The sequence below is a fragment of the Moschus berezovskii genome, chromosome 11 (genome assembly GCF_049115385.1).
Source record: "Moschus berezovskii isolate FMDL1 chromosome 11, NW_MosBer_1.0, whole genome shotgun sequence".
Taxonomy (NCBI): Eukaryota; Metazoa; Chordata; class Mammalia; order Artiodactyla; family Moschidae; genus Moschus; species Moschus berezovskii.
This window is the reverse complement of record NC_142470.1, coordinates 38,462,161-38,606,339: the sequence shown is the minus strand read 5'-3', so window position 1 is coordinate 38,606,339 and position 144,179 is coordinate 38,462,161. Positions and strand designations below refer to the sequence as shown.

The window sequence follows — 144,179 nt, the reverse complement described above, 5'->3', positions numbered from 1 at the left end:
GCAACCCACTCCAATATTCTTGCCTGGAAAATCCCATGGACAGAGGAGCCTGGCGGGCTACAGTTCATGGGGTCACAGAGTCGGACACGACAGACCACACACACACAAATATACTATTTTTTTTAAAGCACTGTTTATTTATTTATGGCTGCACTGGGTCTTCATTGCTGCATATGGGCTTTCTCTAGAGCGTGGGCTTAATATTTGTGACACACAAGCTTACCTGAACCTGTGTCCCCTGCATTGGTAGGTGGATTCTTAACCACTGGATCAACAAGGAGGTCCCTGACTTTTCCTCTTTTTTAATGCAGAGCTCCCAGCAGTTCTTTTTCTTGTCTGCAAAGTCTTCAAGGATTCACGCAAAAAAAAAAAAAAAAAAAGGATTCACGCTATCACCAGAATAAAATACAGAATCCCAACGTTGACATCTAAGGATTCATCAAAACAGGCCTGTCCTTTGCCACATATTCTATTTTTCATCAACACAGGCCATTTCCTTCTCCAGGGAATGAAGCATAAGATTGAGGCAAAAAGAGTTGATTTCCCATGGCTACATCTTCCAGGGCCTAGGACACAGCCTTGTATCGAATCGCAACAAAATGAAATAGAAAAAATAACAACTTAGAATGAGAAGCCCTGGTTACTAACTGTTAAACTTAGGTCACCTAATCTTTCTCAGCCTGTTTCCTTATCTGCTGTTTCCTTCCTCATGGCGTTTACTGTATATCAAGTATATATATATGTGAAAGTTTTGACAGATAGCAAAAATAACCTATATGAATTTATTTAGTCAATAATATTTATTCATTGAAAGGGAAACGGTTGAGGAGAATCACAGAGGGAACATGGGAAGCTTCAGGAATAAGAAAGCACAGTGGTAAGCACCGCTATAGAAGGCTTCTTCTAAGTTGCCTAAAGATTCTCCCCTTGAGTTGTACCTGGTCACATGGTGGAGACGTTATCTGGCCCAGTCCAAGCACGAGTGGGGCTAGGGACAGGAGTGTAAATGGAGGCCCCTTTACCAAATGCCACATACTTTCATAAAAACAAAACCACAAAATATGAACTATGGTTTTATACAACTGAAAGTTTCACCAAAGTCGACTGAATTTAATTAATTTTACATAAATTGGGGTATACCTTGATAAGACTAGCAATATAAAGTAATAAACAGAAACATAATTCTTCTTTTTAATAATTAAAAAAAATTTCTTTTTGACAGTTCTGAGTTTTCGTTGTTGCGTGGGCTTTTACCTAGTTACGGTGTGTGGGCACTGCAGCGGCTTTTCTTGTTGTGGAGCATGGGCTCTAGGGCACACCGGCTACAGTAAGTAGTTGTGGTATGTAAGCTCAATGGTTGTGGCTCATGGGCTTAGCTGCTTCTCAGCATACAGGATCTTCCTGGACCAGAGATAGAACCCATGAAGTCTCCTGAATTGGCAGGTGGATGTTTTACCACTAAGCCACCAGGGAAGTCCTCAGAAACATAATTCTTAAATTATCATACATTACATGAAATTATTTCTCTTGTTGCTCATTTTGGCAAAACCTCTAAAGATGTGTGTGTGAAAGTGGCTCAGCTGTGCTGAGCGACTCTTTGGAACCCCATGGACTACACAGCCCATGGAATTCTCCAGGCCAGAATACTGGAGTAGGCAGCCTTTCCCTTCTCCAGCTAATGATGTGTGGTAAGTGTAAAATACACATGGATTTTGAAGACTTGTTGTGAAAAAAAAAAAAAAAGCACATTTCTCATTGAAATATATATTATATACTGAAATGATAATATTTTGGATACATTGATAAATAAAATATATTATTAAAATTAATTTCACCAGACTTCCCTGGTGGTAGGGAACATGGGTCTGATCCAGGAAGATTCCACAAGCCACAGGGCAGCTAAGCCTGTGTGCCAAAACTACTGAAGCCTGAGCACTGCCAGTCAGTGCTTCCCAACGAGAGAAGCCACCGCAGTGAGAAGCCTCTGCTTGCGACAATTAGAAAAAGCCTACAAGCAACAGCCAAGACCCAGCAGAGCCACACATAAATACTTAAACAAATTAATCTCATCTATAGCTTTTACTTTTCAAGATACATGACAAAAAGTTTATTTATATTTTTAGCTTGCATTATATTTCTGTAGCATAGTGCTGACCTAAGGATTAAAAATTAAAATGAATTTGAAGTGTATGAAATCTGAATAACTCAAAAATTTCAACGAATGTAAAATATAAAAAATTTAAATTATTTTTCAAGTTTTCACAAATAATATTTCTTCTAAGACACTGAAAAATATTAAAGTTAAGGGCCTTCCTTGGCACCCTAGTGATTAGAACTCTGAGCCTCCACTGCAGGGGGTGAGGGTTCAGTCCTAGGTCGGGGAACTAAGATCCCACATCCTGTGTGGTGTGGCCAAAAAAATTAAAGTTTTTTTAAAATGGAAAAATATAAATCATAGAATTATGCACATCACAGATACATTTATGAAAATTTAAGAGTAATATGAGTCTTTTAATATTGAAAAAGTTCATTTCCTAAACTGTCATGTGCAATACTGTGAATATTTAAGAAAGAAAATTGATGATCTGCACTACTGGGAAACCATACTTGATTTTTCAGGAATCTGTTGTATCTCTACTATGGTATATTGATGGTAGAGAAAGCCTTGCCTTATCCTAATCACCAGAACTTGTGAACATGTTACTTTTTATGGCAAGAGAGAGTTTATAGGTATAATTATGGTAAGGATCATGAAATGGGGGGGATTATCTTTGTGGGCCCAGTGTAATCACAAAGGTTCATATGAGAAGAAGGCAGGAAGGTCAAGAGAGAAAAATAGATTGGAAGATGCTACATCACTGGCTTTACAGATGGAGAATAGGGCCATAGCCAAGAAATATACTTGGCCTCTAGAAATTAGAAAAAGGGGAGGAACCAGATTCTCTTCTAGAGCTTCTACAAGAAACAGAGACCTACTGACACCTCAATTTTAGGACTTCTGACATCCAGAACTGTAAGATAATAAACTTGTGTCGTTTTAAGCCATCAAGTTTGTGGTAATTTGTTATAGCTGCAATAGGAAACTAATACCTCTGCCATCTGAGAAGAAGGCTCCAACAATTATTATTTTTTAAATAGTTTCAATATGTTTATTTATGTATCTGGCCGCACTCTGTGGCATGTAGTATCTTAGTTTCCTGACTAGGGATTGAATCCCTGCCCCCTGCAGTGGAAGCGCAAAGTCCTAATCACTGGACTGCCAGGGAAGTCCTTAATTTGTTTTTTCTCTTAATAATAAAGTGGTCTGTTCCTCATATCCTCCCTGAATGCCAAAGCAGTCTTCCAACATAGAGGCATACAACCCACAACCTTCATTGCATTTGGTCGCAGTCCCCTTTTGTTTTGAGAACATAGGTTAACAGATGGAGAAGAGGGTTTCTAAAGGCTTGAATACAGTTAGTAATAAGAGTAGATATTTAGGGTTATGAGTGGGACTGGACTGGCACTAAATACAAGATACACAGTGACAAATATTCCTGTGAGTTCTTTAAATAATTTATTATTTTATGTGTTTGTGATATATGAGGCCCTGTGGCTCAGTGGTAAAGAATCTGCCTGCCAATGCAGGAGACATTGGCTCAACCTCTTGGTCGGGAAGATTCCCTGGCAACTCACTCCAGTATTCTTGCCTGGGAGCCTGGAGGGCTACAGTCATTGGGTTGCAAAAGAGTCAGACAGGACTTAATGACTAAAACAATAACAAAGTATAGGTTACAGACCAGGCACTTCTTGCTTGAAAGCAGGGTAAAACAAAGCAGGAAACAGTGAATCAGTTGTGTGTTTGTGTGCGTGCTGAGTCGCTTCAGTCATGTCCAACTCTTTGTGACCCTATGGACTATAGCCCACCAGGCTCCTCTGTCCATAGGATTCTCCAGGCCAGAATACTGGATTGGATTGCCATGCCCTTCTGCAGGCGATCTTCCCAACCCAGGGATCAAACCTGCACTGGCAGGAGGGTTCTTTACAACTAGTGTCACCTGTTTGCTCATTTAGTACTGATCTAATTAATTTCAAATCTAGAAGCAAAGGCATTGATAGAAGACTTCTTACTGATTAGATCACAGAATCTTGTAAAAGTTTTCAAACCAATAGTTTGATTATACTTTTTAAAAAACTTTCAATTTATTATTATTATTTTTGGCTGCACTGGGTCTTCATGGTGTCACTCAGGCTTCTAGTTGGGGTGGGTAGGCTTTGTTGCCCCGAAGCATGTGGGATCTTAGTTCCCCAATCGGGGATCAAACCCTCATTCCCTGACTTTCAAGGCAGATTCTTAACCACTGGATCACCAGGGAAGTCCCTTGATCATACTTAATGGAATAATTCTAGAGTTACTCCTTTAAAGTCTAAAACAAGGAAAGAATGCTCATTATTTTAAAAAATTTTTCTATAAATTCTAGCGACTGCAGTTAAGACAAGAAATAAGAGCTCTAGATATTTGAAAGAAGACAGAAGTATCAGTATTTGCAGATGACATGCTACATTACCTGAAAATACCAGAAAATTTTCTGAAAAATCACCTAGCATTAATAGATAAATTGTTAACTATGTATATCCCAGTTATAAAATAGCTACAAAATAAATGTACAAAAAATGACAGATTTTTCTATATAACATACAGTTAGAAAATATAATGGTTTTTAAAAAAACCCTCAAAAACATCCAGAGCCTATGTGAATAAAACCCTCAAACATTACCCAAAGACTTAAAAGAATATTTAGAGGAACATTCTGATTTGCATGGAAAAATGATTATTCCAATGTCTGTTTCCAATACCACCAAACAATTCTCAGTGGACACCACCAACAAATAATTCTGACACTATCTTCTAGGAGGTGGTGTTAGATTCCATAGTTTAAGGGCTCAGTTCCACAAGACTGCTCCCACTTCAGACACCAATTTCAAGTCCAGATTCTTCCTATGCTTCTGAGTGACCAGCTATAAATTGGAGGTTCTCATCACCTGCTCCTTTGATTCAATTACTTTACTACAGTGGGTCACAGAACTCAGGAGAACAATTTACTTATTAGATTACTAATTTATCACGAAAGATTTTAAAGGATAGGAATGAACAACCAGATGAAGAGATGGGAGGGACTTCCCTGTTTGCCCAGTGGTTATGACTACACCTTCCAGTGCAGGCGCATGGGTTCAATTCCTGGGTGGGGAGCTCAGATCTTACCTGCCTTGTGGCCAAAAAACCAAAACATAAAACAGAATTAATATGAACTTCCCTGTTCTACGGTAAATAAGAATCTGCCCGCCAATGCAAGGGACACAGATTTGATTTCTAGTCCAGGAAGATTCCACTTGCCTTGGAGCAACTAGGCCTTGTGCCGTAACTACAGAACTGCAGACACCTAGAGCCCACGCTCCACAATAAAAGAAGCTGCTACGAGAAGCCGAAGGACCACAACAGAGAAGAGCCAGAGCCCAGTGCAACTGGAGAAACCCTGAGCACGGCAGTGAAGACCCAGTGTGGCCAAAAGTAAACAGATAAAAATATATAATAACAATAAAACAAAAGTGCCCTACTACCAACAACAACAAAAAAGAGAGAGAGATGCATGGGACAATGTTTAGAAGGGTCCAGAACACCGTAATTTTTGTCCCCATGGAATATGGCATATGCTACCCTCCTGGCAAGGAGAAAATTCTGATTAACCAAACTGAAAGCTTTCCAAATCTCATCTTTTTGGACTTTTTTTTTTTTTAATTTTGATATTTATTTATCTATTTGACGTGAACTCTTAGCATGTGGGATCTATTTCCCTGACCAGGGATCAAACCCAGGACCCCAGCTTTGGGAGTCTGTAGTCTTAGCCACTGGACCACCAGGGAAGTCCCCCTTTTGGACTTTTTATGGAGGCTTCATTACATAGGTATGATTGACTAAATCATTGGTCTTTGGTGACTGATTTAACCTCCAGCCCCTCCTCTCCCCTTCTGGGTGACTGGGACTGAAAGTTCCAACCCTCTCATCACATGGTTTGTTCCTCTGGCAACCAGCCCTCATCTTTACCTTTCCAGAAGTCACCTCATTAACATAAACTCCAGTGTGGTTCAAAGGGGATTGTTATGCATATCAAGACACCTTTTTTGCTCTTATTACTTGAAAGTGTTTCTTCTTTTTAATAATTTTTTTTTTAAATTTAGTTTTGTTTGTGCTGGGTCTTCATTGCTGCACAGACTTTGGCTAGTTGCGCTGACCAGGGGGCATTCTCTTCTTGTGGTGTACAGGCTTCTCATTGTAGCCGCTTCTCTTGTTGCGGAGCATGGGCTCCACAGCTCACAGGCTTCATTGCTGCACAGGCAGCAAAGTAGTTGTGGCACATGGGCTCAGCAGTTGTGGCTCCCGGGCTCTAGAGCACAGGCTCAATAGTTGTGGCACACAGGCTTAGCTGTTCTGTGGTATGTGGGACCTTCCCGGAACAGGGATCAAACCCACGTCTCCTGCATTGGCAGGTGGATTCTTTACCACTGAGCCACCAGAGAAGCCCTGCTCTTATCATTTAGAAATTCCAACGGTTTTAGAAATGGGATGAAGACAAAATATACTTTTTTATTATAATAAATCACAATATCCCAATTATAAAGATGTCAATTTTTCCCCGTGGGAAACTGAAAAATGGTCCCCTCAGGTGGTAAAGCATCTGCTCACAATGCAGGAGCCCTGGGTTCAATCCCTGGATGCAAATAGTTGGACAAGTAATTAGGAGCAATCAAAGTATCCTCAAAGTCAAGGAAGGCCAGTAGCCACCAGAAACTAGAAGAGGCAATGAATGGATTCTCCCCTCCAGCCTCCAGATGGAGTGTGGCATTGCTGACACCTTGAGTTCAACTCAGTGACACAGATTTCAGACTTCTGGCCTTCAGAACTACAATAATTCATTTCTGTTGTTAAGTCATAAAGTCTGGTCATTTGTTATAGCAGCCATAGGAAACAAAAACATCCCCAAAAGGATGTTTAAATTAAATACAATTCATTTTTTCATCCAATTCTACTTTTCTAGAATCTGTAAAAATTATTCTAACATTTTGAGAAAAATAAGAAAATTAAAATGGCCAAAACATTCTTGGAAAAAAAAAAGTAATGAAGAAGGACTTATACCAGTAGATATTTAAGTGTGCTTTAATGAAATTGTGATTACTACACAAGAACAGTCAATCTACAGAATAGAATAAAATCTAAAATCAATTCTATCTATGCTTATGTAAAGATTTAGAATATGATTAAGATAGCATTTCAAACAGGTGGGGTAAGTGTGGCTTATTCAATAAAGGATGTCAGGCAAGTTGCTAATTAACCATTTGTAAAAAAATAATAATAATTTATATTACTTACCTCATATCATTAATCACCATTAATTCTAGAGAGATTAAATATTTATGTATAAGTAAATTCTCTACCCAGAGAGAATTTTAATTTTTTTTGAGAATTTTTAATAAATTATAAATTATTGTAAATCCAAAGGATGACATACTAGGCAGTCATTAAAAACAATGAGAAAAATATTTTATGACGTGGAGAGATGATTGCAAGCACCGTTAATTGAAGAAGGCAGGTTATAAAAAAGTATGCACTGCACTATTCCATTCAGAATTTTATACTATATGCACGTTTGGTTAGAGATATAACTCAAAAGACAGATCAAAACATATCAGTAATTTTTTTCAGTGGTACAATTATGTGCTGAGTCACTTCAGTCATGTCCAACTCTTTGTGACCCTATGAACTTGTAGCCTGCCAGGCTCCTCTGCCCAAAGGATTCTGCAGGCAAGAATACTGGAGTGGGTTGCCACATCCTCTTCCAGTGGATCTTCTTCCTTCCAACCCAGGGTTCAAACCCACATCGCTTATGTCTCCTGAATTGGCAGGCAGGTTCTTTACCGCTAGCGCCACTAAAGGCTATCTATATTTTCCTCTTTTTACTTATCTGGATTTTAAAAAATAATAAATATACACTGGTTCTGAAAAAAAATATTTAAATTTCTGTGATTAACTATGAGTAATCAAAGTATCTTCTTTTTCAAGATAAAATTCTAACATGCTTGGTTGCCAGGTATAATATATTGGTTTCACTGGGTACCTACTATTTCTCAAGTTCTTTATATGTTACTTAATCTTTCACAATAATGTTATGAGACAGATAATAAAAGTATAAAATAATCCCCACTTTACAAATGAGGCAATGAAGGCCTAAAGTCAAGCATCAGACTAGGATTTGAAGTCACATCTGTTTTTAAGGTCCATGCCCTTATTCATAATACCAAAACACTGGAAATAACCTAAACCTCCTTCAGGGGAACCAGATAAATTACATTACACTCATATAGTATAAAACTCTGCAGCCGCAAAAATAAAACTGAGAATGCTCTCTGTACATGTAGAAGGAAATGTTTCCAAGATATAGTGTTAAGTGGGGGTGGAGGATGGGGAACCCAACAAGGTGCAAAAGGTTTGTATAGCATGGCACCATTTGTTAGAACGGAGTAAAGAAGAATATATATTTTAGCTTGTATATGCATATAAGGCTTCTCAGGTGGCTCAGTGGTAAAGAATCTGCCTGCCAATGCAGGAGACACAGGTTCAATCTCTGGGTTGGGAATATCTCCTGGAGTAGGAAATGGTAAGTCACTCCAGTCAGTATCCAGTATTCTTGCCTGGAAAATTCCATGGACCAAGGATCCTGGCAGGCCATGGTCCATGGGGTTGCAAAGAGTCAGACATGGCTGAGGGACTGAGTATGCACACACATGCACAGAAACATCACGAGTGGGATAAACAAAACCTAGTAACAGAGTTTTCTATTTAGGATGGGGGAAATGGGCAGATGGGGTCAGGAACAGGAGAGAGACTTTTCGTTCAGTCAGCTCAGTTGCTCAGTCCTGCCAACTTTTCGTTACATACCTTTTTATACTATTTTAGTTTTGAGCAATGTATATGAATTATCAATTCAAAAAAGTAAATACACATAAACATTTTAAAAGCAAAATAAAATAAAACAAAACTTTCTCCTTTCTACTCTTTCACATGCTTTAGATGTCTTTGGAAGGCAGTCTGCATCCGCTTTTTAATGAGACACACGGGGTAGAAGGCCTCAGGATTCCTCCAGTGGCTGGAACAACAGCGTCAGCACAGAGATCAGGAAGACGGCCCAGCCTGCAAGCAGTGCCAGGCCAAGCACGCCCTCTTTCCTTACTCCTAACTTAGAAAAACAAAACCAACACAAAGCCACTCATCAGCATTTCTGTAACCAGCTGTTAACCAACCCTCATCCTGCCCTTTCCTCTTTCTTTTCTTCCTTTTTCCAGAAAAACCTGGAAAGCTCTGCAAAGCTTTACAAAATGACTTACTTGCTCTGGCTGCCTTGTTTTCCTTCTCTCCTTTGGCCTGTGTCATCCTCTGAGGCAACGACCGCAGTCTGACTTCCTGCCAGCTGGCCTGCTGGGTTCATTTCAGTGTCTTAAAAAACAAAAACAAAAACACAACTGTATTTTCCTAAACCTACAAACCTCAAGTTAGGGGTCATTTTGTCCAGCTTCATCCAAAGTAGAACATCTCAGTTATAAAAATTTAGCTGAGTAAATGTTATTTGGTTTTAAACACAATCCCTTGGTTTCACTTTGTCTATCCAATCAACTTGGAGTGACAACTCTCATAAAATATCTGCTCGTGCTAAGAATCCCATGGGGCAGGGCTAATTGTGTGTTGAGTTTAGCAGAGCAGACAGCCCCAGTAAATTTCCATTTAGTAATTCAGTGACTGTCAATTGACACCTAATATGTATCCATGGCTGTCTGAGGCCCTGTGCTGGGGACAAAAACAAATGTGAGACCCAGCTCTGGCCCTCAATCTCTAATCCCTCGTTAGGACATCTTCGGCTCATAAATGTGTCTGGACTCATTCGTTTTGTTCTTTTAAATCCATTTGCAAGGTATCAGCTATATCACTAAGTTGTGAACATTTTCATGGTTAGCCATGTTCAGAAATATGATTTACAGGGATGGCTTTCTCTAGCTTCTCCCTTTTTAAAGACTTTTGAGAAATAGCTTTTACGTTATAAAGATCATAGCAAGAGTTCAAACTCTGGGTAATGTAATCCACACAAGACTCACTAACCTTTTAGGGTGTTAATCAGTTATAACAGTGTCATAGTGTTCAGCTTTCAGTAGCGAGAATTCCTTGGCTAATATGCAGGAAATTTGAGATTTATGCCAGGCGCGTTCAATGAAAGGTTCTGCTCAAATCAAATGTGAGTCAAAAAGCAAGTCATTCTCAGCAACGTTGAGCTTGGCAGGGAATCAGGCGTCTAGAACCACATAACCCGCCCCGGCCCCGCAGAGTACTGGGCTGGAACACTGTCATTTAGCGAGTGCTGCTAAGGAACACAGAGCAGAAGGCACCACAGAGACTGTAGGCCCACATGTATTACATATGTACAGCATCCCCAGGAATGACACCATGAGATTCATCTGCTCTGGCTTATTCGCAGGGGAAACCCCCACCAGTTTGAGGATAATGAACACCACAGACCGAAAGAAGTAGCCAGAAGCTACTGCACCATTGTGCCTTTCACAGATCCATACAAAACACAGCGGCAGGAAGGAGTGTTGCCTTTCTCAGGTTTCCTGTCAGGACATCCTGGCTTGAAACACGGTTTTGTCACTGAAAAATCTGAGCTAGTCTACAGATGGGAGACTGCCAGATTGTGTCCTTGAGAATCTCAGAAAATCGGTCGGTTTGCAAGAGTTCACAAGTAGGTATGAAAATCACCTATCTCCATTAATAACTGGTAGATTATCTTCCAGGCAAAGAGAGGGCATGAACCAATTCAAGGAATAGGGTCTGGGGAAGACTCCACGTACACAATCGAAGCAGACAAGGTCTTTTTATTTTTCGGCAAGGCTGTGCGGCTTCCAGGATCTTAGTTCCCCAGTTCAGTTCAGTTGCTCAGTTGTGTCCGACTCTTTGAGACCCCATGAACTACAGCACGCCAGGCCTCCCTGTCCATCACCAACTCCCAGAGCCTACCCAAACTCATGTCCACTGAGTCGGTGATGCCATCCAACCATCTCATCTCATCATCTGTCGTCCCCTTCTCCTCCTGCCCTCAACCTTTCCCAGCATCAGGGTCTTTTCCAATGAGTCAGCTCTTTGCATGAGGTGGAAAAAGTATTGGAGTTTCAGCTTCAACATCAGTCCTTCCAATGAACATCCAGGACTGATCTCCTTTAGGATGGACTGGTTGGATCTCCTTGCAGTCCAAGGGACTCTCAAGAGTCTTCTCCAACACCACAGTTCAAAAGCATCAATTCTTCGGCGCTCAGCTTTCTTTATAGTCCAACTCTTACATCCATACATGACTACTTGAAAAACCACAGCCTTGACTAGACAGACCTTTGTTGGCAAAGTAATGTCTCTGCTTTTTAATATGCTGTCTAGGTTGGTCATAACTTTCCTTCCAAGGAGTAAGCATCTTTTAATTTCATGGCTCCAGTCACCATCTGCAGTGATTCTGGACCCCAAAAAAGTAAAGTCAGCCACTGTTTCTCCATCTATTTGCCATGAACCAGGGATCAAACCTGTGCCTCCTGCAGTGGAAGTGCGGAGTCCTAACCACTGAACCATCATGGAATTCCCAGAGCCCTGTCTTACAACAGCCTTGGACCAAATTTACAACAAGATTTAACAAACTTCAGGTATAAGCATTATCATATAAGATGGTAGGCACTGCTTCACTTGTGACTCTGAAGATCACCTGTGAATTCCCCATTGCCCCATGGGTTTGCTACCCTCATTAAACAGTTCAGTTCAGCAAAACAGTATAAGGCTATATCTTGAACACGATAAGCCATCTCTCTGGGAGAACCACAAGATAAAAGTTGTCTAGTCGGTAAGTGATGTCCAACTCTTTCGCAACCCATGGACTGTAACCCGCCAGGCTCGTCTGTCATGGGATTTCCCATGCAATGATACAGGAATGGGTTGCCATTTTCTTTTCCAGGGGATCTTCCTGACCCAGGGATAGAAGCTGCATCTCACGCACTGGCCAGCAGATTCTTTACCACTGACCCACCAGGGAAGCCTGCAAGATAAAAAGAGGATCCATTAAAAGAAGAGGAGACTGTAAGCCAAGGTCCTGTTCTCCAGGTTTGTCATGGCAAACTCTATATCAGAGCACTCATCTGTTAATCCATCTATTCATTTACTCATTCAACAAACATTTATAGAATACCTCTGAGGTTTTAAGCACTATGCTAGGGGGTCTGAGAACACAAAGGCAAATAAGACCCAGTTCTCTGCCTTTCAGAAGTTCACCACTGGAGATGGAGAACCAAGAAGATCAAGTACAGTAAAGCACTGTGTGGATGTTGAGTGTGACTGCCCTTCTTGTTGTGTGCCTGCCTTGTCTCAAACATGGTGGCACACAGAGAGTTAGGGAAGAGTGGCCAGGGAAGAGTGATGCCTGAGCCACACACCTGAAGAGTAAATAGAACCAGGTCAGGGGAAGTGGGGAAGGAAAGAATGTTCAGGCAGTGATAGCATCATGGGCAAAGATACAGAGGAGAGAGAGAAGCCATGGTCATGTGGATTGAGAATAGAGGGCGGGAAAAGTGGGGTGGAAGAGATGAGGATGGATGGGGAAATTAGAATCAGGTGACTGAGGCCCTCAATGTCATGCTAAGGCAGGAGCTGGTCTCCCTTTGTGTCCCCCAGGGGTTGGAGACACTGGCACATATTCAGTTCAGTTCAGTCATTCAGTCGTGTCCGACTCTTTGTGACCCCATGAATCACAGCACGCCAGGCCTCCCTGTCCATCACCAACTCCTGGAGTTCACTCAAACTCATGTCCATTGAGTTGGTGATGCCATCCAGCCATCTCATTCTCTGTCGTCCCCTTCTCCTCCAGCCCCCAATCCTTCCCAGCATCACAGTCTTTTCCAGTGAATCAACTTGTCACATGAGGTGGCCAAAGTACTGGAGTTTCAGCTTTAGCATCAGTCCTTCCAATGAACACCCAGGATTGATCTCCTTTAGAATGGACTGGTTGGATCTCCTTGCAGTCCAAGGGACTCTCAAGAGTTTTCTCCAACACCACAGTTCAAAAGCATCAATTCTTCAGCAATCAGCTTTATTCACAGTCCAACTCTCACATACATACATGACCATGGGAAAAATCACAGCCTTGACTAGACGGACCTTTGTTGGCAAAGTAATGTCTCTGCTTTTTAATATACTATCTAGGTTGGTCATAACTTTCCTTCCAAGGAGTAAGCGTCTTTTAATTCCATGGCGGCAATCAGTATCCGCAGTGATTTTGGAGCCCAAAAAAATAAAGTCTGACACTGTTTCCGCGGTTTTCCCATCTATTTGCCATGAAGTGATGGGACCAGATGCCATAATCTTTGTTTTCTGAATGTTGAGCTTCAAGCCAACCTTTTCACTCTCCTCTTTCACTTTCCTCAAGAGGCTTTTGAGTTCCTCTTCACTTTCTGCCACAAGGGTGGTGTCATCTGCATATCTGAGGTTATTGATATTTCTCCCGGCAATCTTGATTCCAGCTTGTGCTTCTTCCAGCCCAGCGTTCCTCATGATGTACTCTGCATACAAGTTAAATAAGCAAGGTGACAACATACAACCTTGACGTAATCCTTTTACTATTTGGAACCAGTCTGTTGTTCCAGGTACAGTTCTGACTGTTCTGACCTGCATACAGGTTCCTCAAGAGGTCGTTCAGGTGGTCTGGTATTCCCATCTCTTTCAGAATTTTCCACAGTTTACTGTGATCGACACAGTCAAAGGCTTTGGCATAGTCAATGAAGCAGAAATAGATGTTTTTCTGGAATTCTCTTGCTTTCTCCATGATCCAGCAGATGTTGGCAATTTGATCTCTGGTGCCTCTGCCTTTTCTAAAACCTGCTTGAACATCTGGGAGTTCACGGTTCACATATTGCTGAAGCCTGGCTTGGAGAATTTTGAGCATGACTTTACTAGCGTGTGAGATGAGTGCAATTGTGCGGTCATTTGAGCATTCTTTGGCATTGCCTTTCTTTGGGATTGGAATGAAGACTGACCTTTTGCATTCCTGTGGCCACTGCTGAGTTTTCCAAATTTGCTGGCATATTGAGTGCAGCACTTTCACAGCATCATCTTTCAAGATTTGAAATAGCTCAACTGGAATTCCATCACCTCCACTAGCTTTGTTCATAGTGATGCTTTTCTAAGGCCCACTTGACTTCACATTCCAAGATGTCTGGCTCTAGGTGAGTGATCACATTATCGTGATTATCTTGGTTGTGAAGATCTTTTTTGTACAGTTCTTCTGTGTATTCTTGCCACCTCTTCTTAATATCTTCTGCTTCTGTTAGGTCCATACCATTTCTGTCCTTTATCGAGCCCATCTTTGCATGAAATGTTTCCTTAGAATCTCTAATTTTCTTGAAGAGATCTCTTGTTTTTCCTATTCTGTTGTTTTCCTCTATTTCTTTGCATTTCTGGTACATATTAGTTGCCAATAAATATCTGAAGAAAATGAGGTGCCACTGATGGGTTTTAAGCAGGGGAGTAACATGACCAGGGCTGCACAGGAGATAGGCATATTTGGGGAAGACTTGAAAAGGCTTAAAGCGCATGCAGGAAGACAAGATGACCTTAATGACTTGCAGTCATTGAGGTAAGAGATGAAGATGGGCTGAACTAAGGTAGTGCCAGTGGGAGTGGAAAGAAGTGAGTGCACATAGGATCAGTACCTCAGACAGGAGAGGGGGCTGCCATTTTTAGGTCAAACAGTATGCTTGATGTTTATCATGTCTCATGGGCAAAGCCTGACCACATGCAGAAATTATTGGCCAACCTGAAGATTCTTCAAAACCACAGACTGAGACTATAAAGCTGGTGGTCTCCACTGCCCATTACTGTCTGGGCAAGATGCCACTTTCAGGTCCCCACAGAATTTCTCTTGTGCTTATTCCCATTGCCTCTTCTGTGGCAGAGGAAGCAAAATAGGAAAACACTGTTCAGAAAAGGATGACACTCAACTATCTCTAAGTGACCAATCTCTGTCCAAATGAACAGGTTGGGTTAAGATGAAGGGGCCCCAACCTCTTCACAGAATGTCAGAGGGAACAACAGAGATCAATTCAAGTCCTTTGTGCACAGAAAGGAAGCCAGAACTCCAAGAGGGAGAGAGACTTGCCCAAGGACAGACCTAGAGAGAAATAGGAGAACAGGGAGGGACAGCCAAGAACACAAGTGTGATCTCTACTCCCCACCCCCACCCCTCAATTAGGAAGTCCTTTAAAGTTCCTGGAACCTTATCCTTCGGAGAAGGCACTGGTGACCCACTCCATTACTCTTGCCTGGAAACTCCCATGGACGGAGGAGCCTGGGGGGCTGCCGTCTATGGGGTCGCAGAGAGTCGGACATGACTGAGCGACTTCACTTCACTTCACCCCACATTAGAGGCGGGAGCAGCAGCTGCGCTTTGCGGAAGCAGCTGTGAAGAGAGACCCCACGTCCAAGGTAAGAGAAACACAAGTAAGACGGTAGGCACTTAGAGAGGGCATCAGAGGGCAGACACACTGAAACCATAATCACAGACAACTAGCCAATCTGATCACATGGACCACAGCCTTGTCTAACTCAGTGAAACTAAGCCATGCCGTGTGGGGCCACCCAAGATGGCGGGGTCATGGTGGAGAGGTCTGACAGAATGTGGTCCACTGGAGAAGGGAATGGCAAACCACTTCAGTATTCTTGCCTTGAGAACCCCATGAACGGTATGAAAAGGCAAAAAGATAGGATACTGAAAGAGGAACTCCCCAGGTCGGTAGGTGTCCAAGATGCTACTGGAGATCAGTGGAGAAATAACTCCAGAAAGAATGAAGAGATGAAGCCAAAGCAAAAACAACACCCAGTTGTGAATGGGACTGGTGATGGAAGCAGGGTTTGATGCTGTAAAGAGCAATATTGCATAGGAACCTGGAATGTTAGGTCCATGAATCAGGGCAAATTGGAAGTGGTCAAACAGATGACAAGAGTGAACATCAACATTCTAGGAATCAGTGAACTAAGATGGACTGGAATGGGTGAATTTAACTCAGATGACCATTATATCTATAACTGTGGGCAGGAATCCCTTAGAAGAAATGGAGTAGCCATTATGGTCAACAAAAGAGTCCGAAATGCAGTACTTGGATGCAGTCTCAAAAACGACAGAATGATCTCTGTTCGTTTCCAAGGCAAACCATTCAATAAGTCTATGCCCCGACCAGCAATGCTGAAGAAGCTGAAGACCTACAAGACCTTCTAGAACTAACACCGAAAAAAGATGTCTGTTTCATTATAGGGGACTGGAATGCAAAAGTAGGAAGTCAAGAAACACCTGGAGTAACAGGCAAATTTGGCCTTGGAGTACAGAATGAAGCAGGGCAAAGGCTAATAGAATTCTGCCAAGAGAACGCACTGGTCATAGCAAACACCCTCTTCCAACAACACAAGAGAAGACTCTACATATAGACATCACCAGATGGTCAACACCGAAATCATACTAATTATATTCTTTGCAGCCAAAGATGGAGAAGCTCTATACAAGACCAGGAGCTGACTGTGGCTAGGATCATGAACTCCTTATTGCCAAATTCAGACTGAAATTGAAGAAAGTGAAGAAAACCACTAGACCATTCAGGTATGACCTAAATCAAATCCCTTATGATTATACAGTGGAAGTGAGAAATAGATTTAAGGGACTAGATCTGATAGACAAGAGTGCCTGATGAACTATGGACGGAGGTTTGTGACATTGAACAGGAAACAGGAATCAAGACCATCCCCAAGAAAAAGAAATGCAAAAAAGCAAAATGGCTGTCTGAGGAGGCCTTACAAATAGCTGTGAAAAGAAGGGAAGCGAAAAGCAAAGGAGAAAAGGAAAGATATACCCATTTGAATGCAGAGTTCCAAAGAATAGCAAGGAGAGATGAGAAAGCCTTCCTCAGTGATCAATGGATCATGCAAAGAAATAGAGGAAAACAATAGAATGAGAAAGACTAAAGATCTCGTCAAGAAAATTAGAGATACCAAGGAAACATTTCATGCAAAGATGGGTACAATGGAATATTACTCGGCCATAAAAGGGAACAAAACTGAATCATTTGCAGAGACATGGATGGACATAGAATCTATCATACAGAGTGAAGTAAATCAGAAAGAGAAAAACAAGTATCATCTATTAATGCATATATATGGAATCAGAAACATGGTAAAGATGAGCCTATCTGCAAGGCAAGAGTAGAGACACACATGTAGAGAGTGGACATGTGGACAAGAGGCAGGGAGATGGGAAAGGAGACTTGGAATACTGGGACTGACATATATACACTGTGCTCAGTTGTTCAGTCATGCCTGATTCTTTGTGACCCCATGGAGTGCAGCCCACCAGGCTCCTCTGTCCATGCAATTTTCTAGGCAAGAGTCCTGGCATGGGTTGCCATTTCTTACTCCAGGGTTGGTCAGGACCAGACTTTTCGGTTGAGATAACTGCCATCAAATATACACTACCATGTGTAAAACAGACAGCTAGTGGGAACCTGCTGCGTATAGCACAGGGAGCTCATCTCGTGCTGTGGTGACCTAGAAGAGGTAGAAGGGGAGGGAGGTCCAAACAGGAGAGGATATATGTACACACATAGACATACATATACAACAAACCGTACTGTGTTGTACAGCAGAAATCAACACATTATAAAGTAACTATACTCCAATTTTTTTTTATTTTTCCCCCAATTTTTAATAAAAAAGAAAAAGTAAAAACAGTGCTGTGACACACAAGGTGAGCAGGTTGAGATCCCTCCAGAACTTCGTATCTCCAGCTTCACAGACACATCTGTGAACAGTGAACCTCTCGCGGAAACACGTGTGGTCTCTGCAGATTCCACAGCCACCTTGTCTCAAGGCCTGACTTCCTCCCCTCCCCCTCCCAGACCCACCCCGCCTGAGCAGGAAAAGGAGCGGAGAAGGTGTTTCTTTAGCTCTTTCCTCTTCCCCGCTTAGGTCTATCACAGCTCACAAGGTCAACACCTATTTTCTTAGAACCATACTATTCATATTTAGAGGTTTAGGGTACAATTCTGTTTTCCTCTATCATTGCACCTGGTTTTTCTTGCTTTCAGAAGTGCTCCATTCATACATCATGGCTTACTTTTCCCCAGGCAGTGAGGCATAGTCACAGACAAATTTTATATTCTGGGTCACAACCTGGTCAGCTCCCCCTTCTCACAGAAAATGATCAAAGGCCCAGATCTGGGTCTTTAGCTTGCACATATATTTTACCTTTGTATTAGCTTGTACATAATTCATTAAACATTTAAAAGAAGAAAATAAAAGAATAAAAAATTTTAAAGAAAAAAAAAAGCTCAGTACATCCTCCAACCTCCCTACCCCTTGTTTTAATTTTCTCCACAGCACATCTGATATACTATATGGCCCTTCATCCAACCCTTCTTCTTCCCCACCCTCCTTCCATAGTCTGTCTTTCTCCTCACTAGAAAGAAAGGTAGGGCTTTTGTTTGTTTTGTTCATTTCTATATCCCCCGGACACAGCTCAGCGCCTGGCACATACTAAAATCTCAAGACATGTTAAATAAACAAGCTGCTGACTAAACAGTTCATTTTCTTTCCTTTTCTCTGGGGCCTACCACTCCCTGTCCTGCCACAACAGTGTTTTTTTCTTTGGCTTAACAGCTAAGAGATCAGATGACCATACATTTTACATCAGCTCTAGAGGGACTTCACTGAAATGGCAGAGGATATTTCTTCTCCATCTCCAACATCTCCATCTGTTGAAATCCTATCCATTTGGCAAATCCTACCCACCTCTTCTGTGACATCATCTTTTCTTTAACCTTTCACAACAATCTCCCCCCACCTTGGAATCCATAGCACTTGATGCCTGTATCCCTCATCTAGAATTTAACACTTTCTGCCTTGTGCTGATAATTTTCCTGAACGTGATTGCAACAGGAAGGTCAACAATAAGACAAGGGTAGTATTTCCTTGGCAAAGCTGGCTTCCTGCCCCTCCTCCCCAACTTAATTTCTTGCTGACTTAACAAGACCCTGATCTGGGCCTTACACTTTTAAGCCATCCCACGTGAAGGGATCCACCTCTAAAACACCTATTAAGCAAGTTCACACAGAGGTTGCAGGGCATACAAACCAAATGCCACTGTAATGATTCATACCAAGGAACTGTGGACGTTCTAATGGACTAGAATGCTTGAATTGGCCTGACTGGCTGATCCTTTCCTCAAGGGCTAAAGAGTGCTTGGTTAACAGAAACTGAGAACAAAAGCAAGCAACCTAAAGTGACATCTCTCTTTATGGCAGGGCCCCCTTCCCTGCTACAGGAGCAGTTTGATCAAGGCCATCACAGTGCTCAAGTTCCCTCAGTTAAGGCATGCCCTTCCTTAGGTAGTACCAGGATCAAAGCTCTACTTCCAAGGATGGCCAAACCCCTTCTGCTCAGTTTAGACTCTAAACTGCTTTATCACTTAACCTAAATTACAACTACCTTCCAGCCTTTTCTTCTTGAGACTGCTCCCAGACATCTGATTAGTGCTTGGAGTGTCCTCAACCATTTGGGCAACAAATTTACAGATACTTTCTAAGTTTACTCTTACGGAGAGCTCATCATCCTTTACATGTGGATTTTACTGGTATGAAGACAAACTTATTTCCTGTCACTGTGGTGTGTAAACTGCACTGACAGATTAGAAGACATTTCTCCAAATAAGCACCTGGGGGACCATGCCTTGTAGGTTTCAAACTAAGGTCCTAAGACAGGTCAGAAAGAATTGCTCTGGCAGCAAAGAGGAAGGAAAAAACCACCTTCCATTTAAAGTGGCCCAGGGTCAATGAACAAGGCTCATCTGCTCTCAATCTGAAACACAACAGCTACCTACCTTGTTCAAAACCAGGGAATATTTACCTACAAAGTCCTGGGCTTTGAGCAACGACTCCAAAATACCTGGGCCCTTACTAATTTGCCTTATCTGGGGAATGTGTCTATCTTCTGTTCTAGCCAAGTTCAAGATTTTACAAAAAGAAAGGAAACAAAAGAAAATGGAGAGTGATTTATGCCTTTGTTGCCTTACTTGGGTCTCTTGCAGTTCCACAAACAACTAGCAGTGGGTACGGGTTGTCATTCTCAGGATGAAGTTCAGAGAACACCTCTCTGAGATAGCAGTAAACCTAACTTACACTCACCACATTTTTGCCTTTCACACTGCTGACTGGCAAATGAGCAAAGGTTTGTACATGGAGCAGGTGCAGGAGAGGTGGCTTCTGCCAGATGGTGCTAAAAAAAGGCCCCAGTCTGATACACAAGTCTTTCCATTAACCCATCCATGACCAAAGCAAAGTGTGTATTGGGAAAGTTGATCCTTCTTTGTCTTTGGGGACTTCCAGGGTCTCAAAGGCTGCCCTTCAGCGCTCCATCACTTAACCTGCTTTTCTGCCTTATATACATAGCAGGTGTAGCCAAGAGACTGGGATATGGAGAGGGTTTTAGTGTAATATGCCTTCACTCTTACCCTCTGGGTAGTCCTGAGCACCTCAAACTCTAGAAAAGGGCTGACTCTTTCTTGCCCGAGTCCTGCAATGGAACTTTAGTAGGGCCTCAGATCACTTGCTCTATCATATTCTTGCTATAAGAAGTGATGCACACCATCTACCCTGTTGAACCAGAGTTTCCTCCTCTCTAAAAAAGGATAATTCAAACCTAGCTCACAGGACCAGCCGTGGGAATCTAATGAACTAACTTGTGTGAAAAGGCAAATACAGTCCCTGCTGCATGCTACATAAGCACTCCAGGATACATTCGTTTTCTTCCTTCCAGGAGAGAGTCCTGCATTGTTTACTCTGTTAGACCAGCTTCCTATAAGCTACTGGAGAGTGGCCTGTCCCCATGGCTCGCTCATTCCATTCCAGGAAATGGCCATAGCACTGTAACATGAGATGAAAAATTCTAGGAAGGAGCAGCTAGAACAGAAAGACAACTGCACGGTGCCACAAGGCAGTGTGCCCTAGACAAGGCTCCCAGTAGGAAATCCTGTGGCCTCGAAGTATCACAGGTGCTGGGGCCCGGAGAAAATTCCGCTAACCACCCTTCCGTAAATTCTCCTCAAGCCTCACATACAACTCATCAGATAATGGATGAGCCCTCTGCCACCTTTTCTTCTAAAGCCATTCACTAGGCAGGCTGTGGAGCTCATGCTAGGAAAAGGGAAGTTTCTCTCCATTAGAACTCAGTACTGGGAACCACACAAAGCCATTTTAAGAACTACCCAGGGATTAACAGCCCTGCAACGTGGCTCTAAGGGTTAGGGTGACTCTAAACCGGTGGGAAAATGTGGAAAAGCAACTTTTTACATTTTGACTGGCCGACTACTACTAGGCTGCTAGGCACAGACTAGTCAGTCTGTGAAGTGGACCGTGTTTTGAACAAGAGATCTGAACGACTCGCTCAGGGCAGACAGGCCAGCCAGCGGCCACGCTCCCTTCTCCTTCCACACCAGGCAGGACAGCCTGGGCGAGGCTTGGGCGGGGAGGGGCCCGGGGTCTGGCGCGGCGGCTCTGGGTGCAGTCAGGCCCCATGTGCCCCGCCGCCCCGGCGGACCAGAAGGCCAGAGTCCAGGACCGGCCCCAACTGCGCGAGGGTGACAGGAAGTCGGTGCCCGGCCTGACAGAGGATGTGAAGATACCCGGGGCACGCCTGGGCGGCCAGGCCGGCTCAAGACCTCAGGAGAGATTCGCGCCGGGCCGCCAGCACCCCTCCCCGCCGAGCCCGCCTCCTCGGCACCTCTGCCGCAACTCGGGCAGCCGGCCCGGCCCCACAGTGGGTCACGAGGCGACGTCGGCGGCGGGCGCGGCCCGGTCAGTCCCGGCAGGACCTGAGCCCGGCGCCACCCACGGCCCCCGCCCGGCGCGCGCCACGTCCCCGGCTCCGCCCCTGCCCCCGAGAGCCACGCGGGGAACCCCGGTGACGTCACCGTCCTCCAGCTCTCGCCTTCCCGCGTTCTCCAGAAAAGACGCGAAGGTGGTGACGTGTCCGGGGCTTCGACGCGGCTGCGCAAGAGACGTCGGCAACAGAACGTCCTGCGGCGCCGCCTGGTGGAAGAAAAGCCCCAAGATGGCCGGAAGCGGCGGAGCCGGCGAGCGGAGAACGTGACTGACGTCAGCTTGCGAGGCCGAGCGGGCGGCGGCCGCGTGACCAGCCTCCGCCCTCGGCTCCGGCGCGTCTTTCTTTTGCTCCTTTTTATCAGTACAGTGTGGTAGCTTATTCCCCTTTCTTTAAGGTTATAACCTTGCTTTTTCTCGAGCTTAACAATGTAACACATTGTTGGTTATAGAAAATTTGGGGGGATAAAAAGCAAAGGAAAATATATGAAGGAAAGGAATCGCAATATCCCTTATGGTGTTTACTTCTGGCCTTTCTTTTGCTTTAATCGGGTTGTGAACTGGCTGAATGGCAATGGTTTTAAGTATTAAAGCTCTTGAGGGACGAAAAGCACCAAAACTAAGTTAGAAAAACACGATAGGGGAGAAACAGAACAATAGATTAAGGGTAATAGTATTTAATGAGCGTTTAACAGACTATCTCATTTACAATGCACATCATCCACAGGAGGAAACGGGCTCAGAGATTTTAAAAACTTGAGTAAGGTTACACGGCTCAAAAGCGGGTAACGGAGTAAGGGGTTTAAATCCAGCGGTTAAACTCTGAACCTTAAGATGGTAGTCTGGGGAGAGGGTGAAAAATTGCAGGGAAAATAGATGGTGGCAGACCGGCTTTGTATTTCTGTAACCGTCAGATGGTGACTAGTTCCCAGGAGCAAGGCTTCATCCGTAGGATCAGCTTTGCAGTAGTGCAAAGTAGCGCCATAAGACAGCTCCCACTAACATGTGCGTTGAACTACCTAGCTATGTGCTTGTTACCGATCAGAAGCACTGCCCTCTTCCATTAGCAGTGAAAGGTGAGGGTCTGCACCAGCGCTGGTATTAGATCCTGCAATTCGAAGTGCAACCTGCACTCTGGCAGCATTGCTTCAGCCCAGCAACTTGCTTCATCCAGCTGGATGATAAAATGGCAGGCTCTTGGACCCCACCCTGGAGTTTCTGAATATATGGTCTGACTATATCCGTGGGTGAGTTCTGTGCACATTAGAGCACTAGTGTAAACATGTTCTCCCGCCCTTTCTTGAGATAGGTGGGATGGTAGAAAGATGTGAAGGGAGCCTGGTTGTGGGAGGGCAGGCAGATAGGAAGTTTTGTTTTTTTGTTTACCTGGGCTACATGTCTTGTGGGACCTCAGTTTCCTGACCAGGGATTCAACTCGGGCCACAGCAGTGAAAGCCGGGGATCCTAACCATGAGACTGCCAGAGAACTCCCTGTAAGAAGGTTTAAAAAGAGGATCAAATTAGGAATGTCAGGAAATATCAGGGCCAGAAGAAAAGTAGGTAATCAGAATTTATAAGATTAAAAAGGGGAGGTTCATCTTGGGAAATTCACTGACAAAATAGACACAGGGCTGTTCTCTGTGACTGACTTTTCTGTGTTGTCTGTGACTTTTGGCTGAGAGAGTCCATTCATTCAAAGGGCTGGAGGAGGGCAGCCCCTGCCCACTCATTCCCTCACCTTCAGTGGATAAAGCAGGAGTTATCTGAATTCTGGTGGAGGGCAAATCTTGGCCTGTTTCTGACATAGGAGACCAGGCAGTGATAGAGGAGTTCCTCTTGGATAACATAATACAGGTTGCACTCTGTAAGTGGCCGGGCATGGGGGCTGGTGTGGGTGCCTGTGTATGCACACGTGGGCTGGAGGGAAAGGGAAGTGATTGGCTGACCAGACAGAACAGGAATCAGTGAGAGAAGAGGGGGACCTTCCCCAGAAAGTCACAGAGCTGATGACCTCTGGTACCTTGAGAGATCCAGGTGGCAGGCCTACAGAACTTGCCTTAGGTGGGTGGTTCTTAGAGTCAGATTTTTTGAAGGTCTCTGAGTGGCCTCTCATGCCTCTGAATAGTAGCAAGCTGTAAAGATGCTAGCAGTTTTGGTAGAGGCACATGTGAACGAAAGTGTCCTGGGTGTAGGATATCAAGTAGTTCTCACCATGCCCACTGTGTTGGGGCCTGGCCGTGTTGCCTGAAGGAGGAGTTAGGATGCCCATCAGTATACACTCAAGTCTGAGAATGGTCAGTCTTTGCCGTAGGCAGGAGGCTGTGTGGACATGGGAAGGTTTTGCACTGCCCACTCCAGAATACAAACAGTGGCTGCAGTATGGAAAGGCAGCAGATGGGCAGCCTTCAGAGTTGGGAGAGTCCAATAATTAATGGAGGAGGTGTGCAGCAGATGGTACAGGTGGGAGTGTGTATGGGTGGGTGCAGGGTTTGAAGAGCACTGGACTGATGGGAGTATCTAGGTCCACTCTAGTAGTGAGGGGCAATTTTGAAATGAGGTCACTGCTGATGGTGTCCCAAAGGTATTTGGATGCTGGGAATGGGTCAGCAACCCTACTGGTACTCTTAGGACTGTGCTCAACCTGGTAGAGAGGGTGTCAGTGTAACTCTGAACCCATGCCAGATTTTGATGGACTGTGTTGATGGGCCGGGGGGGGTCCTGGGTGAACACCCCAGCACTGGAGGGGGGGCCTCTTTGGGTAAATTATTTGCCCCAGCTATGTATTTTATGGCCCATGTGGTTCTAATGGCCCCCAGGGTTGGAGTCAAGTACTGCTAGATTGAGCCAGGATTTGCCTGTCACTCACAGGTTTAGCTTGATCAAAAAACTGGGACTGATGTCCTCAAAGACAGAAGGACTTAGAATAGGCCAGCCACTGTGTTTCCTTGGGTATTTTTACTTTTCAGGCAGGCACTCTGCCTCACCTAGTTTTAATGTCTCCTCTTCTCTGTTTATCCAAGCCTTTCCTATCCTTTTTTATTTTGTCCCCGTGGCAGGGTTTGTAGGATCTTAGTTCCCTGACCAGGAATCAAGCCAGTTGTCCCCTGCAATGGAAGCATGGAACACCAGGGAATTCCCCTTTTCCTCTCCTTTGAAGCCCAGCACAAAGTCTAATTCTCCCTGGACCTCTGGGTTCTCCTCAAGGATCTTCCCCATTGTCTGAAGCACTTGAGAACTCTCCACACAAGCAGCCCCTCAATTGTAGAGGACAAACAACCCTTAATTTGCCTACCCATCTCTTTCATGTAGGGGCACAGGTCCTTATTTTACCAAAAATGCTCACAGACCCATCTCCTACCTCAATAAGGTCCAACAGGCCTTTCTTTGGGGACTTTGGACTTTGTACTTTCGAGTTGAGCAGAGCAGTCAGTTCTGTTCTAGAGCAGAAGTGAAAGCCATAGTTTCAGGTGCGTTTATTGTTGTTGTTCAGTCACTAAATCTTTTCCAACCCTTTGTGACCCCATGGGCTGCGGCATGCGAGGCTCCCCTGTCCTTCACCATCTCCTGGAGTTTGCGCAAATTCATGTCCATTGAGTCTGTGATGCTGTCTTAGCATCTAATCCTCTGCCACCCCCTTCTCCTTTTGCCTTCAGTCTTTCCTAGCATCAAGGTCTTTTCCAGTGAGTCGGCTCTTCACGTCAGGTGGCCAAAGTATTGGAGCTCCAGCTTCAGCATCAGTACTTCCAATGAATATTAAGGATTGATTTCCTTTAGGACTGATTGATTTGATCTCTTTGCTGTCCAGGATGTGTTAGGAGCCAGATATCCTACCAGAAGGAGCTGCTCTGTGTTGATAGTAATGAAGCCTCAGGAGAGGTAGAGGTGGGTCAGATGGGCCCTGGCAGCAGGGGTTCTGAGGCCTAACCACACCCCTGCTCCACCCGAGGATAGTTGTCTAGCCCTATTTTAGTGTCCATGAACCAGTCATTTGTTCCTATTTTTGCCTGAGCTGGTTAGAGTTGGCTTTTTGTTATGTGGAATCAAAAATGCCTACCTACACACTTTTCTTGTCTTCCAAAGATAATGAATTATGAAGAGTTTATAAAGCGATAAAGTGGAAACAACATGCACTTTGGAATAAAGTGAAACATTTTTAATGCTATTTCCAGTAAGATACTTAATCTCAGAGAGACTGTTTATAAAAGGAGTGGTGGCTAAATTCAAATAATGATGAGGACTAAATGAGAAAAATGATCATGTGAGATTGTAAATGAAAATGCCTGGGATGTAACAGGCAAATAGGAAATGTTCCATTCTCTTCTTTTCTCCTTAAAGGCAGGCTTCTATTCTGTGACTTGCAGTATCTCCATTCTGTGATCAATAAATTAGAAAACAGAAACTGAATTTTACCACCTGTTAAGCTTTTTGGAGAGTAAAAAAGGAAACAAAAATCAAGTGAACAAGCAATTACAAGCATTAGTTTGAAACGTCAATCAATATTGCCTTGACACCTGAATCTCTTTTTCCTAGTTCACTATCACCTTAATCTCCCAAAAGGTTTATAATTTTATAATTAGGCCAACACAAGATATAATTTATAAAAACTAGTGACACTGTATTTTATTTGAGAAGAGAATAAAAGGATATGATTGAAACTCTGTCAGGATGATCGTAAACATTTTGCCCTAAGCAAGGTGTTATTAATTTTCCAACATGTTAGTATAAGGTGGAGTGCTGCTGACTTCTTAGAGAATTAGGAAAAGGTTGAAACCAACTCTAAAGGTGAGTCCTTCAGGAAGGTAAGTGAGCTGGTTTTGTTTCTTTAAAAACTCTACCCAGGAATATCATCCAAGTTAAATGAAGACTATACACAGCAGCACCAAAAGGGCTATTTACAAGAAGAGTTTTTCAGAAGAATTCACTTGAATGCACTGAGAAACTGCATCTTAGCTAAGAGTAGTTCACTAAGGAACAGAGCCATCTAAGTGTCTAACTACTATTTAAAGTTGTCAAAGGGTGGGGATGTGCAAATTTAGCAGCAAAAGACTCTTGTTTTGTTTCAAGGGAAAGTGATGGTGGTCAGAGGGGCCAGTTCCAAGGGCTGATCCAAGGGGGGCCGCTGGTCTTGGTACTCTGCCACATGCCCGTTGCGGTGGTGCCCATACTCAAACTTGATTCGAAGCTCACCAATCTTGGATTGGGGGAGAATATCTGGGATCCACTCGATGATGAAAGGTGTTGGCTCCTTTTGATCTGGGGAAGTGTTGCCTGAAGATAAAAAAGAAAAGAAAAAATAATTGATTAGTACAATTCCAAAATAAATTTTCACAAATTTTAAAAGGAAAAAGAGGTTAAAAAAAAAAAAACCTATATGAGAAGGAAAAAAGGGCGGGGGCAACAAGAAAAATCAAGAAAAGTGATTACTGCTCTATCTATCCAAAACAAAATTTCAGGGAACTGTCTGGCCGTCTCAAATAAAATAAGACCCAGCCTTTATGAAAATAGGGCCAAAAGAATCCTAAGAAGAGGCCAGGCTGAGAGGAAAAGATAGCTGGATGAGATGAAAAGGGAGACTAGCAAGAAAAGGTCAAATTTCAAGGAAACCAGAAAGAAACAATTAAAATCCAAATGGTTCTAAAATATATTACAAATCCGTAATAACCACAAGAGTGTTGTACTGGCATATATCTAGTCAGACGAAAAGAACAAAACAGAAAGATCCAAAATGGATACAAAAAGAAGAGGAATTTAAGGTAAGGCCAAAATGGTATTTTCAATTAGCATAAGAAATACAAGTAAGTGTTTCTTATAACACATGGGGTGCATCAACTACATAGTTATCTGGAAGAAGCTAAAAGATGACAGAATCTTACTTCATAACTTACATCAAGATAAAGTCCAGAATATTAAAGATTTAAATGTGAAAAACTCAGGTTAAAGAATGCTGTTGAATAAATATATAAAGTACTAGCAGAATTAACGGAGAAGGCAATGGCAAGCCACTCCAGTACTATTGCCTAGAAAATCCCATGGATGGAGGAGCCTGGTAGGCTGCAGTCCGTGGGGTCGCTAAGGGTCGGACACGACTGAGCGACTTCACTTTCACTTTTCACTTTCCACTTTCACACATTGGAGAAGGAAATGGCAACCCACTCCAGTGTTCTTGCCTGGAGAATCCCAGGGACGGGGGAGCCTGGTGGGCTTCCATCTATGGGGTCACACAGAGTCGGACACGACTGAAGTGACTTAGCAGCAGCAGCAGCAGCAGAATTAAAAATAAGTATATGGTATCACCTCTAAAACATGGAGACAATAAACATAGAAAACATAGTCCATTTAGCAAAAAACAGAAAAAGAGACAGGGGGCTTGCCTGGTGGCTCAGTGGTAAAGATTCTGCCTGTCAATGCTGGAAATGGGTTCAGTCCCTGATCTGGGAAGATCCCACGTGCTGAGGACCAACAAAACCCATGAGCCATAACTACTGAGCCTGTGCTCTGAGCCAGGGAGCTGCAACTACTGAAGCCTGTGCACCCTAGTGCCCATGTTCCGCAACAAGAGAAGCCACTGCAACGAGAAGTCTGCACAGGGCAACTGGAGAGTAGCCCGTGCTTGTCGCGACTAGAGAAAAGCCTGCACCGCAAAGACCCAGCACAGCCAAAAATAATAAATAATAAACCAAGAAGGCAGAAGACCAACTATATTAATTATAATAAAGGGGATATGTTAAAATCAGAGAAAAATAATATAATACTGATAAGAGATTCAACAAGAACAAAGTGTCACAAAAAAGTTAAAAGGGTAGCAATCATCAGAAAAATGTAAAACAAAGCTGGTGTCACTGTTGTAATATTGAATAAAGACAAAGGCAAATATTATTTTTAAATTGAATTGTTGCTATAGGCTGAATCTATATTCTCTAAAATTTCTCCCTAATATTATTGCATCCTCCCAAAATTCATAAATTGAAAACCAAATCCCCAATGTGACAGTACTTGGAGGCGGGGGGCCTTTGGGAGTTGATTAGGTCATGAGGGAAGAGCCCTGATGAGTGAGATTGAATGCCCTTATTTAAGACCCCAGAGACATCTATGTCCTTTCTGAAATGTGAGGACACAGAGAGAAGGCTGCTGATGGCTATCTTTGAACCAGGATGCAGGCCCTCATCAGACATCGAATCTGTAGGAATCTTGGACTTCCCACCCTGCAGAACTGTGAGAACTAAATATCTGTTGTTTGTAAGTCACCCAGTTTACAGTATTCAGTTGCTGCTGCTGCTGCTGTCGCTTCAGTTGTGTCCGACTCTGTGCAACCCCATAGACGGCAACCCACCAGGCTCCTCCGTCCCTGGGATTCTCCAGGCAAGAACACTGGAGTGGGTTGCCATTTCCTTCTCCAATGCATGAAAGTGAAAAGTGAAAGTGAACTTGCTCAGTCGTGTCCAACTCTTAGCGACCCCACGGACCCCAGCCTACCAGGCTCCTCCGTCCATGAGATTTTCCAGGCAAGAGTACTGGAGTGGGGTGCCATTGCCTTCTCCGAGTATTCTGTTACAACAGTCCAAATGGACTAAGATAATATATTGACATCTGTCAGTAACTCTAATGTGCCAAAAAACATTGCATTACAATACTTAAAGGCTTTTGCAATATCAGAAAGCATTTCGACAAACAAAACTGTAGTAGGAAATTGTATTAAAACTCTGCTATATAAGTTTTGTAAATCTGAAAGCTATACAAGATTTTATATTGGATAAATAACAACATGTTTGCTGGCACAAATTCATATCATACATTAGGTTAGTGAGAAAATATTTTTAAATTCCTTAAAAAAAATTGAAAAGGCACATCCTCTGAACTCAAAATAATTAATGTAGGAATGGATACTTAAGAAGATAAAAATCGAAAGCCTCAACCAAATAGTAATGTTAAATACAAAGTATTGGTAACACAGAAACTAAACTATGATTATAGGCTATTTAGATATTAATAATAAGAACCTTAAATGTTCCTATTATCAAACATGAATTTTAAAAATTAACTGATAATTCTAAAAGGTATAAAAATTTAAAAGTTCCAAGAAAATGTTAGAAAAAGTTTTTAAAGAGTTCAGAAAGTTTAACAGACAAAAGTGGAAAATAGTTCAAAACATACAAATCATTTTCTATAGAACTATCACCAAGACCCAAAAAAGATAGCCTCCAAAAAGGAAATTGTAGGCAACTAATAACCCTCTTGATGAAAGTGAAAGAGGAGAGTGAACAAGTTGGCTTAAAGCTCAACATTCAGAAAACTAAGATCGTGGCATCCGGTCCCATCACTTCATGGCAAATAGATAGGGAAACAGTGGCTGACTTTATTTTTCTGGGCTCCAAAATCACTGAAGATGGTGATTGCAGCCATGAAATTAAAAGATGCTTACTCCTTAGAAGGAAAGTTATGACCAACCTAGACAGCATATTAAAAAGCAGAGACATTACTTTGCCAACAAGGGTCCGTCTAGTCAAGTTTTTCCGGCGGTCATGTACGGATGTGAGAGTTGGACTATAAAGATGGCTGAGTGTGGAAGAATTGATGCTTTTGAACTGTGGTGTTGGAGAAGACTCTTGAGAGTCCCTTGGACTGCAAGGAGATCCAAACAGTCCATCTTAAAGGAGATCAGTCCTGGGTGTTCATTGGAAGGACTGATGTTGAAGCTGAAACTCCAATACTTTGGCCACCTGATGCGAAGACCTGACTCACTGGAAAAGACCCTGATGCTGGGAAAGATTGAGGGCAGGAGGAAAAGGGGACGACAGAGGATGAGATGGTTGGATGGCATCACTGACTCAATGGACATGGGTTTGGGTGGACTCCGGGAGTTGGTGATGGACAGGGAGGCCTGGCGTGCTGCAGTTCATGGGGTTGGAAAGAGTCTGACAACTGAGCGACTGAACTGAACTGAATACTTATGAATAGATAATAAAAAATCCTAAAGTATTAGCAAATAGAATCTATGTATATATTAAAAGAAAAAAGACCACATAGAATTTATTCCAGAAATGTAAGATTATTTCAATATTAGAAATTGATTCCTAAAATTCATATTGTACATCAACTATACTAAATTTCATTGCACTTGTGTCAGGAGAGTTTATCTTTAGAGGTTTCTCAAAAGATGGTAAAAAGGTATTTAAAAAAATTCAATTCTAGGGAGCTGCCTGGTGGTCTAGTGGTTAGGATTCAGCACTTTCACTGCTGTGGCCCAGGTTCAATTCCTGGTTGGTGAACTACTCCAAGCTGTGTGGCAAGGCCAAAAAATAAATGAATATATATTTTTAAAAAAACTATATTAAAAATCAATTATAGCTCCTAACAAAAATAACTTAATAAACTAAGAATATGATATGCTATTAAACTAATTTTATCTGAAATTAATAATCATATTTTTCCAGAAATGTATTCTATATGAAATACTAATGGCATTCCCCTGAAAAGAGTTCACTGGTCAAATAAATTGGGGGAAATTTAAGTTACATAAAGTTTAATACAAATCTTTATTTCAGGATCTTTTTCATATGCAAATTTATAGGATGAGTTACTAATAAAGATACATTATATTGTAAGACACTACTCACTGCTGCCTCCCTACTCCAATTGTAACATTTTCTGAGATCTGAGTGTATCTTGCAACTAGGGAAGTTTTCATGTGGCAAAATTTCTTTTGCCACCAAAAAAGTTATTACAAAGTTGACTGAACATCTTATATTCAAGGGTCTTCAAATCAAAGAAATACAGTATTAGCATTTTTCAAACTTATCAGATCATGGAACACTTTTCAGAGAATATTTATCACTATCTCTTCTTCAAGACAGTTGGAAAATGCTATGCTGGGGGAGTTTTACTATAGTAAAAACAATAATTTTACTATAATAAAATGAAAATCACAGCTGCTAGTTTTACTATTGTTCATTGTTACTCTTGAAGTTGTAGGTAATTTAACAAGAAAAAGACAATGGTATAAACATTTGATAGGAAACAAATTTGTCATCATTTTTCAAGTGATATAATTAATTTCCCAGAAACCAACAGGTAAACAACTATCATCACTAATAGGAACTCATTAAGGACAGCAATTTGATAGTAATTATACCAAAATCTGGAGAAGGGCATGGCAACCCACTCCAGTATTCTTGCCTGGAAAATCCCATGGACAGAGTAGCCTGGCAGGTTACACAGTCTCTGGGGTTGCAAAGAGTCAGACAGGACTGAAGTGACTTAGCATGCATGCATACCAAAATCAAGAGCTTCCCATACACTGGCAGTAACAAGTTAGACACACATCTTACTCACAATAGTAGCCAAAAATATACTTCAGAGGAGTTTGGCAAAATAATTACAAAATTCTAAATTTCTCCATGACATAGTTCACTGCCCTGAAAGTGCTTATAGCCTAGTTAGTGGAAAGACAGGTGAGTGAGTACTGGATGGCTAGGAGTGAAGGCTCTGACTGCCTGGGGTTGAAGATCAGCCCTACCACTTCACTAGCTGTGTAACTCTGGGCAGGTTACTGTACCTATCTTCACCTCGGTTTATTCATCTGTATATGGGGATCACAGTATCTACCCCTGAGTAGGCTGATAAGCATTAAATGTATTAATCTATGTAAAGCACTTAAAATAACAGCCAGCACAGAGCTCATTAAGTGCATTTTATTGCAGGTGTCATTATTATTAAAATACCTCAGTTAAAAATAGACAAAGCAAAAGCAATTCATCAAATACAAATGACTAACTGAAAATTTTACTTTCATTAATATTTGAGGGTAATGTAAATTAAAAGAATGATAGGATTTTTTTGCCTATCAGATCAACAGAGATTAAAAAAGAGAAACTCTTTCATGCATGGTTATCAAGAGCAAACTGTAGAATTAGTACCATCTTTCTGGAGAGCAGTGTGACAAAAAAAATCAAAAGTCCTAAAAATGTAAATAAACTATGACTCTCCAATTTCACTTTTCTTTTTTTAAATAATTTTATTCATTTCTGGTTGCACTGGATCTTCGTTGCTGTGCAAGGGCTTTCTCTAGTTGTGGTGCTCGGGCTTCTCATTGTTGCGGCTTCTCTTGTTGCAGAGCTCAGGCTCTGGAGTGCGGGCTCAGTAGTTGTGGCACCCAATCTTAGTTGCTTCAAGGCATGTGGAATCTTCCCAGACCAGGAATCAAACCTGTGTCCCCTGCATTGGCAGGCGGGTTCTTTTCCACTGTGTCACCAGGGAAGTCCTCCAATTTAACTTTCAAGAATTTATCCCCCAAAATGTCCTAAATAAGTTAGGAAATAATTAAGGCCATAAAAGGTTTTGCTAAAAGGAAGTTAATTCAAAAAGGAAGCTTTGTTTATAATAGCAAAAAGTTTGATATAACTTAAACTCAGGGTTGATCAGAGGGAGATAATGAATGACTTTTATGTAGCTGTTTAAAAATATATTCACAACAGCCAAAAGATCGAGCAATCCAAGTATCCAGACAGATGAATGGATACACAGTGTAGTCAGTAAATATAATAAAACATTTCTCAGCCTTAGATAGAAAATTTGACATATGCTACAACGTGGATGAACATTGAAGCCATTATGGTACATGAAATAAACCAGTAACAAAAGGACAAAAATTGTATGATTCTAATTCAAGTAGTCAAATTCATACAGACAGAAAGTGGAATGGTAACGGGTTGGGGGAGGCAGGAATGCGGATTAGTATTTAATGGGTACAGTTTCAGTTGAGGAAGATGAAAAACTTTTGGAGAAGAATGGTAGTGATGGTTGCATAACAATGCCAAAGCAATTAATGACAGAAAAATTTTATGGTTAAAAATGGTTAAAATGTTAAGTTTTATTTATATATGTTTTATAATAATAAAAAAGTCTACTAAAATAATGTGAAGACAGACATGGAAAGTTTTTCATGATATATTTTTAAGTGGAAAAAGCTATTTAGATATGATACCATGTTTCAGAAACTTTCTATGCACAGAAGAAAAAAAGAGTGTACACCAAAATCTTAATGGTGATGTCATCTATGGTGGGCGGGATTGTGCTGTGTGCTATCACTTCAGTCATGTCCAACTCTTTGTGACCCCATGGACAGAGGACCCTGGTGGGCTTTTCGCGCAGTCTGCCAGGCTCCTCTGTCCACGGGGTTTTCCAGAGAAGAATACTGGAGTGGGTTGCCATTTCCTCCTCCAGGAGATCTTCCCGTCTTCTCTCTTAACGTCTCCTGCATTGGCAGGCGGGTTCTTTACCACTAGTGCCACTTGGGAAGCATGGTGGGTGGGATTATCAGTCGTTTTTATTTTTCTCTATGCTCTATAGTGAAATCTATGACTTCTGTATAATGAACAGGTATTACTTCTCTAATTTTATTTTAAAAGCAGTGGCTCAAATAAAACAACACATCTTATCCCATGACTGCCTTTACAAAATGTACGAATGTGTCTTCTTTGCCTACGGTCAAGACCCAAAGTCCAGGACAGCATAATACACACAGGTGACCTTCAAAGAAAGGTGTGCTACTGAAACCACCAATTTACTTACCAACTTTGAGAAAAGTTTTTAGTTCCAAGGGTCGCAGCACTGGCTGCTTTTCTATGCGCCCGTAGGTTTCTGCTATGCTCTCTACTTCTACTTTAGGACATTTAAACAGCTCATAAGTCCCATCTCGGTTCTGGATAAAACTCCGGGTGATTTCCAAAGGCATCTGGATATGGAGACAATACCAAGAAAAGTGAGAAAGGAAAACCTTTACAAGTAGACAAACAGTGGATGACAGTAGGCTTTTTTTTTTTTTTAAATAAATGGTACAAAGCACAATGCCATAAACATTAACAGTTAAAATTTCACCAAATGAAAAAAATACTATAGAATACACAGTTGCAAAAAGCTACATTAAGTTATTTTACAACTGCCTCAAGTTGCAAGAAGAAAAAAAACCCAATGTCATACCTAAGTTATCCCTCTCTCAAAATAATGCCATTTATATTATAAACCACAAGCTCCCCATCAAAAGACGGGAACTGCTTTTGTTAATTCATATATATATATATATATATGACTATATCACTTTGCTATACACCTGAAACGAGCATAACACTGTAAATAAAATATAGTACAATATAAAATAAAAATTAGTAACAGATCTTTGGGGCTTTACACTGAGTTAGAGTTCCTATCAGAGGGATAACAGCACCACAGCCGCACTGGATCCTCCTAAAGGAGGCACACGAATGACTGGGTTACAAGAGTTACAGGAATGAGAGCTGCTCACTTCCCAGAAACTACAGCTCACAGAAAGCCAACAAAGGCACGAGATACACACCATTTACTTATGAATGTGTAAAACTCAAGAAAGTCCACATCACTCCTACATGTCGAAAGTGCCTCAGAATTCACACAATACCAACTTTCTCATGGTTCTGGTTAAATGACATATACCAGTTTATCACAAATGGCAAAATCTGTAACTCTGGTCAAAGTTTTAAAAGATTACTTAAGAATAGTTTCCTGTATTTCTATGCCACCTTTATAGTTCTGGTTTCTCATTTCTTAATTAGTAATTTCAGTATGCATGTTCTATCCCAGGCTAATTTATACACTTCTGGAAGGAAAGGCCTCTTAAATCCATAGGGTGTTGAGGTAGGGAGCCCCCAACCATGTCAGATTCATTTCACATATGATAATATACATGTTTCAATCCATTCTCCCAAATTATCCCTTAACAAAATTCTAGCAATCAGAATTATCCCTTAACAAAAATCCTTAACAAAATTCTAGCAATCAGAATCCAACAACATATTAAAAAGATCATACATCATGACCAAGTGGGCTTTATCCCAGGAATGCAAGGATTCTTCAATATCTGCAAATCAATCAATGTAATACACCCACATTAACAAATTGAAAAATAAAAACCGTATGATTATTTCAATAGATGCAGAGAAAGCCTTTGACAAAATTCAACATCCATTTATGATCAAAACCCTCCAGAAGGCGGGAATAGAAGGGACATTCCTCAATGTAATAAAAGCTATATATGACAAACCCACAGCAAACATTATCCTCAATGGTGAAAAATTGAAAGTGTTTCCCCTAAAGTCAGGAACAAGACAAGGGTGCCCACTCTCACCATTACTATTCAACATAGTTTTGGAAGTTTTGGCCACAGCAATCAGAGCAGAAAAAGACATAAAAGGAATTCAAATAGGAAAAGAAGAAGTAAAACGCTCACTGTTTGCAGATGACATGATCCTCTACACAGAAAACCCTAAAGACTCTACCAGAAAATTACTAGAGCTAATCAATGAATATAGAAAAGTTGCAGGATATAAAATCAACACACAGAAATCCCTTGCATTCCTATACACTAATAATGAGAAAATAGAAAGAGAAATTAAGGAAACAATTCCATCCACCGTTGCAATGAAAAGAATAAAATACTTAGGAATATATCTACCTAAAGAAACAAAAGACCTATATATAGAAAACTATAAAACATTGGTGAAAGAAATCAGAGAGGACACTAATAGATGGAGAAACATACCATGTTCATGGATTGGAAGAATAAATATTGTGAAAATGAATATATTACCTAAAGTAATTTATAAGTTCAGTGCAATCCCTATCAAGCTACCAATGGTGTTTTTCACAGAGCTAGAACAAATAATTTCACAATTTGTATGGAAATACAAAAATCCTCGCATAGCCAAAGCAATCTTGAGAAAGAAGAATGGAACTGGGGAAATCAACCTGCCAGACTTCAGGCTCTACTACAAAGCCACAGTCATCAAGACAGTATGGTACTGGCATAAAGACAGAAATATAGATCAATGGAACAAAATAGAAAGCCCAGAGATAAATCCACACACCTATGGACACCTTATCTTTGACAAGGGAGGCAAGAATATTCAATGGAGAAAAGACAATCTCTTTAACAAGTGGTGCTGGGAAAACTGGTCAACCACTTGTAAAAGAATGAAACTAGAACACTCCCTAACACCATACACAAAAATAAAAAACTCAAAATGGATTAAAGATCTAAATGTAAGACCAGAGACAGTAGGTTTTATGCATTCTTTCAAGTGCACTCAAAACTTTTCCTTGTATTTTCAAGTAATTTTTTTCAACAATTCTGCCTTTTCTCCTATATATTGTTCATGGCTTTCCCTTTTTTTCTATAACTTTAATTTGAACTCCTGCCAAACCCTAGTAAACTGAACCCCTAATACTTTCATGGCTACATAACTGCTGCTGGCACAGATCTGCTCTAAAGTCATTTTATTCCTTCCTCACTGCTCTGCTGGTAGCAGTCTTCTCCTAAAAACTCTACCGACAACACCTATAGCTCATGTCTTGTGTTCTTCCACCATCCTTGGCACTGAGTCAGACAAAACCTGAACTGAATTTTATCTTTGCCACTAAACAGCAGGCTGAGCTTCCCACAGCCTGTTTCTCATCTGCAAAACACAGTCCATACCAAGTCACGGCTGTGAGCTGGAATGGGGTGATATAGGTAAGTGACGTACAACAGACAGAAGCTCAGCGACTTGACTTTACTCTGGGTTGTTTCGGTGCCTCCCTGCACATCATGTGTTTCTTTCTGTGACATCCTGCATTTAAAGAAGTTCCTCCATTGTCTGCAGGGCTAACATAACTCTTTCCTAGTGTTCACATGTAAGTTCTACAGATACCAATTTATTATTTTTCTGAACATAACAATGCCGTGCAATCAAGCTAATCTTAATGTATTAAATCACATGATGTTGAGTTTTCCACAATATTTCATTAGGGAAAATCCTCAAGTTTTTAGGATCTGCTTGAAAAAAATGTTTAAAAATGTCTAATACTATCCCTGTAGAAAGGAACGCAAACTAAGAATCATTTCTCTAATGAGAACTCAACTGCAGTTTGGAGAGGGACACTAAATTGTGCTGGACCTACTGACTTCACAAGTAGCATATCATCTCAAATTATACATATACTTCCCAGGTGCCTGCCAGTTAATCTAGGGCTCACCACAGATAGTAGAGGAGCATTATTTAATTCACAAGAAAAAGCATCCTTGTTTTCTCATCCCAAAGAAAAAAGGATGCTCCAATTTAAAAAAGAATAGAACCTCAGGTTCCAGTGAATACCTATTAAAATCAGTTGGAACCATAAAGTCACGAATCTTCCTGAATAATCTCTTAGGATGAATAAAAGGAATTCTCTGTAGTGTCCGTAACTCAACAAGCTGGTGCTTCCTGCACTTGCTTTTCTCTCTTCCCCACTCTGCCCTCCCAGTGTTGTAGAAATCAGCTCTTACCTCTGGGGTATCTAAGATTTGTTTAACCTGCAGGATATTCGTGATATGCCAGGTATACTTGGAAAAGGTTCCCAGTGGCAAGGCATCTTTGCGAACAAAAGCTTTAAGGTAAAAAAAGGGGACAAAATTAGACTACTGAAAAATAATAGCATTACCTGTGCTAATTTGTCATTTTAGTTTCTAGCGAGTTCAGTGAAGTGATATATGTGCCTTATAGAATCTTGCCCTCTAAAAAAGAAATCCTGGGCTTTCCTGGTGGCTCAGTGGTAAAGAATCCTCCTGCCAATGCAGAAGACATGGGTTCAATCCCTGGTTCCAGAAGATCCCACATGCTCTGGAGCAACTAAGACCATGTGCTACAACTACTGAGCCTATGCTCTAGAGCCTCGGAGCTGCAAAAGCCCAAGCACTCTACAGCCCATGGTCAGCAACAAGGGAAGCCACTGCTATGAGACACCTGTACAATGTAACTAGAGAGTAGACCCTGTTCTCTACAACTAGAGAAAAGCCCACAAGCAGCAAGGAAGATCCAGCACAGCCAAAAAAAAAAAAAAAGAAATCCTATTTTTTCTTTTTTGGCTGTGCTGCATGGCTTGCAGGCTCTTAGTTACCTGACCAGGGATCAAACTCAGGCCCTGGCACTGAAAGCACTGAGTCCTAATCACTGGACCACCAGGGAAATTTCTAAAAAAGGAATTCTAGAAGCAAATCTATAAACAGGGTTTTGGCAAAATGTGGTGAACCAAATTATATGGATTTTTGCTACATGAAGTATCTGATGCTTCCTTGAGATACTAATTTTGGGCATCTTAGAAATTTCTTTCTTTGTTTCATAAAACTACAGACACAAGACTCCATTATAAAACAGCTTCTTACAACTTTAGATACATCAGAGGTCAAATCAGAGTCCTTAAAATAATTACATGAAGTTTAAACCTTGCTCACTCAGTTGCCAATCTATTAACCTGCCTCTGGATTATAAAGGAGTTCCACTGAAGGGCCTAAAAATATCTAAGGGATGGGTTAAAATTAATATATTAGACCTAAAATGTAAATGGGAAGAATCAACATTGTCTCAAACGTTAGAGAGAGAAGATGTAAAGTTGGGAGATTTTTATGGCCCTAAACAGAGTGATTCACAGTATGTACCATTTAAAGTGAAAGTGAAAGTGTTAGTTGCTCTGCTGCTGCTAAGTCACTTCAGTCGTGTCCAACTTTGTGTGACCCCATAGATGGAAGCCCACCAGGCTCCCCTGTCCTTGGGATTCTCCAGGCAAGAACACTGGAGTGGGTTGCCATTTCCTTCTCCAATGTGTGAAAGTGAAAAGTGAAAGTAAAGTCGCTCAGTCGTGTCCGACCCTTAGCGACCCCATGGACTGCAGCCTACCAGGCTCCTCCATCCATAGGATTTTCTAGGCAATAGTACTGGAGTGGCTTGCCATTGCCTTCTAAGTTGCTCAGTTGTGTCCAATTCTGTGATCCCATGGACTGTAGCCTGCCAGGCCACTCAGAATTCTCCAGAATTAAACTTCAGTCCCTATTATATCATCAAATAACAATTTACTGAAGAAACAGCTCTGATTTCCAGCTATAGACACTCTTGGGCTATTTGCCCCTGGGCAATCTTTTCTTCCTCCTTTTTTCTCCCTCATTTTCCTATACTACCTAATAAGTATCTTGAGATCTCTAGTAGAAATATATTATATAAAATCAAGAAATAAGTACCAGAATACTGTAATGGTAAAATGTACCAAGCCTGAGAATCACTCCAAAAAGAAAATCTCCCTTCATCCAAAATCAGGAATCGTGAAAAACAAGTTTTAGTAGTTTGACACATAATGTAATATGCTTCCAAGAAGCCAGCCCAAATAACAACTGGAGCTTGCAATGCTTTTGGTGAAACTGGCTCATATCTAGAAAATACCCAGCTTCTTGGTGGGCACCATCATTGCCCTTCATTGGTGGTTCTTTTATCAAGTTGCTTTCTGAATCTTTCCATCAACTCTTACTAGAATAAGCATGAGGCCTTTGAAGTGATCATTATTCTAAGAGCTGATGGGCTAAGGCTTCATGCTCTGAGCATGTAACTAGAAGACCTAATCCTGCAAATCATGCAGTTTTTCCCAAACATAATTCTGTAAGGTCCAGACATCTACGGCTATTTCTAAAGAAACATCTCGTACCTGTGGTAGAGTTGGGAAGCCGTTTCTTTGCGCTGCCGATGGATATTCTCTGTTGTAGGGCATCAAAAAAGGACTGAGGAATGTGGAAAACCAGTGGCTCTGGTTTGCCTACAGGAAATAAGAAGAACTCATTTAAAGAAACACAAGTGGGCTTTCTGGTGTGGAGTGAAAAGTGGAGGACATGGAACTGATAAACAGTAATAACTCAAAATACCACTGAGATTTCTTTATACAGAGGCAAAAACGAGGTTTGATGGACCTTTATGAGTCTAGCACTGTCACTTGCCCTACTCCTGATCCCTTGCAATTATAACCGATTCTTGTCATCTACCAAAAATAACTTTTCTAGTCCTCAGTTTTGTAAACACCACCACAGCACAGGCTTCTTCCTTTAAAGAGGACATGAAATGAGATGAGAACATTGAGGCTGAGTTGAGAAGGTAAACTTGATTCACTCCTGCTCACTCTCCCAGGCACTTGCTGCTTGCATTCATGCTCTCAGATGGCCAGAACAGTGAATGCCAGAGACTGAAAAGTTAGGACATTTTATTTAATAAGTATCAGTCTTCTCTCTGATCTGAAGGTAGGAAAACTGTTTGAAAATACTTAACAAACTTCTTTAAAAAAAACTTGCAAAACACTAGGTCAACAAAACGTCAACAGAAAGAGTGTTCAGGGGAGAGGTTGAAAAAATTCAGAGTTTTTCTTACTAACTCTGCCCAAGGGTCAAGCTCCAACAGAGCAAAAACATCCAGAACCAAGTGGATTAACAGGTAACTTCCACCTCCCTGGATGCAACTTAAAGAGCAGTTCTTAAAGACAGTTCAGATACCTTTTTAAAATAAAGATCAAACCAAGAAAAAGAAAACGTTTTCTGGAATATTATATTTTACATCCTTTCAATTGATTTTACCTGCTTAATTGAATGTTAGAATGTCAATAACAAAACTGTCATTGCTTTTGAGCCACTATAATATTAATATAGGGGCTTCCCTGGTGGCTCAGATGGTAAAGAATCTGCCTGCAACTTGGAAGACCTGGGTTTAATCCCTGGGTTGGGAAGATCCCCTGGAGGAGGGAATGGCTGTCACTTCAGTATTCTTACCTGGAGAAGTCCATGGACAGAGGAGCCTGGTGGGCTACAGTCCACAGGGTCACAAAACGTCGGACACGACTGAGCGACTAACACACTTTTGAATATTAATATATATGTGGTTGATTTTATTTTTATCCATGTGGCATGACTTGCAGGATCTTACTTCCCCAACCAGGGATTGAACTTTCACCCTCAGCCGTGAAAGTGCGATGTCCTAACCACTGGACCACCAAGGAATTCCCATATAGGCAATTTAGAGAAGTCACTGAAGAAAGGAATTTTAAAGTCTTTCATCTTGAAATTAGATTATAGGCTACATGCAAAGATCATTATGACTCTAAAAGTGCTAACTCACCAGAACTCAGCTGATGGGATGCTAGGGTTTAGGTTTATAAATTAATCTTGAAAAACCCTTGTAAAAGACACAGAATCACAGTGCTAGAGGGAGCTGATGGTGACTTTGACAAAGGTGGTGGTAATAGAGATGGTGAGAGGGTGGTATAAGGAATGGGATGAAAAAGGGCCATAGTTTACAGCTTACATTATTGTCAATGTTCTATTTTATGTTTTGGGAGGTGGGTTAGTAGGTATTTATTGTATTATTTCAAACACTATATAAATAAATGAAATTTTAAAAGAAAAGAAAAACAGACTCTCTTTTTAACCTTCCCTAGTTTTTTTTTAATGATCTTTTATCTTTGCAGCATGCAAAATCTTTAGTTGCAGCATGTGGGATCTAGTTCCCTGACCAGGGATCAAACCCAGGCCTCCTGCACTGGGATGGTGTAGTCTTAGCCAATAGACTACCAGGGAAATCCCTAAACTTCCCTAGTTTATTTTGTTTTTCTAAAAGTAACTTCTAAAATTTTATTTCTGAATAAATTTTATTTATTCTGAACCAAGGTAAATAAAACTAAGCATGTATTTCAACACCTCCATTCTTGTTCCTTTCTTCACCATGAAGCTACAACTGCTTCAACCCTTCAACTCATCTCCTCCTCCTGAGTGTCTGCTGTTGGGCTACTATTCCCTTTGGGGTGCTTTGTATTTAAAATGATATTCATAAACTTCAACATATTCAGCAAAGAAGATCAAAATGTTATGAGGTTTGTAAATAATGCCATGAGGAGTGTTTGAAGACCTGAGATGTATCACCTGGAAAAGAGAAGACCTGTCATGCAAACCAATGGGTGTGTGCAGCAGCAGGGACTGTTACTTGAAAACAGGAACAGACTTACTCCATGTGGCTGGAGTGCAGACCAAAACCAACAGGAGTATTATTAGCAAACATTTTCATTTAGTACGAGGAAGACCTTCCTCACAGTTCTCACTGTCCAACAATGTTATGAGCTGCCTCAGAAAGGAGTGAGCTGCTCACCACTGCACAAAACCTGAAAACCATCCATCAAGGATGCTTTTCAGGCAATGGGCAAGGCCTGGTGGATAGTCCACTTCTGAAATTGCTGAGGTTCTATGAGGCTATCATGATCAACCGGAATCCAGCTTGTGTTCTCCAATCTTCCTTAGCATATCTGTGCTACGTGCTGCACTTAGTCGCTCAGTTATGTCTGATTCTTTTTGACCCCATGGACTGTAGCCCACCAGGCTCCTCGGACCATGAGGATTCTCCAGGCAAGAATGCTGGAGTGTGTTGCCACGCCCTCCTCCAGAGGATCTTCCCAATCCAGGGATCAAACCCAGGTCTCCTACATTGCAGGCAGATTCTTTACCATCTGAGCCACTAGGGAAGCCCTTAGCATATCCATGTAATTTTATATAACTATCTTAGTCTCACGTTTAGATTTTTTTCCATACTTTTTTCCTCCCATGCTTTAAGTTTGAGGGTTTAGAATGACCTTCTAAGGCTTGTTATCTCCCTCGTCAAATACACACCCACGAACACCCTAAGACCAAAGCTGTCTACTTTTACTCATTATTTGCTGTGGTTTTTCTTTTCCATCACCAAATTCAATTTTGTTCGTTCTGCATTTTAATTATGTGATTATTCCTTTATTTCATTTAGATTTCTACCCTCTTGTGGTCCAGTGCCCTCTACTCTGAAGCCCAATTACTTTTTTTTTTCAAAACAGAGTAGAGCTATACACAATCACTTTAATTTCTCTGACTTTCAGCAACAGCGCTGTTAGATGACCAATACTTACCATCAAACTGATAGTGCATCGTCTGATGGATGCGTTCTGTGACACTGGCCAGCCAGTCTTGGAAGGATAAGGTCACTTGTGCCTCGTCTAACAGCTGACCACAGGCTAGGAAAAAAAAAAAAACAACTCTTCATTAATTTTTATCTTTTCTTACAGAATTTAACAGTTAATGAACTCTGAAAAGGCTAAGGAGTTTATACTATATAAAAGAGCTGCTGCTGCTGCTGCTAAGTTGCTTCAGTTGTGTCCAACTCTGTGCAACCCCATAGACAGCAGCCCACCAGGCTCCCCCCTGTCCCTGGGATCCTCCAGGTAAGAACACTGGAGTGGGTTGCCATTTCCTTCTCCAATGCATGAAAGTAAAAAGTGAAAGTGAAGTCGCTCAGTCATGTCCAACTTAGTGACCCCATGGACTGCAGCCCACCAGGCTCCTCCGTCCATGGGATTTTCCAGGCAAGAGTACTGGAGTGGGGTGCCATTGCCTTCTCCAATATAAAAGAGCAACAAGCTGAAATTCAATGACAGTAGGTAAATTAAGTGAAATGGAATACTGCAGGGATTTTCTTTTTAAAAATCCATCTTAAAAAAAAAATCCGTCTAGAGAAAGAAAAAAAAAAAAGAAATAGAAAGCTCTGAGAGACTAATGGGTTTAAGATTATTAACCACAGAAAGTCTGCAGTCTTTCAACATCAAACTGCAAACTGAAGAATGGTTGGTTTAGAGCCATTAATTGACCAGATTCCTGATGAGTATGTCTATATACTGACCTACCGTTCCATTTCTTCTCCTGAAATGTCTTCACGTGTCTGAAGTATATATCCCCTTTTATAAAGATGTAAAGATGCCAAAACTACTATTTATTTAAAATTAAAATTCTCATAGGTAAAAGCTCTAATGATAAGCTGGATTAAAAGCTATTTTCTTTCTTCTTTGTATCAAAGTGACACTTTTGTTTACTTCCTGACCTTCTACAAACATTTGTTCTTGGAATGTGTAAGTTCTTAATCAGTTAGTTAATTGAGATTTGGTCTTGTACTATTTGCTGACATGACTGAAGTGATTTAGCATGCACACATACATGCACCATCTGCTATTGATGTATTTATTGGTGTTGTCTTCAAAACCAGAGTGTGAGTGTAGGGATGACGTCTAATTTTTAATCACCCAGCCAAATTATATGAGAGTTAAGAAGACATTGATCCCCAAACATACAGGCTTAACTCTTCCACACAGAAAAATGATACATATATATATATATATATATATATGTGTGTGTGTGTGTGTAAATTTATAAGTTATGTTCAAATCAAGTCATTCTTTCTCAAAAATTCAGAATGATAGTCCTGCTACTGCCTTTCAGTGTTTTCAAATTTCACTAATTTTGTATTTCTTAACAAATATTTATCATTGTATAACTGTAAAATATGTTTCTTCTTCAGTTTTGAACCACCCATACCAACTGCATGTGGGTACAAAAAAATATTCTACAAAATCCATGATGCTAAAGCATGTCAGTAATTTTTGTTGCATTTGTTATTTAAAAGACAATTTGGTTGTGAGCCTGTTTTGAGGCAGTGGGAGGGATAGCACAGATCTTAGCCTCGGTGCCTGCTATTGTTTATCTAGGGGGACAACATGCAACGTTTCATGTGATTATATTGCTCTGGGTGTATTTAGGATAATTTTCTATCTCTTTACCCTATTCGGGGAAGGGACACTTACCCTGCCTTTTTAATGAAGAAGCAACCACAGGCTTTTTCAGGCCACTTTTCCTTAGATTACTGCTCACTGCATCTGGAGGTAGCAGGGAACTGTTCGTCTGTGTACCTAAGCCACAATCATCACAGTGTTTAATAAGATGTTTGCAGAGTATAAATCAATTCAACATTAATTTCTGAAGTCTAAAATGTATAAAAAGTCTATGCTAATTTCTATATTAGCTTAGCTTCAGTTTCTAAAAGGAATTAGCATTAGCTTTTATATATAACATTTAAAGTGTCTTACACTCTTTACAGGAAGTTGGTGGGGGGACTAGGAGTGAAAGGAAGAAAAGAAATTAGCCCTTTGTTCCACCTCTCAGACAATCGCTATCAATTTTCTGGTGAAGTAGCATCCATTTTCTTTTTTATAAATAGTTTATTTTGCTGGTTTTGTGATTTTAAGGGCCTGTAATTACATCCGCCTTCATGGATCACTGCCTTGCTGTGGCAAAGGGGCTTGCATAACTCAATGAAGCTATGAGCCATGCTGTGCAGGGCCACCAAAGACCAATGGGTCAAAGTGGAGAGTTCTGACAAAATGTGTTCCACTGGAGGAGGGAACGGCAAACCATTCCAGTATTCTTTCTGTGAGAACCCCACAACTGCACAAAAAGGCAAAAAGATAAGACAACGAAATATGAGCTCCACCCATCTCGCTCCCCACCACCCCTGAGGTCCGAAAGTGTCCCCTATGCTACTGGGGAAAAGTGGAGGGCAATCACTAATAGCTCCAGAAAGAATGAAACAGCTGGGCCAAAGCAGAAATGATGCTCAGTTGTGGATGTGACTGGTGATGGAAGTAAGTCTGATGCTGTAAAGAACAGTAATGCATAGGAACCTGAAATTTTAGGTCCATGAATCAAGGTAAGTTGGACGTGGTCAAGCAGAAGACGGCAAGAGTGTTGAACATCAACATTTTAGGAATCAGTGAATTAAAATGGACGGGAATGGGCAAATTTAATTCGGATGACCATTATATCTACTACTGTGGGCAAGAATCCCATAGAAGAAATGCAGTAGCCCTCATAATCATTGAAACTGTCTGAAATGCAGTACTTGGGTGCAGTCTCACAAATGACAGAATAATCTTGGTTTGTTTCCAAGGCAAATCATTTAATATCACAGTAATCCAAGTCTATACCACTACCACTGACACTGAAGAAGCTAAAGTTGACCAGTTCTATGAAGACTTATCAGACCTTCTAGGACTAACACCAAAAAAAAAGATGTCCTATTCATTATAGGGGATTGGAATGCAAAAATAGGAGGTTAAGAGATACCTGAAGTAACAAGCCAGTTTGGTCTTCAGAGTACAAAATGAAGCAAGGCAAAGGCTAACAGAATTCTGCCAAGAGAATGCACTGGTCACAGCAAACACCCTTTTCCTACAACAAAGAGATGACTTTACACATGGACATCACCAGGCGGTCAATACTGAAATCAGATTGATCACATTCTTTGCAGCTGAAGATGGAGAAGCTCTATACAGTCAGCAAAAACAAGACCTGGAGCTGAATGTGGCTCAAATAGCAAAATTTGCTCCTTATAGCAAAATTCAAGCATAAACTAAAGAGAGCAGAGAAAACCACTAGGCCATTCAGTGAAGTCGCTTAGTCGTGTCTGACTCTTTGCGACCCCATGGACTGTAGCCTACCAGGCTCCTTGGTCCATGGGGTTCTCCAGGCAAGAATACTGGAGTGGGTTGCCATTTCCTTCTCCAGAGGATCTTTCTGAACCAGGGATCAAACCCAGGTCTCCCGCATTGTAGGCAGATGCTTTTACTGTCAAATTTCCTGTAATTATACAGTAGAGGTGATGAATAGATTCAAGAAATTGGTTCTGGTAAACAGAGTGCCTGAAGAACTATGGACGGAAGTTTGTAATACTGTACAGGAGGCATGGACCGAAACCATCTGCAAGAAAAAGAAATGCAAAAAGGCAAAGTGGTTGTCTGAGGAGGCCTTACATATAGCTGAGGAAAGAGAACCGAAAAGCAAGGGAGAAAGGGAAAGGTATACTCAACTGAACGCAAAGTTCCAGAGAATAGCAAGGAGAAACAAGAAGTGAAAGTGAAATCACTCAGTCATGTCTGACTCTTTGTGACCCCATGGACTATACAGTCCACGGAATTCTCCAGGCCAGAATACTAGAGTGGGTAGCCTTTCCCTTCTCCAGGGGATCTTCCTAACCCAGGGATCAAACCCAGGTCTCCCACATTGTAGGCGGATTCTTCAGCAACTGAGCCACAAGGGAAGCCCAAGAAGCCTTTCCCTTCTCCAGCGGATCTTCCCGACCCAGGAATCGAACCAGAGTTTCCTGCACTGCAGATTATTCTTTACCAGCTGAGCTATTAGGGAAGCACACAGAGAAACAAGAAGGCCTTCTTCAATGAACAATGCAAAGAAACAGAGGAAAACAACAGAATGGGAAAAGATTTGAGATCTCTTCAAGAAAACTGGAGATATCAAAGGCACATTTCCTGCAAAGATGGGCACAACAAAGGACAAAAATGGTCTGGAACTAATAGAAGCAGAAGAGATCAATAAAAGATGGCAAGAATACACAGAACAACTGTAAAAAAAAGATTTTATTGACCCAGATAACCATGATGGTGTGGTCACTCACCTAGAGCCATACATCCCAGAGTGTGCAGTCAAGTGGGCCTTAGGAAGCACTGCTGCCAATAAAACTAGTGGAGGTCATGGAATTTTAGCACAGCTACTTAAAATCCTGAAAGATGATGCTATTAAAGTGCTGCACTCAATATGTCAGCAAATTTAGAAAACTTAGCAGTGGCCACAGGACTAGAAAAGGTCAATTTTCATCCCAGTGCCAAATAAGGGCAGTACTAAAGAATGTTCAAGCTACCAGACAATTGCACTTACATGCTAGTAAGGTTATGCTCAAAATCCTTCAAGCTAGGCTTTAGCAGTACTTGAATCAAGAACTTCTAGATGTACAAGCTGGGTTTAGACAAGGCAGAGGAACCAGAGATCAAATTGCCAACATTTGCTGGATCACAGAGAAAGTAAGGGAATTCTAGAAAAACATCTTCTTCTGCTTCATTGACTACACTAAAGCCTTTGATTGTGTAGATCATAACAAACTATGGAAAGCCCTTAAAGAGATGGGTATACCAGACCATCTTACCTGCCTCCTGAAAAACCTATATGCCAGTCAAGAGCAACAGTTAGAACCTTACATGGAACAACTGAATGGTTCAAAATTGAGAAAGGAGTACAACAAGGCTGTATATTGTCACTGTGTTTATTTAACTTATATGCAGAGTACATCATGTGAAATGCAGGGCTGGATGAGTTGCAAGCTGGAATCAAGACTGCTAGGAGATAGAGAAGGAAATGGCAATCCACTCCAAAATTCTTGCCTGGAGAATCCCAGGGACAGGGGAGCCTGGTGAGCTGCCGTCTATGGGGTCACACAGAGTTGGACAAGACTGAAGCGACTTAGCAGCAACAGCAGCAGCAGGGCCCCATTATCCCCCTAGGTTGTCAGCTCGGTGCTGTTCCCAACTGTCCTTCACGGAGTCACTGAGGTGGTTAGAAAAAGACAGACACATGGTTCTAGAGATTCTGGGTGGGATGGACTGGGCCTAGGGTCTGGGTCACCCTAGCCTGGAGCTAGGGCTGAAAACCACTAGAGTAAATGCTGCCTTTATCTGCTGCTGTGTAACTCCAAAAGTGAAACCCACAGATCCTCCACAGACTTATTCTGGGACTGTAAACTAACACTTTCTAGATGAGTTTGACTTGAATGCTTCTCATAGGCATTTATAAAGAGGAATCAGACTTAAAAAGATGACCCCCCCCCAAAAAAAAAGACTGCTAGGAGAAATATCAACAACCTCAGATATACAGATGATACCACCCTAATGGCAGAAAGTGAAGAGGAATTAAAGAGCCTCTTGATGAGGGTGAAAGAGGAGAGTGAAAAAGCCGGCTTAAAACTCAGTATTGAAAAAATGAAGATCAGGGCATCTGGTTCCATCACTTCATGGCAAATAGAAGGGGAAACAGTGGAAACAGTGACAGATTTCCTCTTCTTGGGCTCCAAAATCACTGTGGATGGTGACTGTGGATGGTGACTGCAGCCATGAAATTAGAAGATGACTGCTTCTTGGAAGGAAAGTTATGACAAACCTGGACACTGTACTAAAAAGCAAAGACATCACTTTGCTGACAAAGGTCCTTATAGTCAAAGCTATGGTCTTTCCAGTAATAGTCAAAGCTATGGTCTTTCCAGTAGTCATGTAGAGATGTGAAAGTTTTACCAGAAAGAAGGATGGGTGCTGAAGAATTTATGCTTTTGAAACTGTGATGCTGGAGAAGACTCTTGAGAGTCCCTTGGACAGCAAGGAGATCAAACCAGTCCATCCTAAAGGAAATCAACCCTGAATACTCATTGGAAGGACAGATGCTGAATCTGAGGCTCTAATACTTTGGCTACCTGACATGAACAGTGGACTCATTGGAAAAGACCCTAATGCTGAGGAAGATTGAAGGCAGAAGTAGAAGAGGGCGACAGATGATGAGAAGGCTGGATGGCATCACCAATTCAATGGACATGAACTTGGGGAAACTCCAAGAGAAGGTGATGGACAAGGAGGCCTGGCAAACTGCAGTCCATGGGGTCGCAAAGAGTCCAACAACAACAATTACACCAGGATTACCAGATTTAGCAAAAAAAAATTTTTTTAATTTCAAACAATTTATTATTGTAAATGCGTTCCAAAGATTACATGGGAAATACTTACACCAAAAAAATTATTCACTGTTTGTATGAAATTCAAATTGAATTGAGTATTCTGTACTTTATCTGGCTACCTGAGTGATCTAACATTTCTACAAACTCCTTACAGTCATTTTTAAAGGCTGCCTGGAATTCTATCAAGTGGTTTGTTTAACTATCCCCAGTGGTTGGCCCTTAGTTGCTTCTAACTTTTCATTACTATAAACAAATATCCAATGATCATCTCTGGACAAAATGTTTTTCCTATAGCAAGGATTATGTCCTTTAAAAAAGGTTATTTAAAAGTAGAATTACTGAGTTACAGGGTATAATTTTTTTTTTTTAATTTCAAGTTTTCTGGGGAAAAACTCATAAGTAAACATTTAACCACAATCTCTGCTCTATATTGCTGCCAGAATTCTCTCTCAAAAACACAGAAATAACCAATACGCTGTCTCTCCATCTTTCTCCAACTTCCCAGCACCTAAACTATGCACAACTACTTGACCCACCTCCAGCAACACGCCCTCTATGGATAGAAACATTTTTCAAGGTTCTTAACAAATACTGCAAACTACTTTTACAAATGACTAAAACAACTTACACCACATTAGCCACGATGAAGAGGCCAATTTGCCTGTGGCCTCATCACGTAAAAAAACCTTTGCTTATCACATAAAAAAAAATTAAAAACTTGTTTTAATTTTGTATTTATAAAACATTTGCATTTCTCTTTTCACTAGTGAATCTGGAGTTTGGTCCACATGTGCAGACCAGGTAATGTTTTCCTTTCATTCAGAGTCTAGGTCTTTTAACACTTATCAACTATGATACTTTAGCATTTTCACATTGATTTATATGAGTCCTTAACTGACACTGATATATTTGAATTAAAAAAGAAAAAAATACACATATAATGTCACCTGCTGAAAATGCAGGAAACAAACTATATTTCTAAATTATCATGGAAAATATAATTAAACACTCTCACAAATTTTTAAACAAACATCTATCAATGAAAACTTCATAAGTCTACCCTAAGGCAGATTAAGGTGTAAAACTAGTCTGAAAGTGATTCAGGGATGAACAAACATATCAATAATACAAGCAGAGTTTGAGTGGATCTTATACTTGGCCAATAGAACCAACTCTTAGCTTGACAAAGAATTATCAATAAGCGTAAAAGTTTTTTCAGAAAACAACAACTACATTACCTCTTGTGTTTGCTGAGATTCAGTGAAACATATAAAACACAGTATCTAAAGGTCATACCACCACCAAACAAATGAAACAGCTTCTCACCAGATACTTCCTCCTTTTTCCTCTTCTTTGGCTTAGAGGCAGTAGACTCACAAGCTGACACTGGTGATTCTGAATGGCAACCTAACTGGGGCACAATAACCTCCTTTAGACCTAAAATATAACAAATTTCTGAATTATTAATACTATCTATGAATAACTATGGATCCCAACCTAGAGAAAAATTAATTTCTAAAAAATCTAAATCCCCAAAACAAATTATAGCATGACTTCCTGTTTTAAAATCAGTTCCTTTAAAGAACTCCCCAAACATATGTTCTTGTTCATGGGCCATTAATATGATAAAAGACTCTACAGAGAAACGTAAAAAATTTGGGAGTTGCTGCAGCTAAAGATCATTCAGAAATGAAAATAAAAGCACAAGATGAAAATGTTAAAAATAACCTAAGTCTTGCTGTAGAAACTTTAAAAGATTTTTTGAGCAAGGTATTAGTTTTCCCCATCTTCAGATAAGAAACAAGCAAGCGAGACAAAATAGAAGGTACTTTTTGTTTGTTCTTTGTTTTTACTAACATAGGGCATCTGTAGAAAAGTAAAAAATCAAAGCAAAGCTAACTTTGCTTGATTCGTTGTCTCAGTGAAAATGCCCAAGTTTCTTGATCATTAATTTCAACCAAACAACCAACCTTCATGCAAGTGTGCTGACTGGAATTAAAAGAAGGAATGCTTTTCTTTGGATTTACCTAGCAACTGCTTCTGAAGGTTGCTAGGACAATCTCCAAATGCCATCAGTGGGACTCTTTCATTGCCATTTTAGAAAAACAGAATAAATGTGTCAACCACACCACCTACCGCTGGAATCAAAGTTTAGGAAATCTGAGAATTCCTGAGCCAATGTCTCGTCACTGGCAAAGGCACAGATGCAAGCAAAGAAATGAATGCATCTCTGGACCGCCTCATCCTTGGAAGCATTTGACTTGTGTGACTTTAGAGTCTGGCAGGAGCAGAAGAAACGGCGTTCAGGCAAGCTTTTGGCACCGATTTTCTGCACAAAGGATGTATGTAAATACCCCAAACTATGCTTCTGGCTTGCTTTGCATTTCACCACCAAAATGTTTTTAGTAATCCTCTGTACAAGGGGACCTGTGGGTTCCGTGGCCAACTGCCAGATGGTTTGCTTGGTTTCTTGGGAGGCCTGCATGGCATTCAGGACCGAGCTCTTTAGAGTCAGAGGGGTGGCCTCTGCCTGGCAGTTCACTGCCAGCTTGATGTGCTGGCACTGGTTCTCCACAACGCCCTGGGTGGCAGCTTTCAGGCATGAGGGGACATAACACCGGCCAGAGCTCAGCTGAGTGATGATGGTCCCGTCCACTGTCTGGATGGTCGTCTCTGAAACACCTAGCTCCACAAAGCATCGGTAATCGGGGCCCCGGTCTCTTTGCCGCACTGAGTAGACTTGCAGATCGGAGCCTGTGATGATTTTGACAGCTTCAACACTAGGCTGCTTCCGGGCACCGTACCGGAAAATGGTTCCACATGTCTTATTCTTACAGCTCAGTCCCCGGGTTCCATTGTATGTGCCACATCGGGGACACTTTCTGATCCCCCTCAATGTGGCCTTCCCCAAATCAGATAAGAAAGCTGGAACTTTGGTCCTTAGAGAGTTTGGTTCCATTTTTCACAGGTTCTAGGAAAGACAATAAGCTCATCAGCCTGAGTATACATGCACACACACACACACACATGGTTAAAATCACTTACAATATCTAGTACAGAAAGTAAAATGAAAAGAAGCTATCCACTATTTTCAAACTGTACCTTCAAAGAAAACATCCATTTAAACCCTCAAATAAAATAAAAGTGTAGGAAACTCTGCCTTTTGCATCTCTCTATTTCTTAAGGCCTAATGTAATAACTGAAATATTTCTCAAGATTCAGTCTTCTTTTATACAACAAAATCACTGTGGATGCTGATTGCAGTCATGAAATTAAAAGATGCTTACTCCTTGGAAGGAAAGTTATGACCAACCTAGATAGCATATTAAAAAGCAGAGACATTATTTTGCCAACAAAGGTCCGTCTAGTCAAGGCTATGGTTTTTCCAGTGGTTATGTATGGATGTGAGAGTTGGACTGTGAAGAAAGCTGATCACTGAAGAATTGATGCTTTTGAAGTGTGGTGTTGGAGAAGACTCTTGAGAGTCCCTTGGACTGCAAGGAGATCCAACCAGTCCATTCTAGAGGAGAGCAGTCCTGGGTGTTCATTGGAAGGACTGATGCTAAAGCTGAAGCTCCAATACTTTGGCCACCTCATGCAAAGAGTTGACTCACTGGAAAAGACTCTGTTGCTGGGAGGGATGGGGGCAGGAGGAGAAGGGGACGGCAGAGAATGAAATGGCTGGATGGCATCACCGACTCGATGGACATGAGTTTGAGTGAACTCCGGGAGTTGGTGATAGACAGGGAGGCCTGGCATGCTGCGACTCATGGGGTCGCAAAGAGTCGGACACGACTAGGCAACTGAACTGAACTGAACTGAATCTTTTATTGACCACACCAAGGGATCAATGGCAGTGAAAGCACAGAGTCCTAACCACTGGACTGCCAAGGAATTCCCTAGTTAACCTGATTTCAACATGCTCAGATGTTTGACTTGAGCAACTGGAGAATGGGAAAGATGAGTCCTTTCTCTTCCACCATTCCCCACAAAACCCAGACCAATCTTACCTGTATCAATTGCCAGAGTATCGAGAAAACAGTATAACCTGAATTCATAAGACCTAAAAGGTGTTTCATTAGTTTGTGATGATCACAGAGGACAAGTGAAGACGCAACAATTTGCAGAGTAAAAAACACTGTTTAACTCAAGTCTTCTGAAGTTTGAACTCTGTGGTGTAACAATGGAGACATTCTGCCTCCTCCTTCTCAGCCAGCCAATGGCAAAGCTCATGCCCAGTGTTCCACAGTCAAAGATTCCCACTGCCCTAAGTGGAGACCATGGCAGCCTGTAAGTAAAACAGGAAAAAACTATTAAAGTTATACAAAGAGTGATTCTTTCCTTTTAGAAAAGGAAAATCTTTCACAAATATTTGAGAAATATTTGATAGAAATTACCATGGTTGTTTTATACTTCCAATCACAAGAAGGTAAAACAGCCCTAATGTCATTACAGAGGGAACTTTCAAAAACACCTAGAGCCAAGTAAATAAACAGTCGAACACTCAGCCTTCCTAATAGTCATGCACTGCATTTTTAGAGCACTTTATGCTTGTCAACCTGCTTTGACGTTCATGATTTCATTTGAACCTTACCATATTAGTCTCCTTTGAGCCAAACAACAATGGCTTTTCAGAGGAAAATCAAAACGTTAAGGAACTTGCCTGAGGCCACCTATCAAAATCAGCAGTGTGGTTGCCACTAATCCAGTGTCTGCTAAAAAGAATGTGAATCTGTTTCTGATTTCCCCCCAACATTATGAAAAATTTCAAACATATGAAAAAATAGAATTATACAGTCAATCTTCACATACCCACCCACTAGATTCTAAAATTAACCTTTTACTATATTAGTTTATTACATATCCCTTTCTTCATATTTTGATGCATTTCCAAGGAAGCTGCAGGTATCAGTAGCATGCATATTATTAACTAAAGTTTAATATTTTAATGCTTTTTAAAAAGGTAAATCTGCTTATGATTTTGAAGTAAGGTGTGAGCTTTGCTTTTGCTCTCTAACCCCAAAGAACAGTCTTTTTTTTTTTTTTTCTAGGTGTGCTGAGTGTTGCTGTCCGAGGGCTTTCTTGAGTTGCAGTGCATGGGCTTACTTGCTTACTTGCCCTGCAGCATGTGAAATCTTCCCAGACCAGGGATTGAACCCATATCCCTTGCATCAGCAGGTGGATTCTTAACTACTGGACCACCAGGGAAGTTCCCAAAGAATGGTCTTGATAAAAGACTCTTCCTTCACATCTTCTCTAGTCCACTGATTAACAAATTGAAAAGTACAAATAAGAAAAGTCTAGGAATGCCTACATTTTGGTGCTAAGAACTAATCCCCCATGTAATATCTGCTGAGTGAATGAAGTTTTGTGAAATATGATTGATAGCAGGGTTTCTCCACCTTGGCACCACAGACATTTAGGGCTGGATACCACAGGGAGGGAACACGGCCCCACCCATCAGCAGAAAATTAGATTAAAGACTTACTGAGCATGGCTTTACCCACCAGAGCAAGTCCTTCCCATCAGGAAGCTTGCACAAACTTCTTATCCTCATCCATCAGAAGGCAGACAGAATGAAAACCATAATCACAGAAAACTAACCAAACTGATCACATGGATCACAGCTTTGTGTAACTTAATGAAACCACGAGCCATGCTGTGTAGGGCCACTCAAGACAGATGGGTCATGGTGGAGAGTTCTGACAAAACATGGTCCACTGGAGAAGAGAATGCCAAACCACTTCAGCATTCTTGCCTTGAGAACCCCAAGAGCAGTATGAAAAGGCAAAAAGATGTAAAGATGAAGCTGAAAGATGAAGCCCCCAGGTTGGTAGGTGTTCAATGTGCTACTGGAGAAGAGCAGATAAATAGCTCCAGAAGGAATGAAGAGGTTGAGCTGACGTGGAACCGACACCCAGATGTAGATATATTTGGTAGTGGAAGTAAAGTCCGATGCTGTAAAGAACAACATGGCATAGGAACCTGGAATGTTAGGCCCATGAATCAAGGTAAATTGGATGCAGTCAAACAGGAGATGGCAAGAGGGAACGTCGACATTTTAGGAATCTGAACTAAAATGGGTGGGAATGGGCGAATTTAATTCAGGTGACCATTATATCTACTATTGTGGGCAAGAATCTCTTAGAAGAAATGGAGTAGCCCTCAGAGTCAACAAAGAGTTTGAAATGCAATACTTGGGTGCAATCTCAAAAATGACAGAATGATCTTGGTTTGCAATATCATTCAATATCACAGTAATCCAACTCTATGCCCCAACCACTAATGCCAAAGAAGCTGGAGTTGACCAGTTCTATGAAGACCTACAAGACCTTTTAGAGCTAACACCAAAAAAAGATGTCCTTTTCATAATAGGGGAGCGTAATGCAAAAGTAGGAAGTCAAGAGATACCTGGAGTAACAGGCAAGTTTGGCCTTGGAGCACACATGAAGCAGGGCAAAGGCTAACAGAGTTTTCCTGAGAGAATGCACTGGTCATAGCAAACACCCTCTTCCAACAACACAAAAGAAGGCTCTACACATGGACATCACCAGATGGTCAACACCGAAATCAGACTGATTATATTCTTTGTGGCCAAAGTTGGAGAAGCTTTACACAGTCAGCAAAAACAAGACCCAGAGCTGACTGTGGCTCATATCATGAACTCCTTATTGCAAAATTCAGACTTAAATTGAAGAAAGTAGGGAAAACCACTAGGCCATTCAGGTATGACCTAAATCAAATCCCTTATGATTATATAGTTGAAGTGACAAATAGATTCAAGGGATTAGATCTGATAGAGTGCCTGAAGAATTATGGATGGAGGTTCGGTAACACTGCACAAGAAGTGGTAACCAAAACCATCCCCAAGAAAAAGAAATGCAAAAATGCAAAGTGGTTGTCTGAAGAGGCCTTTCAAATAGCTGAGAAAAGAAGACAAGCTAAAGGCAAAGAAGAAAAGGAAAGATATATCCATCTGAATGCAGAGTTCCAAAGAATACCAAAGAGAGATAAGAAAGCCATCTTAAGTGAACAATGCAAAGAAATAGAGGAAAACAATAGAATGGGAAAGACTAGAGATCTCTTCAAGTAAAAGGGAACATTTCATGCAAAGATGGGCACAATAAAGGACAGAAACAGTATGGACCTAACAGAAGCAGTAGATATTAAGAAGAGGTAGCAAGAATACACAGAACTATACAAAAAAAGGTCTTAATGACCTGGCCAACCACAATGGTGTGATTACTCACCTAGAGCCAGACATCCTAGAGTGTGAAGTCAAGTGGGCCTTAGGAAGAATTGCTAAGAACAAAGCTAGTGAAGGTGAGGGAATTCCAGTTGAGGTATTTCAAAACCTAAAAAATGACGCTGTTAGAGTGCTGCACTCGATATGCCAGCAAATTTGGAAAACTCAGCAGTGGCCACAAGACTGGAAAAGGTCAGTTTTCATTATAGTCCCAAAGAAGGGCAAAGCCAAAGAATGTTCAAACTACTGCACAATTGCATTCATTTCACATCCTAGCAAGGTAATACTCAAAATCCTTCAAGCTAGGCTTCAACAGTACGTGAATGGAGAACTTCCAGACGTAAAAGCTGGGTTTAGAAAAAGCAGAGGAACCAGAGATCAAATTGCCAACATCTGCTGAATCATAGAAAAAGCATGGGAATTCCAGAAAAACATCTACTTTTGCTTCATTGACCACCCTAAAGTCTTGGACTGTCTGGATCACAACAAACTGTGGAAAATTCCCAAAGAGATGGGAATGCCAGACCACTTTATCTGCATCTGAGAAACCTGTGTGCAGGTCAAGAAGCAACAGTTAGAACTGGACATGGAACTACAGACTGGTTCAAAATTGGGAAAGGTGTACGTCAAGCTTGTCCCCTTCTTATTTAACTTATATGGAGAGTACATTATGCGAAATGCCAGGCTGTATGAAGCACAGGCTGGAATCAAGATTGCCGGGAGAAATATCAGTTGCCTCAGATATGCAGATGACACCACCATTATGGCAGAAAGCAAAGAGGAACTAAAGAGCCTCTTGATGAAAGTAATAGAGGAGAGTGAAAAAGCTGGTGTAAAACTCAACATTCAAAAAATGAAGATCATGGCATCCGGTCCCATCACTTCATGGCAAGTAGATGGGGAAACAATGGAAACAGTGACAGAATTTTATTTTCTTGGGCTCCAAATCACTGCAGATGGTGCGTGAAGTCATGAAATTAAAAGACGCTTGCTCCTCAGAAGAAAAGTTATGACCAACCTAGACAGCATATTGAAAAGTAGAGACATTATTTTGCCAACAAAGGTCCATATAGCCAAAACTATAATCTTTCCATCATGTACAGATGTGTGAATTGGACCAGAAAGAAGGCTGAGTGCCTAAGAATTGATGCTTTCAAACTGTGATGCTGGAGAACACTCTAGAGAGTCCCTTGGACAGCAAGGAGATAAAATCAGTCAATCCTAAAGGAAATCAACCCTGAATACTCATTGGAAGGACTGATGTTGAAGCTGAAGCTCTAATACTTTGGCCACCTGATGTGAAGAGCTGATTCATTGGAAAAGACCCTGATGCTGGGAAAGACTGAGAGCAGGAGGAGAAGGGGATGACAGAGGATGAGATGGTTAGGTGGCATCACTGACTCGACGGACATGAGTCTGAGCAAATTCCAGGAGATAATGAAGTACAGGGAAGTCTGGCATGCTGCAGTTCATGGGGGTCACAAAGAGTCAGACACAACTGAGCAACTGAACAACACCAACTATTATGGGGGGCCATCCTATGTGTCATAGGAGGTTTAGTAGCATCCCGGGTCTCCACCACTAGATGCCAGTAGCAGTCAACGTGCCCTCCCCAAGTTATAAAAAAACAAAAATGTCTCTAGATATTGCTAAATTTCCTCTTGGGGGGCAAAATCACCCCTTTAAAAACACCTAGAGACATTAGCCTGTTTACACAGCATTTCCTTCTGAGGTCAATACACTTTTTTAGTAGGTATTCTCAATCAGTCAAACATGAGTTCTTAGGAAAGAATGTTGTTCCAAAGCTGATTATCTCTATGACCAAATCTTTTAAATTCTGAGTTTCAGATTGCTTTATATATAAATCAATTTTAAAATTACACTGATGATGATGATTTCATATTATTATTACAGTGAAAAAACAGAACAACTTTGCTCATTAAGGGAGGAACTATTTGCCAGTTATAGTTTATTTTGTAAATAAATCATTTAAGTCTATGATCTTGCAAAAGCAGACTAAAGGACTAATGACCCTTTAATGCCCTACTTTCACTACCATTACCCCCACTTGCCCTTCCACCCCACAAATCCTCACTTTTCAAGAGTACATACAATTAACAGGCTGGCATATATCAATCAGACTATCTTCCGTGTTTATGAATAAATAAATATATATATATGTACACATGTGGGATTTTGGTTTTAGAAAAATTGAGTTACATTATACTCAGTGTCCTCAAATTTGTATTCTTAATATTTTACCACAGTTGAACCATCTCTACCAATGGGTTTTAGTTCTAGACAATGTTGCCATTAACATCTTAAACACTGACTTTAGTATATAGGTGCAAGTATTTCAGTAGAAAAGATTCAGAACATTGTTTCTAGTTTTCTTAATTTATTGGGTACAGAATAAAATTTTACTGGGAGAAAGACGTTTGACTTCTAAAAATGTTATTATTGTCTTATTCATCCTATCTCACTTTCTGTACTCAAATACATTCCAAGCAGATAAAACATTCAAACACACAAAAAATGGAACCGTCAATACCCTAGAACAAAAAGAAGAGGGAATTTTTTCTTAAAATATTTTTTAAGGATATCAGATTGAGGATGGCCTGCTGCTAAGTCGCTTCAGTCATGTCCGACTCTGTGCGACCCCATAGATGGCAGCCGACCAGGCTCCGCCATCCCTGGGATTCTCCAGGCAAGAACACTAGAGTGGGTTGCCATTTCCTTCTCCGAGGATGGCCTACATGACACAAAACCCAGAATCCAGAAAATAGTAAACATTAAATCTAGAAATGATTAATTTTTCCTATTTATCAGTGTTTTTTTAAACTTCTTTATTGAGGTATATTTTACATACCGTAACATTCACCCATTTTAAGTGTAAAATTCAATAATATTTATTGTTTATAGAGTTGGGTATCCATCACGACAATTAAGTTTTAGAACACTTCTATCACCCCATAAAAGAGCCCTCTTGCCTTCTGGAGTCAATCACCATGCCCACCCTTAGGTAATCACTAACCAACTTTACGTCGCTATAGATTTACCTTTCCTGGACACCTCATATAGATGGAATCATACAATATGTGGTCTTTTATGTCTGGCTTCTTTCACTGCACACAAGGTTCTCAAGGTTCTACCACTTCGTAGCATGGATCAGTACTTCATTCCTTTACATGGCTGAATGGCATTCCACTGTACAGCTATGTCATTCTGTTTATCCATTGATCACCTTATACATACTTGGATCGTTTCCACTTCAGGGTTATCATGAACAATACTGTCGAGCACATTAACAGGCAAGTCTTTGTGTAGACAACTGTCTTCACTTCTCTTGAGCAGAAACCGAGAATTAGAATTACTGAGTGGTAGTACTCTCGCCTGGAAAATCCCATGGATGGAGGAGCCTGGTAGGCTGCAGTCCATGGGGTCGCTAAGAGTCGGACACGACTGAGTGACTTCCCTTTCACTTTTCACTTTCATGCATTGGAGAAGGAAATGGCAACCCACTCCAGTGTTCTTGCCTGGAGAATCCCAGGGACGGGGGAGCCTGGTGGGCTGCCGTCTATGGGGTCACACAGAGTCGGACATGACTGAAGCGACTTAGCAGCAGCAGCAGGGTAATTTTACATTTACCTCAATAAAGAAGTTAAAAAGAAAAAACCCACTGATAAATAGGAGTAGTCAGACTTCCCTATAGCTTAAATGGTAAAGAATCTGCCTGCAGTGCAGAAGAACAGGGTTTGATCTTTGGGTCTGGAAGTTCCTCTGGAGAAGGGAATGGCAATCCACTCCAGTACTCTTGCCTGGAGAATCCCATGGACAGAGAAGCCTGGCAGGCTACAGTTCGTGGGGTCACAAAGAGACGGACACGACTGAGCAACTAACACTTTCAGGGTAAGTTTAAGTGTAACGTTTTAAGAAACTGCCAAAATGTTTTCCAAAGTGACTGTGCCATTTTACATTGCACCAGTACCATTATACATTCTCACAAACTTTCTCCATTTCCTGGCCAACGTGTGTTATTGTCTCCTTGATTATGGCCATTAGATTATAATGGGTGTGAAGTGGTACCTCATTTTGGTTTTACTGCATTTCCCTAGTGAATAATGATGTTGGAAACATTTCACATGCTTATTTAGTCATATGTCTAAATCTCTGGGGAAATAACTATTCAAATATTTGACCCAGTTTAAAATTATGACTCATTTGATTACATGAAAATGGTATTTTTCTTTATGTAAAAAAGTCCCTTAGACTAAGTTCAAAGATGAAAACAATCTAAGCAACCAAAGCAGTGGAAGACTTGTACAGTGAAAACTACAAAACATAACTGAAAGAAATTAAAGACCTAGAAAATGGAAAGGCATCTTTTCATGTTCATGAACCAGAAGAGTTGATCTTATTAAGATGGCACTACTCTTCAAACAGATCTACAGATCCAATGTAATGTATTCCTATCAAAATCCTAGATACTTTTTTTTGAAGAAATTGACAAGATGATCCTAAAACTCATATGGAAATGCAAGGGACCTGGAAGAGCCAGAAAATCTTGAGAAGGAACAAAGTAGAAGGGCTCTCACTTCCTGATTTCAAAATTTAATACACAGCAAGTTAAGACAATGAGGATAGAGAAAGAACAAATACTGTATTACATCACTCACATGCAGAACCTAAAAAAACTAAACTCACAGAAGTAGAATGGGATGGTAGCTGCCTAGGGCATTGGAGAAACCAGGAGATGTTAGTGAAAGGGTACAAACTTTCAGTTGTAAGACGAATAAGTTCTGGGAATCTAATGTACAGCACAGTTACAGTGGTTAAGAATCCACCTTGCAATGCAGGGGACATAGGTTCAATCCCTAGTCCAGAAGATTTCACATACTGTGGGGCAACTAAGCCAGTGTGCCACAACTACTGAGCCCATATTCTAGAGCCTGTGAGCCACAGGCTGTGCACCCTAAAGCCCTTGCTTTGCAAGAAGAAAAGCCACCAGAATGAGTAGCCCACACAGTGCAGCTAGAGAGTAGCCCCTGCTCATTGCAACTAGAGAAAGCCTGGGCGCAGCAATGAAGATACAATGCTTTGAAATCTTTATTCCAAAAAGAATAAATGATTTTAAAAAAAGAAATGGTAATTATGTGAAGTGATGGAAGCATTAGGTAATGCTACAGTGGTAAACATTTTGCAATATAAGTGTTACACTCTAAACTTACACAATTTTATATGTCAATTACATCTCAATAAAATTGGGGGGGAAATGACAATGTGACATACAGATAGGTATATAAACATACAGATAGATATAGAAACCAATGATATAGTACTGAGAATTAAAAAGTAAACCCTCTCATTTATAGTCAGCTGATGTTCAACAAGGGTGCCAAGATCCATTAATGGATAAAGAACAGTCCCACCAACAAATGGTGCTGGAACAATACATAGTCACCTGCAAAGGAATGAAGTTGGATCCCTGTTTCACACTGTATATAAAAATTAACCCAAAGTGGATCATAGACATAAATGTAAGAGCTAAAACTATAAAACTCTTAGGAAGAAATACAGGCATATATCTTTGTGACCTTGGAATAGGAAATGGTATCTTAGATATGACACCAAAAGCCTGAGTGACAAAAGAAAAAAATAGAAAAATTGATCTTAATCAAAATTAAAAACAACTGTGCTTCAAAGGATGCATCAAGAAAGTAGAAAGATAACCCACAGAATGGGAGATCATGTTTGCAAGTCATATATATGATAAAGGACTTGTATCCTGAATATATAAAAACATAAGTTAACAGTAAAAAGACAAAACCCAATTTTAAAATGAGCCAATGAAATGAATGGATATTGCTCCCAAGAAGATATACAAAGAGCCAATAAACACATGAAAAGATGTTCAAAATCATGCCATTAAGGAAATGCAAATCAAAATGAGATGCCATTCACCAAGATGACTAAAAAAATACAGACAATAATAATGATAAAGAAAAATTGGAACCTTCATACATTGTTGATAGTATTATAAAATGCTGCAACCACATTTAGAAAATTGGTGGTTTTGTACATAATGCTCATTGTAGTATTCATAAAAGCCAGAAAGTAGAATCAATCCAAATGTCCATCAACTGATGAATGGGTAAACAAAATGTGATATATCCATACAATGGAATGAATATAAAAGGGAATAAAGTTCTGCTACATGCTATGGCAAGGATGAATGAACCTTGATATACTATGCTACCTGAAAGAAACCAGACATAAGAAGCCATACATTGTATGATTCCATTTAAATGAAATATCCAGAATCAAATGCATAGAGACAGATGGGTGGTTGCTAAGGTCTGAGGGGAATGGGGGGGATTACGAGTGTTTGCTAATAAGTGTGACGTTTCTTTATGGGGTGATGGAAGGTTGCATTACTCTATGAATATACTAAAATCACCAAATTTAACATTTTAAAAGGGTGAATTTTATGTTATATAATTTATATTTCAATAAATCTGCCACTAAAAACAAAAGGATAAAATTGAAAATCAACAAGAACCTACTGTATAGCACAGGGAACTCTACTCAATATTCTGTAATTACCTGGATGGGACAAGAATCTGAAAAAGGGTGGATATACGTATGTATATATGTGTGTGTACAGAATCAACTTTGCTGTGCACCTGAAACTAACACAGTGCTGTAAATCAACTATATTCCAAAATAAAGTAAAAATTATATTTAATGGGGAAAAAGAAATATTTGAAATGCAAATAACAAAAGGTTAATTTCCTAAAATAAGAGTTTTTACCAATCAATAAAAAAGAAGCAATCCCACTAGAAAAATAAGTAAAGGGCATGGAAAGACAGCTTACTAAAAAAAAAGAAAGAAAAAATTTTTTTCCTGGTGGTGTGGCTTGTGAGATCTTAGACCCCCAACCTCCAGGAGGAGGAGGAGGAGGAGGAGGAGGAGGAGGAGGATTGAATCCAGGTCCTCAGAAGTGACAGAACAGTGTTCTAACCACCAGACCACCAGGGGATTCCAAAAAAAAAGTTTTAAATGTCCAAAACTCAACCTTGCAATAAGCAAGAAGCAAATTAAAACAGGACTTAAGCAAAGTGACAAAATGATGTTATCACAGGAGGCTGTGGAGAAAAACACTCTGCATTGTTGGTAGGAGTGTAAACTGCAATGTCATCTTCAAAGGGATGTAAATAAAATAAAACTTGAAACACACTTTGACTTAACAATTCCACTTTTAAGATTCCATGAGTTCAAGTCTCACATGAACACAAAACATGGACAGGGGTACTCCATGCAAGATTGTCCATAACTGCATGAGAACAGAAACAGTCTAAGAGGTAACTAAATAAATCATGGTGTAACTACAAAATATGCTACTGCAGAGCCATTAAAAAGTATCAGATCTATATGTATTGATAAGGAAAAAATATCAAGATACACTGTGGAGTAAAGAAAAAAGGTATAAAACTTCCTGTTTAATGTGATACTCTTGGTTTAAAAGAGAAAAAAGGAAACAGGGAAGACACACCTATATAACATATTGCCTCAGAAGAAGTGACTGGGGACTTGGGAAATGGAAAGAGGGAGGGATATGCACATTTCACTGTTTTGTAAGATTTGAATTTTAAACTTGTACTAGTATCACTTAGGATTCCCAGATGGCTCAGTGGTAAAGAATCTGCCTGCCAGAGACGCGAGAGACGCCCGGCTCCCGGCGCAACCGACCACGTGCAGAATCGTGGCTGAGAGGAGCTGCCCCGCACCCAGGGTTAGGGCGGTGGCCGAGAGGAGCTGTACCACGTCCAGGAGGCGGTGGCTGCTTGGGCACCGGAGGGCCGAGAGGAGCTGATCCACATTCAAAGCAGGAGGGGCGACCTTGAGGAGATACCCCTCGTCCAAGGTAAGGTACAGCGGCTGCGCCTTGCTGGAGCAGCTGGGAAGAGGTACTCCACGATCAAGTGGAATATAAGAATCCAGTGTTCTGGGGAGGAAGGAACAAGATGGCGGAGGGATAAGACGGCGAGACCACTTTCTTCCCCACAAATTCATCAAAAGAACATTTGAATGCGGAGTAAAGTCCACAAAACAACTTCTGAATACTGGCAGAGGACATCAGGCTCCCAGAAAAGCAGCCATTGTCTTCTAAAGGAAAGAGAAGAAATCAAGCTCCACCCACCAGAACACTGACACATGCCTCCCTAACCAGGGAACCCGGACAAGTCACCCGTCCAACCCCACACACAGCGAAGAAACTACATAATAAAGAGAACTCCACAAACTGCAAGAAGAGGGAAAGGCCACCCCAAGCAAAGCATTATAAGCAAGATGAAGAGGCAGAGAAATACCCAGCAAGTAAAGGAACAAGATAATTGCCCACCAACACAAACAAAAGAAGAAGATATAGAGACTCTACCTGATAAAGAATTTCAAATTTTGATGGTGAAAATGATTCAAAATCTTGAAAGCAAAATGGAGTTACAGATAAATAACCTGGAGAAAAGGATTGAGAAGTTGCAAGAAAGATTTAATAAGGACTTAGAAGAAATAAAAAAAGAGTCAATATACAATGAATAATGCAATAGATGAGATCAGAAACACTCTGGAGGGAACAAACAGTAGAATAACAGAGGCAGAAGACAGGATTAGCGAACTAGAAGATAAAATTGTAGAAATAAATGAAACAGAGAGGAAAAAAGAAAAACGAATTAAAAGAAATGAGGACAATATTAGAGCCCTCTGGGACAATGTTAAACGCTCCAACATTCGAATCATAGGAGTCCCAGAAGAAGAAGACAAAAAGAAAGACCATGAGAGAATACTTGAGGAGATAATAGTTGAAAACTTCCCTAAAATAGGGAAAGAAATAATCACCCAAGTCCAAGAAACCCAGAGAGTCCCCAACAGGATAAACCCAAGGCGAAATACTCCAAGACACATATTAATCAAATTAACAAAGATCAAACACAAAGAACAAATATTAAAAGCAGCAAGGGAAAAGCAGCAAATAACACATAAGGGGATTCCCATAAGGATAACAGCTGATCTTTCAACAGAAACTCTTCAGGCCAGAAGGGAGTGGCAAGACATACTTAAAGTGATGAAAGAAAATACCCTACAGCCCAGATTACTATACCCAGCAAGGATCTCATTCAAATATGAAGGAGAAATCAAAAGCTTTACAGACAAGCAAAAGCTGAGGGAATTCAGCATCACCAAACCAGCTCTCCAACAAATGCTAAAGGATCTTCTCTAGACAGGAAACACAGAAAGAGTGTATAAACTTGAACCCAAAGTAATAAAGAAAATGGCTACGGGATCGTACTTATCAATAATTACCTTAAACGTAAATGGGTTGAAATTTTCAAAAAGGCTAGGAAACAATTCTCATAGCCATCAATAGTTCAGTGTTGAGTTCATGAATAGTTTTTAAAGTTTGGGACAAACTGTAGTATTTGCTATTTGAAGTGCTATTTGTAATTGGCATATTATGATGTAACATTGGTCTTCATTTCCAACTTAAAACGCCTAAAAATGCCTAACAGGTTTTTAGATTTGTGAATTTTAGTTGAAATGTATTTTACGATGTTACTAAACCTGCAGAAATATTGAAATATTTCAGAGAACTTATTCACTGTACATTTAATTTATTTTATTTATAAAAGTTATGAACTGTAGAAAGTTTTACTTGTTGGGTCAAATGCTTGTTGCTTCAAATGCTTGTTGCATTTGAAGTGCTAGTTACAAGAAAATCAAATACCTTCAATGTATAAATGCTATTAAGTTTTTAAAGGACTCTGGAGTATAAGTAAGTTTGTTTAAAGAAATTTAGTCTATTCAACCTGAATCAGCTCTGTCAAACATTAGTTAAAAGCCTCATTTAAAATAAATAAATAAATAAATAATGGTGGTGGGAGGGAGGGTTGGGAAGCTGGCTGGAGGTGGAGGTGGTGAAGTTTATAAATCTAATTAAAAATGAAGTTGCATTTCCATTTTCCAAATCCACCCATCCACCAGCGTACTGTGTCACTAGACATTATGTACGATTTTACTTTGCGACAGGAACCATTACATTTAAAAATTCATTACAGCAAGGTGAGTTAGACTCATGATGGATGCAGCTTTAATTCTGCCATATATTATTACAGTTAAAATGTAAATGATGAAAAATATTTTGTGCTTATCAGCATTTATGTGGAAATGTGTTTTACAGTGATATATGATGTTATATTTCTATTATTGTGATGAAAAAAAAAAAGCAATACAAAAAGACGAAGTGTTTATTAAAACATGAAAAAAAAAAAAGAAATAAATGGTTTTGCAGCACTGAAGAGATTATAGAAAGTAAATAAGCTAGATCAGACCTGTTTTATGTAGTAATTTTATAGTTTATTTTAATTATTTCAGTTGTAAAATATTGTTATACTGTTAATTAGTTCTGATTGTTCATATTAAACTATTGTAATGCAAATAAATAAATAAATAAAATTAAAACAAGAAAAAAAAATAAAAAATAAAAAATCTCTCTGAAAATATTAAACAGAAAAAAAAAAAAAGAATCTGCCTGCCAATATAAGAGATGCAGGAGATGAGGGCTTGATCCCTGAGTCAGGAAGATCCCCTGGAGGAGGAAATGGCAACTCACTCAGTATTCTTGCCTGGAAAACCCATAAACAGAGGAGCCTGGCAGGCTACAGTCCAAGGGGTCACAGGGTAAGACACGACTTAGCAACTGAGCACGAATATTACTTCTTATAGAAAGCAAACATGAACAAGTAACACAGTTTGTAAATGACACGGATAGAGTAGGATAATTAGTTAAGTTCAGAAATCCCACTATATTTTAGTATAATTTACCAGCCTTTTGCTAATATACAAATGACTAATATACAAATGCTAATATACAAATTAGTGCCAGGACAGTCCCAATTAGGCCAGAGAGGGTAAAGGAGGAAGTAATGATGTAAGCCCTGATGCAGGTCCAAGAATGGGGAAGGTGGTTTTCTCTCCTCCCCACTTCTCCTTTGATTATCAAAATGCAGCCCTATTGGATAGTTCTCAGGGTTGTGCTCCCTCGCTGGCCTGCTGGTATCTCTCACAAGCCTCCTATGCTAATAAACTCATTCTTTACCCGCCACTTTGCCTCACACTTAACTCTCTGAGCTTCACTAAGTCCTGACACTAGTTGAACGTTTTCAATTAAAAGATCAACATAGTGAGTTCTCGTTTCCTCCTAAGTCAGGGATCTTGGGTTCAAGTCTGAATTTGAGTTTTGGCCGAGTCCCACCTGAGAAGGAATGCAGATTCAAAAAGAATCTGTATTTGAGCTCTGCCTTAAGGGTCTCCTTTTCTGGGCAAGTTTTCTGAACAGCCTCCTCGGATGGTGTACAGGGACTGGGGCTGGAAGAGCTACCCCACGAACACTCCCTGTGGTGGTGGGCTTTCAGCCATGTGCCATTTGGCTGTAGAGCTATATTCAGTTCGCTGAACGCCGTTTAATTCTTGTGAAGCACAGTAAGTGAACGAGCACCATGAATAAAACACTAAACTTGCTAACATTTATTGAGTACAAGTAAGCCCTTCCCATACATTTACTCATGTAATGCTCACCACGATCCTTTGAAACAGGTATTATTTTACCAGTGGCTCAGAGAAAGCAGGGATTTGATTCCTGTTCCTCGGCCAGCCTCTAGATAATCTAAGGTGAGCTTGGAATCTGCTGGACTCTTTGTCAAACCAGAAAAGAGGAAGGGGCAAGACTAGAGCCAGAACTCTCAACTTCAGGTCCAGGCTGCTTCCGTTTGCTCTGCGCTACCTCGGAACTCCGGAGAAAGGCCAAGATTGCCTGTCACCCGGCTGGCGGGTCCCGCACCTTCCACCTGGCTTCCAGGACGCAGCCCGCCCCCAGACGCATCACCCGGAAGCCTACTTCCCGGCATCCTCCCCTTGCGACCGCTCACTTCCGGTCCTAAGTAGGCCCGAGTAGAAGCATCACTCGGCCAGCACCCTGCTCTTGGGAAACGCTATCCGCCGGGATTCCCGGCTGTACGCCCTTGTCCCACTGTCGCCCACGCCTTCGGTCAACACAGTCCTCTTACCTGCCCTGCGCCCCCCACCCTGCGGCCCCGGGCTCTCACGCTGATGACCGCCCTCACCTCCTCTCTCTTCGCCTGCCGCGGCCTTTTACAAACGCGGCCAAACTGTTCGCTGTAACGACAGTCGTTATTGGTCAGAGCCGCCCCGCCTCAGTTCGCGTTGTCTGACGGGAGTTGTAGTTTCCTCCTCCTAGAGGCAGCGGACAATTGCTGCGGAATCAGGTAGTGGAATTTGCTCCTACCTGGTGGTTGTACCGCTTCTTTTTTGCTATGGCAAGAGTGCTCTGCTGGTACTGCAAGGCACAGACAATTCTAGGGCTGGTCATGGCTAGTTCAGGCCTGAGTGAGTCCTGTTTCTGAGTAGAATTCCATCCGTCATTGATGCAAAAGTCTTAGATTTTCTATATTTTTAGCAACGTCGGCTGCGATTTAGCGTTGTCAAGGAAGTGTTGTCCACCAAAGTATTCGCTGTTTCTATCACTTGTGTGTTTGTATCAAGTTATCTTTTCTCCCTTAATTATACTCTGACGTATTACTTGAACGTTTTCCCTTAAAGGGGTTGGAATTGAGTTGAGTTCCGGCATGACCTAGTTTTGGTCCATGGAATTGCAGAATAAATCTACATACTCTTTGTTGACAATAGCTGCTGAGTACAAATGTGTTAAGGGTGAGGCTTGTATGTACTGGAAAACCCCGAAATGAGATTTCCTGCACATTTAGCCTTCACTCTGCTCCTTATTAATCGTTGCACTGTGGACTGGTCATTTAACTGTCAAATGAAATAATATGAATAAATAAAAAGGTGAGAGCTGTGTTTGTTATACTCAGGGACTTCCTGAGGACTGCAGTCAATGAGACAGTCTCTCAGCTCTGAGGAAGTGATGTGAAGAGGTTAGCACATCTATGGTTTTGGAGAAGGGGTATGTGCAAACAAGCACACGTTAGTAGAGGGGTGCTTCTGGTGACAAAGCACAGGTATCTTAGTTAATGATTTTAGTGTTTTTCTAAGTATGGAAAGATGCAGGAAACTAGGTTCATAAAATCTCCTGAAAATATCCATATGAAGTCCTATTCTCCCAATTTTTCCAGAGCAGAGTGCCTTGTTTCTGATCTCCACCCTGAACTCCCTTCAAGGTGTGTTTAAGGTCAGTGACTGCAGTGGCTAATGACTTAATCCTTACAGAGCCAGATGGTAAGTGACATTCTTTACCTGGCAGAACCTTAGTCTTCTTAACTATTAATAAGAGAAGGGGTCCCTTCTGTGATTAAGATTTGCTATGTTGTTTCCTAATCTGGAGCTATGTAGGGGGAGAAGGACCCATTTTTTATTTTCCATGAAATTTTTCCAATTTTGTCTATTTCAAGTTTTAAAATGATCATCAGAATATCCTGGATCAGGAAACCAACATCAAACATGTCATGGAGGGACTAAGCCCCCACACTGCAACTACTGAACCCGCCCATGCACCACAACTAGAGAAAGTCCACACTACACAATGAAGAGCCTGTGCAGCCAAAAAAAATTTTTTTTTAGAAGTATATCCTGGATCATCTAAATGGTCACCTAATAATACAGTGGGGTTTCAATGTCTGGTTGTGTTTATGATTATATTAGTGCCAAGTGATTACATAAAACAGTTGTTCTCAGTTGGGAGCACTGCTTACACATCTAGTAGATGCCATAGGTGTTGAAGAGCCTCCAACGCACAGGACAGTCCTTACAACAAAGAATTATCTGGGCCAAAATGTTAAGTGTCACAATAAGAGACTGTTGTAAAGAGAGTGTGTTTAAATTTTTCCAATGGAATTGCCCAAATGCATCCTAAGAGACCTGTGGATTTTCAGCTGATACACATTATATGTTCCAAACAACCTCATTCTAAAAGAGGTTTCTTTCTTCCAAGCCAGGTATGCTGGGTTCTTCAATTCCTTCTTCAAATAAGGGCTTTATACAAATAAGGGCCTTCTTTATTTCAGTATGCTAATATTTTTTTAACCAACTTAATTCTCTCATTGTTTTTATAATATTTTTCTAACTGTCATAGGCTTGGGATTTTTATTTTTCTTTCTTCTTTGGCTCTCCTGGGTCTTTGTTGCAGAATGTGGGCTTCTCTTGGGGAGCACAGGCTCTAGAGTGGACAGACTCAGCAGTTGCAGCGTGTGGGTTTAGTTGCCCCTAGGCATGTGGGATATTACTTCCCTGACCAGCGATCAAACCTGTGTCTCCTCCATTAGAAGGTGGATACTTAACCACTGGACAACCAGGTAAGTCCTGGAAATAATTAATAAGGTAATAGTAGATAACCTTGTCTTCCTGACCTTAAGAATATTTCTAGTTTCTCCATTTGCATTAGCCTAGCTTTCACTCTGATTATACTAGTTCTTTAAGAAAGATGTCTAGGAATATAGCACGAGGATAACGATAACCCTGTATACGAGACAACAACAGAGACCTGGATGTGTGGAGCAGTCTTTTGGACTCTGTGGGAGAGGGCAAAGGTGGGATAATTTGGGAGAATGGATTGAAACATGTATATTATCATATGTGAAATGAATCTGACGTGGTTGGGGGCTCCCCACCTCAACACTCTGGATTTAAGAGGCCATTTCTTCCGGAAGTGTATAAATTAGCCTGGGATAGAACCTGCACGCTGAATTTACTAATTAAGAAATGAGAAACCAGAACTATAAAGGTGGCATAGAAATATAAGAAATTATTCTTAAGTAATTTTTTAAAACTTTGAACAGAGTTACAGATTTTGCCATTTGTTATAAACTGGTATATGTAATTTAACCAGAACCATGAGAAAGTTGGTACTGTGTGAATTCTGAGACACTTTCGACATGTTGTAGGAGTGATGTGGACTTTTTTGAGTTTTACACATTCATAAGTGAATGGTCTGTATCTCGTGCCTTTGTTGGTTTTCTGTGAGCTGTGAAAGTGAAGTGAAGTCGCTCAGTCTTTGCGACCCCATGGACACCAGGCTCCCCCGTCCATGGGATTTTCTAGGCAAGAGTACTAGAGTGGGTTGCCATCTGTAGTTTCTGGGAAATGAGCAGCTCTCGTATCTGTAACTCTTGTAACCCAGTCATTCGTGTGCCTCCTTCATGAGGATCCAGTGCGGCTGTGGTGCTGTTATCCCTCTGATAAGAACTCTAACTCAGTGTAAAGCCCCAAAGATCTGTTATTTTTATTTTATATTGTACTATGTTTTATTTATAGTGTTGTGTTTGTTTCAGGTGTATAGCAAAGTGATACAGTCATATATATATATATATGAATTAACAAAAGCAGTTCCCGTCTTTTGATGGGGAGTCATGGTTTATAATATAAATGGCATTATTTTGAGAAAGGGTAACTTAGGTATTGGGTTTTTTTTTCTTTTTGCAGCTTGAGGCAGTTGTAAAATAACTGAATGTTGCTTTTTGCAACTGTGTATTCTATAGTATTTTTTTCATTTGGTGATATTTTAACTGTTAATGTTTATGGCATTGTGCTTTATACCATTTATTAAATTTTTAAAAATTAAAAAAAAAGATGTCTAGTTCAAAAGTATTGTTTTCAAAACTCCCTCTATTACTTTCAAAGATAAATGTTATCTTTTTCCTGCAACTTGCTTTTGTCACTTAACATAAGATACTACGATCATATTTCTTAAAAAAAAAAAAAAAATATATATATATATATATATTTTGGCTGTACTGGGTCTCGTTGCTCCGAGGGCATTTCTCTAGTTGTGGTGAGTGGGGGCTTCTAATTGTAGTGCACAGGCTTCTCACTGCGGTGGCTTCTCTTGTAGTGGAGCACAGGCTCTAGGTGCATGGGCTTCAGCAGTTATTTATTATTCAATATGCAATCACTATGTCTAAAAGTCCTTGGAGGTCAAACGGACAAAGGACATAAACAGAAAAGTCACAGAAAAGAAACACAAACAACCAATTACCATGGGAAAAAAATCACTAACTTTACTTGCAATCAGGGAAATAGAAGAGATCATTTTACATGTCTCAGATTGGCAAAAATGAAAGCTTAATAACAATCAGCATTGGTAAAAGCGGGGCAAATGGGTGCTTTCAGACATTTTTGGTTGGAGTGTAAAATGATACAACTTTTAAGAGGGCAATCTGACAATATATATCATACAATTTTTACACTTTACATTCTTTAATCCATCTCTCAATTCTAAGTATCCTAGAGAAATAGTACACACATGCACACAAACGCATTCTTGAACTGTTCCAGTTTTTTATATAAAACAGAGGTATTTTTTTGTTGTGTATTTCCAAATGGGTGAACAGTAGAGGTTTTGTTTTTGGTGATCATTTACTTACCTTTGTGATTTATTCAGTTTATTGTCTTGAGATGTTAAAAAAAATTATTGCTTTCTTAAACCCATCTGCTCCTTCCTCTCTGCTGCTGCTGCTGCTAAGTCGCTTCAGTCATGTCCAACTCTGTGTGACCCCATAGACGGGAGCCCACCAGGCTCCCCCGTCCCTGGGATTCTCCAGGCAAGAACACTGGAGTGGGTTGCCATTTCCTTCTCCAATGCATGAAAGTGAAAAGTGAAAGTGAAGTCATGTCCAACTCTTAGCGACCCGACCCCATGGACTGCAGCCTACCCGGCTCCTCCGTCCATGGGATTTTCCAGGCAAGAGTACTGGAGTGGGGTGCCATTGCCTTCTCCGTTCCTTCTCTCTACCGCCCAATAAATCAGGAAGGCAGTCTGCGCTAGTTAAACATACCCACCTCCTACTCCCTAATCCACTGCATCCACATTTTGTTCCTACTATTTCACTGAAAGTGTTAGTTTTTAAAGTTATCAATTACTTCTTTAATGATAAATCCAGTGAACATTTTTCCCCTCTGCCACACTTGACCCTTGACTACTATTTCCTTGTTTCCTTCCTGATCTCTGCAACATTATGGGCCTTCAGTATTTCCCCCCCATCAGGCAGTTCTTCCTCATTATCCTTTGCAAGCTTAGCTGTCTCTGCCCCCTTCCATACAGAGAGACCTAAGTCCTGTCCTCAGTGCTCTTCTCACTCTGCTGTCTCTCTGGGTGACTGGCACTCCTCGGGTTGAACTACCACCTAAATGCTGATGACTCTCATCTCTATTCTAGCCTGGATCTCCCTTTCAAATTCTACATCATTATCTACTGGATATTTCTACCTGAATGTCTTACGTGCCTACACCCTACATTTTGGAAGGTAGATCTCATAGAATTGGCCCTGGTTCGGTCCTTTAGTTTTGCTCTTATTACCTCACACCCAGTATTTTAGGTGGTAGTACTATCAGCACACAGCAGAAAGCCATTTGTTTAAAATGAGATTGAGGTAATTAAATTAATTAAATGATTTACTACCTATAGGGTATATATACAGCACTGAAGAAAACAGTCACCAGCTTTTAATGGGGAACACAGGTTTTAAAGATATAATCGCATAAATACATAATTTAAAATTATGACAAATGCTCTAAAGGAAAACTATAAGGTGACTTGAGAGGCTCCTAATTTAGATTGTGGGTAGAGAAAGGAAGAAGTTTTAGAGAAAGAGACATTTAACTGGAGAGCTGAAGACAAACAGCAGACAGACAAAAGGCATTCACACGGCAGGGTTCTGCAATGGGAGTCCTGAACCCCAATCCACTCTGCTATGCCTTGCTTTGTGAAGCAATTCATCTGTGCCAGCTGGCTCATTATCAGGCTCTGCCAACAGAGGAAACTAGAGGAACATGCAAGGCAATGACAGGAAGGAATGATCCTTATGGGTTCTGGTTCAATCTTTGTATTCAGTGTGCAATCCAATCGATCAGTGTACAGAAGACCCAGGGGTGCTCCCCTCAGTGGTTCTCTGGACCTGCCCCTGCTGCACCCTCAGGCTACCTTTTCCTCACTTGCAGCTGCTTCTATGGCATTTTTGGCTGCACCAGCCGGTAACACCCTCAAAGGCTGACAGATAAAATACAGGACACCCAGTTAAATGTGAATTCCAGTTAAACATCATATAACTTTTAGTTTGTTTCATGTAACATTTGGGACTGTGCTTTCACTTGCTAAATCTGGCAACACTAGCTCCCTCACCTGGTGGACCATTTCTAAAGATCAACTCTGGCCAGTGGTAGGCAGCTTCTAAGGAACAGGTCTGGCCTTCTGGCATGTTTCTTACTAGGCTGCAGGTTCCTGTGATAATCAAGCCCACTTTGAAGAGGTTAGAAACTTCAAGTGCTCTCCTAAACCCTTAGCTTCTGCACTGTCCACTCGGCTCAGAAGTAGTAGCTTTTTTTTTTTTGCACTTGCAATTTTTGGACTCCTTCTAGGGGTTAACCATTTTTCACTATTTACACTAAAATTTCCCTTTTCAAATTTTAGTGGTGGTCCCTGTCTCCTGATGGGATTCTGATATATAAAGTGGCTTGCAGTGAAGTTGGGTAAGCACAGACTACTTTAGAAGACAACTGCAGGCCGTATTAAAGATTTTGGTCATTGCGGTTCAGTTTCTCAGTCGTGTCAGACTCTTTGTGACCTCATGGACTGCTGCATGCCAGGCTTCCCTATTTGTCACCATCTCCCAGAGTTTGTTCAAACTCATGTCCACGGAATCAATGATGCCATCCAACTATCTTGTCCTCTGTTGCCCCCTTCTCCTCCTGCCCTCAATCTTTCCCAGCATCATGGTCTTTTCCAAAGATTTTAGATTACATCCTAAATATAATCTGAAGCAAAGACTTTCAAGAAGGGAAGAGTCATGATCAGATATACATCTATAAAAGATTCCTTTGGGCTTCTAATTCTGGCAGAAAAGTTAGCAGTCTGGTACCTGGATCTTTACCCTTCTCCTGGAAGCCACAGGAAGCAATAAGGAAAACCTGTGATCACCAACTCCCACATACAGTATCTTAAGTGAAGCCAGGGATACAGAGAAAACTCAACACATTCCACATTGAGAAGAAGTGTGGTACTGGATGGGAGGCCAACTGAGTGCTGTGGGGGGAGGACAGGGAGTGAGGAGGGGCAGCAGTGGCAGACCTCAGAAATCACTTGCAGATATTCAGTCTGAGAGCCACACTGTGAGTGGAGCCAGCTGTTGGAAGGACCGCACTAGTATGTGAGTACTGGAAGAGGCAGGGAGGGAAGATGTGTTAAGTGCCTAAAGGATCCAGAGATGTCTTTCGGAAAGCAAGTTAGGGGATCTCCTTGAAGACAAGAGTTTTGTCACTTAATGGAGCACATGAAGGAATCAAGGGCGCTCAGCTGGCACAGAACTTCTGAACAGGGCCTCATCCCAGAGAGGAACCATGGCTACACTTTTAAGGAGAAAATTCATTGTAGCCACAGAGAAGGGAGGTAAGAAACCCTGACAGGGTCTTTCCCCTTCATCCTCCTGCTGGTACTTGGTCTAGAAAAAAACCAACCATTTCAAATATGCATAAACAGAAAGGAGTAAGCACAGCATTTGTACTAAGATACTGTAATTAAAAGTAAGAAAGACAGCAAAACTTACCCAGAGTTTCCCCGGAGAAAACTCACAAGAATATGTTCCCATAAAGCAGTTGAAAATAATACACTGACATTCCAATGTAAATTTTAAAAATCTAATGAAGCAAATGCAGCTAAGAAATACAAGAATTCAGGGAAGAGCTGTCCCTAAAGTGAAACAGAAATTGGTAGAATTTAGGAAACAGAAAAAAAAAATTTTCCCCCCAGAAATGAAGGTTACATTAGAAGGAACACAACCGAGTTGGGATACCGCAGGAAGCACATTAAGGAACAGAGATTAGAGATGAGAAACGCAGGGACTTCCCTGGCGGTCCAATGGTTAAGAGTCCACACTTCCAAAGCAGGAGACGCGGCTTCGATCTTTGGTCAGGGAACTAAGATACCGTATGTCACGGTGCCAAAAATAAAGCAAATGAAAAGATAAAAAATAATTAAGAACAAATGATAGAAATCGATGACAGGTAGAGGAAATCCAACATACAATTGGAGTTGCCAAAGAAAACCAAAGCAGAGGAATGGTACAAATATTTATGAATGTAATTCAGAAAAACAAGAAATATTAGCTTGGTGCATGTACTTGGCTCAGGGAATGTTTCTTTTCTTACACAATGTTATCCCTGGCTTGTCTCTTCCCATTTGCCTGATTTTCCAGTATTTAGTCTTCTCACATTCTCCATAGTTTTGTGAAACTTCTCACAATACACAGCCCAACCTCTAGAGAGCCTTAAGTCTGGCCTGCTGACCATCAATCTGGATTGGCTGCCAGGTCTCTTCACAACTGTAATCCTAGGACTTCCTGTTATCTCACTCCTGTTTGATCCTGTTTTTAGATACTACATCATATTTTCCCCCCTGACTTGTTCTGATGGAGTTTATCCCTGAGAATCAGTCTTCTATGAACTTACATATCTAGTCTTTATTCTATTGTGACCCATGACCATAATTCATTTACACTTCTGAAGACAGTGCCCCACTGATTCCGAGGTTCAATGTTGTCACTGGGTATTTTTCTCAATCCCTTTTCTATCTGGTAAATTTTAGGATGGACCCCTTAGAGGCCTGGCATCCTAAAATTTTATAGTGGTATGGCTTCATATGGATCTTTCCTATTTATTTTGCAAACTAAACATTAGCCTTTCTTCAATCTTAAAACTCAAAAAATCATCAGGGAAATTTTCCTTTATTTAATAAATCCACCCACTCCCCTATTTTCTGTTTTCTTCTTGGAATACTTATTGATTTTATATTATAAACCTCGTGAATTGATCCATATTTTCTACTTTTGATTTCTGTTCCAGGACATCTCCTTGTCTTTTAATACTCCCACTGAATTTATTTATTCTCATTTCTTGTTGTGACATTTTATTAGTATTCTGTTCTAATTTCTTGAATACAGTATAAGTTTTCGGATTCTTGAGAGTTGCTTTTTATTTAGCTCTACCTTTTGCAGGCAAAGTTTTTCTCAATTTCTGGTGACTTTTGGCTGACTTCATTGAAAAGTGAAGCACTAAAAACCTGTTTGGAAGGTGTGTGTACATGGGCAGGGCTTAGTGGTCAGCATACTCCACTCGAAGAGGACTGGTGGCCAGTTACTTTTTGGTTTTGTTGTTCAGTTGCTCAGTTGTGTCCGACTCTTTGCAACCCCATGGACTACAGCATGCCGGGGTTCCCTGTCCTCACCACCTTTCGGAGCTTGCTCAGACTCATGTCCACTGAGTCGGTGAGGACCCTCAAATATCAGCATCTGTCTTTTCACTCAAGAGAAGCTTAGTATTTCCACAGTAGGAGCCTCTAAATCTTGTGTGTTTAAGTATGGTTATTGGTCTTTAGAGCTGAAAACAGAAGCTAGGGATCTCATTAATCTAGTATGTAAATCTGCTTAACTCCTACTTTTTGTGCAGTAACTCATTTAAGCATATTAACCCTGAGTCAAAAATCTACTTTTTCCTTTTTTAGGTGAATTACTATTAGAATAACTTGAGCCTCCAACTTCAGAGGCCATAGTGTAAAGTACTACTCAACTGAGACTCATTCATATACATTTTACTCAAGGTTCTTAAATTAAAATTTGTATGTTCTCCAGCTTCTAAACAGTCAAAATGTAGTCATTGGAAAAAATGCAATAACCCTGTACACAAAAAAGATTTTGTGTTTAGAAATCATCACTCTTTCATTGAAAGGGTTTGCTCTTTATTTCCTACAAACACAGTTTATTTTTCCAATTCAACTGTAACCTCAAGAGCACCCTGCATCTCTTAGTAAACTCAATTCTAATTCTCTATGCAAACTAGTCCTTATCAACCACCTTTTCCAAAGTAATAGAACTCGTGACACACATACAAAAGGAAGCTGAGCAAGCACAGAAAAAAAACAAGAATAAAACTAGAATGTGAATCTCATTTTCCACAGGAGAGAATATCAACAAGGAAAATGAGATCCTGATTTCATATAAGTTTTCTACAGCAATTCTTTGCAGTATCCCAATGCAGAGCATGGTTTCTGGCATAAGATTAAAAAGAAATCTAACAAATACCTGAGTGAATATAACAATATGGCTGGACCAAAAAGAAAAAAAAAATCTCACACACAATAATCACTGCAAGAAGATCCCAAAGGTTATAGAAAACATAAAGGAACTTTAATATCCAAATAGTCAGGGCAAAGAATACTGGATTAATGAACCCCGTAAGTGTGAACCACTTCAGGTTCTTTACAGTACCAGATGTATTTTAAAGTAAAATCTGAATGTATATTGCAGAGAATGAATTCATTTTAAAAACTGTAATTTCCTTACCGGATACTAATACCAGTATGATTTTTAGACTGTAAATTTTTAAAATGATTTAACACTGAGAATAAGATTTAAAGCAAAGTTAGCAATGTTCCTGAATTGCAAATTTGTTCAGTAGTAACCCTTTGAGTAATACTACTTTCTTCTCAAAAAGTAGTCTGTACATTTTAGAATTGTGCAATAAAAAAATATTGGCTAATAAAAAGTGTTATTACTCGAGATAGTCAGAATGAAAGGAAAACTACACTTTTGCTTAGATTATTTATGCCCAAATAATTTACCCTGCAGTCCACAGATGGATAGGACATAAAATTTTTCTGAATAAGAGAAAAACAAGGGTCCTAAAACCGGAACATAAACCAGAAGAATCTAAAAACAGCATCCTATTATTTCATTTTTTGAGTATTTCATTTAAGCTGCTTTTGGTTGCATGCCCTGATCTGTAGAAGTTAACAAGGAAATAAAATTTCCAAGTGTTTACAACTGCATAGAATTGAACCCCAGAGAATTACACATTTATGAGCCGTCTTTCCTGGGCTCTGGTTTACTGGAGAATTGGCTTAGAGACCAGTTCAGGCTCCTTTGCTGCTACCTGGAGAATACAGGCCAGGAATCTCTTAAGATTCCACGGGCCTTTTCTATTCCTAAACAAAACACCGCGAGCTCTCTGGTCTTAAAAAGAACAACCAAGCATCCAAATAGGTATAGTGGGGATCCTTTCCCTTTGTGAGTCAAACAGGAGAGTTTGTGACTTTTATTGAAGACAAAACAAAACAAAACAAAATCTCCCACTATTGTTCTAACAGACTCTGAAATGTACTAGAAATTTTAAAACTACAACGTCATCAAAGATTAAACTTCTTAATGCTTGGAGCCAACCCAAAATAAAAAAACTAGGAACTCCAGGAAAACAGGTACCAAAAGAAACAAAGTAATGATTGCACTGAGGATTCTCCTCTTCGAAGGCTGTTTAAGGAGGTAGGATTTCAAGGGTTTTTATTTTTATCTTTTGGCCTCTGAACATTTAAAAAATGCTTTGCCTGGCTGGTCCTTCAGGCTAATTTTGGAGTTCACAAGGAACCCCCATGCCTGACATAAGGATATTCTACAGTTTCACAGCTATCATTTGTACATATTAAAATCAAGTTGATTTACTCTTTTTGAGTAAATAAAACTAGAATATGGCAAATTAATATATTTTTTTACGTACAACTTTGTGTCTCAAAAGTCTTGAAAAACAAGAGCTGATGACTTTGTATTCAACGACTACCAAAGTGTGTATTTGATATTCACATGCAAACAAAACTTTATAAATCTCCTGTCGACTCTGCATGATGCCTTTAAAGAGGAAATGACATACAAAGTTTGGTAACTGTGCAAAATATTAAATTGCTAAAACATTTTACATAATGAAATAATACATGTAAATATATAAGTTGACATATGAAATTAACATGGGTATCACATTTCAGAGATTTTCTTTAGTAACAAGTTTTTGTTTTTATAATTCCTGGTACACAGCAAAGTTTATCACAGAAGATAAAAACCCTTTTAAACAGATTCAACAGGGAATTCTTGAGGCACCTTCTCATATAAAACACAAGATGAATACAATTAATCAATCCATCTGAGAAAAGTTTTCAATCTAAATGAACATCATTTTTTTTCCATTTAAGTGTATTTTACAGAACTTTAATAAGGCAAGACAAATTTGTGAAAAAATGTAGATACAAAAATGATGTAAACTAATAATTTATATTTAAAAACGGCAGAGGGAAACAGTGGCGATGGGACAGCTCAAACAATGTCTATTTCAAAAAAACCTAAAACAGAATTGTGCATTAGCTGAAGATTACAAAGAACTTCTAGACTCTGCACAGTTTTGGTTTTTCTTTTTTTTACATCTTTATATTACATGTTTTAAATCATATCAGGAATGCAAACTAGAACTGCACACTACTTCAGTGGAAAAAAGTTCAACATTGTGCAATTTTCTGCCTCAATTTTAAAAAAGTGGCAGCAATCCCTGCATTTGTATTTGAAACAAGGATCTGAGAATCTTTATCAAAAAAGGTAATGAAGGCAAAAATTGGCAGACATCCAGCATCTTGTTTCTTTTTAAAACAATGTGGATGATAAGTAATTTCATGATTGAAAAATGAATCTTTTAAATAAATACACTGTATCTGACATTTGCACTGACTGATTTGATAAATCTGTAAGTAAACAACGGCTTTACTACTCCCTGTAGCCTTAAGCCCCTGACTTCAGATTCTGGAGTCCTTTTTCACTGGGTTTCATACCCTGCCACTCGATACCCTGCAGGCTGATTAGGCATCATGCTGCCATTCTGTCCTGGAGGTGGCTGCACTCCATAATTTGGTCCCATCCATGGTGGAGAAGACTGTGTCTGACTGGTGGAGAATGTGAAAGAAGCAGAGGGGAAGGGAAATCCACTGATTAAAATAAAATGTAATGCCAAGAAGAAATTACATATATGTGGGAAATATCCTATTTCTTAAGCCCAAATATAAGAATAATTGTTATGTCAGAGAAAGCAAAGGAAAAAGGTTTTTTCTTTTAAAAATAAGCATCCATGTAGCTTTAATTTGTACGCTTTAATTCTGTTAGTTTAACTACAGCTAAGAAAATACCCTTTATCTATAAACATTTATTCTCTTTGAACTCAGAAAAACTCATCTCTAATCTCAGAACACTTCTCCTGCGGTTTGACATACATTGAACAAGCCACTGTCTGAAAGAATCTTGATCATCTGGTATAATACGGACTTGCATTTATATTACTCAAAGAAATTAAAGTATTTATTAGTATATGTAAGCTTATAAATATTTCAACATAACAAGATTCATTTTAAATAAAAACTGCAAAATGTTTTTCAAAAATTTAAGTAAAACTGCATAATTCAGGATGTATAAAGAAGCTTTTGTATAACAATGTATGAATAAACCCTTCTGCACAGGAGAAAAGCCTAATGAATAAAGCAACTAGGATCAAAATAACTGTATCCAAGAAAGGATAGTGACCACTAGTCACATAAAAACCTTAACAACTATTAAGTTTCTGTTTTCTTACTTAAATATTTGTTGAGTCATTCAAGCATTACCAAAGTCCTCATAATGCTGGTTATAAATCAAAGCAACACATTTGCAGGCAATTTTTAAAAGATATACACTTAAAACTATAAAGTAAAAAACTCTCTAAGTCCTTCAAAGGCTATGCTTTAGATAGAAGGCCACTTTACCTGCTAATTACTTAAAATCTCTTCCTAACTTCTTGACATTTTCAAAGGTTAATAATAAAGGAAAAGAACAAATGTGCTTACTTAAATCCTTGCTGGTTCCACGGCTGGCCATACATTCCATATGCAGGTACTTGCCAACCATTAGGCATATACTGGCCAATTTGTTGTGCATTCCCATACCACTGGCCCCACTGGCCATAAGCTTGTGGATATCCAATTTGATTCTGCTGTTAAGCAAAGTTATAACAGATAATTTAGTATTATTTGAAATTATAGGTGCATATACAGTCCTTCAGTTCAGTTCAGTTGCTCAGTCGTGTCCGAATCTTTGCAACCCCATGAATCACAGCACGCCAGGCCTCCCTGTCCATCACCAACTCCCAGACTTCACTCAAACTCATGTCCATCGAATCGGTGATGCCATCCAGCCATCTCATTCTCTGTCGTCCCCATCTCCTCCCACCCCCAATCCTTCCCAGCATCAGACTCTTCTCCAGTGAGTCAACTCGTCACATGAGGTGGCCCAAGTACTGGAGTTTCAGCTTCAGCATCAGTCCCTCCAATGAACACCCAGGACTGATCTCCTTTAGAATGGACTGGTTGGATCTCCTTGCAGTCCAAGGGACTCTCAAGAGTCTTCTCCAGCATCACAGTTCAAAAGCATCAATTCTTCGGCGATCAGCTTTCTTCACAGTCCAACTCTCACATCCATACGTGACCACGGGAAAAACCATAGCCTTGACTAGACGGACCTTTGTTGGCAAAGTAATGTCTCTGCTTTTTAATATGCTATTTAGGTTGGTCATAACTTTCCTTCCAAGGAGTAAGCGTCTTTTAATTTCCTGGCTGCAATCAGCATCTGCAGTGATTTTGGAGCCCCCCCAAAATAAAGTCTGACACTGTTTCCATTGTTTCCCCATCTATTCCCCATGAAGTGATGGGACCAGATGCCATGATCTTCGTTATATACCACAAATACATAGCCATAACACATAAGGTCATCATTACAATGAAAACTAAAGGGTAAGCAAGAGTAAGTTGTCACTGCTAAAAAACAGCGAGGTCATACTGTGTCAACTCTACAGTGATGCTCTAAATGCCATATTCTTTGAGCCAGCAGGTAATGCCCTAGAAATAAATATTCAACTCAGGTTAACATTTAAGTGTTTTGTAAATTATCCATATGACTGTTTCCTTTAGGTAAAGAAGATATGAAGACTATTCTTATAGTCAGTTTACTTAACAAAGTTTATATAGTTTAGGATTTTCTCAATCCTATCTTGATGTTTCATTTACTATTTCCTCATAGAAATGTTTGTGGGATCAAAGTTGAACTATTAGTGCTGCCTGGAAAAACAAAGGTGGCAAAATATGGAAGAAAATGCTAAGGTCCTAAATATATTTATAGCTTTTGTTTCAACTGAATTCAAAGATGCTTGTGAGTTCTCCAAATAGTATGTAAGTCTAAGAATTAGAAAAAAATTTAATACCCTGTTAGGTTTGTCAGAACATTTTAAAATCCACTATGGTGGGAGCATGAGTCAGTTGAGGCAGACACATTCATCATGTCACCACTGCATCCATGAACCATCACTCTGGAACTATAATATTATACATGTAGGAAGAGCCCCTATATGCCATCATTGTAGCTAGAAACATTAACAAGGATTATTAACAATTTCATTTAAAAATACCGATTAGTCCAGCCATTACTTTGCAAAGTCAAGAACCCTCTCACCTGTTGCACAGGATTTATCATATCGAGAGTTTCTTTGCCCCAATAGCATTTCACAACATGGCCTTCAATGGTAGTTCCATTAACAGAAACAATTGCATGTGCTGCACTTTCATGGGAATTGAACCTATTGAAAATAATAATAAGAATTACAATTATATTACAATCACAATAATATTAAAAATTACGAACTGTTTAAGGTACTTCCAAATAAAACATATTTGAAAAAATCAAACTGGGCCTGAGGAAAAACAGGAAGTTAATATAAGAGAATAAAATGGCCTATGTTTTCATTTTTTGGAGAAAATTCTCTTAATAGAAAATGATTTGCCTTTGTATTGGAAGGAAGGAGTTATGATGGCGAATTTAATAAAAGATAGAGAAATTTCTATTTCTTTATAACCAAAGTAAATGTTTTTTTTTTTTCAAAGTAAATGTTAAAGAAAACCAACAAGTTAAAAGTTCAAAAATGATCTGGAGGTAAAAGTTTTTTTAAAAACCACACCTACCGAACAAAAGAATATCCTTTATCTGGAAAGACTCGAATTTCCATTATTTGTCCAAATGGTGAAAAAGTCTGACGCATTAGTTGTTCTGTTAGACAAAAACCAAAACCGAATCACATTAAAATCCTACAAATACCAAGTACTTTAAAATTAATCTTAAGATGCCACATAGGTAAAGTCCCCATACCTGTTAGCCCGGAAGTGACGCCTCCACAGTACACAGTACAGTTGCTTGGACTAGACTGATTTACGACCTCATCATATGATAGCTGTTTGGTGTTTGCTGGGGAGAAAAGTTTAATATTTTTAGTTCATAAAATGTTCAGAAAGAGGAAAGCAATATTAACTATACTACTGTAATGGTAATATTTATCTTGATAAAAATGCTTGTTTAATACATATTACAATTTGATTGAGGATTAAACCTCCCCGAAGAATGTCTAAATATTACTCAGTATTCTCTAATTAATAGGAGACTTGACATTAGAGATATTACTTATTATTTATAATTACAAAAATGAAAACTAAGTACATTTTTGAACAGTAGTCTTGATTTGCTTCTCATCTATTTCTGCAATAAGTCTCCGGGAACAGCTCTAACATTTAAAATCTAGTGTTTTTTTCTCCAAAATTCCACATTTCCTTTTCTTCTCCAATACACCTACACTCATATGTACTCTTTGGAGCTGGAGGCTTTCGGGTTGCCCAGTTAGTTCTGATTTGTCTTCCACCAAGCCACTGGCCACCCATCTGTTGAATGGCGTTTTCAGCATCCTGTTCCACATAACATTAGAAATGACAAAGAATCCACTATTAGTTGATGTAAAACAACTGTTTGCAAAAGAGAAAACACATGGTTGCTTTCCACAAATGTTCTTAATGGAATACTTTATGATATACACAATATATGGCAGCTTTCCTAAAATACAATGGTGCTTTTATTTATTTTACAATGGTGCTTTTAAACTGTCTTTCTTTTACCTCATAAGGGCTTTTGGGAATTTTAATCACCTGAAAGACGCGAGCCCAAAAGCCCTTGTGAGGTAGCCATTGTCAAGTTCACATAACAACCCAGACGATTATGGATGAAAATCTCACTTTATGCAATCCAACAAGCTTTCAACAACAGCGTTTGGTTACTCATTCATCTTACAAGTAAATACTGAGCAGTCATCATGTTCTAGACAGCAGTTAACGTTAAGTGCTGGGAATACAGTCAAAGAGGCAGACGTGGTCTCTGCTGCCATGCAGCTTCCATTTTTTGGAGGGGACAAATAAAGTAATTATTAGTTGTGGTAAGTGCCATGACAGAAACAAAAAGCTGAGAGCAAGAATATGCCATGCTGAGATACAGGGATAGGAATATACCTTAGGGCAGCACGATTAGGGAAGGTCTCTTAGAAATGACTTTAAAGCTGAAACGAGAGGAACAGGAGCTAGAAAAGTGAAAAAAAACCAGAGTGTTCCTGGTAGAGAGGAAACCACTGCAAAGTGTGTTAAGGCAGGCAAGAGTTTGGTACACATCTAAAAGAAGCATATGAAACACAACTAGTTTCACTGGAATCTAGTGTGCCAAAAGGAAAAGTGCGAGAAGAAAAAACTGATTATTTTAAGTAAGAGATTATCATGATCCAATTTATGTCTTCAGAAGGCCATCCTTATGTTTTAAAGAGAACAGTCTGGGGAGATAAGACAGTAAAAAGACACTTTATAAGACTAATGTAATATTCAGATTAAAAAAGAATGTTGGTGACCAGGACTAATACAGTAGCAGTGATGTAATCTAAAGAAGAGACAACAGAAGCGGGGTGGGGGGAGGTAGTGTGCACAGTAGCTAAAAGGGCAGGAATCAAAGCCAACTCCTAGGTTCCTGCTTGGGCAGTGGGGAGGACAGTGCTAGTATTTACGGAAATGAGAAGCCTGGGAGGCTGTGGAGGAGCAAGTTTGAGGAAGAAACGATTATTTAAGACACATTAAGTTTCAGATATGTGTAAGACATCTAAACGAAGACTATTTGTTAGTTAAGTGTGAAGGAAATGGAGCTGCAGATATAAGATTTAGAGCCATGAAGAAAGACTGGAGAGAAAGCATCCTAGGATAGAGCCCTGAAAAACAGCAAAATGTGAAAACTGGACAAAGGAGAAATTGCGAGCTAAGGTGACGAAGAAGGAATAGCTAGTGATGAAGGGAGAAACCCTCAACAATGTACTGTCAGAGAGCCAAGCAAGCAGAAATCAATAGGTGAACCTAAAGAGTAGGCTTGGTATACAGTAGGAATAAAGCCAACTTAAGAGCAGACTGGAAAGGACGTGGGGTTCAGCTTTGGTTTGCCTATGTCAAATGTGGGCTTAACCTAGCACAAAAGAACAGGCGAATTTACGGCTAAAAGCTGTTCTAAAGACACATAAAAAGGAAATGATTCTTCTTAAAAAAGAAACAAATATCACTTTCCACACTAACCAGTCTGAACTCTGTAAGATGTTTAATAACTATCTGCTGTTGGCTGAACTGGGTCACTTAAATTTATATGAAGTCCTATCTATCCAGCCTCATAACTGAAAGTGACCTCATGTGCATTTGAAATAGGGTCTTTGCAAGTATATTAGTTAAGATATGATCATACAAGCTAGGGTGGCCCTTTTAAAGAAGGGCTGTATTAAGAAGATAAGAAGTTAACAAGGACACACACAGAGGAAAGAGGGTCATGTGAAGACAAAGGTAGAGACTGGAGTGATGCAGCTACAAGTCAAGGATGCCAAGGATTGCCAGTTACCACCAGAAACTAAAGAGGGAAGGAAGGGGACTTCCAGCATCTTCAGATGGAGCATGGCCACAATGACAACCTGATTCTGGACTTCTATCCTCTAGAACTTAGAGAATCTTTTTATTGTTCTAAGTCATTCAGCTACTCTGATACAGCAGCCCTAGAAAACAAACATAATTACATGCTTCCCTGGTGGCTCAGACGGTAAAGTGTCTGCCTGCAGTGCAGGACATCCGGGTTCGATCCCTGGGTTGGGAAGATCCCCTGGAGGAGGAAATGGCAACCCACTCCAGTACTCTTGCCTGGAAAATTCCATGGACTGAGGAGTCTGGTGGGCTACAGTCCATGGGATCGCAAAGAGTCGGACACGACTGAGCGACTTCACTTCACATACAACTACAGGAAAGACTTCCTCCACTGTAACAGGAGGAAGAGGGAGAAGGTGAGAGCATTTAATGTAGGTTTGGTGGTAGAAAGCTGAGGGAATTTCTGTATGATAGCTTTTACTTTCTCATTCGAAGCTCAGGGTGATGATGGAGAAAAAGAGTGAGGAATAATAGAGGAGAAGGGAGCATGAAATAGTTTTTCAAAGAACAGGCAATCAATTTTACTAGAGAAACACAGGTTTACAAAGACAGTACCATGTGTTTACCTATGTGTAACCGCAATGTGACTATATCAGAGAAGGCAATGGCAAGCCACTCCAGTACTCTTGCCTAGAAAATCCCATGGATGGAGGAGCCTGGTAGGCTGCAGTCCGTGGGGTCACTAAGGGTTGGACACGACTGAGCGACTTCACTTTTACTTTTCACTTTCACACATTGGAGAAGGAAATGGCAACCCACTCCAGTGTTCTTGCCTGGAGAATCCCAGGGACGGGGGACCCTGGTGGACTTCTGTCTGTGGGGTCACAAAGAGTCAGACACGACTGAAGTGACGCAGCAGCAACCGCTAAATTAAAAGTGAAACCAGCTGACTCAATTTCTCTATACCAACACTCAGTTACTTCAGAGTAGGCAGCGAGGTATGTTCAACCAGTGCTGGAGTTTGCCTAGGACACATAACACAGGAGAGGCAGGGGAGCCAGGGGCAACTGCAATCAGTGCTGTGGCACTTCACAACACCAGAGAAAGCCTGCCAATCACATAGTACAAATTTATAGAAACTAAAATATAAATTTGGGAGGATCAAATTGTATCATTTATTCAAAGTTATATACCTCTTGTGTGATGATTGTCAGGATTATAATCCATGTCTGGTAACTACAGAGGTCACACACACATATATCTGACTTTCTCTGCTATATCTGACTTTCATACTAACTATGCATTAGTGACATATAGCAGGGGAATATATTTCATAATCCCAAATGCAAAAAAGTGAGTTTTTACTCCACCCAAAGCCCTCAACCTATATCACCAAGTATCACAAAACACTGACAGCCTATTTATCAATCCTTTAAGGTATATGTGGCTATCAATTCATTGCATGAGGTATTCTTCTACCTTCCTTAAATATTATGCTGTGATTAACAGTAAAGCTTTAAGAACTAGTTAGTCTCACAGTTTTTATTTTTTTAATCTCCTTTTATACCTGGTAGATGGGACCATACATGACGGAGCTTTTACATCTTCACCTCTCAATATGCTTTACCATTTGCAATTTTTCTTCTAATATATGGATTTTTCTTGACCTCTTAGATTAATATCTGCTTCTTAGAAGACTCACTTCATGAGAGGAAGATGATAGTTATAAAAGAATCTGATCGAAAGATACGTGCCACTGTGCGAACAGCTGACACACAATTACAGTGCATTCTATTTTCTTTTGCCTTAACTTAAAAGCCATATTAGGGACTTCCCAGGTGGCGCAGTGGATAAGAATCTGCCTGCCAATGTAGAGGACATGGGTTCAATCCCTAGTCTGGGAAGATTTCACATGCTGAGGAGCAACTAAGCCTATGTGCCACAACTACTGAAATCTGTGTGCTCAAGGGTCCGCAACAAAGAGTTGTGCCCCCCACTCTCCACAACTAAAGAAAGCCCTCTTGCACCAATAAAGACCCAGCAAAGACATTAAAAAAAAAAAAAAGACCATGTTAACATTTTTAGGGCTGATTTTTTATTTGAAAAGTAAATTTTGGAAAAGTAAAATGGCTGCAAGCTGGCTGTTACATCAAATATCTGGATAGGGAGGAATAACCAGACATTAGTTTCAGTATAAGCAGACACAGGAACTAGAAAATATATAAGACAATTTGACACTAGTTGGCATAACTGCAAACAGATGTTTTAAAAACTCAGAAGGAACTGGTACAATAAATGATGCTTATAAATTTCACCTGAAGTTATCAAGAAATAATACCTATTTCAAATACTCCCTTTACTAAAGAAAATCCTTTCTAAAATACATTTCATAGTATCAAAAATTTTAATGGCTCATTCTAAGGCACTCTTGCACAAAAAAATACAGTATTTTTGCACTTATCACTGGCAAAAAATCGTAACATAGAGGCAATACAATAAAATTAAAGGTTAATGAAATCTGAGTGTATAATCCAGGATTAATGCATATAAATTCTCCTACCATCTACCTCTATATGTTTAGAAGTGTGATATCTCTACATTTAATCGTTTGAAACCTTGAGTTATTACACTAAAAAAACTATTTACTTGAATTAGTAATACATTTACAAGGTTCAAACTTCACATAGTACAATACGGCTAGAAGTTTCTTGCCCTCCTGCCCATGTGCCTCTCATTACCTAGCCCACAAATAGGAAACCTTACAAGTGTCTTGTTAATCTCTGCAGGGGGAATGCAGGAGGAAAAGAAATCACCCCCACCCTGCCACCTATACACATATAATATGCTCTCTTCAAAATATGCTCTCGAAACAAAAAAGTTTACTGACAATACCCCATGGAAATCTTTCCATAACCAGTACTTACAGAGGTTCCTCATTCATTTTCCTTTTGTAAACAGCACAGTATTACACTGTATGGAGAACATACCAAAGATTTTATCCAGCTGTCATAAATATAAGCCTTTCCTTCTTTATAACCTTTCACCTCTCATTTGAGAAACTATGCTATCCTTCCTTTTCTCTGCAAAACTCAGAAACTTCAAGCCTATGAAAATTCATGTTCAATAGTGTTTACTGAATGAAGGAAATGATAAAACATTTTCAAATACATTAATATACTATTTTTAGAAAAATTCCCATCCACTGTAACATTTTATTAGTTACTTTTAAATTAACATGGGAATATAAAACAGGGTGAAAACAAATCAAATATATATGAGATACTCAATATCTATCCTATCTTTGGATGATGATTTAAACACCTCTACTTTTTATATTCTGAAAACATTTTCTCAGTACTTTGCATGCATCAGGTGCTAAATACATGTGCTTAACTGCTCAGTTGTGTCCAACTCTTTATGAGCCCATGGACTGTAGCCTGCCAGACCCCTTTGTTCATGGGGTTCTCCAGGCAAGACTACTTGAATGAGTGGCCATTCCCATCTCCAGGAGGTCTTCCCGACCCAAGGATCAAATCCCAGTCTCCTGCATTGCAGGGGGATTCTTTACCATCTGAGCTACCAGGGAAGCCCAAGGTGCTAAATAAATGTTGACTAAATAACCAAACAGGAGAAAGAAGGTATCCTCCAGTAAGAGTACTAATTATCAGTGATATGAACAAATGGTAGATGACAGAAATGACTAATAACTGAAATGAAACGAACGTTTTTGTTCTTTCTACTGCACATGCACTTTTTATTGAGCTCACCCATTTGTTGAAAAAGGAGACAAAGCCATATCCCTTAGACTTTCCTGTCGCCATGTCTTTTACCACTCGGGCATCTCTGAAATCAGAAACAATCAGAAGTTTAGGCTTGCAAACTCTCCTCTGGATATCAAGTGAGAATTTCATACACAACTCATTTTCATGTTTCATCTTCATTAAAATGAACCTTTAATACAAATTTACCTTTTATTCTATAAAATTTATCATGTATTAGCAAATGAGGCTTAATTTTATAAACATGCAAATCAAAAGCTTCTTAAATATATATGTATACATTTTACAGAAACTGCCTCCCACTTCAAAAAGTTTTTACATTTTTAAATATTAAGCATGGTAAAAGCAGCTATTCACATAAATAACTTATAGGGTTCACTGGCACACTAAATGAATGGCTTTCTTTAACCATGCAATTTATAATTTGCTATTTTACACTATATACTACCTAATCATTAAAAAATTAAAATAGAAAACTGGAAACTAAAAGAATGAAAAAGTTGTATATTCCCTAAATCAATCAATTATTTCAATTTTCTCAGATCAGTTCTAACCCCCCTTCTGAACTATGGGTAAATTTTGAGAACTTGACATTTTCAGAAATGTTAAACTATTGAAGAAAAATACTAGACACACACTTTAGTCTTATTCTACATAAGAAAAGATTTTACACTAAATTCTAAAATAGCAATCATATAAGATTGATTGGAAACTACAAGATATAAAAGCAAAATTTTAAAAAGTCAGAAAGTAAAAAAGCACGCCAACATTTATCCACTGTGAACCGTAGCTTGTAGTTAGCCAGGGCAATTCTGTCCATTCTTCAGAGATACTCTGCAAAATAACCAGAGCCCTATTATTTGAGATTGAGTGAAAAACCCAGCCAGATAGCTAAAACTCCATACCTCAAAAAATTGGACTCAAATTGTGCTTCGCAGGCAATCTGCTTTTAAGTTAGCCAGGTATGTCACAATGCTTGTTCTCTCAGGACACATGAACAAAACAGGCACTTTCACAACAAAAACCCAAGTCAGAAAGCCATGCAATATAATTTTATATTAAAGTATACATAAGCATATTTTGATAAATTTAGGAGTGATTTATTAAGTGCTTAGGGTCAAAATGACAAAGAGGTGATGGTGAAAGAGGAAAACTAATGCAAGTCACTTCTCAATATGTAAAAATACTTATGGTACACATGCATTTTGTAGCTGATTCTTTCTACAGCAAAATCTGTTAGACTACCCTAAACTCAAGGAACAGGAAAAAATTAAGCTGTATAAATTAGGGAAAGAAAGTGCTGTAATTTTTATACCAAATATTTTAATAGGCCAACATTTACTACACAACTTTTATAAATCAAGCACTGTTGTAGAATCTACAGACAATACCTGACTATCATGAAAATCTCTCAATATATGTATTTATCAACGTATCTCCTTTAATTACAAAAAAAAAAAAATCAAGAAGTGATGCTACAAACTGAAAATAGTTCCTTCAAATTTAGAAACACTAACTCTTAGGATAACCTAGAGCTTAGACATTATCTCAACTGAAAATTATAAAACGTAAAGGTCTTATCGAGAAAAAATCATATATACATCAGTAATCATAGTAGACTCTAAGAAAATCTACAGACTACAATTATGATACCAACATATTTAACAAAAAGAAATTATTGAGTATTGATTAAAAAGTAATGAAATTACTAAAATTTGTATGTCATTTAACTTACACTCGCCAATTGTTAAACAATCTTTACCTTATCTTAACCCCAAACTAAATATCCACGCTTTCAGAAAAGCGACTTCAATCAAAATCTAAACATTTAATAATATAGCATTTAATCTGTTAAAATGTTAGAAAAGCCTTTTCTTCTTAAAGTTAAGTTTCAGGAAATGTTAGCCTTGATTCTTATATTATCTGAAAGAATTCTCCAAGGAAGAAGTAGCAAAGATACTGAGAAGAAGTAGCAAAGATACTGATCAGAGTTCTTTAATCCTTTACAGTCCTGTGACTACACTGAAAGTGGATAAAATTTATAAAGATACTACACACCAAAATGAAAACAAGCACAAAACTTTCATACAGAAATTTACAGAGCCTTTAAGAGGTCAAAGGTTAAGACTGTTCAATCTAGATATTTGAAAGCCAGCTAACCATCATCAAAACCCTAAAACAGACTAAAAAGAACAATCAAGAAATTAGAACTTTATTTTCCTAAAGTCAGTTCTAAGAGATCAAGAAAAATGTCACCTAAAAGAAGAGCCCACCTATAAACTCTAATCTTGTGACTGCCTTTAAAGTTGGCCCCTTACTTATGATCATTCTTTGGTCACTATCCATTTTCATCCTTCTACCAGTGAACTAAAACTCTTCAAATGAAAATTCCCCAACTCAACATCAATACCACCAGCATTTACTTTCCAGTCTCCTTCTCATCTCTGCTGTTGGTCTGTTCATCAAACCAAATCAAAGCTAGCATTTCCTTTTTTCTACTCTTCTAGCTGGAACACCAATAATAAAGTAACCAGAACCTCTAAAAACTTGTTTTCTAGATTCAACAATTACTTCTAAGAAAGTGCAATAATCAACACTACTACAGGCATTCTTTTCAAAATATTAAAGTTCTTTTATGATGAATACTCAAGTGAGCTATTTATAACAGGCCTAAACTGTACAATTAATAACAATGCAAGCAATACAGTGCTTCACAAAATACTAAGAGGCATTATTATTGTTGTTAATAGCAACAATAACAAAAACAAAAGGATAGATATCCTGGAATTAACATTTAATAACTGCTTTTTAAACTATTAAGGTTTCTTTTTGTTAAAATATATTAATAGAAAATGCATGGTATCATAGAAGTGCCAAAGGGTCTAAACTCCTTAGTCACAGCGCAAGTTCACTAAAGATTATGACCAGGCTAGCAAGACACTCATACAAGAAACAGGATGCAAGACAGCACATTCATCTCAAAAACTAACACTAATTGAAAAAAAAATTTAAGATAACTGAAGACCAAAGATTTATCAATGGGAAAATAATCTTTGGCTGTTAACTGCTTGAATAGGCTCTAAACAATATATTTATTCAAGTGAATATTAATATATTACATTTAGGTGTTAAAATTAATGTCAAAAAAATTCACAACAGATTTTCAAATTACTTCTATATAAGATGGTTTCTAATTAAAAAAGCATTCTAAAATTTATCTTCTGTTACTTACGATATTCTTCCAAACGGTGCAAAAGCAGCTTTTATATCTTCAGTTGTAATTTCTGGACTGAGATCACCAACAAAGACATGGAAATGATCTTATAGGGGAAAGGAAGGGGAATTGAAAAGAAAAATACAATTTTAGAATTTAAAAAAATGCTAAGATCTATTCAATAAAGTATTCTTAAAATAATTTATGTATTACAATAAAGTATAAGTAAAACACTATCCTATATCTAGACAAATTCTATCAGTTTTAAACATAATGAATAATGAATCAAGGTGACAATACAGGAAAGATTCTCCTATGATATATCTAACGGGAAACTGACAGTTACATTTCTACTTATAGCCAATTATACTGGCCAAAATAAATTAGTAATATATAACAAGTTTTGAAAAAAAAAATAAATGAATTACCATTCTAATAATAATTATTCACATTTATTCAGTTTACCACTACGTTAAATCTTTACAAATTAAAATAGTGGTATTATGAGTTATTAGGCTAGATTTGCCTCAGTTAAGACAGTTTACTGAAGCTAGCTATGCGATATACTTGGTTTAACCATATTTTGTGAAGAACAATCAAAGAAATACCTTGCATTGCAACAGTTTGATGTTAAAGTATTTGAGTTTTCTCAAAAGCCAACAGTTTTGGTTGCCCAGACATTACACCATTCAGTTTATGTGAATCCATGTGCAAGTGAACTAAGACTGAAGGCAACAGAATGAAAACAGTAATCCCTTCACTTTGTATCAGAGTCATTAAAAAAGCACTGGAGAGAAATAATGATCCCATATATGAAGTTTTCTTAAAACGACAATGCTCAAAAAAAAAAAAGAAACACTTTAAATATACAAAATAGTTGGATCAACACTTTAAATGGACATACATATCAATTCTGACAAAGTATATCTGGAAAGAAAAGTTACCCCTACTTGGCAGGCCTTAAGCAACATATTAGGTTGCCATTTGGGAGACACAGTTTCAAGTGCAACTCAAGCAATAAGAAGATCTGAGTATGAAGCACAGAACTTGACCTCAAGGAAACAGGGTATCTTGCCCTTCAGTGGTGAAGTATTTCTAAGGCATCAGCTGCTACCAAGGGGGGAATCAGAGGACTTGAAATAGCACCCAAGTAGTGGACAAGCCACACTTGGTCAACACTGGGAAAAAGGGGGAAAAATATTGCCAGAGAGACAAATAGAAATGCGATCCCTCCCTCCCCGCTCCCCCCAACATCAAACAAAAAAACTTCAGGTGGTTAGTGAATACCCTTTCAAGAGATTTCATTTTATGTTTAAGAAGATACAATTACCTTGTGAACGCTGTGTGCTGACAACGGTACTACCTGATGACAAAGATTAGATTTGTTCTTAAATTTATTAACACAAACACAGTCAATCATATCTTAGGATAACGATCAAAACATTACTGCAAATGCATGATGTTTATATGCTTTACAAGAAAACTACTACGTACAATAAACACAAAAGTTCAAAGAGTATAAAATATACTTACTGCTTGTGTCTTTCTTTTGACTGCTGGGAGTTGTTGCCCAATTCACTTTGACTTCCTAAAAAAATTTTTTCTACATTTATATTTTGTAAAAATAAAGGTCATAATCAGGTGTTACAAGATTTGCATCTATGAATACAAAGGTATATGTTTGACAAGAAGCATTCAAAATTTTCTGGTCAAAATTTCAATTCTTTTTTAAAAAGAATTAACAACTTTGTTTCATTACATAAGGACATTAAAAAAATCATTACCATCTGTTATCTTTGCAATTTTTTTTTTTTTTGGAGAAAAGGCATTTTAACATTAGGAAAAATGTAGAAAGGACATAATCTCAGAATTATTTCATTTTCCCCTTCAACTTATTTTTTAATGTACACTTCTGCAAATAATATTAACAAATCCTTCTTCCCCAGTAGCTCAGATGGTAAAGCGTCTGCCTGTAATGCGGGAGACCTGGGTTTGATCCCTGGATTGGGAAGATCTCCTGGAGAAGGAAATGGCAACCCACTCCAGTATTCTTGCCTGGAAAATCCCATGGACGGAGAAGCCTGGTAGGCTACAGTCCATGGGGTCGCAAAGAGTCGGACACGACTGAGTGACTTCACTTTCAACCATACATAACTTCTCTTTAACATTCAATTGAACTGAACCGAACCTGCCTAAAGTACCAATAAATTTTTTTTCTTTTATTCTTCCCCATTAGTAGTCAGCATTCCTATATGTTTCAATAAAGCCTGGTAATTCAAGAGTTACCTCAGTATTTACCATGTGCAAGGCACCATGAAGAATACTAACATAAACACATGCTCTAAAAGCTTTACCCTATCTTTTTTATATTAATTGTGATCGTTTTCTGTAAAATAAATACAATGCTTCTAAAATGGAAATAAAACCTTTTACAACTGAGAATTTTCCAGTGCATGTCACCTTCTTTAATTACGATAGCTTACCTTACCCATTATCTTCCGCCCATTCATAGCAGCTAGTGCTGCAGCTGCATGACGATGCTCATAAAACTCCACAAAACAATATGGATCATTTCCAGCTGTCTGTTGAAGAGACACAAAAGTCAGTTTTAAGCTTTATATACATACTCTCCTTACTTTTAAACTATACAAAGTTTTATACAGCTCAGTATCAGGCCATGGAGAACGAGGGGCTGTTCTGCAAGTAAATGTTTAAGATAAAGCACTAAACAACAACAACAAAATAACTATTTTTATAGAAGCTATCTTCTTCAACAGCTTGTATTATACTACTATATGTAATTTAATCTTTTATTAATGACTAAACGTTCCAATTAACCTTCTTAAACCTATTAGTAAAATAGAAGTAAATACACTCTAAAAACTGAAGACATTCTCAGATAAGTAAAGTTTATAATAGGTTTTAGAACGTGGACTTTCTGACATCAAAATTTTTGCCTTCTTAGAAGGCCTTTAAAAATAAAAATTCTTGGGAATTCCATAGTGGTTTGGTGGTTAGGACTCCGTGAGTCCACTACAGGGGGCACGGGTTCAATCACTGATTGGCAAACTAAGATCTTGTAAGCCACCGTGCAGTGTGACCAGAAAGAAATTCTCTCCTCTCTTCTGTTGGTGTTCGAAGTAGTTGAAGCCTGATGACAGGCAAAGCCTGGATGTTTCCTTATAAAGAAGTAGAAAAAAATACCCAATATTTTTACACCTCTTGGTATAAAATACCAAATGGCTTCATAGTCCATTTTAAAATTCTTTCCATAATCACCCAAGCAGAATTGTTAAAATAAGAAACTAATTCAAAAGACTAGAATGATAATAAAATAAAGAAATATGCCATTTTATTTCACGCACAATTAATAGTTTAAAAAAAATGTCCCTGGAAATGATTTTGAAGAATTTTAGAGTAAAGAGGCAACCACCAAATTGATGACACTGAAACGATCCGTTATTTTAAAAGCATTAGAGAATATATGTGTTTTTCTTTTTCTTTTTTCAAAAACAATTTTCGGAATCTTTACTTAAAAACAACCTTAATAAGTGTTTTTAAAATTGTATAATTCAAACTAACGCTATTCTTAATGGGAGTTCTACTACCAAGATCCATGTTGACAGGCATCAGAATCAGAAAAGTGGTTAAAAAAGTGGCTTACATCTAAGAGTATGGTAGTCAAATAAATAAGAATGTTCATTTCACTTAATTTGTGTCCAGAAAAATAAAAACTATACTTTTTAGATTAAAAAAAAATTCTAAGCATATGCATTATTAGCCTCTGTACTCTAAAGTCTTAGTCAGTCAGGCTGGATTCTTTGTGACCCCATGGACTGTAGCCTGCCAGACTCCTCTGTCCATGGGATTTCCCAGGTAGTCTAGGCAGTATAAAATTAATAAATATGAACATCAGCCCAACAGTGTGAATAGACTGGAATTTAGACTTTAATAATAATAAAATAATGATAAGAAGCCGGAGAAAGAATAGTCAATCTAAGTCTTTGAGTGACCAAAGTCCAATTTATACAAAGTGGCAGAGGCTCCCCTAGCTAGTCTTTTTCTGTAGGTGGAGCAGTCACTAACACTTCGCCTAGCAATCTCTACCAGCAAATCGAGAAAGACCTAGACAGCCTATAGACCTATGGAGAGAATAGATCAATCTGTGCTTTGCCTCATTTCTGTATATATTAAACAGGAATAACATTTGCTTTGTAATGTTTCTATTAAATATTTTTGATGAGGCATCAGTATGAAAATGATAGGCAGTAAGCATTTTGTAAATGCTATTACTAAGATAAGGAAGGAGACCCAGATGAAGGAAAGACTAGTTTTAAATTCTCCATCATTTCCCTTTACGTGTCCCTCTTATCTTTCTCTGTGGGTACGGGAATCTTTTATTCATTATCCAAAGGCATACAGATATTAAATATGATTAACAGAACACTTCAGAAGAGTGTAAAGGATAAAAACGACTGTTGAATCCATCTGTATTATGTGTAGGTGACTCTGCCACATTAGGAGAGAAGTTTTGACATTTTAAAATACAAGACAACAAACCAAAGCCAACTGGCTAAATAATTACTTTAAAAAATACCAAGTTAAAAAAAGTTAAACTGGAATATAATAGAAGGGAAAGGAGTAGATACCGATACATACATGACTTTCTTTCCTGGAGAAACAAAAACTAAAAGTTTAAATGTAGGAAAGACCATGGGATAAAAGGATTTCTTTTTAGTACTGTTTTTCTCATCAAGAGAATTTGAAGCTGCCTTTTTACACATGACTCAGGATTAATACTGATTACATGAGTGAATTGATGTTTTTCCTATACATTAAGGTCTGATGAATGGGCACTGCCACAATTCAAGAAAAATTTGAATTGTGACCTTTAAAAATAAAAGTTTAAAACATCTTCCCAGTATCAAAGTCTATTATTTCTTTTGCCTAATTTTCCATTTTAATTAATAACTGAATTTCTGGATTTGCCAATCAACTGACACCACATACAAAACAAACAATTCTGATGCCTCAATACATTTTAAAACGAGAGCCCCACATATAGTTCTCATCTGTTTTGGAAATGATTAGAGCTAGAAGAATTGATGCTTTTGAACTGTGGTACTGGAGAAGACTCTTGAGAGTCCCTTAGACTGCAAGGAGATCCAACGAGTCCATTCTAAAGGAGATCAATCCTGGGTGTTCATTGGAAGGACTAATGCTAAAGCTGAAACTCCAATCCTGTGGCCACCTTATGCGACGAGTTGACTCACTGGAGAAGTCTGATGCTTGGAGGGATTGGGGGTGGGAGGAGACGGGGACGACAGAGAATGAGATGGCTGGATGGCATCACCGACTCTGTGGACATGAGTTTGAGTGAACTCCGGGAGTTGGTGATGGACAGGGAGGCCTGGCGTGCTGTGATTCATGGGGTCGCAAAGAGTCGGACACGACTGAGTGACTGAACTGAACTGAGTCTTTCTTTACTGAGTAAAACAAACTTGGTGGCCAAAATGGACTTATTACAAATTTACTAAAACCTTTATGAATTTAGACGGTATAAACCAATATAAGAGCTCCTGGAAGTAATGGATTTAAAGAATGTATTAAAGAAAAAAAAAATGAAGAAAGTTAACTAAGTAAAATACCCTTACATCCATAATCATTTTGCAGTTTTTACAAGGTCCAATCTGGCTAAAGAGCTGGAGAATTAGAGCTTCTGTGACATCTCTGGAAAGGTTACCAACATATCTGAAACACAAAGAAAAACAATTCACCACTTAAAATTTGCTTCTTAAAACAGTGAATTGGGGGAATAGGCAGATCTTTGCTGTGTACTACACTATTTAGGAACTTATAAAAGTTTGAAAACTTCAAAATCTCTTACAAAACAAATGTAATATGTTACTTACAAATATACTAGACAGTAGAGGGAAACTAGTAAGTATGTTTTTAGTAAAGGTGCACAAATTAAACCTGTTGCTTTAAGTTTCTAGGCTTATGTTAGGAAGATATGCCTAAAATGAATCATTTGACATGTAGAACAATTCATATAATCAATCCTAAAAAACTCTGCAATTATTCTCCTTCTAAGATGTCACATAGATTACTTAACAACTGCAAAGGAAAATAAAATTTCCTCAATGTTTAATTCACATGATTGTCCTAAAAGTGTCCAATTGAGGGATACTTTGGTTTAGACAGTAAACGTATTTTTGAAAGATGAATCAATCACTATCAGCTGTTATACATGCTCACAAAAGAAAGGAAAGCCTTTTAATGAATATCACTGATCAGTGGAAGCAGAAAGGAGTAGAAAGATTCTAGGAGAGACTTTTAACAGATAATGTAAGTTGGTGACTAACAAAATTACTGTAAATAATATATTACAAGACAACATGACTGGGATGATCCTTACTTTTTTAGGGGGAAGGAGGATGATCCTTATTTAAAGGGTTTATAAATATTCAAAATGGGATTTTGAAATGAGATTACCTCCAGGTATGTTAGTTTTATTACTTCTGAAATCAGAGAATGTAGTCTCCCAACAACTGTAGATGTTTTCATTCTTCTGCTAAGAATCCTTCAGGGAATGTGATGAAAGGTATGGACCCTCTCCCCAGAAAAATAAAACACCTATACGTGCCAGAAAGTGTGGATTCAATTCCTTCCTTCCATTTACCCATTCAACAGACTACTGAATGCTTACTGTGAAGGCATAGGAATAGGCTAAAATGGCAAAGAAAGAAGTGCCGAGTCTTAAGTACAATGAACAATTCCTTTACAGAAAAATGCTAGACAATAATTGTAGACAGACAGCATTAAATAAACGATGTGTAAGCCCTACTGAAATCACTGATTCAGGCATGAACCATCAATAGATGTAAAACTTAGGTGAAAGGCTGGTAAGAAAATGGATATGTGCAGGGTGCCTAAGATGTCACATAGATTACTTAACAATTGCAAAGGGAAAGCTCACCTTAAAAGTGAGAACTCTCCACTGGTCAGAATGACCATCATCAAAAAGTCTACAAACAATAATAAATGCTGGAGAGGGCGTGGAGAAAAGGGAACACTCTTGCACTGTTGGTGGGAATGCAAATTGATACAGTCACTATGGAAGATGGTATGGAGATTCCTTAAAAAAACTAGGAATAAAACCACCATATGACCCAGCAATCCCACTTCTAGGGATATACCCTGAGGAATACAGGGTTGAAAAAGACACATGTATCCCATTGTTAATTACAGCACTATTTACAATAGCTGGAACATGGAAACAACCTAGATGTCCATCAACAGATGAATGGATAAACAAGTTGTGGTACATAGGTACAATGGAATATTACTCAGCCATAAAAAGGAACTCATTTGAGTCCGTTCTGATGAGGTGGATGAACCTAGAACCTATTATACAAAGTGATGTGAGTCAGAAAGAGAAAGATAAATATCGTATTCTAACGCACATATACGGAATAGAGAAAAATTTATTATTTATTTACAGGGCAGCAATGGAGACATAGAGAATAGACTTATGGACATGGGGAGAGGTGAGGAGAGTGTGAGATGTATGGAAAGAGTAACATGGAAACTTACATTACCATATGTAAAATAGACAGCCAACAGGAATTTGCTGTATGGCCCAGGAAACTCAAACAGGGGCTCTGTATCAACCGAGAGGGGTGGGATGGGGAGATGGTTCAAAAGGCAGGGGATATATGTGTACCAGTGGCTGATTCATGTTGAGGTTTGATAGAAAACAACAAAATTCTGTAAAGCAATTATCCTTCAATAAAAAGTAAAAGAAAAAAGTGAGATCTCTAGGCCACTTTGACCCTGTGATCAAACTTTAAATCATGTTATGAACAGTAAGACACTATATATACAATATGAATTATACAATATCATATATGAAATATTCAAGTCAGAAAGATCTAACTTGAATTTAGCTAAGCTTAAATTCAGATCTAAATTTACAGGATATTGGGCATATAAAACAATTACACAAATTCAGATCTGGGATATTACATAAGGTGACTTATCTGATATCTTAAAGATTACCATCCTTAAAAAAAAAGTAAAAAGAAAAGAATATTACTTTTGATTAAGAGGGACTTAAAAGACACTGGCAACTTAATATTTACAATGAATAATCCTTGACTGAATCCTAGGTTAGGGAGGGGGTGAGAAATCGCTTTTTTTTTACAGAATTCTAATAAATATACAAGAAATGAGGGAAATCATCATTAAAACACCTTAGTAATAATGTTATGGGTAAGAATTCTTTGATACACCTCCCTCTATGAAGTGAAGCTTAATTTCCCTCTCTTTGAGTGTGGGCAACTCTTAGTGACTCAATTCTGACAGGGTATGTTGAGAAAAGAGGTAGTCACTGTACAGTGGAGAAAAGATCACGGCATCCGGTTCAATCACTTCAAGGCAAACAGAGAGGGAAACAATGGAAACAGTGACAGACTTTTATTTTCTGGGGCTCCAAAATCACTGCAGATGGTGACTGCAGCCATGAAATTAAAAGACACTTGCTCCTCGGAAGGAAAGCTATGATCAACCCTGACAGCATAATAAAAAGCAGAAATATTACTTTGCCAACAAAGGTCCGTCTAGTCAAAGCTATGGTTTTCCCAGTAGTCATGTACAGATGTGAGACTTGGACTGTCAAGAAAGCTGAGCACTGAAAAATTGATGCTTTTGAACTGTGGCGTTGGAGAAGATTTGAGCGTTCCTTGGACTGCAGGGAGATCCAACCAGTCCATCCTAAAGGAAATCAGTCCTGAATATTCACCGGAAGGACTGATGCTAAAGCTGAAACTCCAATACTTTGGCTACCTGATGTGAAGAACTGACTCACTAGAAAAGACCCTGATGCTGGGAAATATTGAAGGCAAGAGGAAAAGGGGCCAACAGAGGATGAGACGGTTGGATGGCATCACTGACTCAATGGACATGAGTCTGAGTAAGCTCCAGGAGTTGGTGATGGACAGGGAAGCCTAGTGTGCTGCATGCAGTCCATGGGGTCGCAAAGAGTTGGATACAACTGAGTGACTGAACTGAAATGATACAGAGAACAATACCCTTCATAATGCCACAATGAAAGATATCTCCTTACATATTACAGGAAAGTAAAGAGACATGACAACTAAACACAATGTATTTTGGATTAGATGTTGGAATATAAAAAGGACATTAGTGGAAAAACTGGGGAAAACTAATAAAACTTGGAATTAATAGTATTGTACCAATCTATTAACTTCTTAGTTTTGATAATCTAACCATAATCTTATGGTTATGTAAGATATTAACATTAAGGGAAGGGTAAAGTGAAAACTCTGAACCATCTCTTTAACTCTTCACTGTCTATTTTTACCCAACTCATGTGCCTATAAGAAACCCCAAGGACTGCATGTCTAAGGGAAAAAATGGCTCTTCTGAAAATTTAATTCTAACATCTACTTTGCTAAAGCTAGGTAATCCAGTGATAAACTGACAGTATGTAGGGAACCTGGAGTCTGTCATTTACTCTGCAAAACTTCAAGATTTTTTTCAGAAACTCAAAATTTCTAAGTGATTTTCCCAGTTTGAAGATAGCTAATAATAAAAAGGTACTATAAAAAGCATTAAGGTCTATACTGCCTTTGTATTTATTTAATGTGGCCGGCTATATAATGTAAATTCCTGGAGCCTTTATCAATTAACTTCACACAGCTGTTTAGAAGTCTCTTCAGAGCAAGTTACACAAACAACTTGCTCTCAACCCTTGACACCATTACAATAAACCTTAAGTTAACATATGTAACAGTCTGTTTTATAAAACAAGTTTCCTTAGTTGTCCCATACTTTGTCATATATTATTCTGTTTCTGAAGCAAATAATTTCCTATTAACAGCATAGATTTAAGTTACATATGTAAGTTTTTTTTCTTTCAAGGCTGCCAAACATCTTCCTACATTTAGAGAAATCTTCACCCTATGGCAAAGCCTGACTCTTCAAAAGATACAAGGCTAAATATGGTTAAATAGTCTACCATGCATATGATCTGGGCTCGGTCATATTAGACACACCAGCCCTGAACACAGAAGACAAAGACAGGGGTTAGAAGCAGAAACTGAAGAGAATCCACTTTGGTGGCAAACAGCAGCAGAGTCCCATGTCCAGTGGAAGCTGAAGTTGTAATATCAGGCCCTCACTGTATGTGGTAGGCGTATCCTTTCTGGGATGGTCTGTAGCTTGATTAGGACTGTGGGCCTGACAGTTGTCTCTCCTGAACATTTTCTAAGCCAGGTTCCATAAACTTGCTCCAAATTCTGAAAGTGTCCTCTCTCTATATATATATATATTTAAAGAAGCATGACTGAACAATTCTGAAGCTACTTTTTGAAATTCTAAGACCGAGCAAATAAGTAAATATACTGGGAATATATATACTGGCAATAGAAGCCAAGTTCTTCACAGTTGGGAGAATGGAGTTACAAATACAGAGAGGGGAAAGAATAGAATGAACTCTGTAGCATCAGACTAGAATTGGAAGTATCAGTGCAAACTTTTGGGCATGTGTAGCTCATTCATTTCCCAGCTCTAACCTCCAAGTTGGCCTGGTTCAAGGACCGAATGAAGCTCAGGTTCTTGATATCTCACTGCAGAAAGAACTCAGTGAGACAAAGTGACAGGTAACAGGTGGATTTATTCACAGAGAAACACTTCACAGACAAGAGTATGGCCCCAGTATCTTTTTTTTTAAACAAATTCTTTTCATGCTTAAATTTTTTTGCAGCAATGCATTTAAAGAAATTCTGATGGATACCAAAATTGATTCTGGAGCAGTTGAAAGCCAAGATTTCCTGTCACAATGTTGACTAGACAACTAAACCAAAATGTAAATTTCTTACATTTATGTAGTTACCATTTTTCAAGATGCTTTTTATTCAAGAACATTAAAATATCCTTTTCTAGGTGTTCCATGAACTTCTTGTTAACAGCCTAGATTGAAGTATCTCATGTTGATATTTATAACATTACCTCTGAGATCATGTACCAACCTCATATAAAACTGGAAGGTAAATGTCTTCCTTGGGCAATTGGATAAAATATGAACTATGTATTGGTTAAAAATACTCTATCAATGTAGTTTGCTTAGTATGAAAATTATATTGTGGTTATATAAGAGAATGCCCCAATTTTTAGATTTATTTAAGCTCTAAGTTTATTGATGTTTTCTCAAATGGTTCAGCAAATGTGGCTATTAGCAATTGGTAATTCCACATGAAAGGTATCTAAGTCTTTTTTTTTTTTCTATCTAAGTCTTAAATGCACTATTTTTGCTACATTTTCATAGGTTTTAAATTTTTCAAAATAAAAAGTTACCTAAGAAGTTTCAATGGAAAAAGTCATCAATGCCAGTGAAAACTTGACAGTTCTGGGATAGGATTTCATGTCAATTTAACATATACGTTATTTTAAGGTTTTAAGGTCATATTAAGTTCAAATAGTTATAACACTAGAATCTAAAACATTTTAAGTATTCACTAGTACAGCTCTGGAAAATTTAACTTACAAAGAAAAATCTGCAAGGCAGAATTGCTTTGAGCCACAATCATTGTATACAAATGTAGAATTTGATATGAGGCCTCTGAAAATTTGAGTGAAAAACATGAATAAATAGGTTTTAAATCTAATGATAAATTTTTTAAGAGACATATTTTCATTCATATCTACTACTCAGAACTCTGCCTGGAATATTCTAGGTGCTCTGTTAATATTTGTTAAAGAGATAACTGTAGCTGATTCACTCGGCTATACATAAGAAACTAACACAACACTCTAAAGCAATTATACTCCAATAAAAAAATAAAAATTTAAAAGAGGTAACTGTATTCTCTTAGAATTATTTTTGAACATTTGCAATGTGATAGAAAATTAATCCATTTTGCTGAAGTTATTCTAGTTCAGGGGTAAAAGGTGTATGTCTCTTACTAATTATGAAATTATGACAAGGATATATACCACAGGGAATATAGTCAACATTTTATATTAAAATAGCAATATATTTTATAACTATAAATGGAGTATAACCTTTAAAATTGTACACCAGTAACATATAATACAGTGTATCAATTATATTTCAATTAAAAAAGAAATTAGGTACAACAGTAAATACTTGTTGTACATAGTACATATGTATGTATTAGTCACTCAGTCGTGTCTGACTCTTTGTGACCTCAAGGACTGTAGCCTGCCAGGCTTCTCTGTCCATGGGATTCTCCAGGTAAGAATACTGGAGTAGGTGGCCATCTCCTTCTCCAGGGGATCTTCCTGACCCAGGGACCAAACCCATGTCTCCTGCATCACAGGCAGATTCTTTACCATTTGAGCTGCCTGCGAAGCCCCCAAGTGTCTGCAGCTCAAGATAGTATTCTAGTTTCCTTCAAAACTAAGTCCTTTACCTGGGGTTTGCTTCTGATGGGAGGAGGTACACCTTTTGCTGCCATGATGGGCTGGACAGGCAGAAGATAAAATGGGTGCAGGCCAGTGTCTGTTCTTTTCTCATGTGTTGGGGAGATGATTCTGCTTTTGCTGGATGGTATCTAATCTCTCCATGAACAATCTAGCAAGCTCCATTGAAGTTGAAGATGGAACTTGGTAAGAGCCATATATGCCAGCATCACAACCTTACTATTATTTAACAACTGTCTCTTCTTCACAAAAGACAGTCTGCTGCATGATAGCAGAAACCCTCTAATTTTATTAGTTGGCATCTCCTTCACTGGGATATCAGACCATATGCAGTCATCCATCCCTTGTTACTCTGAAGGGACTGGTTCTTGGACCTGCCTCTTCCCATGGATACCAAAACCCATGGATGCTCAAGTTTCTTACATTTGGCTTATCATAGCGAGGGTTTCACATCAGTGGATACAAACGGCCAATTGTAAACAAATCAGTCGGAAGAAAAGACTTCCCAGGTGGCTCAGACGTAAAGAATCCGTATGCAACGCAAAAGGTAAGGGAGATGGGAGACAAATTCACTCCAGTATGCTTGCCTGGACAATCCCACGGACAGAGGAGCCTGGCGAGCTACAATCCATGAGGTCACAGAGTTGGACACAACTGAGCACACACAAACATGCCCAGAAGACTTACTAAGACATCCAGGCTCTCAAGGCAGTTCTCATTTTTATTTTGCAACAAGCCAACATTCTGGATGACTGATAATTACACATTTGCAAATTAAAGTTATTGTCGACTTCACTCTCACATTCAACATCAAACCATTGGCAATTCCTGTAGCTTTATCTTCAAAAAGTATCAAGAATCAAATCACTTCTCATAACATGGTTGACCCTTGAACAACATGGGTTTGAACTGCGTGGATCCATTCATATACATGGATTTTTTCACTAAATATGTACTACACAATCCACAATTGGTTGAATCCACAGATGCAGAGGTCCGACTGTAAAAGTTATGCATGGATTTTTGATTGCTCAAGGGCTACAGCTCCTAACCCTTGCATTGTTCAAGGGTAAACTGTACCATTTCCAGAGTACTGCTGACAAGAAACTGAATACTGGCAGTCTCTAAAGAGACAGTGCTGTACACTCATTTGGGGCAAATGAAGCTATTTCCTCTGAGCCATTTAGGTACACGGGCAATACTGAAATTCAGACTATATCTTACCCTCAAGAATGAGTAAAATCTTGATTCACTGCTTGAAACTGTACCCGTTTTTAAAACAATTTTATTGATCACTTACCATGGATCAGAAATTGCTAAGAACATATCAAGAGTCTCTGACTCCCAAGGTTATTCATACAAACATTTTACATTAAAAGTAAAAATGTTGCTGGCAAAACTTGGGGATGAGCGCCTACTCATGTTTAATCAGGATTGGTTTCACTAGAAGAATGGGAGCTTTGGTTGAGAAAGGTAGAAGCAAGGGAGGAGATATTAGGAAATGTTAAAGTATGGAGAACTTGGGGAAAAGATTCTTGGATGTGGTGTTCTGGGAGTATACAAGGCAAAATCAGTCATAAACTTGAGTCCAAGTTGAGGTCAGCAGAGTGGCAGGTTGATGAACAAAAAGGTATATGACTTGGGATGTCTTATTTAAATTCTAATCTAAGCTTTTCCTCAAATGCAAAATGGACACATTTACTGCAGAATTCTGATGAGGATTAAACAAGCACATAAAGGGCTTAACAGTGAACACAAGTATTTGTTGAATAAAACTTCCTTAATTCTCCCACAATGGCTGGTCCTCTGTCCCCAGACTAGTACTGCATGTTTTTGTAGACTGGCCTGGGAAAGCTGAAGTTGTCTTCATTATTTGATATTCCCAAATCAACATACTAAAAAGGTTAAGCTCAGATTATTTTTGGCAGTTTCTGAAATTAAAAATTTTGAAATAAGAACCTTGAAGACATTATAATATAAAAAGACAGGCAGTTTCTTAATCCAGTATGCTGTTGGATATCATACTTGCAGTGAAAAGGCAAAAGGGAAAACAGGGTTCCATAAACTCTATGGGGTTGATGATTTTTTTTTTAGGGAGTATTCATCTACAGATACAATCTTTCAAAACACAAAAGTCATGTGCTAATTGCTGCATCCTAGTAAAAAGACACTAAAGGTCACTAACATGAGATAAACTAGCAAAAATTTCTACTTATTTATTAAGAAAAGAGTAACTATATTTCTCATAGATTACAAAACAATTTTTTGGCGCTAAAAAAGTAATTGACTACATTATATTTCGTAACAACTATAATATCCAGAGTTGCAAACAGAAACCTGAGTGTATTTTTTTTTTTTAATGCAGAGGGTTCTCAAATTGCCAGTATTCTAAGAATAAAAATAAGAAAGCTACGTCAAAAATTGATTGGGCTTTTTCTTATTTTCGAGAAAAGCAACAAAGGCAGGATCACCTCATCGGATAGTACTTCGAAAAACAAAAGAGAATGCCTGGGGCGGGGGTAAAGCAACGCTACAAAGAAATGATCCCAAACTAAGACCACTTAACACTACAAAAATTCACAGAGGCGACTAAATATTTTAGTTAAGGTACTTATCAATTGTTGCTTCATTAAAAACTCCCCGCTCTTTCAACGACATGTCAATCACAAAAGTAGCAAGCGAAAATAAAAAAGCATTAAATCCACTTCCCCTCAGTTGATATATACCTCCGGACGAGAGTTCCATTTGCAGCTTCAAAATCCTTAGGGGTTCGATTTGGGGCTTTTTGATCGGGGATGGAGGGGGATGCCACAGAAAAAGAGCCAAAGAGAAGTTTAAGAAAAAACAATTGGCTTTTTCCCAGTTGGCAACTGCGAGAATAAAGTTTACACCCCTGAAAATGAGTACACGGATTTTTCAAGACAAAAATTCTTATCAATGAAAAGAAAACGAAAGGAAGGGTATCTGGAGAAAATCAAAGTAAGATGAAAGCGAGACGGCTGTAAAAATCAGAAGAGGTTAATCGAGAAGCGGGGGAGGGGACGCGGGAGAGAAAGACAGCATGGGACAAAAAGGCTCGCCGAGTTCTGAAAAGAGGTTTGAATGAGAGTCTCTCCTCCAGGCCGAAGGCCGCCGAGGGCCCGGGACGAGGCCAAAGGCCACGCTGCAGCGGCAGTTACGGTGTGCAGACTAATTTAGAGGCTGAGCCCCCTCTCCTTCCATTTCGTCCTCACTGCCTGAGTCTCGGTCCCTAGACATCCAGGTGAGCGCCAGAGAGAGAAACCGTGACAACGCGGCGTCCACGGGGAACAATAGGCTGGGGAGCGGCGCAGAGCCGAAGGCACGCTCCGGGACGAGCACCATCCCGCCCCCCTCATCGCTGCCCCAGACTCACAGAGTCTTAGGCATTTCGTCCTCCATGGCTGCTGCTGTCGCGGCGGCGCCTCCAGGTCCAGCTCCCTACCCTTCGCTACCTCACAAATCTTTTGACCGGCTATGGCTGCGGGATAGCCGGGTTTCTCGGCTGACCGGAGGTTACCCCGCCTCTTTCTTCGGCGGCAATTACACTGAACTGCCGGGCCCCGCGCGAACAATGAAGCCCCAATACAAGATGGCGGCGAGCCGGGAGCCTTGGAGCAGCCAGGGAAGTGACCCGGGCCGCGCAGGCGCAGAAAAACTTTGCACTTTCAACCTCCCGGCCGCCAGGCTACACCTCAGTCCATACATTCACTTGTTGCGCAGCCGTGCTTCCAACGACGCCAGGGGGTTGTCTCGGACTGCGCAGGCGTAAAGGTTAACTGTTTAATGACTCGAGTAAACATTGTTGAATTCCACCTCCAGATTCGAACGTATCAACAGTCATTTATAGTAAAATATAAGTCTTCGTGGAAATGAAAAATTGTATTTTCAGAAGAAGAAAGACTATAAAAATTACGCAAAGCGAGGACAAAAACAGCGTGCGCCGCCCGGGAATCGAACCCGGGTCGCAAGAATGGGAATCTTGCATGATACCACTACACCAGCGGCGCTGACGGAAGCCTCCTCTGTTGAAATACCTTAGGACCAAGTACACGCGGACGTTCGTCCCCAAATGAAGATTTATTCATTTAAAAGTAAAAGTTTACCGAGAGTCTATATAATCTGTTACTTTTCAGGTAAGAGATGATTTCTTTTCTTTCATTTTGGTACGATTGCATGGATGTTCCTACTTTTTCTGTATGGAAAAATCTTAACAATTTTTTTTTTTTTAAAACTTAAAAGAGTTTCCGGGAATTTCCTAGCAGTCCAGTATTTCGGACTCCACGCTTTCACTGCCGAAATCAGGTTTAATCCCGCCGTCTATGGGGTCGCACAGAGTCGCACACGACTGAAGCGATTTAGCAGCAGCAGCAGCAGCAAGATCCCCCAAGTCACGCGGCGCAGCCGGAATAAAAAGTAAGAGTTTCATTAAGAATTTGTCTTCTTGGTGTTAACCAAAATTTTGAGCCACGAATATATTTCCAGATCTTTGAGGAATTTTTCTTTATATTTGAATTTCCTTGATATAATCAATGTACAGTGGAAAATATTTAAGAAACAGTTATTTAATACAGATCAATCCAAGAGTTCTAAAACTGAAGAAATAAGAAGATATACAAATTTTTATCCTCTTCCAGGGAGGCAGAAAAACGTACGTCAGTATACTTATTATGCATTTTGTATTGCATTTTAAATTATGTAAAAAAAAAATTTAAACATTGGGAAATGTACATGCCCAAAAATGTGATGTTTTCTTTGAAGTAGTTCATTTAGACTGCAGCACTTTTAGATAATCATTTTTGAAATTGAATTTAGAATCTGTGGTACATTCTTGGGATTTTATTCAAAGACACCAAATATTAATATTTTGAGGGTGAACAATACAACTTTTTAAAATGTGTAGTTCAGGAATTTCCTGTGGCCTAAAGGTTAGGGTTCTGAGCTTTTTTTATACTGCCATGGCCTGGGTTCAATCCCTGGTCTGGAAACTGAGATACTGTATATCGTCAGTCAAAGGAAAAAAAGTGTATAATCCAATGGTTTTTTAGTATATTTACAGAGGTATGCAGCCACTCTATAATCAATTTTAAAACATTTTCACCCCCCACCAAAGGAAACCCTTACTAATTAGAAGTCACTCCCAATACCCCATCTCACTTTTCCTCCCCAATCCACTAATCTTCCCTCTCTATAGATTTGTCTGTTCTGAACATTTCACATTGTCCACAAAAAAATGATTAATGGTTAATCTAAGAAAGAAATAGAGGAACCTCCTTGGTGGTCCAGTGGTTAAGACACTGTTCCTTCATCAGGGAACTGGATCCCACGTGCCACAACTAAGAATTCAAATGCCACAACTAAAGAGGCCACAGGCCACAACTAAAAATTATGTATTATATATATATATATATATATATATATATATATATATATATATATCTCCCGCAAATGGCAATTAAGACCTGGTACAGCAAGATATTAAATAAATAAGTAATTAAAAAAAAAGAAATAGAGAATTTTATTCAAGCCAATTTCTAATCAAGAGGAGTATAACCCGGGAGACAAGTCTTTCAGCAAGCTCTGAGGACTTTCTGCCCATTAGAGGTTAATGCACAGGGCTGCCCCATGCTGCTGCTGGTGAGGGAGCTCCAGCCCTTGTGCACTGCCTTAGGAAGCCACCCTGGCCTGGCTGGCCCAATCAATGGTGGATCTGGAGGTGGTGCCTGAGCGCTCTCTGGGAAAAGAGCAATAGGTATTCGCCCTGGTCTCCCCTTTTAAGCATGACCTCATCCTTAACCTGACTCAGGAGAGGATCAAACTACTGTTTGAAACTTTCAATCAGAGACTTAAGGTGATTCAAATATATCACTTGACTAAAGTACAGTTAAACTATTGTGGTGTGCATTTTAATTGAGCAGATTGACCAGTCTTCGGTGCAACCCATCCTGGAGTGGCAACTCCACTGCACAGCTCTTTCAGCTCAATCTCAGAGGACTCTTTCTCTTTTCAGCTAGACTCATGCACCAAGTTTCCCAAGTATAAGCCCAATTTTGCCCATGTTCTGGCTTCTCTCCAGGTATCCCACAGAGCAACTGTGAGATGAATGTACATGTACAGTGGAAACAGCCTACAGGATACCAAGGCTCCCATGATGCCCCTGAGATGTTTCCTGGGCAACATGTATGCTGAGAGTGTAGATAATCTTTGATATGAAAGTGGATCCTCAGGTTTACAACTTTGCCTACTTGTCGCAGGTTGTGGACCCAACTTATTACCAGATAGCCCAGATGCAGGTATTTGAAATCTTAATATATTTTGGCAATTCCTTCCAAGATGTTCTTAGCATGCTTGACTTTCCACACAAGGTCTTCTACAAGTCAGAAGACAAGATGAAGTTTCTTTCTCCTTTGCCTCACAAGCAAGTTCCATCCAGGTGTAATGACTACTTTTTTTTTTTGGCTGCACTGAGTCTTCCTTACAGCTTGTGAACTGTCTTGTTGTGGAGCAGAGGCTCTAGAGCATGTGGGCTTAGTTGCCCCGGGGTATGTGGGATCCCATTAGGGATGGAACCCATGTGCTGCTTTGGAAGGTGGATTCTTAGGTACTGGGCCACCAGGGAAGTCCCATGACTTTTTAACTACTTCACTCTCAGAATGAACATCTGCTTTGATGTGAATACACACAAAATGAAGAGGTTTGTCCTACACACCAGTTACCCTAGACATTATAATTTTAATATGTATCACTGCAGTGAATTCAAGATTCCACTATCTGTAAAGATAGAAAACACAGAGGGTCAGACAGAAACACGCATGACCTACAGCAAGTGGGACAACATTCAGGAGCTTCTGGACCATCCTGTGGGGGGAAAAAAATCTGTTGTCTTGCACAAGTCCTCCTGCCCAAACAATTCCCACCCATTTGGCTCCACGTTCTGCTTTGGCCTTCAACAGATGGTCTCTGAGGTCAGGCAGAACAACCACATTGCCTTGGTGATTCTCTATGGCCCTCCAGGCCTGGTGCCCACCTGAGAACCATGGAGCTGTACCCCTAGGAACATCAGGACCCATGCTCCTCCATGAAACTGTGTATCACATACTATTCAGCAGGCCACCCTGTGGGTTTTCTTGGACACCTCGCCAGTGTGGAAGGGCGTGATATGTTAAGATGGGGCTCAGGCTGGGTGCTCTGCCATGAGGTGAGAGGTCCAGATATTCCTCTGTCCCCCATTCTCACCTGCTGGTGCCAACAGGGGACACAGACTACAAAGAGAACCACAACTCTGCACCTTGATACCCAGACCAGGAGCTCTCAACTAACATGTAAGGACACAGGACTCTGTCTTTCCTGTCCTATGCACCCTGGGAAAAGTCTTTTTTGGGACTCTTTCTGTGATTGAGGACACAGGCATTCAGGATAAGGACAAGGTCCTTCCTTTGGCCCAACGTGGCCATGTGACCATTAAGGCAAGCAGGGAGCATGCCCATAGTACTTAGTGGAGACTTTTTTTGTACTATATCCACATTAGTTACTTGATGAGCTGGTTGTGGCCAGATGGCCCACCTACCCTCCCCTGTTTCTTTCTTGTATGCGCTCCTTGCCAGGCCTAGTAGGCACACCCAACTGGTTGAAACAAACTTTCTACCATCAAGGTATGTGCCCGGGCCTGGTTCCCACTGCTCTTGGTGCCAGCCTGAAAGGTTGCCTGTTTCCTAACTCTTCCCCGACCTGTCTGGTAGGACTGCATGTTTCCATCCTGTTTGCCTCTTTCATTTAATGCCAAGGTTTTAGCTAGAGACATCTTCCTTCGTTTGGGTGTGTTTCAGCATTCTGTTCTGCACTGTGGGCTTGGCTCCCCTGCCCTGACTCTGGACAGTGTCTCCTGGCCAGGCCATTCATGGAGCAAGACCTCTGGGGCTCAAGGAGGGCTGGCTGCTCAGTCTTTCTGTGGGATTTGCTAAAGAAAATAGCATATGTGTTTTGAAAATATTAATCCTTTGGAAAAGAATTGAGAAGTTTATAATTTTACCCTGTTTTTAATATTTTGGCTTAGCAACTTGTGACACATAGATGAGAATTTTGAGAGTTTTTCACCTGTGTGTACAGATTTTTGTAAGTACAACTCTTTTGTAATAAACTCATGTATACCCTCACCCTGTAGTTTTTAACAACGAATGTGCAGAGGACCTGCCCTGGGCTCCTTTGCAGTGCCTGGGCCGATAGCCAAGCTTGTGTAACATTCCCATAACTTTGTGACTGATTGTTTTCCTATGTAGACTGTGGCCTGGCCAAAGACCCTCACACATCCCACCCTGGGGCAGCCAGAACTGTTCCCATCCTCCTAGAATGAGGGGACATTCCTCATGCCCTGCCCATAGTCCTCCTCCTATGGCTTCAGCAACAGCTCACCTTGTGCTGTTGCTGGAACGTTAGCACTAAAAACAAAAAAAAAGGAAGAAATTAATGCACAGTTATATACATTTTGAAGACAAAACAAATGACAGTTTGCATCGTCCAAATCTGCATGTGCAGATGCAGATTAAGGATTAAGAAAGAAATGTGGGAATTCCCTGGAGTCCAGTGGTTAGGACTCAGTGCTTTTCATTGCCCAGGACTGTGTTCAATCCCTGGTTGGGGAACTAAAATCTTGCATGGTGTATGGTCCAGCCAAAAAAATAATAATAATAAAATAAGAAGAACATTTGAGCTGGAAATGAAAATCCTCTTCAGTTGAGAAGGAGAAGAAATAAAATACCCCCATGCTCAATCCCTCACGTTATATCCTAAGGAATTACTTTTCTGGTGCCAGAAATAATTGGTCTTTACCATCAAGCAGGAATTCCTATGTCTTTTAAGGAAATCTGGTTAAAACAATTGAGGAAGCACAGTGCACACTAAAGAGAAGTAGTGGCCTAAGTGAGCAGAGAGAGTTTTATGTTTAAATTTTTTTGTCGTGCCTTAAACATTATTTTATTTCATCAACTCCCTCTTTTGATCCTTAATCTCTTGATAGAAGGCATTTGGTAATCAAATATTTGGTCCCTTGATGCCACCCAGAATGGTTGCTTACCTGCTCTAGGTCCATCATATCCCTCCATTCCTGGTTCTAAAAGCTTGCTCTTTCTTTTCTTTTAGGGGGGATTGTACTAGTAGAGGGGCTTCCTCTGTGGCTGAGTGGTAAAGAATCTGCCTGCAGTGCAGGAGCCACAGGAGACTCGGGTTCGTCCCCTGGGTCGGGAAGACCCCCTGGAGGAGGACATGGCAACCCACTCCAGTATTATTGCCTGGAAAATCCCATAGATACAGAAGCCTGGTGGGGTATAGTCCATAGTGTCTAAGAAGAGTAGGACAGGACTGAAGCAACTTAGCACACACGCATGTAGATATTGGTAGAATGTCTGGCAAGGACTGACAGTCAATCCAAATTGTCCAATAGAACTTAAGCCAATGTTACATTGTATATGCATTGTGAATGTTCATTATTTTATAGGGAACTATAGATGTGATCAATCATTTCAGGCAGTTTAGATGTTACTATCTCAGTAGAAGTTGGTGATACACGGCATGAAATGCAGGAAGCCATCACTTTATAAGTCACACAAACTGTAGTCAAATTACCATCAAGAATAACAATGCCAGGGACTTCTCTGTGGTCCAGTGGCTAAAACTCTGTGCTCCCAATGCAGGGGGCCTGGGTTCGATCCCTGGTCAGGGAATTACGTCCTGTGTGCTGCAACTAAGACACAATGAAAATAGAAGCTACCCTGTGCTGCACCTAAGACCTAGTGTAGCCAAATAAATAAATCTATTAAGAAGAGTAACAATGCCGTTAGTAGAGATACGACCTCTTCCTTCCCAAACCAAGCCATTTTCTTCGCATCTCCCCTAAACTCGAAAGGTCATTCAGAATGGAAATTGGATTCTTCATTTGTGTCACAATATGGGTTATATTAGAAGCCTCTTGGGAAGCAGTTAAAATATCAAGGGCCACGGGATTTTCCCGTCATGGAAATTAAGCAAGCTAATGGCTTGGTTACTGTCATTTAAGGCTTGCTCTGTGAATAATGACATCTTCTATTTCAAATGAAGGAATAAATATTGTTGACTAAGTGATCATACCGGTGGAAGACTGATTGATCCCTGTGTGTTCACTTTAAAGGCAGATTGACAAGGGCAGTTTCAAAGGCTACCTCCTCTAGGTGACCTTGAGCATGAGTAAAACTAATAGTGCATCTTTCCAACCAGCCTAGGGAGAGCCAAGGCCATAAATTTGTTCCATGAATCCACTGGATTTTAGTAGAAGCTAACTAATATATTTAGCATCTAGTGAAAAGGAGTATTCATGGCCATACTCCAAACAAATGTCATTAACTGGCTGGGTAAGAGGGTCCCACTTAGTGATATCAGCAGTAACTTGTACAGTCCTAGAGTATCTTTCTTCTAAAATAAAATTTCTAAGTGTCATCCAATTAGAGCCTTGGAGAGAAGTCCACCACAGTACACCTGGAAAAGTTGGACATAGGCTATTGACTGTAAAACAATTGAATTAATTTAAAACTCTACATAGGATTTGTGTCCGTGATAGAAAAAAGTTGGTTTATACAAAAGTCCAAGAAATCAGTAAGAAACTATAAATGATCATACAGGTCAGGTCCAGCATCTTAGGATAGCTCTCTACTTCTGATATTGTCTTGTCCTAGTGTGGGTGTTGTTTCCCTTCCATGTGAGCAAAGTATTAAAGTGAGTTGAAGTCAGCAGGTCTCTCTATATACCAGCCCAGTGCAGGGCCCTTTTGAAGTGGGAAATAAGAATCCAAAAGTCAATTTCCTTCAGTTTTACTGTATGTGAGTTAGTTAAGAATACCTGGTAAGGATCTTCCATCTAGGTTGGAGATAATCCTTTAAATAATGTCTTTCCTGGTATGCATAATCTGCCTGATTGCAGGTCATGGGGTACTTGATCTTCACCCAAAGATAGATTACTGTGATAAGCTTCAGAAAGAAACTTAGAATACCCTTGAAAAATTTAAAGTTAACAATAATATAGCATAGTAATGAGAAGCCATTCAGGAAATGAATGTTAGGCAGTAAATTAAAAAAAAATTGAACACTAGAATTTAATATCCACAAAGTTATATTGTTGAAACATAATTTTTTTCTCTCTAAAATTATCCTCATTTCCTGATTTGAGAGAATACCATTGAAACGTGTATATTATATGTGAAACGGATCACCAGCCCAGGTTCGATGCATGAGACAGGGTGCTCGGGACTGGTGCACTGGGATGACCCTGAGGGATGAGATGGGGAGGGAGGTGGGAGGGGGCTTCAGGATGGGGGACACATGTACACCCATGGCTGATTCATGTCAGTGTATGGCAAAAACCACTACAATATTGTGCCAATTAAAATAATTAATTTTTTTTACATTAAAAAAAAGGTACCTGGAAAAATAAAATTATCCTCGTTTCCACCAAATATAGCCAAATTAAGGTTAATTTGTTTGCAAAATAAACCTGGTTTCAATAAACTTGTCTTGATTATTTACATAAGGCACTAGTGATAAAGAGCCTGCCTGCTAATGAAGGAGACATAAGAGATGTGGCTTCGATCCCTGGGTCAGGAAGATCCCCTGGAGGAGGGCATGGCAGTTCACTCCAGTATTCGTGCTTGGAGAATCCCATGGACAGAGGAGCCTGGCAGGCTACAGTCCATAGGGTTGCAGAGTCAGACACGACTGAAGCAACTTAGCAGCAGCAATTGATTCTATAGGCCTTTAAGTTGGCTTTGCTGGAAGTTTTCATAAGGAATCTCAGGCTGAACGTTTAAAAGGATTCTCAGGGGCAGGAAAGCCACCTCAAGGGCTTGCTATTAGATTCTGACTGCGTGGTATCTATTGATTTGGGTGAATTCCTGTCTTCTAGAGGTCTCCAGAATATCTGGAGATTCCTTTACCAGCCAGAAGGTGGACTTCTTTATTTATCTAGCAAGGCTGCTGAGAACCCTGCAAGCAGAGTACCAGGTTGTTTTCCAAGGGGCTTTTTGGTGTCATAAAGTTCACGTTAGTTCTTCAAAGCTGTTTGGTCATATTTGATTCTATAAATACCCTGTAATTTGATATTCAAATAAAAGCCAAAGTAATATTACCAGTGTTTCCAATTATGTGCTGTTATAAGGGAGACAAATTCTTATTAAACTTCTCAAATAACTATATTGCCTAAAAATAAGAAAATTCACTAAGAGTTTCCAAATCTAGAATGAGCAGTTATGGAGATAGGATAAATATTTAAATTCTGCTTAAAAAGGGACAAGTTGCCCTGGTGCCTCAGTTGGTAAACAATCTGCCTGCAATGCAGAAGACCTGGGTTTGATCCCTAGGTCAGGAAGGTTCCCTGGAGAAGGGAATGGCTCCCCACTCCACTATTTTTGCCTGGAGAATTCCATGGGCAGAGGAGCCTATGGACAGTCCGTAGGGTTGCAAAGAGTCGGACACAACTGAATGACTAACACCAAGTTGCTATAAGTCATTATTAGCTTAAGGGGAAATATTTCCTTAAAATTGGAAAACAAATATTAAAGCCAATAATATTTCAGACAAAAAGTCATAAAAATTATAACCATATTCATCAGTTCATTCAGTCCTATTGTAGCTAATTCTTGTTTATCTTCATTGTCTGTTAAGGGTTTATGAAACCATCATCAATTTTCCATTAGAATTCTTTAATTTTTTACTCAGATTAGTGGTATGATTTGAAAGTTATTAGAAACCTGTAATTGTCAAAAGGTCCTTATTATGAATATTCTTGAAGATGAAGCATCTTCTTCCAAAGCATCAGAAAGCAACAATAGTTGTCTGTTAAATGACAAGACTTTAAAAGGGGTGGTTAAAGATCTAATTACAATGCAATTGATGAAAGAATCTTGGTTTCATCAAATCAAGTTCTTTTTCTTGCTGATTTTTTTAAACATATAATAAGACCTTATTTGTCTTCTAGTAAAACTGTTTTTGAGTATTCTTCAAATCATATGAACCTAAAGTTCATTTGAGTTAGTTTCTTTTCTATTTGAGTATTTATGTAAGAGTTTAGTTTTCTTTAAGCCAATTAAATACAATTAATTTACGAGTTAATTTTGCTAAAGTCATTCACAGTAAAGATATATCATATCTATAACTTACACACATACAGGATTTCCCAGGTGGCTCAGTGGTAGAAGATCCACCTGCCAATGCAGGAGCCACAGGAGACACGGATTTGATCCTTTCCTGGAGGAGGAAATGACAGCCCACTCCAGTATCGTAGAGTCAGACGTGACTGAGCATGCACACATATATAGACAGACACAACCAGAGATTTCATGACTTCATTTTCAAATCTAGTCATGAATCGGGTATTACAATATAAACTCACTAGTTTGTAAATAGCAGTTGGAGTGCGTGCATGCCAAGTTGCTTCAGTGGTGTCTGATTCTGTGCAACCCTGCCAGGCTCCTCTGTCCAAGGGATTCTTCAGGCAAGGATACTGGATTGGGTTGCCATGCCCTCCTTCAGGAGATCTTCCTGACCCAGGGATCAAACCCACATCTCTTTTGTCTTCTGCATTGGCAGGCAGATTCTTCACCACTGTGCCATCTGCGAAGCCCCAACAATTGGAGTAAATTTTATTTGTGTGAGTTTAAAAAGGCCTGTTTTCCATTTTTTTCTTCTCGGTCTCAGGGATTGCAGATGGTTTAGATAGGAGTAAGGTAAGACTTTCTGAGAGCCCTGGTAGAAAATTTACATCTCAAGGCTTAGGGAGAGAAAAGCAAGTTCCTCCTAGAAGAACTTGTTCCCTTAGGGTCTGAATTCTGAAAAGATGTTGATCAAGCTGGCATTATGTAACTGCATGTGCAAAGCCAGCCTGGAAAGGTGAGAAGAGCCCCATCTTGGTCGTTTTGGGGGCACAACGTTCCTCAGTTCCCAAATAAGCATTTGCAAGTGTTTTGTCCATAGTTCAGTTCAGTACAGTTGCTCAGTCATGTCCGACTCTGCAACCCCATGGACTGCGGTACACCAGACTTCCCTGTCCATAAGTGTTGTACATAAGCCCTACTGGGGTTCCCATAGGTGCCTGTCAGCGAGCTGTTAGGCTTTTGAGGAACAATTTCCTATTATTAATTTGGTACCCTAACTCAGATATGATCTGAACAATTTTCTGAGAAGAGTGTGGTGGATCAGATGTGTATTGTTTCTCAGTTTAAGCTCCCCAAAGAGTTAGCCTTGTATTTTTGACACTTTGACATGTCTCTGTTTTTCCCTCTGATAGTTTAAAACTGCTTTGGGTGCTCAGGGAATTAGATGATCTGTCTTTACACCGTGCGACTCAGTAAGAGCAGCATTTCCTTAATGGTTGTGCTAGGATTCCCTGTGAGACTGGTCCACATTGGAAGGATTGATCTTGACGCTTCCACTAGGTTCTCAGTTGCCTGAGGACACCTTGTGGCCAGAAGGAGCAAATGTCCCTTTTCTTCAGAGCAGAATAATTCAACCTTTCATTTCACTAGCAGTTTGTTCAGACCATGTATCTACTTGTTTTTCAATTAAGCCAGATTTAACAAAAACATGGCCACCTATGTTTCCCTGAGCACCCCACTCAGATCCCACTATGTACCAGTGCCCCTTAAGTCTCCAAGAATAAAAATTTCAGGTCATCATTTGATACGATATGGGCTTCCCTGGTGGTTCAATGGCTAAGACTTTGTGCTCCCAATGCAGTGGTCCTGGGTTCGATGCCTGGTCAGGGAACTAGATACTGCATGCTGCAAATGAGTTCACAGGCTGCAACTAAAAGTTCCTGCATGCAGCAATGAAGAACCGCTACAGCCAAATAAGTAAATATTAAAAAAAACCAAAAAACAGTAAGATCTTGGTATGAGAACTCATTGGGGTACCTGCAGAGTACTGAGAAGGCAGCTGCAAAGAGTTCATAGAATATACCACAATTTATTCAATGGCAAATTGAATAAATGACTATAAATATCATTCATTGACATACATTCAAGGTCCACTGTTTTTTTTTTTTTTTTAATTTTATTGTTTTTGTACCTCTTAATCTCACTCATCTATTTCACTCCTGCATATGACCTCCACCTCTGACAACTTCCTGGTCATTCTCTGTATCTATAACTCTGTTTCTGTTTTGTTATGTTTATTCATTTGTTTTGTTTTTTAGATTCCACACATATGTGAAATCACACAGTATTTCGTCTAAATCCATTCATCTATTGATGGGCACTTAAGGTGCTTCCATATCTTGGCTGTTTGTAAATAATACTGCAGTGAACATGAAGGTACACATATCTTTTTGAATTATTATTATTTTTTCTGATAATTACTCAGACGTGAAGCAGTTGAATTGTATAGCAGTTCTGTTGTAATTTTTTTTTTGGCCATGTTGCATAGCTGGTGGGTTTTTTTTGCTATCCAAATGGTTTACCACAGTGGCTGCACCAGGTTACATACCCACCTAGAGTGCACAAGGATTTCCTATCTTCTGCATCCTCACCAACAGTTATTATTTGCTGTCATTTTTTTTGGGGGGGGGCTGTGCTGCTTGACTTACGGGATCTTAGTTCCCCAGTCAGGTATTGAACCTGGGCCCTCAGCATTGGGAGTCTTAACCACTGGACCACGAGGGAAGTCCTGGTGAGTGGGATGTTAACATCACTACTATTATTGCGTTTCAGTCAATTTCTCCCTTAGGTCTGTTATTATTTTATACCTGTTTTCCCCCATACTACAAATAATGTTGTAATTAAGCGTCCTAGTATATATATATATCCTTGTAACTAGCTCTTTTATTTCTATAGAATAGATTTCCTATTTGGAAATTTTTCAAAAATTTGGCGTTTTTGAAATATGTGGTATCTCTCTCTACATATTTTAATAACTAATGTTTTTTAAAGGTCTTATTCATTCACATTCACATGAACAAAGTCAGTTCCTGAGATCATCAGCTACTTCATGTCATTTTCTTCTGCATTAAATTGTTTTAGTCTTAATTTTTGCTAATATAATCAATTAAAACTTGTATCTCCCTGTTTGAATTTGCATTCATCTAAAGTACTACTTCCCTTGGGCTCCCCTTGGGCTTCCCTTGTGGCTCAGATAAAGAATCTGCCTGCAATGTGGGAGACCTGGGTTCGATCCCTGGCTTGGGAAGATCCCCTGGAGAAGGGAAAGGCTACCCACTCCAGTATTCTGACCTGGAGACTTCCATGGACTGTATAGTCAATGGGGTCACAAAGAGTCTGACATGACTGAGTGACTTTCACTTTCAAACTGCTACTGGAGGAGAGACGCCCGGCTCCCGGCGGCGCAGACGCGAGAGACGCCCGGCTCCCGGCGGCGCAGACGCGAGAGACGCCCGGCTCCCGGCGGCGCAGACGCGAGAGACGCCCGGCTCCCGGCGGCGCAGACGCGAGAGACGCCCGGCTCCCGGCGGCGCAGACGCGAGAGACGCCCGGCTCCCGGCGGCGCAGACGCGAGAGACGCCCGGCTCCCGGCGGCGCAGACGCGAGAGACGCCCGGCTCCCGGCGGCGCAGACGCGAGAGACGCCCGGCTCCCGGCGGCGCAGACGCGAGAGACGCCCGGCTCCCGGCGGCGCAGACGCGAGAGACGCCCGGCTCCCGGCGGCGCAGACGCGAGAGACGCCCGGCTCCCGGCGGCGCAGACGCGAGAGACGCCCGGCTCCCGGCGCAACCGACCACGTGCAGAATCGTGGCTGAGAGGAGCTGCCCCGCACCCAGGGTTAGGGCGGTGGCCGAGAGGAGCTGTACCACGTCCAGGAGGCGGTGGCTGCTTGGGCACCGGAGGGCCGAGAGGAGCTGATCCACATTCAAAGCAGGAGGGGCGGCCTTGAGGAGATACCCCTCGTCCAAGGTAAGGTACAGCGGCTGCGCCTTGCTGGAGCAGCTGGGAAGAGGTACTCCACGACCAAGTGGAATATAAGAATCCAGTGTTCTGGGGAGGAAGGAACAAGATGGCGGAGGGATAAGACGGCGAGACCACTTTCTTCCCCACAAATTCATCAAAAGAACATTTGAATGCGGAGTAAAGTCCACAAAACAACTTCTGAATATTGGCAGAGGACATCAGGCTCCCAGAAAAGCAGCCATTGTCTTCTAAAGGAAAGAGAAGAAATCAAGCTCCACCCACCAGAACACTGACACATGCCTCCCTAACCAGGGAACCCGGACAAGTCACCCGTCCAACCCCACACACAGCGAAGAAACTACATAATAAAGAGAACTCCACAAACTGCAAGAAGAGGGAAAGGCCACCCCAAGCAAAGCAATATAAGCAAGATGAAGAGGCAGAGAAATACCCAGCAAGTAAAGGAACAAGATAATTGCCCACCAACACAAACAAAAGAAGAAGATATAGGGAATCTACCTGATAAAGAATTTCAAATTTTGATGGTGAAAATGATTCAAAATATTGAAAGCAAAATGGAGTTACAGATAAATAACCTGGAGAAAAGGATTGAGAAGATGGAAGAAAGATTTAATAAGGACTTAGAAGAAATAAAAAAGAGTCAATATACAATGAATAATGCAATAGATGAGATCAGAAACACTCTGGAGGGAACAAACAATAGAATAACAGAGGCAGAAGACAGGATTAGCGAACTAGAAGATAAAATTGTAGAAATAAATGAAACAGGAAAAAAAACGAATTAAAAGAAATGAGGACAATATTAGAGATCTCTGGGACAATGTTAAACGCTCCAACATTCGAATCATAGGAGTCCCAGAAGAAGAAGACAAAAAGAAAGACCATGAGAGAATACTTGAGGAGATAATAGTTGAAAACTTCCCTAAAATAGGGAAAGAAATAATCACCCAAGTCCAAGAAACCCAGAGAGTCCCCAACAGGATAAACCCAAGGCGAAATACTCCAAGACACATATTAATCAAATTAACAAAGATCAAACACAAAGAACAAATACTAAAAGCAGCAAGGGAAAAGCAGCAAATAACACATAAGGGGATTCCCATAAGGATAACAGCTGATCTTTCAACAGAAACTCTTCAGGCCAGAAGGGAGTGGCAAGACATACTTAAAGTGATGAAAGAAAATACCCTACAGCCCAGATTATTATACCCAGCAAGGATCTCATTCAAATATGAAGGAGAAATCAAAAGCTTTACAGACAAGCAAAAGCTGAGGGAATTCAGCATCACCAAACCAGCTCTCCAACAAATGCTAAAGGATCTTCTCTAGACAGGAAACACAGAAAGAGTGTATAAACTTGAACCCAAAGTAATAAAGAAAATGGCTACGGGATCGTAGTTATCAATAATTACCTTAAACGTAAATGGGTTGAAATTTTCAAAAAGGCTAGGAAACAATTCTCATAGCCATCAATAGTTCAGTGTTGAGTTCATGAATAGTTTTTAAAGTTTGGGACAAACTGTAGTATTTGCTATTTGAAGTACTATTTGTAATTGGCATATTACGATGTAACATTGGTCTTCATTTCCAACTTAAAACGCCTAAAAATGCCTAACAGGTTTTTAGATTTGTGAATTTTAGTTGAAATGTATTTTACGATGTTACTAAACCTGCAGAAATATTGAAATATTTCAGAGAACTTATTCACTGTACATTTAATTTATTTTATTTATAAAAGTTATGAACTGTAGAAAGTTTTACTTGTTGGGTCAAATGCTTGTTGCTTCAAATGCTTGTTGCATTTGAAGTGCTAGTTACAAGAAAATCAAATGCCTTCAATGTATAAATGCTATTAAGTTTTTAAAGGACTCTGGAGTATAAGTAAGTTTGTTTAAAGAAATTTAGTCTATTCAACCTGAATCAGCTCTGTCAAACATTAATTAAAAGCCTCATTTTAAATAAATAAATAAATAAATAAATAATGGTGGTGGGAGGGAGGGTTGGGAAGCTGGCTGGAGGTGGAGGTGGTGAAGTTTATAAATCTAATTAAAAATGAAGTTGCATTTCCATTTTCCAAATCCACCCATCCACCAGCGTACTGTGTCACTAGACATTATGTACGATTTTACTTTGCGACAGAAACCATTACATTTAAAAATTCATTACAGCAAGGTGAGTTAGACACATGATGGATGCAGCTTTAATTCTGCCATATATTATTACAGTTAAAATGTAAATGATGAAAAATATTTTGTGCTTATCAGCATTTATGTGGAAATGTGTTTTACAGTGATATATGATGTTATATTTCTATTATTGTGATGAAAAAAAAAGCAATACAAAAAGACGAAGTGTTTATTAAAACATGAAAAAAAAAAAAAGAAATAAATGGTTTTGCAGCACTGAAGAGATTATAGAAAGTAAATAAGCTAGATCAGACCTGTTTTATGTAGTAATTTTATAGTTTATTTTAATTATTTCAGTTGTAAAATATTGTTATACTGTTAATTAGTTCTGATTGTTCATATTAAACTATTGTAATGCAAAAAAATAAATAAATAAAATTAAAACAAACAAAAAAAATAAACAAACTGCTACTGGAGTTTAGCATCTCTTCATGTGTGGTTTTTTTTTGACCAATGGTACTTGCTTTCTCTTTTTTGATTTGCTTTTTATATACCTAGTGTATTTATATTGATCCCTATGTAGAGCTCTGTGTATATTTCTGATATAAACTACAATCTTGCCTGTCACATTCAGTTCAGTTCAGTTCAGTTCAGTCGCTCAGTCGTGTCCGACTCTCCGCGACCCCATGAATCACAGCACGCCAGGCCTCCCTGTCCATCACCAACTCCTGGAGTTCACTCAAACTCATGTCCACAGAGTCGGTGATGCCATCCAGCCATCTCATTCTCTGTCGTCCCCTTCTCCTCCCGCCCCCAACCTTTCCCAGCATCAGAGTCTTTTCCAGTGAGTCAGCTCGTCGCATGAGGTGGCCAAAGTATTGCAGTTTCAGCTTTAGCATCAGTCCCTCCAATGAACATCCAGGATTGATCTCCTTTAGAATGGACTGGTTGGATCTCCTTGCAGTATAAGGGACTCTCAAGAGTCTTCTCCAACACCACAGTTCAAAAGCATCGATTCTTCGGCGATCAGCTTTCTTCACAGTCCAGCTCTCACATCCATACATGACCACGGGAAAAACCATTGCCTTGACTAGATGGACCTTGGTTGGCAAAGTAATGTCTCTGCTTTTTAATATACTATCCAGGTTGGTCATAACTTTCCTTCCAAGGAGCAAGCGTCTTTTAATTTCATGGCTGCAATCAGCAGTGATTTTGGAGCCCAAAAAAACAAAGTCTGACACTGTTTCCACTGTTTTTCCATCTATTTCCCATGAAGTGATGGGACCAGATGCCATGATCTTTGTTTTCTGAATGTTGAGCTTCAAGCCAACCTTTTCACTCTCCTCTTTCACTTTCATCAAGAGGCTTTTGAGTTCCTCTTCACTTTCTGCCATAAGGGTAGTGTCATCTGCATATCTGAGGTTATTGATATTTCTCCCGGCAATCTTGATTCCAACTTGTGCTTCTTCCAGCCCAGCGTTCCTCATGATGTACTCTGCATATAAGTGAAATAAGCAAGGTGACAATATACAACCTTGATGTACACCTTTTCCTATTTGGAACCAGTCTGTTGTTCCATGTCCAGTTCTAACTGTTGCTTCCTGACCTGCATACAGGTTTCTCAAGAGGCAGGTCAGGTGCACTCATCTCACACGCTAGTAAAGTCATGCTCAAAATTCTCCAAGCCAGGCTTCAGCAGTATGTAAACCGTGAACTCCCAGATGTTCAAGCAGGTTTTAGAAAAGGCAGAGGCACCAGAGATCAAATTGCCAACATCCGCTGGATCATGGAGAAAGCAAGAGAGTTTCAGAAAAACATCGATTTCTGCTTCATTGACTATGCCAAAGCCTTTGACTGTGTGGATCACAATAAACTGTGGAACATTCTGAGAGAGATGGGAATTCCAGACCACCTGACCTGCCTGTCACATTAGTGACAGATTTTTTTTCTCATGTCTTTTTAAAAACTTTTAAAATTCTATCTCTAGCTATCTGAGAATGTTTCAGTTTTATGGAATCAAATGTGTTTATCTTTTCATATTGCTTCTGAATTTTCTGTATTGTTGCTGCATCCAGCACAGCGGGTGAGAAAGACCTGAAAGTGGGCCGAGCGCAATGAAAGGACAGACACGTATAATTTGGCAACTGGGGAGTCTGGGCCTTCCTGCTCTCCATGGCAGGAAGACAAAATGGCTCCTCTCAACCCGCACTTTTATTACCAGAAGTCACATGAGATCATTAGGAAATAGCTATACTCAGGAGTTTGATTAGCGAAGGCTCTGCTGTTGATCAGGAGTATCTTGTTTTGTTTCCATGAGGACGGATGCAGGGGTAGGCAGTGAAGTGGAGCAGAGAGCATGTCCCGCCCCAAAATGTCCCTTCAGCATGCTTACTAGGACAATCAGGAGGGTGCAGTTTGCCGCACCCTGGAGTCATGGGGCAGGTCCTGGTCTGTGTCCCGCCAGGCTGCAACATGCTGTCTAAGACAGAATAGGTAATCATTTAGATTACTTAGAATAAGAAAGAAATGAGCTATGGGGAAATGAGAAGGTATAAAATGAATTTCTTCAAGGTAGTTTGAAAGAAACATGGAGCTTTGGCAGAATTATAAATATCAATATTGTCAAAGATAAAAAAAGTTGGGCAATATTTAAAGTTTAAATTGTAGTCAATAATATACTATCACAATAGGGGAAGGTTCAGTTTGAATACAGTGTGGACACTAAGTTTAAATTTGTGTCAGTAATATACTATTGCAATACAGAAATTCCAATGTGACTTGAAATCAATATCAATTTGTACAGGGGCTTCCCTGATAGCTCAGTTTGTGCCCCATTCCTGTATTCTTGAGCTCCCATTGTGGTTCAGCTGGTGAAGAATCCTCCTGCAATGCAGGAGACCTGGGTTTGATGCCTGGGTTGGGAGATCCCCTGGAGGAGGGAAAGGCTACCCACTCCACTATTCTTGCCTGGAGAATGTCGTGGACTGTATAGTCCATGGGGTTGCAAAGAGTTGGACACAACTGAGCGACTTTCACTTCACTTCAGTTTGTACAGAGATAATCTGCTCTTTTAGAAAGGCACAGAGGATATAGGGAGTGGAATGATTAGGAGCTCAGTAGCAGCAGCAGAGTCAAGGAAGTAAAGTTTTTGAAAATGAGAAGCAAGGATTTATTCAAGTGAAACTCACAGGGTTTCCTTAACTTGTGCTTATCAAGGAAGTAAAGTTTTTGAAAATGAGAAGCAAGGATTAATTCAAGTGAAACTCACAGGGTTTCCTTAACTTGTGCTTATCATAGTTAGACTCATACCATTCCTAAGAGGCTAGAAGATAGGGGCTCTATCTCTCAGGTTGCTCAATGATAAAGAATCCACCTGTCAATGCAGGAGATGTGGGTTTGATCCCTGGGTAGGAAGACCCCCTGGAGGAGGAAGTGGCAACCCACTCCAGTATTCTTGCCTGGAGAATCCCACAGACAGAGGAGCTGGTTGAGCTATAGTCCATGGGGTTGCAAATAGTCAGATATGACCTAGCAACAGCAGGCATGCACGTACTCAAAGTGTTTGGTGGAACAAACACTAATTTCTTTTTTAAAAATACGTTTGTTGATTTGGCTGCGTTGGGTCTTAGTTGTGGCATGTGGGATGTTCACTCATCATGCAGGATCTTTTGTGGAGGCACAGGGACTCACCAGTTACAGTGCATGGGCTCAGTAGTTATAGTGCATTGGCTTAGTTGCTCCTGGGCATGTGGGATCTTAGTTCCCTGACCAGGGATCGAACCGATATCCCCTGCATTGCAAGGCAGATTCTTAACCACTAGATTAGCAGGGAAGTTCCTACAGACAGTAATTTCTTTCTGCAGCTTTGTGTTTTCTCAGGCACTGAAAAGGGCTCTAGGGTCATCCCAAGGATGCAGCTTTGAGCTGTTAGTAACTATGTTAAGGTTTTGTTCACATTTTTTCCCCACTTTTTCTTAAAGGTACAATTGACATAGAGCACTGTGTAAATTTAAGGTATACAACATAGTGATTTGACTTACATACACTATGAGGTGATGATCATAGTAAGTTTAAGAAACATCCATCATCTCATATAGATACAAAATTAAAGAAACAGAAGAATATATGTATTTCCTTGTGTCCGGAACTCAGAATCTATCCTCTTAACAACTTTCATATATAACACAGAGCAGTGTTAATACTTATTTATTTTGTAACTGGATGCTCATACTTAACGACTGACTACATCCAGTTTTCCCTCTCCGTATCCACCTCCGGTACCAAAAATCTGGTCTCTTTTTCTACGAATTTGTTTGTTTTGAAATGCAATTTACCTATAACACTGTTACTGTTAGATACAATACCAGTACAGTACCAATACTGTTGGGTACTGATGTATAACACAGTGATTCAATATTTCCAAACATTAAAAAGGAGTCACCACAATAATTCTAGTCATAAGTCAACATACAAAGATTCCGCATAGTTGACTATAATCCCCACACTGTGTGTTTCATACCTGTTACTCATTTATTTCGCAACTGGAAGTGTGTACCTTCTTAATCGTCCTCACCTATTTCTTTCCTCTCCCCAGTCCCTCCCCAATGACAGCCACTTGTTAATTGTCTGCATCTATGATACTGTTTCTGTTTTGTTATGCTTGTTCATTTGTTTTGGCTTTTATTTTTTTTAATTATATTTATTTATTTATTTAGGCTGCTGCATGACTTGTGGGGTGTTAGTTTCCTAACTAGGGATTGAACCCAGGTCCTCAGCAGGGAGACTGTGGAATCCTAACGACTGGATCACCAGGGAATTCCTTGTTTTGTTTTTTTTAGATTCCACATATTAGTGAAATCATACAGTATTTGTTTTTCTCTGTCTGGCTTAATCACATTGCATTATACCTTCGAGGTCCCTCTATGTTGTTGCAGATGACAAGATCTCATCCTTTTTTATGGCTGAGAAATATTCCATTATTTATACCACATCTTTATCCATTCATCTATTGATAGACATTTAGGTTGCTTCTGTATCTTGGCTACTATAAATAATACTGCAGTGATCATAGGGGTTCATACATGTTTTCTAATTAGTATTTTAATTTTCTTTAGATTAATATCTAGACTTGGATTGCTGGGTCTAAGTAGTTCTATTTTAATTTTGTGAGGAGTTTCTGTAGTGTTTTCCACAGTGGCTGCATCAATTTACATTCTCACTGATACTGCACAAGGATTCCTATTTCTTTACATCCATGCCAACATTTGTGATTTGTTGTCTTTTTTATAATAGCCATCTGACAGGTGTGAGGAGATATTTCATTGTGGTTTTGATTTGCATTTTCAAATGGTTGGTAAAGTTGACCGTCTTCATATACTTGTTGGTCATCTGTATGTCTTCTTCGGAAAAATGTCTGTTCTTGCCAACAAAGGTCCGTCTAGTCAAGGCTATGGTTTTTCCCGTGGTCATGTATGGATGTGAGAGCTGGACTGTGAAGAAAGCTGGTAGCCGAAGAATTGATGCTTTTGAACTGTGGTGTTGGAGAAGACTCTTGAGAGTCCCTTGTACTGCAAGGAGATCCAACCAGTCCGTTCTAAAGGAGATCAATCCTGGGTGTTCATTGGAAGGACTGATGCTAAAGCTGAAACTGCAATACTTTGGCCACCTCATGCGACGAGTTGACTCACTGGAAAAGACTCTGATGCTAGGAAAGGTTGGGGGCGGGAGGAGACGGGGACGACAGAGAATGAGATGGCTGGATGGTATCACCGACTCTGTGGACATGAGTTTGAGTGAACTCTGGGAGTTGGTGATGGACAGGGAGGCCTGGCGTGCTGTGATTCATGGGGTCGCGGAGAGTCGGACACGACTGAGCGACTGAACTGAACTGAACTGAACCCATTTTGAATTTTTTTTTTAATGTTGAGTTGTCTATGTTCTTTGTATATTTTGGATATTAACCTCTTATTGAATATATCATTTACAAATATGTTCTCTCATTCAGTTGATGACCTTTTCATTTTATCGATACTTTCTTTCACATGCAAAAGTTTGTAACTTGATATAGTCTCATTTGTTTCTATTTACATTTATTTCCCTTGCCTGAGAAGACATATCCAAAAAAATACTGCTAAGACTGATATCAAAGAGCTTACTGCTTATGTTTTCCTCTGGTTTAGGGTTTATGGTTCAAGTCTTACACTTAGTCTTTAATCCATTCTGAATTTATTTTTGTGCGTGGTATTAGAGAGTAATTGCATTTGATTTTTTTGCATGTAGCTGTCCAGTTTTCCCAAAACCATTTATTGAAGAGGCTGTTTTTCCCCTATTGTGTATACTTGTGTATCCTTTGTCATAGATTAATTGACCATGTAAGTGTGGGTTCATTTCTGGGTTCTCTATTTTGTTCCATTGATCTATGTGTCTGTTTTTTTGTGTGCCATTACCATACTGTTTTCATTACTGTGACTTTGTAGCAAGGAGCATGATACCTGCAGCTCTGTTCTTCTTTCTCTAGAATGATTTGGCTCTTTGGAGTCATTTGTGTTTCCATTCAGATTTTTAAATTATTTTTTTTAATTTTGTGAAAAATGACACTGGCGCTTTGATATGGACTACTGTGAATTCATAAATTGCCATGGGTAGTATGGTCATTTTAACAGTAGGAAATCTTCCAACCAAAGAAGATAATATATCTTTCCATCCGTTTGTGTCATTTTCAATTTCTTTCTTAATTGTCTTGTAATTTTCCAAGTACGGGTCTTTTACCCTCTTATTTAGATTTATTCCTAGATATCTTATTCTTTTTTTATGAAACTGTAAATGGGATTGTTTTCTTAACTTCCCTTTCTGGTAGTTTGTTGTTAGGACTTAAAAATGCAACAGATTTCTGTATATTAATTTTGGATCCTGCAACTTTACTGAATTCTTTGATGAGTTCTAGTAGTTTTCTGGTATTGTCTTTAGGATGGTCAGTGTATGGTATCATGTCATTTGCTAACAGTGACAATTTTACTTCTTCATTTCCAATTTGTATTTATTTTATTTCTCTTTCTTGCTAATTGCTGTGGCTAGGAGTCCCGATATTACTCTCAATAAGTGTGGCAAGCGTGTTCATTCTTGTCTTATTCTTGATCTTAGAGGAAATGCTTTCAGCTTTTTACCATTGGCTATGATGTTAGCTATGGGTTTGTCATATATGGCCTTTATTATGTTGATGTATGTTTCCTCTAAGCATGCATTGTTGAGAGATTTAATCATAAATAAATGTTCAATTTTGTCAAAAGATACTTCTCCATCTATAAGATTATCATATTATTTCTATTTTTTTATTAGTTAATGTGGTATATCCTATGATTGATTGTCAGATATTAAACCTTACTTCCATCCCTGGGATAAAGTTCACTTGATCAAGATGTATGATCCTTTTAATATATTGTTGAAATTTGGTTTGCTAATATTTCATTGAACATTTTTATGTTCATCAGTGATATTGGCTTATAATTTTCTTTCTTTTTGTTTTGTATGCAGTTTTCTTTTTTTGTGATATCTTTCTCTGGCTTCTTATCTCTTGGCCTTGTAGAATGAGATTGGATGCATTCTTTGCTCCACAATTTTTTGGAGTAGTTTGAGAAGGCTAAGTGCTAACTCTTCTCTCTTTGGTAGAATTCACCTGTGAAACTGTGTGGTCCTGGACTTTGTTTGTTGGGAGTTTTTCTATTACTGATTCAATTTCATTGCTGGTAATTTGTTTGTTCATATTTTCTATTTCTTCCTAATTTAGTCCTAGGGTATTGCACGTTCCTAGGAATTTGTCAGTTTCTTCTAGGTTGTCTGTTTAATCGGCATATAATTGTTAATAGTACTTTCAAATGATCATCTACATTTCTGTGGTATTTTTCATTTCTGACTTTATTTATTTGATCCGTTTCTCTTCTTTCTGTTGCTGAATCTGACTAAAGGTTTGTCAGTTTTGTTTTATCTTTTCAATGAAGCAGCTGTTAGTTTTACTAGTATTTTTTGTTGTTTGTTAGTTTCTTTTTAATTAATTCTGCTCTGTAAATTTATGATTCTTTCCTTCTACTGACTTTGAATTTGTTTGTTGTTTTAGTAGTTCCCTTAGGTGTAAGGTTAGGTTGTTTATTAGAGATTTTTCCTGTTTCTTGAGGTGGATTTCTGTTGCTGTAAATTTACCTCTTAAATTGCTTTTGCTGCATCCCATAGCTTTTGGGTCATTGTGTTTTTGTTTTTTCATTTGTCTTCAGGTATTTTTTTATTTCCTCTTTGATTTCTTTAGTCTTTGAGTAGCATATTGTTTAGCCTCCACATATGTGTATTGTGGGGTTTTTTTGGGCATGTTTCTCCATTGTTGTTGATTTCTAGTGTCGTGGTGTTGTGGTTGTAAAAGGTGTTTGACATGATTTAGTCTTTCAAATTTTACTGAGACTTATTTTGTGACCTATCATGTGACCTATCTTACACTTGAAAAGAATGCATATTCTGCTGTTGTTGAATGCAATTTTCTATTTTTTTTTTTTTTATTTATTAAGTCCAACTGGTCTGCTGTGTCATTTAAGACCAGTGTTTCTTTATCAATTTTCTGTCTGGAAGATCTGTCCATTGATGTGGGTGTGGTGTTAAATTCTCCAATATTCTGTGTTTTGGTCAATTTCTCCCTTTATATCTGTTTGAATTATACATCTTTCAATTTTTTTTCCCCTTACTACAATCAGTGTTGCATTCAGAATCCTGGAACATATGTCCTTAAGACTGATTCTTTAAATTCTGTTGAATAAATTACTGAACGTGAGATTTCTGAATTAAATGGTATCTCTCTGTATATATATCTTACTAAATAATTGTCTTTAAAAAGTTATAGTCATCCATAACAACAACAGTTAGTATCTGAAAACCCCACCCAGTCCACCTCAGTTTTTCTTGTATTAAGATGTTCTTATCATTAATTTTTGCCAATAAAAATGATGAAAACTGGTATCTCTTGTTTGAATTTGCTTTTGTCTAAAGTGCTATTGGAGGTATCATCCATTCATGTGTGGGTTTTTTTTTTTTTTGCTCAGTGGTACTTGCTGTTTCTTTTGTGATTTCCCTACTCATGTAGTTAGTCTGTATTTATATTGAGTTGTTTAACCCTTCTTATCCATTTGCAGAGCTCTTTGTATGTTTGCGATGTAAACGACAATCTCATCTATCATTTAAAAATATTTATTTATTTGGCTGTGTTGGTTCTTAGGTGTGGTATGCACGATCTTCATTGCATCGTGTGGGATCTTGCATTGTAGCACACGGATTCTCTAGTTCTGGCACACAGGCTGTCTAGTTGTGGTGCATGGGCTCCAGAGAGCACAGGCTTCAGTAGCTGTGGCATGTCGACGCTCTAGTTGTGGCACGTGGGCTCTGGAGTGTGCAGGTTCAGTAGCTGTGGTACATGGGCCTTTAGTTGCTCCATGGCATTTTGGATCTTAGTTACTCAACCAGGGATCAAACCTGCACCCCCTGCATTGCAAGGCAGATTCTTAACCACTTGACCACCAGGGGATTCCCTCATCTGCCATTTTGATAGCAAATATTTATTCTCATGCATCTTTTAACTTTTAAAATTTTATCTCTTGCCATCTGAAAATGTTTATGTTTTATGTAATCGAATATGTTCTCATATTGCCTCAGAATTTCCTTTTGTTCCTAAGACAGAATAAATGTCATTTGGACTATTTAGAATAAGAAGAAAATCAGATGTGTGGAAATTAGAAGTTGTGAAATGAAATTCTTTGAAGGTAGTTTCAAAGACAAAAACAAAACAAAAATCAAACCAAAACCAAAAAGGCTATGGAGCAGTGTTGGAACTATTGACTTGAGGGTTGTCATTGATAAACAATGCCAGACCCAAGTTAATGTTTAAATTTTAGTCAGCAATATGCTGTTGCTGTAGGGAAAAGTCCAGTGTGAATTGTACAAATCAAGTTTGATTTGTACAGGGGTGATATTTTGATTTAAAAGGAGAATGAGGAAATAGGGAAGGAAATGAACAGGGGCCTAGTAGAGTCAGGGAAATGTAAGATTACAAAAATTGAGAACCAGGGATTAGTCTAAGTGAAACTCTTCTGTTTTTGTTAACTGGTGCTTATCAAACTTAAACTCTGACCTGAATAATATTCTATTGTGTGAATATATATGTAACATATCTTTTTAATCTATCCATCTACTGATGACCTTTTCTCGCTTCCATATCTTGGCTGTTGTAAATAATGGTGCAATGAACTTAGCAGTGCATACATATTTTCTAATTAATGTTTTCATTTTGGGGGGATAAATAACCAATAATGGAATTGCTGGATCCTTTGGCAATTCTGTTTTAATTTTTTGAGGACTCTCCATACAGTTTTCCACAGTGACTTCACCAATTGACATTCCTACCAATAGTATCGGGCTTCTCAGGTGGCGCTAGTGCTGAAGAGCCCGCCTGCCAATTCAGGAGGGGTAAAAGAAGTGGGTTCAATCCCTGGGTCAAGAAGATCTCCTGGAGGAGGAAATGGCAACCCACTCCAGTATTCGTGCCTGGAGAATCCCAAGGATAGAGGAACCTGGTGGGCTACAATCCATAGGGTCGCAGAGTCGGACAGGACTGAAGCAACTTAGCACGTACCAGTAGTTCCAGAGGATTTCCTTTTTTCCATGCCTTGTTATTGCCACCACTTATTTGTTGTCTTTTTAAAAATAGCCATTCTGACAGGTGTGAGGTGATTGCATGGTGGTTTTGATTTGTATTTCTTTCATGATTAGCAAAGTTGACCCCTTTTCATGTGCCTGTTGGCCATCTGTATGCCTTATTTGGAAAAATGTCTGTTCTGAGCCTCTGCTCATTTTCCAGTAGGGCAGAGGCTCTGAACAGACATTATTTTTTGATGTTGAGTTATATATGTTCTTTATATATTTTGGATATTGACCCTTTTTTGGATATAGCATTTGCAACTATCTTCTCTGATTCAGTAGGTAGCATTTTTGTTTTGTTGACAGTTTGCTTCACTGTACAAAAGTTCTAACTTCAATGTAGTCCCATTTGTTTATTTTTACTTTTGTTTCCCTTGCTTGAGGAGACATATAAAAAATATTGTTAAGACAGATATTAAAGACTTACTGCCTATGATTTCTTCTGGAAATTTTATGGTTCAGGTCTTAACATTTATGTCTTTAATTCATTTTGTATTTATTTTTGTGTATGGAGTGAGAGAGTAGACCAGTTTGAGTTTTTGCATGTCACTGTTCAGTTTTCTTGTCATCTATTGAAGAGGTTGTCTCTCCCCCATTGTGTATTCTAGCCTCCTTTGTCATCATTTAATAGCCCATGTGGGTGGGTTCATTTCTGGACTCTCCATTCTGTTCCATTGAGCTATGTATTTTTGTATGTGTGTATGCCATTACTATACTGTTTTTATTACTGTGGCTTTGTAGTATAATCTGAAGTTAAGGTGCTGCTGCTGCTGCTAGTCACTTCAGTCGTGTCCGACTCTGTGTGACCCCATAGACGGAAGCCCACCAGGCTCTCCCGTCCCTGGGATTCTCCAGGCAAGAACACTGGAGTGGGTTGCCATTTCCTTCTCCAATGTGTGAAAGTGAAAAGTGAAAGTGAAGTCGCTCAGTCGTGTCCGACCTTTAGCGACCCCACGGACTGCAGCCTACCAGGCTCCTCCATCCACGGGATTTTCTAGGCAACAGTACTGGAGTGGCTTGCCATTGCCTTCTCCGGAAGTCAAGGTGCATGACACCTAAAATTCTGTTCTTCTTTCTCAAGATTTTTTTTTTTTTTTGCTATTCAGGATGTTTTGTGTTTTCATATAAATTTAAAAATTATGTCCCAGTTCTGTGAAAAATGCTGTTGGTAGTTTGATAGGCAATGCATTGACTCTATAGATTGTCTTGGGTAGTATGGTTATTTTAACAGTATGAAATTGTCCAATTCATTAGCATGGTATATCTTTTCATCTGTTCATGTTGTCTGTAATTTTTTTCATGTTTCATATAATTTTCTGAGTGGAGGTCTTTTACCTCCTTATTTAGACTTATTTTTAGGTATTTTATTCTTTTTAATGTGATTGAAAGTGGGATTTCCCCTTAATTTCTTTTAATAATTTGTTGTTAGTAATAGAAGTTCAACATATATCTGTATATTAAATTCATACTCTTTAGTAGTTTCTTTAGGATTTTCTATGTATATGGTGTTGTATTATCTGCTAATAGTGATAGTTTTACATCTTCCTATCCAGTTTTGAATGCAAAAGTAGGAAGTCAAGAAACACCTGGAGTAACAGGCAAATTTGGCCTTGGAGCATGAAATGAAGCAGGGCAAAGGCTAATAGAGTTTTGCCAAGAGAACGCACTGGTCATAGCAAACACCCTCTTCCAACAACACAAGAGAAGACTCGACACATGGACATCACCAGATGGTCAACACCGAAATCAGATTGATTATATTCTTTGCAGCCAAAGATGGAAAACCTCTATACAGTTAGCAAAAACAAGACCGGGAGCTGACTGTGGCTCAGATCGTGAACTCCTTATTGCCAAATTCAGACTGAAATTGAAGAAAGTAGGGAAAACCACTAGACCATTCAGATATGACCTAAATCAAATCCCTTATGATTATACAGTGGAAGTAAGAAATAGATTTAAGGGTCTAGATCTGATAGATAGAGTGCCTGATGAACTCTGGACGGAGGTTTGTGACACTGTACAGGAGACAGGGATCAAGACCATCCCCATGGAAAAGAAATGCAAAAAAGCAAAATGGCTGTCTGGGGAGGCCTTACAAATGGCTGTGAAAAGAAGAGGAGCAAAAAGCAAAGGAGAAAAGGAAAGATATAAGCATCTGAATGCAGAGTTCCAAAGAATAGCAAGGAGAGATAAGAAAGCCTTCCTCAGCGATCAATGCAAAGAAATAGAGGAAAACAACAGAATAGGAAAAACAAGAGATCTTTTCAAGAAAATTAGAGATATCAAGGGAACATTTCATGCAAAGATGGGCTCGATAAAGGACAGAAATGGAATGGACCTAACAGAAGCAGAAGATATTAAGAAGAGGTGGCAAGAATACACAAAAGAAATGTACAAAAAAGATCTTCATGACGAAGATAATCACGATGGCGTGATCACTCACCTGGAGCCAGACATCTTGGAATGTGAAGTCAAGTGGGCCTTAGAGAGCATCACTACGAACAAAGCTAGTGGAGGTGATGGAATTCCAGTTGAGCTATTACAAATCCTGAAAGATGATGCTGTGAAAGTGCTGCACTCAATATGCCAGCAAATTTGGAAAACTCAGCAGTGGCCACAGGACTGGAAAAAGTCAGTCTTCATTCCAATCCCAAAGAAAGGCAATGCCAAAGAATGCTCAAACTACCACACAATTGCACTCATCTCACACGCTAGTAAAGTCATGCTCAAAATTCTCCAAGCCAGGCTTCAGCAATATGTGAACCGTGAACTTCCAGATGTTCAAGCAGGTTTTAGAAAAGGCAGAGGCACCAGAGATCAAATTGCCAACATCCGCTGGATCATGGAGAAAGCAAGAGAGTTCCAGAAAAACATCTATTTCTGCTTCATTGACTATGCCAAAGCCTTTGACTGTGTCAATCACAATAAACTGTGGAACATTCTGAAAGAGATGGGAATCCCAGACCACCTGACCTGCCTCTTGAGAAACCTGTATGCAGGTCAGGAAGCAACAGTTCGAACTGGACATGGAACAACAGACTGGTTCTAGATAGGAAAAGGAGTACGTCAAGGTTGTATATTGTCACCCTGCTTATTCAACTTAAATGCAGAATACATCATGAGGAACGCTGGGCTGGAAGAAGCACAAGCTGAAATCAAGATTGCCGCGAGAAATATCAATAACCTCAGATATGCAGATGACACCACCCTCATGGCTGAAAGTGAAGAGGAACTCAAAAGCCTCTTGATGAAAGTCAAAGAGGAGAGTGAAAAGTTTGGCTTGAAGCTCAGCATTCAGAAAACGAAGATCATGGCATCTGGTCCCATCACTTCATGGGAAATAGATGGAAAAACAGTGGAGACAGTGTCAGACTTTATTTTTGGGGGCTCCAAAATCACTGCAGATGCTGACTGCAACCAGGAAATTAAAAGACGCTTACTCCTTGGAAGGAAAGTTATGACCAACCTAGATAGCATATTAAAAAGCAGAGACATTCCTTTGCCAACAAAGGTCCGTCTAGTCAAGGCTATGATTTTCCAGTGGTCATGTATGGATGTGAGAGTTGGACTGTGAAGAAAGCTGATCGCCGAAGAATTGATGCTTTTGAACTGTGGTGTTGGAGAAGACTCTTGAGAGTCCCTTGTACTGCAAGGAGATCCAACCAGTCCATTCTAAAGGAGATCAATCCTGGGCGTTCATTGGAAGGACTGATGCTAAAGCTGAAACTCCAATACTCTGGCCACCTCATGCGACGAGTTGACTCACTGGAAAAGAGTCTGATGCTGGGAGGGATTGGGGGCGGGAGGAGAAGGGGACGACAGAGAATGAGATGGCTGGATGGCATCACCGACTCAATGGACATGAGTTTGAGTGAGCTCCGGGAGTTGGTGATGGACAGGGAGGTCTGGCGTGCTGTGATTCATGGGGTCACAAAGAGTCGGACACGACCGAGCGACTGAACTGAACTGAACTGATCCAGTTTTGATTCTTTTTATCTCTTTTACTTGTATGATTGGGGTAACTTCCACTAATATGTTGGATGAAAGTGGCAAGAGCAATTTCCTTGTTCCTGATCGCAGAAGAAATGCTTTCAGCTGTTCACTGTTGAGTGTGATATTAACTGCGAGCTTGTCATATATGGCCCTTATTGTGTTGAATTTTATTTTCTCTGTACACAGTTTGTTGGTATTTTTAATTCTAAATGCATGTTGAATTTTGTCAAAAACTTTTCCTGTATCTTTCAAGATGATCATATGATTTTATTCTTCAACTTGTTAACATGGTGTGTCATATAGATTAATTTTTTAATACTGAGCCATCCTTGCATCCCTTTGATAAATTCTACTTGATCATGCTGTATGATATTTTGAATGTAATTGTTGAATTCAGTTTGATCATATTTTCTTGAGCATTCTTGCCTCTGTGTTCATAAGTGATATTGGCCTATACTGTTTTTGGTGTGGTATCTTTGTGTGTTTTGTTTTCAGAGTGATACTGGCCTTAAAATATATTTGGAAACACTCCTCCCTCTGCAATTTTTTAGAACAGTTTTTTAAAAATTAAAAAAAAAGTTTAAAAAATTTTAAAAATTTAGGTGTTAACTGTTTTCTAAATGTTTGCTAGAATTCACCTGTGAAGTTACCTGGTCCTGGATTTTATTTGTTGGGAGTTTTTCTATTACTGTTTCAGTTTCATTTCTGATAATTGGTTTGTGTGTATTTTCTTTTTCTCATATTTTTATTTCCTCCTGATTCAGTCTTGGGATATTACACATTCCTAGGAATTTGTCAGTTTTTTCTAGGTTGCCATTTTACTGGCATATAATTGTTCCTAGTACTCTCTTAGGAGGGCTTCCCAGGTGGCGCTAGTGGTAAAGAACCCGCCTGCCAATGCAGGAGACATAAGAGATGTGGGTTCAATCCCTGGGTGGAGACTGTCCCCTCGAGGAGGGCATGGCAACCCACTCCAGTATTCTTGCCTAGAGAATCATATGGGCAGAGGAGCCTGGTGGGCCACAGTCCATAGTGTCACAAAGAGTTGGACACAACTGAAGTGATTTAGCACTCAGACATTCTCTTATGATCCTTTGTATTTGTATGGCATTAGTTGTATCCTCTCCTTTTTCATTACTGACTTTATTTATTTGGTCCTTCTCTCTTTCTTGATGAGTCTGGCTAAAGGTTTGTCAATTTTGTTTTCTCTTTTCAATGAACCAGATGTTAGTTTCACTAGTATTTTTTTTTTTTAGTTTCTACTTAGTTCTCCTCTGAGTTATAATTCTTTCCTTCTACTAACCTTAGATTTATTTGTTCTTTTATTAGTTTCCTTAGGTGTAAGTATAGGTTGTTTATTAGAGATTTTTCTTGTTTCTTGAGGTAGGCTTCTATTGCTATATAATTATCTCTTACAACTACTTTTTTGCATCCTATAGCTTTTGAGTCATTGCGTTTTTGTTTTTTCATGTGTCTTCAGGTATTTTTTGATTTCCTCTTTGATTTCTGTAGTGATCCATTGTTTGTTCAGTAGTATATTATTTTGCTTCCATATGTTTGTATTGTAGTTTCTGCACATTTCCCCCTTGTAGTTGATTTCTAGTCTCATAGTGTTGTAGTTCATAAAGATGTTTGGTAGGATTTCAAAGTTGTAAACTTTTATTTTATGGCCTATTATGTGATCAGTCCTGGAGAATGATGCAAGTGCCCTTGAAAAGAATGTGTATTCTGCTGTTCTGAATACAAGTTTTTAAAATATAATTATAAAATCCAACTGGTTTACCATGTTGTTTAAGACCAGTGTTTCTATACTGATTTTCTGTCTGGAGATCTGTCCATTGATGTGAATGTGGTGTTAAATTCCCCCCAGTTTTTGAACATAGCTCAGTGGTAAAGAATCTATCTGCTAATGCAGAGACTGGTTCGATCCCTGGTCTGCGAACATCCCACATGCCACAGAGCCACTGTCACTGTGCGTCACAGCTGCTGAGCCCATTCTCTAGAGCCCAGGTCACTTCCCAGCAAGAGAAATGACTACAGTGAGAAGTTCACACACCGCCACTAGAAAGTAGCCCTCACTCGCAGCAACTAGAGAAAAGCCTGTGCAGCAATGAAGACTCAACACAGCCAAAAATACATAGAACAAATACATAAAATTATTTTTAAAAATTCCCCCTAATTTTTGTGTTCCAGTGAATTTCTCCCTTATGTCTGCTAGTATTTATGCCTCTTCCTCCTCCTTACCCGCCAATCCTGGCCCTCAAGCAACGTTGCAGTCAGCATCCTAGTACATATATCCTTATCACTGATTCTTTAATTTCTTTTGAATAGATTTACAAACATGGGATTTATGAATTAAATGTTATCTCTATATGTATCTTAATAAATAATTGTTTTTAAAAGGTTTTGTCACTCACACTCCAACCAACATATTACCTGAGATCTGTATTTATTCTGCCTTGTTTTTTTTTCTGCATTTAGATGTTATTTTTATTAATTTTTCCTAATATGATTGATGAAAACTGGTTTCTCCTTATTTGCAGTTGCATTCTTCTGAACTACTACTGGAGTTGAACATTGTGTCTTTTTTAACCAATGACACTTGCTTTCTCTTTTTTGATTTACTTAACTATGTACTTAGTCTGTATTTATATTGAGTATGGAGCCCTTTGTATGTGATATAAACTACCATCTTGTCTGTCAT

At 39.5% G+C, this 144,179-nt stretch overlaps 3 protein-coding genes, 1 long non-coding RNA gene, 1 other non-coding gene and 1 pseudogene across 14 annotated transcripts; 2 read left to right on the top strand and 4 right to left on the bottom strand.

The window, feature by feature from the left end:
- Positions 1–114: 114 nt before the first annotated feature.
- LOC148776126 (uncharacterized) lies at positions 115–13,380 on the bottom strand. Of its 2 annotated transcripts, XR_016038558.1 has the most exons (3): positions 10,184–13,380; positions 9,418–9,526; positions 115–345 (listed from the first exon to the last, which is right to left on the bottom strand). It is a non-coding gene; the product is annotated as an uncharacterized LOC148776126 (long non-coding RNA). The 2 variants fall into 2 exon arrangements; XR_016038557.1 differs by having other exon boundaries at positions 9,418–13,380.
- Positions 13,381–26,246: 12,866 nt separating this feature from the next.
- Positions 26,247–53,229, bottom strand: C11H2orf42 (chromosome 11 C2orf42 homolog). Its single transcript, XM_055401243.2, has 8 exons — positions 52,407–53,229; positions 51,597–51,707; positions 45,511–45,615; positions 43,789–43,893; positions 40,531–40,638; positions 38,348–38,448; positions 34,585–34,747; positions 26,247–27,285 (listed from the first exon to the last, which is right to left on the bottom strand). The coding sequence occupies exons 1-8, from the start codon at positions 53,227–53,229 to the stop codon at positions 27,077–27,079; spliced, it is 1,725 nt and encodes a 574-aa protein (XP_055257218.1). The 3' UTR covers positions 26,247–27,076.
- A 20,344-nt stretch (positions 53,230–73,573) lies between these two features.
- Positions 73,574–111,383, bottom strand: TIA1 (TIA1 cytotoxic granule associated RNA binding protein). 9 transcript variants are annotated; one of them, XM_088841275.1, is made up of 13 exons: positions 111,076–111,358; positions 100,862–100,964; positions 97,697–97,795; positions 96,747–96,801; positions 96,544–96,576; positions 95,232–95,319; positions 91,988–92,063; positions 86,096–86,204; positions 85,618–85,713; positions 85,434–85,518; positions 84,928–85,051; positions 83,271–83,416; positions 73,574–82,340 (listed from the first exon to the last, which is right to left on the bottom strand). In XM_088841275.1, exons 1-13 carry the CDS (start codon positions 111,099–111,101, stop codon positions 82,214–82,216), a joined length of 1,167 nt encoding a protein of 388 aa, XP_088697401.1. In that variant the 5' UTR covers positions 111,102–111,358; the 3' UTR covers positions 73,574–82,213. The 9 variants fall into 9 exon arrangements, 7 of the variants coding, with proteins under 7 accessions (XP_088697401.1, XP_055257220.1, XP_088697402.1 ...); XM_055401245.2 differs by having other exon boundaries at positions 100,868–100,964; positions 111,076–111,356; XM_088841276.1 differs by lacking the exon at positions 96,544–96,576 and having other exon boundaries at positions 111,076–111,359.
- Positions 111,100–125,060, top strand: LOC129539867 (uncharacterized). The gene is made up of 3 exons (XM_088841780.1): positions 111,100–111,467; positions 111,942–112,115; positions 124,028–125,060. Exons 1-3 carry the CDS (start codon positions 111,100–111,102, stop codon positions 124,563–124,565), a joined length of 1,080 nt encoding a protein of 359 aa, XP_088697906.1. The 3' UTR covers positions 124,566–125,060.
- On the bottom strand, positions 111,639–111,709 carry TRNAG-CCC (transfer RNA glycine (anticodon CCC)). Its single transcript has one exon. It is a non-coding gene; the product is annotated as a tRNA-Gly (tRNA).
- Positions 113,401–115,043, top strand: LOC129539866 (phagosome assembly factor 1-like; annotated as a pseudogene).
- Positions 125,061–144,179: the final 19,119 nt, after the last annotated feature.

Bases quoted from the DNA above. Each gene is read 5' to 3' on its own strand.
- C11H2orf42 (XM_055401243.2), bottom strand. From the start codon at position 53,229: ATGGAACCAAACTCTCTAAGGACCAAAGTTCCAGCTTTCTTATCTGAT. The intron at 40,639-43,788 runs GTAAGTATTGGT...TATTTCCTGTAG, and splicing joins GATGCACTATCAGTTTGATG to GCAAACCAGAGCCACTGGTT. The intron at 38,449-40,530 runs GTACGAGATGTT...TTTACCTTAAAG, and splicing joins GCTTCCCAACTCTACCACAG to CTTTTGTTCGCAAAGATGCC.
- LOC129539867 (XM_088841780.1), top strand. From the start codon at position 111,100: ATGGCTGCTGCTGTCGCGGCGGCGCCTCCAGGTCCAGCTCCCTACCCT. The intron at 111,468-111,941 runs GTAAAGGTTAAC...AAAACTTAAAAG, and splicing joins TTGTCTCGGACTGCGCAGGC to AGTTTCCGGGAATTTCCTAG. The intron at 112,116-124,027 runs GTAAGAGTTTCA...CTGCTACTGGAG, and splicing joins CGGCGCAGCCGGAATAAAAA to GAGAGACGCCCGGCTCCCGG.
- TIA1 (XM_088841275.1), bottom strand. From the start codon at position 111,101: ATGGAGGACGAAATGCCTAAGACTCT. The intron at 85,714-86,095 runs GTAGGTGTATTG...TTTTCTCCCCAG, and splicing joins TCCAAAGAGTACATATGAGT to CAAACACCAAACAGCTATCA. The intron at 85,052-85,433 runs GTAGGTGTGGTT...TATTTTCAATAG, and splicing joins AAAGGATATTCTTTTGTTCG to GTTCAATTCCCATGAAAGTG.